The sequence below is a fragment of the Hoplias malabaricus genome, chromosome Y, assembly GCF_029633855.1.
Source record: "Hoplias malabaricus isolate fHopMal1 chromosome Y, fHopMal1.hap1, whole genome shotgun sequence".
Taxonomy (NCBI): Eukaryota; Metazoa; Chordata; class Actinopteri; order Characiformes; family Erythrinidae; genus Hoplias; species Hoplias malabaricus.
The window spans coordinates 50,880,632-51,014,229 of record NC_089820.1 but is presented as its reverse complement, the minus strand read 5'-3'; the positions used below and the strand labels follow the sequence as shown (position 1 = coordinate 51,014,229).

Here is a 133,598-nt window from a genome sequence, read left to right as displayed (position 1 = left end):
GAAAAACAAGTCACCACTGTGGTAACAGCTGAATTAGGAATTATTGTAATGATTGTATACTCAAGGTATGCTTCCTGCCACAAGAAGTATGGGTCAAAAGAGCTTCATAGTAAAATGAATCACAGACAAGCCCTAGAAACTTGGCTGAAGCTTCAAACCTCGCAATGTTGTATTCTCTATGAGCACAGTGAAACATCATATTACAAGTCTAGTGTTCACAGAATGACCTGTCTGATTAAATCAAAAGAACAAAATATAGAGGACGTGCTCCTGAGCGCTTTTGGGCCGTGAAAAGGTCACGATTTAAAGTCACATGATAGATAACCCTCTGGTGTTTCAGTCAACCTGGTCCTGACCGCACTGTTGTCCATGAAGAAGGTACTGGAGTGTTTAGTATGCCAGATGCACGCAGGCGGAATGCTGACGCACAAGTTCATGCTCCAGCTCACATGGCCTCCATAAGCACCGAGTGCCACTGAGCATAGCCTGAATACAGTGTCTCTAATATAATCAACGGCATCCTGATCCATTCATTGGAATTAAACTCAGTTTTTGCAGAACCTTTTTTTTTTTCATTTTATTTTCCAAAAGGTCAGCGAACACTTACAGGGTGTGAGTGCTTGTTAAAAGTTTACACTGTTCCAGAAGTTGACTCAGATGCTATTTAGCTCTGCTCAGTGAAAACATTAATTAGTGTTGATTCTCCATTTTTAAAATGAGCTGTCATTGCCTTTTAAAATCTTGCTATAAGAAGTTTGACTGTATTTTTCCTCCTTTGCTCCAAAGCAGAGGGTTTGGAAATTTAAAAAAAATCCCATAAGTGAAACTCAGTGAACATGTGAAGACATAATTCTAACTGACATTGTTCTCAATGGGAAGGCTACTTGGGCTCACCTGACCGAACTAGTAACACTGATACCTCTGGGTATGGCTGGGGAAAATCTGAGATCTGAGCTGTCACCACTTTTATTTGAAATATTTGAAAGCGTGGTTCTACAGACACTGAACAACTTTATCGTGGATTGTTGATTCGCACCATAGTTCTGCTGGAAGACCTGACCAGGGCCGAGTTTTAGCTTTGTGGCGAAAGGAAGCCAGGTTTGCTTTTTTTAAAAAAATCTGGTAATTAAATAAATGAAAGTATGACGACTTAGTGACTCCAAAATGCTATATTTCTCAAACCTGTATCCTATTATTGCTTTTCTAACCATCATTAACAAATAATGGGGTAAAATTTACGCATTCTTCCAGTTTGCTTCATCACAGCTTTTAACTGCTGTGATGTTTATTGCCACTGCATGAGCTGTTAGGGTTAAAACATTATCGTGTGATAGAATTAGTGTAAGGAAAGAAAGGGCTATGAACATGTGCTGATGGATGGCTGCTATAAAGCTTGTTGCATCTGCCTTTACATTTACATTCTCTAACTTTATTATAGTAGATATAGAATAAAACAGGTTTTACAGCCGTGCACTATTAGTGGCCAGGCTAATATACAGAATGAGGCATCTGGAAGTGTTCTGTGGTTTTATCCATTTCCTATGTGTCTGGACCCAAGGACTGCAATAATCATCACATCACACGTCCACTTACTTTTTTTAATGGGGCAGTTCATGACCTATGATGAGCCTATCGCATTCAGCACAATCATGTGGCTTGTTAAGCAGTCTTAAAAATACCAAGGACCACATTTGGATCCCTAAAGAATTGTTAAATAGATGTTTCTTGATAGAACGTAGATGTGTGTGGTCTAAGAACATTTTAAAGAACCTCTAAATAAAGGTGCATACCTTATACCTTTTCTGGAATGTTACATTCATTATCAACAAATTTCACCTTTAAGAATGAAGCTCACTGACAATTCATTCAGTTTCCCTAGTTGGATTGTAGAGGTCAGACCTTTTTGGATTGGAACCACCGGCCTTCGGAATGTCTGTGCACTGTACATGGGCTTGTATGTTATGGTACGCTTATAAATATAAAAGTGCCAAAAAGGTTTGTGACAATAAAAACTAGGGGTACCACTGTTTATTAATGATTATTTATTGGGGTTTTAAATGCTTTAAAAATCATAAATAATTATTTAGAACACATAGATAGAAGGGCAGGGCGCAGCAGGTAGTGTCACACAGCTCCAGGGACCTGGAGGTAGTGGGTTCGATTCCCGCTCTGGGTGACTGTCTGTGAGGAGCTTGGTGTGTTTTCCCTGTGTCGGCATGGGTATCCTCCAGGCGCTTCGGTTTCCTCCCACGGTCCAAAAACACACACTGGTAGGTGGATTGGTGACTCAAAAGTGTGTGTGTGTTGCCCAGTGAAAGAATGGTGCCCCCGTCCAGGGTGTGTTCCTGCCTCGATTCCAATGATTCCAGGTAAGCTCTGGACCCACCGCAACCCTGAAATGTATAATCGATTACAGATAATGAAAAAAAAAATACATAGAAAGTGAAACAGTGACCTGCTGTTTACCAAATAGTGAACCAACATCCATTTACAATGTTAAATCTTAGATATCTGTATACATGCCTTACTTTGCCTGGTCATAATTTACAGTATTTACTTTATCTGTGTTCATCTGTGTGTAAATTAAGAACATGAAGTATTGGCAAAACATGGCTTCAGTCATTTAGTGCTTGTGAATCTGGATGTGCTTCAGTAGGTGGTGGGCCCTTCTTATGACCTGGTTTAATGAGATGTGTGGTTATGGGGCTAACTACAAAAGGCGCTATTTACAGCAGAGAACGGCCACGTAGGTCTTTTAGATCAATGACCAGGCCGTGGGAGGCAGAGACAATAGACCAATAAAGAGGAGAGGTAGCGTGAGAATGAATAAGGATGAGTCATGTGTTTGAGTTGGATTTACATCAGCAACTCATTATATTGCACTTTTGGGTTAATTAATTGCTTGGGGGAGCTCATAAAAAAAAACACTATTGCTCATAACTACCAAATCATCATTAATCCAGTCAATATTCCTTAGTCTGACCCTGCATCTAAACACCAGTTTTATTACTTTCCACCTTCCCAAATTTGGAACAGCTTATGCTACCTGATCTATGGAGCAGGATGCAGTGTTATTTTGGTCTTTAGCAGGGGGTTTCCTGTGGCAAGTGATGAGCAAATAAGTTGCCTTCAGCGCTCCCTTGTCAAAGCTCCTGGTCTGTTTGGTTATTAGCAGCTTTGACCATCACCCTTTCAACACGCATTTGTCCTGTGAGGCCACACAAGTCCAGGCATGGAAAAAACGTAGACAGGTCTAAAATTAATGTCTTCAAATGAGCTGAGATGAAAAGGGTGTATACCCAACAAATGCCAAGGCCTGCACAGGTTTGTGTGGGCTAATAATTGCACCCACACTTTAGAGGAGCTGTTCATGTGGCAGTGGTGCTGAAAAAGTACCCCACAGTATGTGGTGGAAAGATATTAAAGCACTCATCACCTCAAACACAGACACCTATAGCATATGGCAAAATGCTGGAAAAAGTTAATCATCTCAAATCTGAACTATTTCTTGCATTTAAAACTATACTAGGTTTCTCCAGGACTTAGCAGGCTTGGCACCAGAAGGTCGCTGGCACATGATAAGATATTATTGTGAGTTAAATTTGCAGAAATATATAACCCACTCAAATGCCATTTGACTGCACTAGCTTGTCAAAGCTTGCTAATATTAGTTTTCCAATATCATTTCAGTGTGAAGGTTGAAAAGAATCTAGAGCATATCAGAAGTTAATCTATTTAAGAACTTTGTAATTCACTTATCAGGGTAATAATATCTATCATCCTATAAATAAATATGTTCTTTATATATATATATATATATATATATATATATATATATATATATATACACACACAAACACACACACACACACACATTTATTTATTTATTAATATATTAGTGTGGGGCGGCATGGTGTTACAGCAGGTAGTGTCGCTGTCACACAGCTCCAGGGGTCTGGAGGTTGTGGGTTCGATTCCCGCTCCGGGTGACTGTCTGTGAGTTGGTGTGTTCTCCTCATGTCCGTGTGGGTTTCCTCCGGGTGCTTCAGTTTCCTCTCACAGTCCAAAAACACACGTTGGTAGGTGGATTGGCGACTCAAAAGTGTCCATAGGTGTGAGTGAATGTGTGTCTGTCTGTGTTGCCCTGTGATGGACTGGCGCCCCCTCCAGGGTGTATTCCTGCCTTGCGCCCAATGATTCCAGGTAGGCTCTGGACCCACCGCGACCCTGAACTGGATAAGCGGTTACAGATAATGAATGAATATATTGAGCTCTGTGTGTGTGGCCTTACAGGAAAAAAAAACACTTTTACTACTCTCAAAATGGTCTATATGCATTGTACGTACATGGGCTCTGTAGAAAAATAACATCTTCGGGCATTAAAGCATTTGCCCAGATTTACACTGAAAACCAGACACAAAAAGCAGCTAGATACAAAACAATGTCCTCAACAATTTACTGTTCAGAAAGGAAACCTCTTTAGATTTCACCTTTGAAGTTGGGCCTTAAGTTGTCTTTGATAGATAACTGTCCAGTCTAAAAAACTTTTACATTCATTCATTATCTATAAGTGCTTATCCAGTTCAGGTGGGTCTGGTGGATTCCAGAGCCTACCTGGAATCATTGGGCGCAAGGCAGGAATACACCCTGGAGGGCAACACACACACACACACACACACACTTTTGAATCGCCAATCCACCTACGAACGTGTGTTTTTGGACTGTGGGAGGAAACCCACGCGGACACTGGGAGAACACACCAACTCCTCACAGACAGTCACCCGGAGCGGGAATCGAACCCACAACCTTTAGGTCCCTGGATCTGTGTGACTGCGACACTACCTGTTTCACCACCGTGCCGCCCCAAGGCTTGTACAGTGAAAACTAATAGAATCATCGCGCTCCTCTGTGACTGTCCGCGCCGCCGTGTGCCGGGGCTGAGGCGTAGGTGCGCGAGCCCAGCCCCGCCCTCAGGGAGCTCGCGCCATTAAAAGCGCGGTAGGGCACGCGCCCCGGGAGAAACAGGGAGAAAGCACACGGAGCAGTGTGAGACTCCACACACCTTTATAAAACACACACACCTTAAACCTATACAGAGCTTAAACTGCGGGGGCATGTTCTCCAATAAAACTGACGGACCACGCCGAGGACGCTCTTTCGACTCCATCAACCAATATGAGGAGAAACAGCTCAACAATGAGGTCAGTCACATCATATCCCTGTGGTCCCGTGGTCTCTCGTGGTTTTCTGTGGTCTCGTGTATTTTTGTTATTAACATCACATTGAGTTTACTTTCAGCTTAAGTCATAGACACTTTAAATACCAATAATACCTAGTTTGACATTTACATTTCTGAGACCACATTCATATATAAAGTTCATTAAACCTTAATCTTAAAGTTGTTAAAGAGTTATTCATTGTAATTTGTCTATCCATGAGTCAGCAGAATACCAGTCAATCATCAGACACCAATAAGGCTCAGGTGTAATATTCCAATACAACAGTGTTTTTGTCCTTCTTCCTTTTCTTATTTTATTTATTTGTTATTATTATTATTATTATTATTATTAGCAGGAAGAGGAATAATAGCAGCATTACTATTAGTTGAATAGTTGCTAATAATTTTACCTACAATAACCATACTTTATTAAAAATTTTTACCTAAACCTGCTTTTACTCATATGACACGTATTTTAAATAATATTACAATTAAATAATATTTAAATAATAAAACAATTAAAATGAAACCACAAATAATGACTACTGCTTATTGACCTCTAAAGCTGCTGTCAAACTCATTTCTTTCCTACAAACCTAAGAAATGGTTAACGGATCTAGTAAATGTTTGTAAAGAGTCTGACTCTTCTTGACCTCGCACAAACTGAACAGGAGTGATTGATATGTTATTTTATTATTTTATTTTCTCTGTAATGATGGAATTACATTTTTTCTAGTATGTGTGCTGCTCGGAAAACTGCCAGAGTCTCTTCAGATTAGTACTTAAAGAATCACTGTAAGTGCATTGCACTTTTATTTATATTTGAACAAATCATTTTTTCAACATTATTCAGGAAAACCAAGACAAGATTCTGTCCTCCAAGAGGGAACATGCAGCAGTTATCTTCTCCCTGAAGAACGAAGTTGGTAACCTTGTGAAGGCTTTAAAACTTTTTCAGGTGTGTGATCTTAAAGTCATCCAAAAGAATATTATCCAGATCCAGGAGTTACCAGAGATTTTAAAAAAGGCTAAGTAATGAATGTTTCAGTTTTCTTCCGTATCTGGGAAGGTCTCAGAGCTTAAAGGCTAGGCACCACTTAATGGACCTCCATGAATATTTCACATTATTTTAGTTACTGACATATATAAGTATGAATTAAAATGAAAATAGCAGCTTAATTTGCTTTAAAACTGACAATTTTATTAAATTGACGGAAAAACCCGAGCTCGCTACGGAAATTCTTGAACGCAACCGTGACGTCACTGGTGGACAACAGCTGAACGAAGCCGCGGTAAAACACCGTTATGACTGACTGTTATGACAGTATCTAGCTAAATAACCAACATTATTCATGACAATAGCCTAGCAATAAGCTAAACTCAAATGTAGAGGTACCGTTATTCTTGTAAATGTGATCGAAGTCGAACTCGAATTCATCCGACACTATAAACCTCCGTAATGCAGCTACGTAGCCGAGTATAATCTGAGCCACCGAGTTTAGCAAATCAAGCTAACGTTAACTAACACCAACTAAAACAGGCGAAGTAAGTGTCCTTACCCTGTTTACCTCCATGTTACAGAGGCTCTTCAACACCTTTCGTTGGTTTCCTTACATTCCCATATTGTTGGAAAAGCGCCAGTGCAGTCAAAAACAACACACCTTTTCGTCATTTTGCATTAAATTAAGTGCAACTTCTAGAGTTGTTGTCCACCATCTACGTCAGAGACAAGACGCCTATTAGAGTTTCCGAACACCGTTGGGGGAAGGACCAACGGTCTTTTAAACCTTATTCCTTGAATTAGTAAGAAATAACAGGTTTCCGATGTGGAAAATATTATTAATAAAAGTAATTGTATGGTTTGCCTTTAGTGGACATTAAAGTAACCCTGCAAGATTTAGGCAAAATGACTATGTGCAGGACAGTTGTCAAAACAGGAAGGTGAGGGGTTCATAGCAAGCAATATGCTCTGCATATGCGGACAGTTAATCTTGAGCAATCTTGCAAAGCTTAGGCTATATGAGTAAGTGCAAAAGAAGCAGCAACACAGGAAGTAGAGATACTGGAGTCAAGCTATCCGCACTTTGGAAACTGACTGTCAAGTCATCCGCGCTTCAAAACCGAATGCACGTATAGGCGCGTCATTACGGTTCTTCATTGCGGCGAACACCACATCCGCTTTGTGACAGATAGAGAATCTGAAACACACGTTTGAGCAGCGATGTCTCTGTCACTAAAAAAAAATGCACGCAATGCTAAAATGGGCTAAAATTAACAAGCCATTAGGAATATATTTCGTTAAATCACTTTAAAGAGGCAAAACACGCATTGATTATTTCATATATTTACGTATTTTTTACTTTTCTATAAACACTTAACTGGCTTTGAATAGTAATCCTAATGGACATGTAGAGATACAGATTACTTTTTACTGTCATTAAACAGAGGGACATCTTGGCTATCAACGGTATGACTTTGGCAAAATTTCACTGTATACTTTTCTCATAAAGTCATATTAAATACATACTGATATGGATTTCTCAAAAATTACCCATAATGCCTAAACCATTCCACTGTCATTAAACAGAGGGACGTTATGGCTATCAACTCTATGATTTTGGTAAGATTTCACTGTATACTTTTCTCATAAAATCATACTGAATATTTACCAATATGGATTTCTCAAAAACTACCCATAATGCCTAAACCATTCCACTGTCATTAAAAAGGGGGGGACTTCTTGGCTTTCAACTGTATGATTTTGGTAGAATTTCACTGTATACCTTTCTCATAAAATCATACTGAATAATTTCCAATATGGATTTCTCAAAAAATACCCATAATGCCTAAACCATTCCACTGTCATTAAACAGACGGACCTTATGGCTATCAACTGTATGATTTTGGCAGGATTTCACTGTGTACTTTTGTCATAAACTCATACTGAATATTTACCAATATGGATTTCTCAGAAATTACCCATAATGCCTAAACCATTCCACTGTCATTAAACAGAGGGATTTCATTACAGTGAAATCTTACCAAAATCATACAGTTGATAGCCAAGAGGTCCCTCTGTTTAATGACAGTTAAATGGTTTAGGCATTATGGGTAATTTTTGAGAAATCCATATCGGTAAATATTCAGTATGAGTTTATGAGAAAAGTATACAGTGAAATCTTACCAAAATCATACAGTTGATAGCCAAGAGGTCCTTCTGTTTAATGGCAGTGGAATGGTTTAGGCATTATGGGTAATTTTTGAGAAATCCATATCGGTAGGTATTCAGTATAAATTCATGAGAATATTATACAGTGAGGTCCCTCTGTCTAATGACAGTAAAATGTAATCTGTATCTCTACATGTCCATTAGGATTACTATTCAAAGCCAGTTAAGTGTTTATAGAAAAGTAAAAAATACGTAAATATATGAAATAATCAATGCGTGTTTTGCCTCTTTAAAGTGATTTAACGAAATATATTCCTAATGGCTTGTTAATTTTGGTCCATTTTAGCATTGTGTGCTTTTTTTAGTGACAGAGACATCGCTGCTCAAACGTGTGTTTCAGATTCTCTATCTGTCACAAAGCGGATGTGGTGTTCGCCGCAATGAAAAACCGTAATGACGCGCCTATACGTGCATTCGGATTTGAAGCGCGGATGACTTGACCGTCAGTTTCCAAAGTGCGGATAGCTTGACTCCAGTGTAGAGATGGCGGGGCGCACTGCTAATCAGATGGATCAGCTTAAGCAAAACAGAATATTCAATAACACTTACATATCCAGACAGAAAAACAGTTATACACACATAGCAACCGCCTAGCAAGTCTGATGCGCACAAATTAAGGTCCAATCACAAACAGACACCTTGTTTAAAAGTCAGACAGAACATAGTATAAGAAGAGGAGTCAGAGAGCGAGGTCTTCGGAGACCAGGAGGTAAAAGGCTAAATGTATTGAATGTACTGTTCTCCCCGGAATTCCGTCTAAAAAAACAGTTTTGATTGTTCACTCAAACTCTGTGTTAACCTCTTCTGTTCCAATTATTTGCAACACGCAGGACAGATTCAGTCCACACTGACTATCAATAAACACAAGTTAGGAACTCAAATTCCACTGTATTTATTTGTTTGACACTTTCATAGAGCTGGTGCTTAGCCTTTAAGATAAGTTCTGTTACTAAAAGGTTACTGTTAATGTATAATAGAGGGAGGTGAGAAGTATCTCTTTTAATAAAAACACAAGATTTTTTATGCAAGGAACTTTGGTTTATTTAACAGTAAATAATGATCAAGATAGTTGTCTTTTAAATGGTAAGATTATATGAATTGTAACAAAACGAGGCACAGAATCTAAAAAGAAAAAGTCTGTGGATAGCTCTTATTGTAACAAATGCGAATATTGAATAGTTAAAACTATCAGATACACTACTGAGAGTTGCAATGTGTTATATTTTATTTCCTTTTAATTCTTTTCTTCTTCTCATCCATTAACCACCAGGAAAACCAGGTAAAACTCTTGCATATAGAATCACGGAGATCCAGAAGTAGTAACTCAGAGCTGGAAGTGTTGGTGAACTGTGACAGTGAGCAAGAAACTCTGAATGAAATCATCCAGCTGCTGAAGAAACAAACTAATACCGTCATCATGGACACAGAGATACTCTGCTCTGTGGAAGATGGTACATTTCCTTTATGTAGAGCATGTTATTATGAAGCCTCATCCAGGGTGCATTCCCACTTTTAGGCCCAGTGATTCCGGGTAGACTCCGGACTCACCACGACCCTGAACTGGATAAGACAATGAGTGAATTAATGTTATTATACGATGAAAAAGTAAGAGTGAAATTGCAAATGTAACACTATAATCGAAGAGCTGCAAAGTTTTAGAAGGCATCTAGAAAAAGCTATGTGTACAATGTCATTATTTTTCTATTTCAAAAACTGCTTTTGTGAATAAACAGAACATCTCTGGTTGTTAGTTACTAAGCAGTTCGAGATATTATCCCAAAAATTGACTGATGCAGTGTGTCTTTTTTTTTTTTTTTTCAGACTTACCTGAAGAACCATGGTTCCCCAGGAAGATCTCAGACCTTGATAAGTGTGCTAACCGTGTTCTGATGTATGGCTCAGCTCTGGACGCTGATCATCCAGTGAGTGCTGTTGTCCCTGACCTTTTATAATAAAAATGTATATTTTTGTATTTCTTTTATTATATGTTTACGTATATGTTTTTCTAAATGACTGTTTGCATGTGATTTCTTCTCAGGGATTCAAAGATAATCTGTACAGAAAGAGACGGAAATACTTTGCTGACCTCGCGATGAACTATAAGCAGTATGTTTCACAAAAAAACCTGTGTAATAATCATTTATTCTCTTAAAAAAACATATTTCTTTAATCCCTCTCGCATTGATCTCTGTGTTAGTGGGGATCCGATCCCACGAGTGGAGTTCACAGAGGAGGAGGTTAGGACGTGGGGGGTGGTGTTCAGGGAGCTGAATAAACTCTACCCTACACATGCCTGCAGAGAGTACATGTGTAACCTGCCTCTGCTATCTCAGCACTGCGGATACAGAGAAGACAATATTCCACAGCTTGAAGATGTGTCCCGTTTCCTTAGGGGTAAGATTGACCCCCTACACCAGCGGTAGTTCTACATAATCAAGCATCTGTTCTACAACATTTACACCGGGCTTATTATTCAGTTAATTTAAAGATTAATAAGAAACTATGAGGGTACTGTGGGTGAGATGATTGAATGTCTTCAAATGAGCTGAGGCATTCTGTATACTTGATATGCTTTTTTTTTTACATACACATCCTATATAGGGAATATATTTCATTGTAACATAATGAAGATGATCTATAAAATGTGCAGAACTTTTACATATGGCAAAAATAAAACAAAAACTAAGTTGACCAAGTGTGTGCAAACATGAGATACGGTGGAAAGTGGATATTACATACCGATAGACTGCAATAATATTGGACTTGTGTGTGTGTGTGTGTGTGTGCACGTGCATGCTTGGTTTAGAGCAAACTGGCTTTACAATCCGTCCTGTGGCTGGGTATCTCTCCCCTCGTGATTTTCTGGCTGGACTGGCCTTCAGAGTTTTCCATTGCACTCAATATATCCGCCACAGTTCAGCTCCACTCTACACACCAGAGCCGTGAGTACCTCACACACATTACACAAAGGCACAATGACCCACTATCACCAGGCTTACCATGGCCCTCACTGCTGCCTGTTCAATCAGTTCAAACCTAGAAGACTCTCTCTAGTTCATTCACTGTGTGTGCTTTATGTTCCTTGTAGTGTTCTTCTCATCTAATTGATGTGCACATCCAACAAACGTAATTTATTATCAAGTTGCTCAAGTCTCATTATCATCTAGTGGCCTGTTTTTGTTGTCTGTGTGAATGTGTTTGTTTTCTAGGGACACGTGTCATGAGCTGCTGGGCCATGTGCCACTGCTGGCTGAGCCAAGCTTTGCTCAGTTCTCTCAGGAGTTAGGCTTGGCTTCTCTAGGGGCTTCTGATGATGCGGTGCAGAAACTGGCAACGGTAACTAATTTAATCAAATGGATACAAACACATTATGATGGTGGTTGAAATTGTAATCCTAGGATTTTTAGTCAATCAAAATTGAAAAATATATGCATCAGTACATCTGCCAAAAACAAAAGAATTTACAGACTACAAAACAAAATACCCTTCTCATGATGAATGTGGGAGACATTTGGGACTGCTTTCAGTTAATATTTGGGGTGGGTTTTGAAATACCTTTTTGTTTTTGTGTTTGTGAAAGCAGGAGGATGGCTATTTGAAACTGGGCCAATTAAACAGCTGGATCATTTTATGACTAGCACAATTTGCCTGACATCAGATCATTCAGAGAATTGTGTTTTGCTATATTTGAGGTCTGAATGTAAGTTTGCTTGTGTTTTCTCGTGTGTGTTTACAGTGCTACTTCTTTACAGTGGAGTTTGGTCTTTGTAAACAGGAAGGTAAACTAAGAGCATATGGAGCTGGCCTTCTTTCCTCCATCAGTGAACTTCAGGTAAAACACAGGTGTAATGTAGTAACTTGCACAGGGGTGGGTTTGAACCAGGGACCTTTTGTGTAAGAGACCAATGATAACTGAGTGAGGTACCAACAGAGTTGTTTGAATGGACTCAAGTGTGGAATAAACAGAAAACATGAAAACATAAAAAAATATAATAATAACAAAGGCACCAACCAGGTGTTGGTGAGATCCAGGAGAGAAAAAGAATCTGAAACTGAGTGAAATCAAATTTAAAACAAATGAGAACTGCCCGGCTCCAACCTCCTCGCTTAGAGGCCTGTGTAATCCTACTGCACCACTGGGGGCAGTGAAACCAAGGCTATCAGGGGAAGACTGAACAGTTCAAAAGCTGTTCGCCTCTCAGCTCAGAACACTCACATACCTATCTTGAGTTCAAGTCCCATCTGGGTGGAGTTTCCATGTTCTCCCTGTGTCTGTGTGGGTTTCCTCCCACAGTGCAAAAAAAATGGAGGGTAGGTGAATTGGCTTCTCTAATAACTGTCCTGGTGTGTGAATGAATGTATATGTGCCCAGATATGGATTGGCGCTCTATTCTGGGTGAAACCCTAGTGCCCGAGGCAGTCCTCCAGGGGGAGGCGTCGCTCCTGGTCGAGAGTACACTGTGTGCGTTTGGCTGCCGCTTCTCACCAGTGTGTGTGTGGATTGAGTGCTCTGAGCGTTCTGAGCAGTGTCTGTGTGTGTAGATTGTAAAGTGCCTAGAAAGGCGCTATATAAGTGTAACGATAGAACGTTTCATTACAAATGGACATAAAGTAACTAAAATTACTGTGACCTTATATAATTTGGATGAATGTTATGTATGGATTACATAGATATTGGGTTTGTTTCTGACTCTAAAAGACATATAAACTTGTAGAGATTTAATACAAAGTAGAGCTCATAATTGTAAATGAATTTGCGCCTGAAATTATTCTTCCATTTCAGCATGCACTGTCTGGAAATGCCAAAATTCTGCCATTTGAGCCTGAAACCACCTGCAGGCAGGAGTGTCTCATCACCACTTTTCAGGATGTCTACTTCATGTCTGAGAGCTTTGAGGAGGCCAAGGTTAGGATGAGGTAAATGAATAATGTAATTCTCTCTTATATTGCATTTGACTTCTAAAACTGGATTAAGTGCTGGTTATAGTTTCAGTTTGAGATGTGGAGAAAAGAAAAATTCAAATAGAATGGTACTCCAAAGACGCTATTCCAGTCTTCTCCTCAAGGGGGCTGTCATTACATTGACCATAATATAACTGTTTTGATCATTTCAATTCGGCAGAACTTTTGAGCACTAATTTTGGCTACACTTGGAAGTACAAACCATAAAGGGAAATTAATGATACTCAAAGTACCACGTGCACCATGCTGTGCATTTTAAATACGGTTAGCTGATCAATAAAGCATCTGTATTATAAAGTTCAATCAAAGTCATATGCGATTTATGTGGCTGATGTATAAAGTAAATATTTCATTCCACATGCTTAGCTTCTCTCATCACTTCAAAGAAATCTTTGTGAAAAAATTGTGGACCATAAATCCAACTTCTATCCTTATACAGGGAGTTTGCTAAAACAATCTGGCGTCCATTCACTGTGCGCTACAACCCATACACACAGAGTGTGTGTGTACTGAAGGACATGCCCAGCATCAACAGTGTGGTGGAGGAGCTCCGACATGAGCTGGACATCGTGGGAGATGCTCTGCATCGACTCCACAAACACCTTGGCATCTGACACCAAAACACACACACACACAGGACTGCAGTCTATCATCTTTAGCATAACTGCTAAACACTATTAATGCTTAGCACTTAGCACTCTGCACTTAGCAAATTAAACAATATTTCACTGCTGTTTAAAGACAAATGACAATTTGAAAATAACTGAGAAAGTCTCTCTTTCTATACTGTGGTCTATCAGCATTTCAGCAAAATCTGTCCCCTCCGATGAAGTAAAGCTAAAGCTAACACTGGAGCTAGCCAGAGCAAAGGTAGATGCTGAGAAGGATTTGGTAGTTTGGCCTAATAATTCTGAATAATTTACTGCCACCACCATTCTGACTTCATTCTGACTTTGTTGCTTGAGAGGGCATCAGTCATAATTTTACAAACAGTCAATTACACTTCACACGGCAGCTACTAATCACTCATTACCCAGATAAATAGCATCAATTGCATACAGCTCTCAACACAGTAAAATCAATGCTGATTGAATGTTGGTAATCTGAGCCCAACACACTTCACTGTAACAAATTCTCTCCAAGAAATAGTGCTCATCTGTCTGTGTTATCAATTAATTCAGTCTGACAACTTTTGGTCTTTACAATGTACTCAGTCAATAATAAAACATTGGATTTTATATTAATTTATGTTGTTTTGATGAAAAGTCATGCTTGTGTAATACATCCTAAAATTCTCTGTGACGCAGTACACTTAAAACAACGAGTATAAGAAAGCAACATTTTGGAAAGCAGTCAGTCAGCTTATGTGATCGACAAAAACTGTAATAATAATCACTTGAAAGCCTTTAGTTTTGTATGCATTGCAATACCTGACTCACATCAGTAATCAGCATGTGAATGTGAATACAGAATTCATAACAGATATGCAAATGTTCAGTAAAAAGCTTTTCCTCATAACTCAGTATGTGAAATTATTATCATTTACATCAGCACTGAATACTAAATTCCCTCTCAAATTGTAGTACACTTGTGTGACCAGCAGAGGGTAGTGTGCTACAAAAAACCCCAAAAGCATGCGAGATGGTCTTTATCAGAATATCCAGAGCTTTAATCATGACTCAGCATCAGTTTTAAGAACCACGAATGGTGCGTTTTGAGCTGCATGGTGTTTTGAGTTTGGTGTGAAGGGGCTGGTGGGAATTTTGTTGCACTGAGGCCTACTCATGTTTGTGAGGGAATGCATTTCCTGAGCGTAATGTACATTTAGAGGGAAAAGCATGTCACACAAACAAGCACATGAATCTTTGTATTCACTGTTTATGTGGCTTGTCTGCTTTTATGCATTTCTGTCATTGAATGGATGAGATGAAAGCTGGTGGAGCTGTGAGGGGAGACTCAGTCCTAGTGATTAATATGACAGCTGTGCTTTGGCTCCGCATGAGCGCGCATGTGTGCATTACATGAAAATCATGGGAGCCATAAAAGCCCTTAAAGGAGTCACATAAAGTGTCCACCTCCAGGTCAGGCCTGATGTATGGAGTGATGTCATGTTGGTTGTCCACTAACAGGTGAGTGGTTGAAGGTGACCTTCCAGCTCCAGCACTGATGACAAGCACATATCTTATAAATAGAAGGGGAATCCTGTAAAATCCCTTCAGGCTACTTAATAGTCTGGATGGGTTTTCTATGTATGTTTATGTTTCATGAAGAGTCTATAGAACTTTGAAAAAATTAATGCAAGTTAATGTAAAGGGATTTGATGCGAAGTTATTTGACTACATTTTTCTATCATGAAATTTACTGCGCATGCGCGGCAAACATGTCTTTTCCTTTTTGGTTTTACGACAGTTTGTGTGAATATTGAATGATTTTATAAGTTGCACCCTTGTCAACACATTATATTTGAAGGTTGATATGCTAATGAGTGGTTTCCATATATTTTACCCAGTGGTAAAATACTTACTCATATATAATTTTATAGTAGTAGTAAATACAAAAAAATAATATATTCATAATAGTTGAAATATGCATCAAACTGTGTTATAATTATTAATGTAGTGCACAATAAAGGTCCTGGACGGCTGCAGTGTGAATTCTAACATTGTATTAAAGTAGAGCTGATAGAAATGTGTGAGTATATTATATTCTATATATAATGTATATATATGTATATATGTATATATTATATTCTAAATATAAACAATAATCTAAATATAAATTGTAATATAGTAAATTAATAACCTATCAACATTCAAATATGATGTGTTTATAGTGGTGCAACTTATAAATTCATTCAATGTTCAATGCCGTTTATTGACACTGTGGAAACAGTTCAAAACCCACAACACAACCACCAACAAAGTAGAAGACTGACGTGCAGACTGACAAATTAAATGTTTACAGAGAATGTTATCGACCAATAACGGTAGCGCTACAGTCAGACCGTCCAATCAGAACATTTTAGGCTACTTCACCACGCCCCCTTCTCAAGCGAACCAAACGGATTAGGGGAGGGCGGAACTAGTTTGTGAACGAAACGCTTCTCCAAGTTCTATGTAAGCTCTAGAAAAACAAAATCCCGGACGTTTGTGAAATTCCGCCCGGACATTTTATTAAGTCTAAAAAAGAGGACATGTCCGGGTAAAAGAGGACGTCTGGTCACCCTACATTTATAAGCCTTTATTGTCCAAACCCACCTTAAATATTTAGACTCGACTAGGCTGGTGTTACTTACCTATTTTCCCTTCCAGCATTAATGTACTTCAGCTTTGCGTCTTATTCGCAATTTTTGTAGTCAAACATTTAGTTTTAACTTACATTTACGAGTCTTATTGGCGTTATTTGCTGGCTTCTTGAATTATCTGTTCCACTATAAGAGCTAAAGCTTTTGAAACAATTTGAAGCAACTGTTATTCCAGTTTAACCGTTTAAAACACACAAACAAATTGTATGTGATGTCACTAAACATATGCGAACTTAAGTGAAAGGCATAAATGAAAATAAATATTCGCATTAGCCATTTCCCTGAATTGATAAGAGTGTACTGTCTCAACCACATTAATATTTTAGATTAGACGAGGCCGGTTATTTTCTCTACAACCATAAATCTCATTTTAAGAGGCAGATCCTTGCTGCTTATTCACGGTTTTCATATTCAAGCAATTCAAGAGTCTTATTTGCAATATTCTCCAGCTTCTTATTGAATAATCATTTCCACGTTAAACAGCAATGTAAAGCTAAAGCTAGCGCTAGGTTTTATAAACAAATCCGTCTCCTTAATTTCTTTAACACACACACACACAACATGGAGAAATACACATGAATCTGCATCATTTTCTTTAAAACTAACAATCACGGGTATTTACAAAATCATATTGTTATTCACCTTCTTTGTTTAAAACAAACAAAAAAGTCCTGATACCTTTCAAACGTCGCTATGCCTTTCTGTATATAAAGCACAAAACCTATGGGCTTTACTCCTTTAAATCTATACATAGGCGTCTGTACTTCTGTATTATTATTATTATTATTTTTCAGAAACTATTTGCTGTTACCTGTTAAGAAGAAAATGATCCAGCTCTGGCTCTGTTCTGTACTGTTTCTGCTTCTAAACTGCCTCTCTCTGGTAATGGAGATTTGTAGAAGGGCAATGGGGGTGGGGTCCGCTAAAATATAACATTAACTCTGTTCACTTGGTCATTTAATGGCTGCAAGACACTATGTTTGTACACCTAGCAATGCCATGTTTTTGGACTGTAATGTGATTGGAAATTCCAGTAGAGCTCCACTCAGGACTGGGCACTTCTCAAACTTCTCAATATTCTGCTCCAGCACTGCTCTTGAAGATGCAAGTGCTTCATTCTACACTGTTTCCTTAATCCATGACCCTGGACAGTTTATGACCAAATACAGTAAATATATTATAGATTGCTTCTTTAAACATACGTGTATTATCAGCCAAAAAGTGCTGGGCCAATGACTATTTGATTTGGATAATGTAAACTGTTACACAACAAACATGACACTCAGTAACAACACACACTGTCCAAGTGTCTTTTAATATGTTTTGTTGATACAAACCTACAACACTGTAGATTGATACTGGATTAAAACCATGGATCTTATCAAATATCAAGTCTCAACACCTTGTCATGTAAAACTTACATGCAGCAGGGCTTAAAGATTGTGGGGAACTGCAGTTCTCTCAGGTATGTTTACGTTCAGAAGCACTGTGTCTTTTAAGGAGCAATGGTCTGAGGAGGAACAATTACTGAAACTTAACTTGTAAAGCCCAATTTATACTTCTGCAGTGACCCTACAATGTAGCCTGATGCACACCTCTCCAGAAATGTAACTGCGTATTGCGCCAATGTAGACTGTGATTGGTCCGAATTCGGATGGACATAGTTTACGCAGAACCGAAGAAGTACAGAAACAGGAACTCAACTCCTCTCTACACACAGTGACACAGACAGCAGCACACTCATAGCGAGAGATTTCCTCAGACATGGTGTGGGCTTCAAAATGTATTTAAATATTAGTTACTTTCCTGGCACCTCATCTATACTCTGCTCTGTCTCAAACAATGACCTACTCCTTACAAAGTGCACTTCTACTGCACCACTACAACATAGTGTAGAGCAGCAGCAGTTCTCATTCATTCATTATCTGTAACTGCTTATCCAATTCAGGGTCGCGGTGGGTCCAGAGCCTACCTGGAATCATTGCACGTAAGGTGGGAATACACCCTGAAGGGGGTGCCAGTCCTTCACAGGGCAACACACACACACTCACACCTATGGACACTTTTTGAGTCGCCAATCCACCTACCAACGTGTGTTTTTGGACTGTGGGAGGAAACCGGAGCACCCAGAGGAAACTCATGCGGTCATGGGGAGAACACACCAAACTCCTCACAGACAGTCACCCGGAGCGGGACTCGAACCCACAACCTCCAGGTCCCTGGAGCTGTGTAACTGCGACACTACCCCCTCAATTTTGTGGATGGTAAGTTATAAATCTGCCTTAACCCTCCTGTTATGTTGCGGGTGAAATTGACCCGTTTTAAAGTTTGAAGATCTAGGCAGTAGTAGTTAAAAGTAGTTAAAAGTATTTTTTCAATATGAAACTTCTTCTGCTTGCCTTAATTAGTGTAATCAACATATAATATGAAAATGGTTCCTCTCACATATTTGCAACCACCCCCTGCATGTTTATATTACATAGATACTGACCCAGTAATGAGACACTGACTCATTACTGGGTCAATTTGACCCAGCAGTCAAACTGGAGGTAAAAGGTGTCAGAAATGTCAGAGTATTTATTTGTTTGCAACTGTGAGACATATTTCAGCCCAATCCCACACACGCACATACACACACACACACACACACACACACACGCACATACAGGTACACAGGTGCAGATGTTATGACTTTTGACATGAACTATTCATGTTCCCACATTCAGTGGACACTCAACAGGGGAGGGGCAAAACATAAAAGATTCTCTACAAAATAAAAAAAATTCTTTACAAAATGAGCAGCCGAAGCAAAAGGATGACAGTCCAGGAGGCTCTGGAAGTCATCACTGATCATGACAGTGAAATAGAGGAGGTTGTGTCTGAAGACGAAGACTATCTTGAGCTAAATTCTGCTAAACACGGTGGTGCAGCAGGTAGTGTCTCAGTCACACAGCTCCAGGAACCTGGAGGTTGTGGGTTTGAGTCCCGCTCCGGGTGACTGTCTGTGAGGAGTGTGGTGTGTTCTCCCTGTGTCTGCATGGGTTTCCTCCGGTTGACTGTCTGTGAGGAGTGTGGTGTGTTCTCCCTGTGTCTGCGTGGGTTTCGTCCGGGTGACTGTCTGTGAGGAGTGTGGTGTGTTCTCCCTTTGTCTGCGTGGGTTTCCTCCGGTTGACTGTCTGTGAGGAGTGTGGTGTGTTCTCCCTATGTCTGCGTGGGTTTCCTCCGGGTGACTGTCTGTGAGGAGTGTGGTGTGTTCTCCCTGTGTCTGCGAGGGTTTCGTCCGGGTGACTGTCTGTGAGGAGTGTGGTGTGTTCTCCCTGTGTCTGAGTGGGTTTCCTCCGGTTGACTGTGAGGAGTGTGGTGTGTTCTCCCTGTGTCTGCGTGGGTTTCGTCCGGGTGACTGTCTGTGAGGAGTGTGGTGTGTTCTCCCTTTGTCTGCGTGGGTTTCCTCTCCCATGGTCCAAACACACATTGGTAGGTGGATTGGCGATTCAAGTGTTCGTAGGTGTGAATATGTGTGTCTCGCCCTGTGAAGGAATGGCGCTTCCTCCAGGGTGTGTTCCCACCTTGCGCCCAGTGATTCCGAGTAGGTTCCGGACCCACCGCAACCCTGAATTGAATAAGTGGTTGCAGACAATGAATGAATGATAAATCCTCCGGGGTCTCTGGGTTTCTCCCACAGTCCAAAAACATGGAGTTTAGGTGAATTGGCTTCTCTCATAACTGTCCTGTCTTTCAAAAGTAATAAAGTGGTGAAAAATGATAAAAGTTGTATTTTTTATGTAAAACGATTGAATTATTCTAATTGAACCATTACTTTGAACCATTACCTGTTAGAGGTAAGGAACAACACTGCACTAAATATTGATTGAATAATTAGTAATGGAGTTAGTAATGACATATTCACACTGCTTGTTAGAATTTTTTTGGTTTCAGACATCTTTTTAATAATTAAACATGCACTGGGTCGAATTGACCAGGGAACATCATTGTACCTGAAAAACGAACATAACAGGAGGGTTAAGTTTTTTCACTGTTTGAATTACCACAGAAACTAATTTGTAACTCGAGCTGTTTTAGTTTTTGTAGCACTTTCAGTCTGTATTGTCCTTCATGTTAGCAGTATCCTGAATTTAGAGAGGATTCCACCTAATATAGAACAGCAAAAATAAGTGAATATTATAAGTGATATATTCACTTATAAGATAAGAATTATAAAAGAATATATCACCTATGCAGCAGGAATTGATCGTTATCTTCATCTCTTTTCATCATTGGAGGTCTCTCTTTGCTGTTTCTGTGCTGTGAGCAGAGAAAGGAAACCTAGCATGTCTGACTGAGCCACTTTGTTTTTTTACGCATTTAACAACAATGGGGCTTTGTAAACACATTCAAACTCTTTCCAGTGTGCAGATGGGAGAACTAGCAAATGGTGAGGAAACATCTTCAGTATTGTATAAAAAAGTGTTTTTTCATTGCATTTAAGTGTATCTTCTGTTCATGTTTTGTTTATTTGTTTGTTTGTTTTTCCTTAGGGGAGTGGTACCCTGAAGCTAATTTTAAGAAGACAACACTTATATGCTTCATGGGAGGACTCTAGGTTCTGGACAAAAATGATGGCTAAGAAGATTGTGACTCAGAGGTCATATTCGCCCATGTCTTCTGAGACTGTTGGTGGACTGATCATGATAATTACAACTGACAAATGAGAAAATATGGTAATAATTACACACACACACACACACACACACACACACACACACATATAATCCACTTTATTAAACACTCTCACACAAACACGGAGTGTAGCAAATCCATTGTCATGCAGTTTGACAGTAACTGTTCCATTCATCATTGGTCTATTTCTGATTAGACAAGTAATACTGACCCATTAAAGTGTATGGCCAAACATTTAGAGACACATAATCCTGCATGCCTTAACCTGCCAACACTGCTCTACAGCTTAATGTTGGAGGGATTCTTTGCTCTTCTAGTCCATGATATTGGGCATGATGCCTTTCGTCTCTTTGGTGCAGCAGCTCCATAGTGTCCCACACTGTTTCATGGATTTCTAAATTATTTCATGGATTTCTAGATTATAAAGCTGCCGGTGTCCACAATGTGTACAGTTTAAAGTAGCTGAGTTCTCAGCTACTTTATTATAAGATGGATTTTTACAATTTAAGACATGTAGTGTGTTATTTGGGCTGTGGATTCTCAGCTCAGTAGTGATGCTGACACAGTGGTGTATATGTGGTGTTTGTTCAAGTGAATGAGCCACAGTGGTGTTGCTGGAGTTTTACACAAATCAGTGTCACTGTTAGTTTGAAAGTTGTCCACCATATAACTATTTCCAGCCAAGAGGGACTCTGTGGTCAGAAACTGACCACATTGATTGATGCTGTATAGCTTGTGTAAGCACCAATTTAAGTGTCTTGTTTTTCAAGAAGCATGTTTAATAGGATAAAACAGATCAATAACACTCTTAGGAACAGCAGTGCTGAAAGGGTTCTTTGAAGGAATGCCAGATAAGAACATGCTTTGGTTCTTTACTGAACCTGAGATGTTGAGATGTTTTAAAGAATTGTCAAAATGTCCCTCAGAGACCCAGATTTCACTGAAGAAAATCCAACTGTAAAATTGATATTAATATTATTTAAAAAAATAATAATAAAGCTAAGTAATGTGTTGTGTTCTTATCCTTTTCTTCTAATTTTCCATTCCACCCAAAATGGGAAGTTTGTGAGGTGTACTTTACATTCCACCTTAAATGAATGACAGTTAGATGTCAGGTTTTTATTTCAGGTTTTTTTTATACATGCTTCCACTGTGGGAAGGCTGAAGTTGGCTTCTCATGCAACTTTTTCATTCAACCTTCATTCAACAGTTTTGCACATCAGCTTTTTTGTGTGTTTTAATAAACTGATGTTAGTACCATTTAAGGTGGCTTTTAAGATGTACTAAACTGAGAGCTGCAATATTTTGCACACAGATTAATTAAATAGGATAACAGCTAGTTAAAAAGCATGTTTATTATTATTATTATTATTATTAGAAATATGCACACCAAAACACTCTAATTGTAAATGTCCAACTGTTTAATAAACTATAGGTCAATTGACAGCATTTTCCCACATTTGGCTCTTTACTCCCACTTCCGGAAAGTGACCTGCCTCTCCCAGCAGCAGAAGCACTCCAAACCCCCTGAGAGACTGCAGGTCATGCAGGAGAATCGGCTCAATTTACTGCCCCATCACTTCTGCCCTAATGAGGCACAGCCTGAAAGGCTGAAACCATCAGGCAGATGGATTGTGCACCTGATTATCATCCCATTAGTGAATATACTCAGATAGCAATATGATATGATAAAACTGTCTTAATAGAGGTGGTGTAAATGAATGATTTAATAATACGTCCAAGTGTCCCGCAAAAGACGTCAGTTTGGTGATTAGCTCTGAACAAACTATGATTGTGTAAAAGGACAAAAACCGATGGACAAATCAGTGAAAGAGAAAAAAAGTGAGAGCAAATGTGAGAGAGCAGTTATGGCTAATATCACAGTCTAAGTACTTGAGCTAATTATGAAGGAGATCATGTGACTTTGTGTGTGTCTAATGTATTGCTTAGGCACTGTCCCAATACCGATACTCATTACAGAACTCTCCTTGTTCCTTCCTTCCATTCATTTCCCCTGTCATTCTGTTGAGTAGCAGTTATGGATACTTTTCCTAACCCATTTATTATAGTTGTCTCATTATACATTATTCATTAATATGAGTCAGTTGTCTCTGGTACCTTTGGCTGGATGATGATGAGATGATTCTGAAGTTCATCTTGTTAGTCTAAGTCGAACATACATAGTTTTTAGAGGTGATGAACAATCAAACACACACTCAAAAATGTTCTAGACTCATTTTAGAATCATCAGCATAATTCACTGCAAACAGAAATGAATCCAAATAAGATCATAGTACAATTACATTCTATATATCAAGTGTCACATGATTACATATCCAAATGCCATTACACTTTCTAAGTGACTTCAGCTAATTCATTTGCACATTATTGCAATGCCAATGCTATATAATGCTCTAGAGTAGCCACAAATGAACCTAAGGTCACTGAGCCTAAACCCAACTGTGTAGAGGTGGGCCTTTGTTCTCTAGAGTGATGGAGCACCATTCAGTACCTTTGGAGTGAGTTAGATTTGCATTTGTTCAGAGCTAATCATCCAGCATCAGAGCCTGGCCTCACTTAGGTTCTCAAAGCTGAATGCAATCGAGTCTTCATTGCAATGTTCTTACATATAGCCTCCTAAGAAGAACAGAAGCAGGTTTGCAGGTCAAACACTTTTTTAAAAGTCTGATTTCAGAAGAAACATCAAACTATCTGTATCTGTATCCAGAAGGATGTAACACAAAAAACTGATATTAGTCACATACTGCAGTCTTTGTTTTTTAAATGAGTGCGTTTACTGTTGTGTCAGGTTGCAGCCTGCAGTTTGAGCTCAGAATGATGCACATTGGGCCATTTTTGTCACCTGGTAGCTCAGAATTCTAGTAATTTAGAGATGAAATATTAGGGGAAAGAAATATTAGAGAACCGTTTGTAGGACTATATATAAATCATAGGGAAAGACTACTGTGAATAAAGAAGTGAGTTTAATTGTCCCATTAAAATGACTCATGTGTGCAATTACAGTCTGAGACAATGAAAAACCATTTGTAATGTTCAGAACTAATAACCAAATGAGCATTAACTTTCAGTTCATGCTTAAAATATACTCAAGCACTACAAAGCATTACAATGCTGCTCACGCCTTTAAAAGCACAGGTTCCTGGACACGCAGCAACACTATCTGTAGTGCACCCTTTTGTGAATGTACAACCCTAATTTTATTTATTTATTTTATTTTAATAATAAAATATGAGAATGTGAATATATTTTTTTTATTTCCTTCACCTCGCCAAACAATTTACATCTCTTTTCTGCACATTTCTTCTCATTTCAATCCCTCCTTCATCCCCATTCACCTCTGCTTTTCTTTCACTCCCCTCTCTCCTCCTCACCCCTGTCCCACAGCTCCTCCGTCTCCATTGCCTGTGCACCGACCCACTTAACCGATTGTGAAGGCTTAATTGCCGTGCATTAAAATTTCAGGGCCAGCTCTTCCATCGCAGATATGACAGCAGGGGAAGATGAAGTGACTGTATCCCAGCCACAAGGCCCCGAGTTGGGCTCAGCACTCATGGTCAGTGGCTTTTACTATAACCTTCATCAGTATGAATACAACTTCTCCTGTGGGCCTCAGTGTTATGAGCCGGTAACAGACCATAGTGTGTTCCAATCAAGAAGTTTAGTTCTCTGTCTCTGTCCCTTAATGTTACTGTAGAGCCACAGCTCACATCCATCTGATGAGATCTGGGTAGTTTGTGTTCTCCACCAAGCTTGTGAAGCTGTCCAGTGGTGTTATTTTGGAGTGCTTTGATAAGATGTTGATAAGAGAGACAGATTCAAAATGGAAGACATATATAGACACATAGAGTAGTATCTGATAATATCAAGGTCCAATGCTTATAATTATAGCATTTTAACAGTCCTTTCTTTTGTCTAATTGAGTGAATTAGGTTTGATTTTGCTTTTGATTTCATCTATAATTCAGTTTAGTTCAGACTTTGTTATCTCTTCTTGGTACATTTTCAGCAGCTATTTTCAGCAACAATAAAACAACACCACTGTAAAAATGGATTTGAACCTTTTACTTAGACTGGAATGTAGATAAAGATGCAGTGTGTTTGTCAGGAAGAGAAAAGCCTTGTGATCATATTTTGTGTTAAGATGTATTGGAAATGCAATCTGAATTGGAATAATCATATAAAATGACGTGTATTATGTATGCTTTCTATGCTTTTCCTCGTACAGAATGCTAGTAACAGATGTGGAGAAGGGAACTGGAGAAGGAGTGTGTGTGTTTGTGGAACGTGTGGCTGTGGAGCTGCTATTGCGGATGCTGCGGATTATAAATGCAGTGCTGCAAACTGAGGCACAGGAGGGCCCATGTTCTAGATTTAGGGCTGTGGGTGTTTGTTCCTTTACCTGGACCGAAGCCATCCTGGAGAAACTTGTAAGTATATACTGTGCGTATAAGTGTGTGCGTATACGTGTGCGCGTGTGTGTATGTGTGTGTGTGGGTCTTCGCTCAGTTACCATGGCAACAGAGCAAATCAGGTGAGTTCAGAAGGCAATGCAAAGCTGACATAACTGTAGACCATGCACAGAAGGGTCCTACAACCTTCCTAAAATATGATTAGAAATTATGCCACGCAAGCATACATACATGCACACACACACACACACACACACACATGAAAGCTACAGCACCTAGCTACTGCATCAAAGCAGCTTACCCATCACACAAGACTAAATCTCTCTCTCTCTCTCTCTCTCTCTCTCTCTCTCTCTCTCTCTCTCTCTCTCTCTCTCTCTCTCTCTTTGGAGTTTGTTTTGATTGTAACATATCTGAAAACAATATGAAAAGCTGTATTTAAGCAAGAGGATAACAACCATGGGGTCGAAATTTCAGTGTCCAGGTGGACGTCAGAGGGCACTGGCATTAACAAACTAATAGTTTTTACGGCTTCATTTCAACCCAGTCAACTCTGACCTCTCACTGATCTCTCACAGATGTTTACAAATAATGTGATATTACATTCATTTAATGAATTGAATTTCTAGAAAGGAAAGAGTATATATTGAGGTGGAGTTTCAATAGATTTTCAGAGAGAAGCGTCATAAAACAATGACTGAAAACATATCTTAAACGTAAATCAATCTGACATTTTTTGATAATCTGTTTATTACTATGTTAACTTGTTAGATCTACCCCTGGTCATAATTCATTTTTTAATTTAAAGCAATACATTCATTCATTCTTGTTTATACATAATGCAATAAAATGCACTTTGCCCACCTCAAAATAATATTAATTGTTTCATGGCCATGCTAATTTCAGATATTATGACCCAGTTATATTACTGAACATAACAGTATAAAAACAGAACTATAGCACAGAAACACTAGTCAGGTCGAGTCTGTCAGTGAGTGAGCGAAGTGAGAATGTGGAGTGTTTTTCGCATTGAAACAGCTGGTATAAAATATTTGTGTGTGTGTGTGTGTGTGTGTGTGTGTGTGTGTGAGGAAAAGAGAGAGAGAGAGAGAGAGACAGAGAGAGAGAGAGAGAGACAGAGAGAGAGAGAGAGAGAGAGAGAGAGAATGCTAAAATCATACAGCAAGACATTGGGAGAAATGGACCGCCCTTGAGAGCAGATCACACGCTTGTGTTGCTATGGCAACTGTATTAGGTAACTGGGTTGCCATAGTGTCTGAACAGATCAAAGCTCAGCAACAGAACAAGGAATAAAGAAAACACATACACACACACACACACACACATCTAACAGTGAGGTGAAAAGAGAAGTTGTGATGTATGACAAACTGAACTTATAGTCCAGTATAGATAATAACAGATAAATCCATATTTTTTGTAGATAAAGTTTCTTGAATAAATAAATAAATGGATACATATGTACTCCAATAAACCATAATATTAAAATGACCTCAGTTTTTTACAATCATTTTCTATTTCATCAACTCCTCTGACCACATATAACTTTGTATTCTTGCAATTACAGGTTGCAGTTCATCTATTGCTCTGCATACATTGTCTGCCCACCTTTTACCCTGTACTTCATTGGTCTTGACCCTCATATTACTAAGGGAGGGCAGGCATAATGTGGGTGTGGGAGCATTCTCAACACTGCAGTGACACTGACACGGTAGTGGGGTGTTATTGTGTACTGCCCTGGTTTGAATGGATCAGTACCATCTCTGTGGGGGTCCTGTGTGTCCTGACCATTGAAGAACAGAATGATAAGCGGATAACAAGTATGCAGGCCCAGAATACACAAGAAACAAATAAAAAAAGACACAGTGAAATGGCTAAAATGTTTTATTCTTGTTTCTTTATATTCTATGTGTCTTTATTGTAATTTATTAAATTTAACAAAAAATACTAAAAACGACTGTAATGAAGATCTGATTTGAAAAGTAGTCTTTATTAGCTCTGCTGCAGGTTTCTCCTCTTGCGCCATTCTTCAAGAGATACTTTTAAAGCCTCAGTCAGAAATTGTCAAAATAATGGAAGACCTCCAGCTGAACACTTATTCAACAGACACAGATATTTACACACTGGAATTTTTCCATTTTAGAATTTCTCTGCTAGCTGTGATGGTCTCAGCTTGAGACTTGGTAGCATTTTGTCATTCTAGAAGTCATGATGATTTCCATTGTATGAGGCATCTTTAATTTACCATAGTCATCATATAGTGTTCAGCTTGAGGTATGTCAATATCTTCTCATATATTGTTTTCTGCAAATCATGCTGTTTGCTTCCAGTTACAATAGAATATAGTTATTTTAGTTTAATCCACTCAATGGATTCCAGATACATTAGAAAGAAAAATAATGCAGCAACTTATAGGCACATAACAGACTTTTTTAATCTCCATTTTTACTTTTTTTAATGCACAAGTCTATGTTTGTATGCATATTTAGTAAGCTATAGTGCTCAAGATAAAATACTGGTCTTGAATTAATATGCTCAAGAACTTAGTAGGTCAGCTTGGTGTTTATGTATTGCATGGCAGTACGTATATAGATGTTGTAGAAAGGCAATATTGTAGTGTTTTAGTATAACTGGTGTCAAACATTATATAATCCATAATCGTCATATAAATATATAGACACACTGCAGTATGACTGGTACAGGTCCCAATACCAGTTATACTGTAGTGTGCATAACTCACTAATACAGCAGATTTCTACAGGTTGTTGCAGGTTATTTGAAGGCTTCATAATACATGCATAAGAACTTAGTAACAAATTTTAAAAGAAAAATTTGAGGATTCATGCCATTAATTCTGAGATAACTAGAAATGTATTATGAAATAAATTACAATGCACTGATATAAATAGCATAACAATAAAAGTACAGAGATAATGGGACTTAACGGCAGGTATTGTTATGACCTTTAAAATTACTCTTAAATTTTTTTATATTTTATATTATACTTTATTCTGTTTGTATTAATATACATATATTGCTGTACAAAAAAACCCTGCTCTTGAAGTAGAAATATCCTTCTTCAGTAAAAGAAGTCCCCAGTAGATGATTTGTGTTTATTTCTACTTTGGTAGAAAAGTACAAATGTGTTTTTGTAATGAACTTGTGTATCAAAAGTATATGAAGTGTTTAATTTGAAAATACTGAATCTATTTGTTATTACTTGAATACAATTAAATATTTAAATGAATAACTAATATATTATAGAAAAACTGTGACTATGAATTGGACTACACAGAAGAGAATATGTGATGAGATTATATATTACAAAATTTCTTCAATAAAGAAAGTAATAACTGAAATGTTTAAGCAGTATGTTTAAAGTACACTGCCAAGAAATAACGAAAACAAGAATATTCTTGATAATGGTTTGCAATGAAATACATACAAAGCACTGGGATTTATTACAGTCAATAATTTAGCTATAGAACTAAAAGTTGTTTGGTTTGATGATGCTCCACAATAGCACCAAGGATGAAGTAAATGTCTGCCACATTTTTAAAGGTGATTATGTCAATACAGTTATGTAATTTATTTCAAAATACATCTGTCATATTTTAATTTCTACCATAAGCTGTGATCAATGGCATAAATATCCCAGTATTGCTTTATAAATATGTTATGCATGTGTTATGAATTCTTCTCTATGTACGTAGACTTCAAATAGAATATCCTTAAATAAATCAGGGTATTGTTTAATTACATTCTAAATCCAAATGCAATTCCAGTCTGTTCTGTCATTTCATGAGAGTCACCTCAGTTAATGCGAACTGGTGATTTAAAGCAGTGGCAGTGTAATTTCCTATAAACAATGTTGTTGGAATACATTACAAATTGCATATTTGTCTCAAAAGTGGACTAATAGAAGGGTTGTCCAGGATTCAGTGAGCTTTTCTGTACTTTAAGAAATGTAAATAGACAATCTGCTATCATTAAATGAAAAAAAAATATTTCCAGCTTGCAATCATTTAAACAACCAAGCAAAAAGACAAAAAGATTTCATCCTATGTTCATTGATTTGGTGTCTTTAGATTTGATACAGATTCTGATAATGCTAGAATAATCTTATATGGCATGAAAAACTTGAGTCAAGTCTTTTTCAAGCTGTGTTTTTTTAAATTTCCAACAGTCTTTTCCAGACTCAAAGGAATATAATGGCTGCAAGGTGCAAACTGCAAACAAAGGCAACTCATGTGTGGCAATAACGGAGTGAGCAACTCTTTTAAACACTCATTGGAAAAGGCAGCTTCATGAATGATAGGTGTTGTGAATAACAAATACAAGTGGAGATAGCAGGTAGCCCTGGCACGTAACTGGATGGAAATTCATTCTAAACTTTCAATGCTATACACAAACCAACACAGATAGCTTGTTTGCAGCACACAGATATTCACAGAGATGTCAAGACTCATGCAGTCAGTTTCACACCCCAAACATACTTGCTCACGTCACAAGAAGAATTGTCAACAGTAATATATGGGACAAACACAAGGTTTTCTTCCTAGAAAGGTCTATGTGCGGGAAGGAGGGAACTGCATGATAAACTGCTTCCCTTGTTAGGCCGTTAGGAAACCCATTTACGTTACGATAAACAGACAAAGTTAACAGGTGGGGGGAGGAGCGTCGTGAGCCATGCACAGAGTGGTGGGAACACCACGGTTCATGACACAAACAGAGTCTGTGGGCTCCCTGCTCCGGCTGTGCCTCTGAGCCTCTACAGACAGGGGAAAGAAAAGAGACAACACAACAATTATTACCCACACACACAGCGCACACAGACAGATGAGCGAAGTGGAGAATGGTGCTTGAAACAAGAGAAGAATAGGGAAAGAAGCAGGAGGCAAGATGAAAGGAGACCAGAGGGTCAGGCTGATGTGCTTTATCCAGTGCGGCATGGTAAAACATACACTTTTACCATGTGTCTCTACCATGCTGATGCATTCAGCACACAGTGCTGAATGGATTTTCACCACTTCCCCGGTTACAACTTGTCATTCAAACCATGCCTCCGTTCCCTGAAAATGTTAATGGTTTAGTTCAATTCCATTTCCATGCAATCGGTTCATTTCTGACATGCCGCTTTCACCCAGAAGCACGCTTCTCTTGTTTTCTTCTTTTCACTCCTTTCAGTCACGTTTTCAGTGACGTCTTTTTTGCCCTTTTTGAACCCCAGGCCAAATAGAGTGGTTGTCACATACCAGGAGAGAAACAGAGAAAAACAACCAACCAACAAATAAACAAATTTAAACCCATCACATACTTTGCCATTAAAAAACAAACTCTACCATCAGGTTTCATACAAAATTTATTTCATGCTAGAATTGTCATCATTTTTTGTCTTTTGTATCTATCAATGTTTGTTGCATAACATTGTGCATGCATCTGATCCCCCCCACCCAAGTCCTAAATTGCATACAGTGTTCTTCTCCTGTAAATATACATTTTTCTTCTGCTTTTTATTGATATTTTAGTCAGTTTTGTACCTAAAAGAAAAAATTTAGGAGTAAAGATGTGCAAAACACATCTTTACACCTTCCTCTTAACATGATGCAATTTTTGTCTTTTTTTTTCATCTTTATTTTTCAAAAAATAACACTGTCAAAAGTCTGTACTTAATATGGGAAATAAACAGTTGCTCACTACAGCTCTCCACAGGATCTATTCACCAATGATTATAGCATAAAACAGAAAAAATATCAACTAAATTTGCTCTGGATTCCATTTTTTTTCTTGCTCAGAGAGATCCAGTATCACAAGCATGCCAAACAGAAACAAGATGAAAAATTAGTTTAATTTACCACATAGAAAGCTTGCTAACATACATTTTGTGTTGTTTTCTTTTTATCATTTGTTTTCATCGTCCTCAGCAGTTACATATTTTTCGTTCAGAATTTGAGGTCAATATGACCAGAGCAGGTTCACATGTGGTTCTTAGCACAAATGAAAATTTGGAAGAAAAACGTGAAAAATTTTGCTGCTAAGCACTGTCTTTGAACATCTTGTAATCATGGCTACATGGAACGTATGCAAAAGTGAAGAACTTTTGAAAGAAAATATATCTTTTTTTCATACAGATATTCATAACAGCAGTAAGTTTTTCTTTGTTTTCTTCTTTTTTATATACCATCATGCAACTCATGCTAAAATGTACTGTTTAGAGTCTTCTGCGCTTGTCACCAAGGACAATATCATTAGTGTTGTTAGTGGCTATAATGAACCATTGATTATTGAGCTTATTCCACCTCTTTTCAAGCCGTCAACAGATTGTACGATGCCTTCGGTGCTATAGAACTGTCCACACCTTTAGTCCATTTAAAACGAGTGTCCAGGTCCATGAGACCCCTCAGTGCTTTTAAGGGATCACCAGGCAGAATAAGAAGTGAAATCCTCACTGTGGTTCTTTGTGATGAAAAAATTTCAACGCTTGCTCGACTACCAATATCCTGCTGTCCAACCCTCTCTATCTCTCTCTCTCGCTCGCTCTCTGTCTCTCTCTGTCTGTCTCTCTCTCTCTCTCTACATGTGTCTCTCTCCACTGGAAAGTGACCTCAAAGCTCCCAAGCCATTGTGGAGCCAAGAAAGGTTGGAGAGGGGGAACTCTACAGTCAGTTCCACTCCTTGAGTCGCTGTGGTCCCTCTCAGGTCACACGGAGCACTTCTGACTGCATAAGTTTAACTAGGACAGTCTCCTCTTTACAGGGATCTGCGGTAGAGAATACAGGGGAGGTGGGGTTGCTGTAGGTCATCCTGCCACTGGGCCTTGGTCATTCAACTCAGCTTAGACAATGAGCATGAGGACGTGGAGGAACAACAACGTGAAGCGACTTCACATGGACGTGGGTTTATGGCAGAAAGAACAGCATCGATTCCTTTTACAATCCAGATCACAAAAAAGTACAGTAGAGAACAAGAGTAATGGACAGGGACATACAGAAGAAGGAGAGAAGAGAGAGAGAGAGAGGCAGTTGCTGGGAACAGCAGAGAGAAGAGAGCAGAAGGCTCTGGCATGCGGGAGAAGTTGCTGAGGGGCTTGCTACCAGGTACCTTTGGATGGGACACACTGGATGACCCATTCTGAAGGTAAAAAAGAATAGAGTTTGGGGGCAGGGGGAGGTTCACAGCTGAAGTTAGCCAGAGTAGGTTGGATTGAGCGACAAAAAGTAAAGAAAAGGTGCAGGATGTCTAGGAAAACATCTTGGGCTTTCATCTTGGCTTGTAGGATTGGAGAAGGCTACAGGTTGCCGCTGACTGACTACATTCAAAAGATAATCATGAAGGTTCAGCTAGCTGAGTGTGTGCAGATTTGCATGGATATGCATGTGTGTTTGCTGGTGAACAAGAGAGGGCCACAGTGCAAAAAAATGACTATAAAGATGGAGGATCAAATATAACCTTAGGCATGTATTTAATCTCAGATATAACTGAGTCGAATGATGCGCAGTGGACAATAGCGTACAATAGCCTACACTTTCCCTGAGAACTTCTGAACATTCTTTTGACATTAGCTTTCTCTATAATGGCTCTGCATAAGCCTGAAGGCAAAGACAAGACAAATGGCAGTGACAGAGAGCCATTGAGACAAGGGGAGGAAGCTGGGAAGAGCAGCATTATTCCTTAGGGCAATGACTGGAGAGGAAAACAGAGCAGGCCAACACTGCAGGACAGGATAAGGGGTAGCAAGGAAGGGATTGTGAGACTCTAGGAGTAGGACTAACACAGGGAGAATGCTCCCTACCACTCCATCAATAATTCCTTAGAGGAGAGATGGAATGGGCGAATGGGAGCGCTGCAGGAGAGCAGGGCGGCCACGGGATCCAGCGGACACCGACGCCACTATGGTGCCCATGCTCCAGGACTTTTGGTAACCTTGGTTTGGGTGGAGAGAGACGGGCAAATGGAAGTCTGAGATACTGAGGCTCCAACTTTTTCTTACTTTTCTTGATGCTTTTGTAGCTTTACATCTGGACAAGCTTTTGTCAGCTGTTACGGGTCATTGTAAAGGATGTCAGGTTTTCATGCAGTTATAGAGTGCACATACATGCACAGAGGAAGGACTGGTTTGGGCTGGTATTGAGTAGGGACACAGGATATTCATTGAAGAGAATGGCATCTGTGCAGGTCAGCTTTGGATTACAAAGAGATGCTACAATAAATAGCTGACCATTTTGGTTTTAAGGCCACTCTAAATCTTTAAACTCTCCTCAAACATTACATACCATTGGCTTGACATAATCGAGTGTTTCTGATTGTCTTTGTGACAACTGTCCTGGGGGATCACTCTCTGTAAGCTAGCTGTATCACTCATTTCCCCCAAAACTTTCTTTCAGTTTGATCCAAGTTATGTTTCTAGTTAAACTTTCTAGAACTCTTGGACACAAACCTCTGTGGCAGGTGTTGTAATTCAGACTAGTGATTTTTCCCATCTTTTATAGAGAGTTGTGCCACTAAGGACAGAAAAGCCTGAGATCCAGACCCAAGACAGGTGTCATCAAGGATTAATCTAAATCCATGTGTCCAGTGTCCTTTTATCTGAACTCAACTCTTAGAGAGGCCTTAATTATCTAAGCCATTATGTTAAGATTTTGCTTTTTGCCTACACAATACCAGACCCAAGGGCAAGACAAAACATGCTGGAAGGCCAATAAACTGGCCCAAAGCATGCATCACATAGAGCAGCACAGAAAAGTACATAATTCACTTCACAGTAATATCCATTCACACAAACACACACACACACACACACACACACACACAGTCTCACTCTCTTTCACACTCACATATATAGGCTACATATGTCCACACATTTGCACCGACACACAAAAAAGCTCACAACACCAAAACAATCAAAACAACACACCAACACAGAAATACAGAAATACACAGCATGTGTGTAGGTGCACAGTGTGCTGTGTGTGGATGTTGACTGTTCTTGTGGTGCATCTGAGAGTGGGAAATGTGTAATTAAACAGAGTATGCTCACACAGAGCATGACATCATGTGACACAGAGAGACAGTGCTATTGCTTGGCTATTGAGGGCGCTCTGGATGAACACATTAGTAGGCCTAAGACAGTGACATAATCTGTTTAGAACAATGACAAACAGACATGGCCATCTCTGGTCTGGGTCTAAGGGATATAAGGACATGACTGAAATGTTTATTAGTCACCTATTTGTTCTTGCTTTCTTGTACTCCCTAACACTGTACTATGGTAACTTCCACCCGAAGAGTCCAGGGTGTGTTTTAAATGGCTGTGGGTGAATGGATGTTTAGGCAGGTGCTTATTTTCTTCTGCTGCTTTACAAATGAAATGCTGTAGATGATGTATCTTATAAGCTTCAGGGAATGGAGGTTCACATAGCTGCTAGCACTGTGCTAAAAGGCTAGCGCACTCTGCTCTACAGGTTTAAAGAGAGGCTGGAAATCAGGTGGTTACTCTGGCATGGCCATCCTCCTGGCTGTGTGTCCAGCCTAGCTGCAGCAGCGGGTAGCCTTGCGGGCCAAGCATCGGGCCAGCAGACTCCCCCCCTGACCTCCCTGAGAACGTTCCAGCTATGTGCCAACCAGGCACCCAGAAGATGGGGGTGGGTGGGAAGAGAAATGGAGGGTAGAAAAGACACACGGACAAACGGACGGGCAAGTGGAGGAGATAACGAGTAAAAAACAAACAAACGACAAAGAAAAAACAGAAAAAAAGGGAAGATTAAGGTTGGCCCCCAGGAGGCAGCTGTATGTTTCACTGTGAGCTTGAATATAATGCAACATGGCATTCAGAAAAACTCATTGTATGTTAAAAAAGAGGAGTGGGTTGGAGGAATGTGGCTAGCATTGTGAAAGTGCAAGGTGTTGTCTCTTATCCATTAGAAGCTAATGGAATCAATGAAAATTAAATGTAAGAACTGAAAAAAAAGATTGTCTTTTTTTTAAAGTAAGATTAATGTCAGTGAAATTATGATACGCAAAATAAAAGCCCAAAGCTGTTAGCAGAATGCTGACTAAGTTTTTCAGGAGAAAATCTTGCTGAAACGTATTTGCATTGTGTTGGACTGCAGTAGGCCTTTTATCTCTTCAGCTCACTGTCTCTCTGGGAGCGCTCTGCTTGTATATAATATTGTATATTGAGCAATTTGAAGCCTGTATTTATGTATGTATATGTGTATGTTTCAATGTATGTGTTTATGTATGTATGTATGTATGTGCAGTTGTGGCTAAGGTTAGCCATTACATACCCTTCCTCACTCTGGTGCCCGTGTGTGTGGTTCGGCCAGCCATGTTCAGAAGGAAACACGGGGTGTCCCCCCGCGGTTCACAGGGGCTAAAGATCTGGCCGTCCTCAGGGGAAATGGCCTGGTCTATGTGTGGACAGTCTTCGTTGGCCAGCGCTGCCTTGGCTGCCTCGCCGTTCACTTTGGGATCTTCGAACACACAAGCACATGTGAGACAATGCAGGAGCAGGGCTACGCTCGGCTTGGTAGCATGCCTCATAGCAGGGGTTAGGAGGTGAATGAAGAGGGGACAGTGCCCTCTGAAGGGTTGGAGAATGTGTTGTGTAAAAGATGAATTTGTATGTTTAGTATGCACCTTTTTTTTTGCCAAAATTGGTGAACTGCATTATGATAGCACACTCATTAGAAGCCTGGATTAATTACCCTGAGCCACATAGCGCCAACACTGAAAAATGGATTCACCTTTTATACATGTTGTTTAAATTGGCAGAATTTTCAAAGCAAGTTATTGTACTTTTTTCACTGGGACTAAAAGTTCTGCTGAAATGTCTCATTAACATTTTTCATACTTGTTCCACGACTTGCAAATTGACTCAGTATGGAAATATACTAAAGTGCATTAGCTTTTTTTTTTTTTTTTTGGCATTTGTTTGTTTATTTATTTATTTATTTTTGCAGGCCAATGGTTCCTAAACATGTATTGAAAATATTTAATTAAAGCACCATTCAAACCACAATGAGAGAAATGAGAATTTGCATGGCCATGTTTGATTAGCTTGCAGTGAGCAGTGTTGGATTAGGGCTAAATATAGAGGAGCAGCACAGTGTTGGAGCTTCAGACTGTAGTGGAATATATAGAAACGCTGCATGGCAACCAGCCTGTTCACCTGTGCACTCTTTGGCACCCAGAGGCTTCAGCTCACTCTGGCAAATTTACGCCTCATCGATCACACTGGTAAAGAGGTAAAACACTGCCAAAAAGCTCCTCGGGAGGAAGGCTGTACTGCAAGCAACATCACAGTGGCTTTGCTGAATTTTCCACTGGGCAAAGACAGCACTGATTGACCCCTGTGTTCTTAACCTTATCACTATCTTATATAGAACACCTGTTGTCAGAATCCACACATTTAAAAACACGTGCTGATGTACAGTTACACATTTAAATATGTCCGCCATTCACCCTAAATAGCATTTAGCCCACTCATTATTTTACATGAAAGATCATATTTAAATGAAGCATAAATAAAGCAGTTAAATGTAAGCCTGGCCTCGTTATACTGAATATGTTTGCCATTATCTGAAATCAAGACGCAATGAAATTTTGAAGGTATTGAAAAAAATATCCCAGCAGATTAAGATTAAGTGCAGGATGAATGCACTAAATACTGCTTTTAAGTTTTAAATACCTTTTTAATAGCCATTACCTCTGCAGTTAAAATGATATAAATAAATTTAAACTACGTGATGGTCTTTGAGTTTTGCACAGTACATTAGAATATATTCACAAAAAGAAAAAAAAACCACTCAGTATCTATTTCCCCAGAGCAGTGTGGACTTCCTCTCCCCAAGCTCCTGCTCACATTACCTTCAAACATCTTAGATCCCTCAGCAGCCACATGTCTGTACATGCGCACACACACACACACACACACACTCAGACTTGTGTGCATGTGAGTAGAAGTCCTCAGAGGCTTTGTACATGCACACATACACAAACACGCACAGAGGAAGTGCTGAGAACTGATGCAAACCTTCCGGGATTGAGGGATGAGAAGGATGGAGGCAAGAGGGGGATGAGTCATAATCTTTAGAATAGCTCAATGAATAAAGGTATTCCTCACACTCGTCTATTGTTATTGTTCCTGTCACTTGCTTCCTGCTTTGTGTCACTCTTCCATCATCACTGCCTGTGCAATCCTAATATATACATATTCTCTGATGTGTAGTTTGTTGTGATGACACTGATATGCTGTCTATGTATGGCCATTGTACGTAATCAGCCCCTTCTTGTGCTACTTATATATAATTGCTTAATCAGATATTTACTTACATTGTGAGTCATATAATGGATTAGATTTATTTATATATTTTGCATCTAAAATCAGACATAGCTCTACACTGCATACCAATACATCCCTACCTCAAAGCCAGTCCCCCCCTGATTTCTGCAATGCTAGTAAAAATATTACAAAATGTAAGGTCAGCATGGCACAAGCATTGCTTTCTTGAATTCCCTTGGCTGTTTTTAACCTTAAATAATTGAGCTCTTCAGGGGTGAGCAGAACTTAAAAAAAACCTATGGGTGGAAACGGCATAGGACATTTATTCTGGACCATTTCCACAACACGCCTAACCTTGTGTTTTCTACACGTGAGGAATAATTAGTGTTTATAGGACAGGGGCTAATATTGGTTATTACAGGCAGATATTCTATATGAAGATATAGAATGTGGATAAGCATGTGTTTTTCTTAAACTTATACATAATTATAGGGAGGGTGAATGTATATTCACTGAGGACCTTCACAGTGTATAGTGGAGTGTGTGTGTACTCAAACATTATGCAACTCCTATTCCCCAGGAAGCAAAAGAATTACAGAACACCACGGGGCAGTGGGATGGACATAAGTGCAGCTCCAGGGGGAGCCAGCAGTGACGTACATAATTTCCATTGCAATATGTGTGTATGCACATCTGTGTATGTTTGTGTGTGTGTGTGTGTGTGTGTGCCCTGTGTCTCTAGCTCATAGCCAGGATATTCACTTTCCTCATGCTTTTCAAAGCATCAATAATTCACCCTTACTCTAAACTAACCCCCTCCATCCCTCTCCTTCACAGCCTAAAGGGTTTGTGTTTGTGATTTTGTGTTTATGTGTATGAACATGGGAAACTGTTGTATATCACTTATTGCACATTGTACATGTTTGCACATCAAAGAGTATGAGTGTGCACTGAAGAAAGAGATGCATTCACGTGAATAAAATATATCACATCAACAGTTTTACATACTTTTCGCAGTAAACCAGTTAAAGGGTATGTTCAATATTTTGATGCCGATATCAAAATAAAGGATTCATTGCCCATCATTCATTTCATATACAATTCAGCTTGTATATGAAAACTATGCCACAAAAAACAGCACATTTACATATAGAATGTACACCTCTTCAGCATGTATCAGCTCCTTGGTAATGTTATAAGTGGTGTTTCAGTCTGGATGTCTTTTAAAATGAGGCAGCAAATCAAAACAGGGGGTGTACAAATAGCATTCTTAAAGGCACAGTAAATGGGTGCACACAATGCTTTTCAAACACAAGGTGATTTGCTCAAAAAGAAGAAAGACATGCTAATTAGGTGGTGGGTTAAAGCTTGACAAGTAAATAATCACACGACAGCTATCTGAGGCAATCCAAAAGGCTGAGATTATTGATAGTTTTTAGAATGTGCTATTTTCTCAATTAAACACAGAATCATGGACAAAACGTGATTTTCTTCCACACTAAATGAGTAATAAGAGAGAATGCATCTCCTACATTAATTCCGTGCTGGAAGACATCTTGCAAAATGAGCTAAAGACCATTTTACAGAGATTGGAGAAGCATCCATTGAATGCCCCTAACAAAATGGGGTCAGAAAATGTGGTTGATTATTTTTTGTAGCTGAAATCACACAAGTACCATCCATACAGCTTCAATACAACATTAATGGAGGGTGGGTGTTATAAATATAGTACTATAGTAATAATTATTTTTTTTTTTTACTGTATAACTGTGTACATGCGTGTGTTTATGCTTAAGTTCTGTGTGTGTGCTGCATGTTTTCTTATTTATTGCCAATGGAACAGATGCCATCTGTCCATCGCATTCCTATTTCTCACAGTCTCATGCCCAGAGTCAAGCGGCTCCAACTGATTAGCCAGGTTTCTTTGCCTCACACCATTTACACATGAAATGGACTTCTCGGCAGAGCTAGAAAAAGCCAAAACTGATGGCCAGGGATCATCATTTACAACACAGAATCAACCGGGCTTCAAGGTTAAAGCTATTGTATTCTGTACCACAAAAAAATTGTAAAACACTTCATAACAGTTCATGCATGCATATCCTTATAAATATGTAAATATATACATATGCTATAAAAATATTTAAGTATATGAATCATTAATAATCTCGTCAATACAAATTTCACCTTACATGATTTATATATTTAAATATTTAAATATTTCTAGATATTTTCAGATGTTTTAATACATTTTATCTTCAACAGCATTGTACACATTTATTTTCTATTAAAATGAACTACCAATCAAAATAAAATTTCCTCTAGATTACAATTAAAAGTAATCTAATTTCCTAGATATTAATAGGAAAATGTTATAACATTGTTACTGATAATCTTATAATGAAAAATACTAGATATAGACTAGAAGTAAAATGTTTAAGATTTTTACAGCGTAGTAATGAAAGCTGTGCATCAAGATGTGCTGGATTCACTGAACTGGATGTGGAAGCATGCTAAGGCCTTTGTTTTGCTTTGTTTTGTGTGTGTGTGTGCGTGTGTGTGTGTGTGTGTGTGTGTGTGTGTGTGTGTTATGCAGTACCATGTGAATGGCTCAGGAGTCGTGCGAGTGGAGTGAATGACTGCAGCTCAATGCAGGGCCCTATTCCTATTGCGTGGTTGCTCGGACACGATCACCATGGCAACATGCTCCAGCACAGCATTAAAAGAAATACAGAGGCAGTGGAATGAAATAAACAAGAGATCAAATGAAAGCGGGAGAAGGTGGAGTGAAAGAAAGTTGAAAACTTCCATTCCTTTTTTTCACCTCACATTATGTCAGCAATAAATACTGCAATCTAAACCTTTATAGTGGCTTGACAAGAATGAAATGTCATAATTCATGAAATATAATGATGGATGCTGTCTTTTGTGGCCATAATAAGACATGGTATAATACCTCTTTTTGGTTGTTGTCCAAATGTCACACACACATATTAGGCTCCTTTATAACTTATTACTGGCACCATTTACTGGCACCATCTTTATTCACTGAGGGGTGAGTTCATCAAGTTCAGTACCTGTCACTTAGTCCTTTAATTCACAGTCCAGTGGGTCTTTATAGCCCTCTAACCAAAGCTTGCCAACAAGCATGGTGATCTTTAGCCTATGCGCAGCTGTGTCCTGTTTTGCATCCCATTGGTTGATAGACACACCTGTGATCCATTCAGTTATTCTGAAATACCAACACATTTTCGGTGAATAATTTAGAATACCCACACTAAAAATTAATTATTATACACGCATAATTCATAATGCCAATCCCAGTTAATCAGCAGGACTACGTCTATGGTAGGCACATTTTAAAAAGCATGCTCGGTTAACTACATATTCTGATAGGAGGGTGCTATTTCAAATGTATTTCAAATGGTGTAAAAATAAATAAATAAATACTGTGACAGCGACTAAAATGTCAGTTATACGTTTATGAGTCGGTTTATGAGTATGTGTATACACAGGTGCATTTGTATTTGAGAGAGTTGGCGTTTGTGAGCACAGGTGTATCATTGTGTATGTGTGTGAGTGTGTGTGTGTGTGTAAGTAGTCCAGTTTGTACTCATATTTATGTGCAGTATAATGAGCTGAAGAGCCCAGGCGAGGGAACACCCTCTAGACAGGAGAATGACAGAGGGAGAGCCACTCTCAATTACACACTAATGAAACAATTCTCACTCTGAGTATGACCAGAATCAAGCAACACCACCTCTCTCTCTCTCTCATCTCTGAGTACTGTCAATGAAGGCACTTATCTGCACATACTCTCAAAGTAAGACATTTATTCTTGCAAGAACCAAACAGCGCTTATGTCCTTCCTGCTGACCAGTCACACTTTAACTAAAATGTTACTGATGAATTGTTTGTATACATGTCAGTGCATGTATATGTAATCAGTATCAGGACCACAAGGCTTATATTCAATAAAATTGCAAAGGCATCTCTCGTACAACTTCAATTTCCCAAAGATTTATGGCTCAGTTCCTGTCCTTGCACATAATGGATATTCAGTCCACTGTATGACTAGACTGTGAGGTAATTAGCAAATTGTATTGGATAGCTGCCCCAACACTGATGAACAGGAGGTAAACATAATTATTCAACACTGATAGGGAGACAATGTTGTGCCCCTTTTGACTAAATGGACTATATATATATGGCATCAAACCATTAAAGAACCAAAATATCCATCCTAAATCACACATCAGCTATACATACGTCCATGCTTGAACAAAATGAGTGTGCTATACATTTCTTGGGTATGCAGTTCGTAATTCAGCTTGTGGTGATTGTGTATGTGTATATGTGCATGGAAAAAATGGAAAAATGCTGAATGGTTGTTGGGTTGTTGTTTTTTTTTCTTTTTTTGGAATGCTTCTGCTGGAGTTGCTTAGTTGATTAAGTGATAGATGTTGCATTCAGGCCACTAGAGTGACAGCAGGCGTCAAAGCTGAGAGGACAGTGAAGACAGTCAGTGAGGCGGAAGGGAAGGAACAAGAGGGTTCAGGTCTCATTCTTAGGCTACTTTTTTGTTAGCTTTGTCTCTTTTTTCATTCATTCAGATGGACATGCCTCGGAAGGGTTTCCTACCTGCTCGGTTCATTTCTAAAACCTCGTCCTGGGCAGCCAGTGGGCACGTGTCGCTCTGGGTACTGTGGTGGGGTGAGTTCATGCCTGACTTACAGAAATTGGGGGAGCCCAGCTGGGGGGCACGTGGGATGTGCTTGTTCTTTTTCTTTGGTAGCTTTTGCTTGGCCATGGCCAGTGAATAGTACATCCCAAAGTTATTAACAATGACTGGCACAGGCATAGCGATGGTCAGCACACCAGCTAGGGCGCACAAAGCACCCACCAGCATGCCCGACCATGTCTGCGGGTACATGTCTCCATAGCCCAGTGTCGTCATGGTGACCACAGCCCACCAAAAGCCAATGGGGATGTTCTTGAAGTGCGTGTGCTCACTGGCCCGTGGGTCGTTGGGCTTGGCACCAATCCGTTCTGCGTAGTAAATCATGGTGGCAAAGATGAGGACCCCCAGTGCCAGAAAGATGATGAGCAGCAGGAACTCATTGGTGCTGGCCCTCAGGGTGTGACCCAGCACACGCAGGCCCACAAAGTGACGTGTCAGCTTGAAGATCCTCAGGATCCGCACAAAGCGTACAACCCGCAGGAAGCCCAACACATCCTTAGCCTCTTTAGAGGAGAGACCGCTAAGGCCCACCTCCAGGTAGAAAGGCAAGATGGCCACGAAGTCGATGATGTTGAGCGCGTTCTTGATGAACTTTTTTTTGTCAGGACAGAAGGTGATACGCATCAGGAACTCAAAGGTGAACCACACCACGCACACACCCTCGATGTAGGTCAAATACACCTCCGTCTCCGTCTCCTGGTATATACGTGTGCTGTTATCCTGTGGGTCGAAGTCTGTGCGGTTGATGATGGGGTTGAAGGCCTCGTGTGTCTCCAGGCAGAATGTGGTTATAGACACCAGGATGAAGAACAGAGAGGCAAAAGCCACCCACTGTAGGAGAAGAGGGTAGAAAAATATTAATATACAGGCTTTAAAATCTTTTTCAAAACTGAGGCCGTAGCCATGAACTGAACATTGGGGGGCATTTTATTACAATTATTATTTTTTTATATTGTTTAATTATTGTTATTATTATAAAGGACTAATAATATATAACCATAAACAGAAATCTAGATATTGTTATATGAAGACAAGCCCAGATATTGGAACCAAAGTTTAGTAAAACCTTTTTAATCAGTGAGCAAAAAATACCAGTGCCAATACAACCACAGTTTCAGCTCAGGGTTCCAATCCCCACAGCACAAGTCAGAAAGCACCTCTAAAGATCTGCCTTACACCCCTTAACATGATGAAGCCACTCAGCTTCTTCCTCTGCTATATGTTAGAATTTTCCCATTCCACCTTATATGGTGCAGGCACTCGAAAGTAATGACAGCAAGCTTTAAGGAATTGGAAAATGAACATGAAGATGGGAAATAAAGAAAATGTCTCGCTTATTAAGCAGAAAAGTTAGGAAGACCAAAAGATAGGAAAACCTGGTCAGTTTTTATTCAATTGTCCTGTCCACCTTAAATGTTGTAACCTCATGAACCTGGCATCATTTAAGGTGGAACAGGAAAATGCAAATAAGAACTAGGGAAAATGTATTTAAAATGGGAAGCCTACCCTAGGGTTATTAAATAAATAAAGTCCAAAAGATGGAAGCTGGTCAGCTTCTTATTTCAATATTCCACCTTAAATGGTGGGGATAGATCTTTAGAGGTGTTTCCCAAAATTATGCCTTCGTAAAGGAAGAAGAACCCATGGCTTACATCAACTCAAATAAAGTGATGTTTATGCATCAAGGGCCCTGAATTTAGTGCATTAACTTTCAAAATATACCACTTGCATTCCAGTCCATACAGCCTTGTAGAGCCAATATATGACAACTGCTGTCAATTCTATCAATTTGTTAACACAAAATACAGTGTCTTTATATACATCGTGCTGTTACATCTACAACTACTGAACTCCACCTTCCACACTGAACTTAAAAGAAGTGTTTCAGCCCAGTCAGCTTATGGATTGAGACAGTGTATAGGGCATGAAAATTCTAAAATGACATTTGAAGAAGCAGTCTAGCTCATCAGATTTGATTACGCACTGTTTGGCAAAATATGTGCACATAGCTAAAGAAGACGCAGTTATATAAGTAATTACTGAAATGGAAACAGCATAATCATTAGGTGGAAATGAAGCTAAGATGGTAAGGAACTGTACTTCTAAATGGCATGTCCCTTTCTCACAGAATGTCATTATTTTGAGAGATTTGGTAGAATAATTGTTCTTATTTTGTCTTGAGCTTTTATCACACCTGTCCCTTTGATTCTGTTTTTTGATAGTCTAATGGGCTGCAATTTCAGCCCCCTCTAATAACTCGCAATGTAGGTCAGTACTTTTATTGGGGCGACACTTGATATAACTAGCATCATATAACTAGTCCAGCGGGGCTCAGAGGACACCATATGCAGCCCTAATGGTGTGGGTTTGAGCTACTACACTGCCTCTGTGTGCCCTGAGGTCAGATTTCCAAACACGTAGCAAATGCTACATAAAAGTCCAATCTTGCTATTATTATTTCCAGTGAGGTAATACGTTTTAATATTTGGAATGGTTCTCTGTGTATTTGATAGCATTCGGCCACAAGCAAGCATAAGGAAAGTGTTCTACAACTCCATACATATAGTCCCACCCTTCCACAGAAAATGCATGGGTAATGATGAGCTTAAGCTCATGTGCAGCTTCTCCAGAGCTGTTTCATAAAATGCTTTTCTATGGATATAGTACAAGCCGTACATACACATCTGTGTCCACTGTGGAGGCCACTTTAAAGAAGGTGAATTTATTATTATGAGATATGTCTGCGAACTACATTAAATTGAATTTAACTTAATGGCAACTTGAAAAACACAGAACTCATAGTTGGGAAAAAAATCACAAAGAAACACTTATTTCCAACATAATTTACTTAAATTAAATTTCTTCTCTATGATTCTGCCAATTATGCTTTCAGATTTAATGAGCCACTTTCAGAGGCAGATAACTGTTAAGTATTTTTTATATTTATGTAATATTTTATTGTTTGCTTAGTTAATTTCATGCATTGAATAAGTAGTGTTCATGCTTCCAGAAAAACAAGGTCCTGGGGTCTCACTGAATAGCACTTTCATGCAAGAAAACCCTAACCTTTCCATAGTTCAATTCCTTAAACAACAGAACATCCACATTTCCTTTCTTTGCTCATAAATAAACGTGGCCATATTATTAAAAAACAAGTTCCAACTTGGCCTCCCCTAGTGTGGGGGACCCCCTATGTGGAGCATAAACTGGTTTGGGTGGTTTACAAACAGGGATTAAGCCTAGTGCTGGAGTACACAGCATTTTTAATTGTGATTTTCCATTGAAAGGAGGAAATAGTCCAGGACTAAGCTTAATCCCTGTCAGGGGAACCACGCCTGTAAGACATTTTTAAAAAGACAAATGATCACCTTGATAATTTTTGTGTGGTACCTTTTGATATTAAAATGGACTCGTTTGCCCTAAAAGGTAATAGTCACGTTTCATTTGCCCATGGTGCTCAGTTTAAGGAAGATAATAATTCAGGAAACCCCATCTTTACTTTAGTGTTCAAAATAGTTTTTATGTGTGAATATAGAGCGTATTTTCTTTACCTCCAATGGCTACAGTCTGAACTCCTGAGCTCACCGGAGGATCTTAAATGGGACTAGAAGGATTAGTGTGGCAGTATCTGCAGTTAAAGGTGGGTAATGGATGTTGTGTAACTCCACTTAACACCACTACAATACTGAAGAATCTCAGCTTTGAGAATGTGAGGAGGGAAAGAAGTGGAAAACAGGTATAACCCTGAGGTGTGGTCAAGTACTGTTCAAGGTTGAGTAGATGTTAATGTGGGGAAAGTTTAGTTGAAAAAGTAAAGAGCTTGAAAAAGTAAAGTTTAGAGTGAGAGTTCCCTCATTTCTGCACATGGAGTAAATGTGCACAAACTCCAACAGTGTAGGACACATTGATTTACTGCTAATTCCCTGAGCTCCTGAACTTGTCCAGGAAGGACACAGCACATCAGCAGCATATTAATGCTATTCCTGTGGCAGCAATTAATTGTACGTCAATAATACATTCAATAATTTTTTAAAATGTTCTATAAACACATGATTATTCACATAAATAAATTTTATGTTAAAAGGAATTTCCACCTATTGTTAAAAACTCTTTACCACAGATATAACAATGTCATTCAGGTTGGTATGATGTGAAATGGGTAATTATGGTGATGTAATACCACAATTGAATCAATAAGCTCTTTATATAGAGTAGTTGTTATATACATTTCTTTAAATAATAATTACGGCTGTTTGATGCATTATGACCTAGTGCTATATATTCAGTGTCTGACATCACATCTCTAACAATCTGTGCCATTTTCCATGTGGTCACATTGGTTAAATAAGTAAAAATGGGTACCATATTTCTAATATGGAGGCTGTATTACATGTATGTGAAAATCAACAGTTTGTACATTTGCATGTATGAAGTTGACAAACAAACAAGCCTCCAAATGCATAAACATTTATACCCACTATGTGATGACAGGCAGTGGCTCTAAATACGGATCCCAGAGCCCAAGATGGCCATTGGCAACCATTATTGGAGCGGAATGCTTCAAGCCATTATACAGTGTTCAGTAATGAGCCTGATGAAATAGCAGAATAAAGGTACCATCTGTAGCTTTCAGCTATGGAAAATGCAAGCTATCTCTCTCTCTCTCTCTCTCTCTCATTTATTCTTTTCTGATGAGGCTAAATCTTAGTATAATTAATTCAGAAAAAAAGAGCAACTAGATGACATTAGACTATAGATTGTAGAGATCAAATGGTTGATATCTCAGTAATGTTACTTCCCTTAAAGATTAGATTCAGGGTTCCATTCCATTCTCTCATATCAAAAATAACAAATAAAAAAATAAATAAACAAATAAATAAATACATGCAAGTTTTGTAACACTTACTGATAAATGTGTAGTAACCCCTCAAACACTATCAAAATCTTTCAAGCAACACATTCAATATCTTTGAGTACTGCTTTCATCTTCTGCCAGAGATATAGTGTGTGCATGACCACCTTTGGCATGGTAAAATAGATCAGCATGGGGAAATGGATATTTCTGAATGGTACCATGGTTTCTATCACTAAATAAAACATTCAGAATACTGCATTCACTTTTGGATGCATGGTGATATTTTCTGCGTAAGTAGTACTCAGGCTGACATTCGGGCTGTCTTGTGGTTATCAGACAAAAATGCAGATACTTTGTTTGCGATCAAAATTAAAGAGACAGATTTATGCTCCTTTGTGTCACTTCGATTTCAGTGCACATTCCTTCTTCCCCTGTCCTAGCACTTCTCATCGCAGGGCAATATGTATCATCTCTATGGGAAAGTAGCTCCAAGTGATTGACATAATGAGTTCTCAAGAGCATCAACGTCAGTCTGGTCTGCTGTGTGTGAAATATGATGAAGTCAATTGATTTGGTGCAACACATCAGTCTGGCTTTTGCACTTTCAGATTCATCTCCTCAGTTATTGGGGGTTTTTTATGTTATAGTATTATTAGTGACGCTTAACATAACCAAGGACATGTACCAACAAGTGGGTATGTCTATGTTCATGTCAAGCTGACTTAAAAGGCAGCACACTGTGACTTCTCATAGCTACTCCATCTGAATTACAGCCTCACATACTGTGAATTCTAAAATGATTTTTTGTCATCAAGTGTAGCAAGTTATTATTTATTCCATCAGTGTGTCCTTGCATGTTGTATAGGTGAAAAGAGTGGTCGAGTACAGGCCTTGGGTAAACCTCCCACGTCAATCCCACGCATGGGAGCGCCAAGCCCACACTCACTATCTTAATCACTCTCATATACATGAACCAGCAGGGACTTACTAGTGACCACTACACTTATAAAATTGTGTATCATTTCAGCCATCATAAACATTCATTTATTCATTATCTGTAAGCGCTTATCCAGTTCAGGGGCGCGGTGGGTCCAGAGCCTACCTGGAATCATTGGGCGTCAGGCAGGAAGGACTGTCTTCACGGACACTTTTAAGTGGACAATCCACCTACCAACATGTGTTCTTGGACTGTGGGAGGAAACCAGAGCACCTGGAGTAAACCCACACAGACACAGGGAGATCACACCAACTCCTCACAGACAGTCACACGGAGCAGGAATCGAACCCACAATCTTCAGGTCCCTGGAGCTGTGTGACTGTGACACTACCTGCTGTGCCATCCATCCATTATCTGTAACCGCTTATCCAATTTTAGGGTCGCGGAGGGTCCAGAGCCTACCTGGAATCATCGGGCGCAAGGCGGGAATACACCCTGGAGGGGACGCCAGTCCTTCACAGAGCAACACAGACACACACACATTCACTCACACACTCATCCCTACGGACACTTTCGAGTCGCCAATCCACCTGCAACGTGTGTTTTTGGACTGTGGGAGGAAACCGGAGCACCCGGAGGAAACCCACGCGGACACAGGGAGAACACACCAACTCCTCACAGACAGTCACCCGGAGCGGGAATCGAATCCACAACCTCCAGGCCCCTGGAGCTAGCCACCTAGCAAATTCACTGATGTGTAGCCAGGTGAGGTCACCATCCCCAGTGCCAAGCATGGGCAAGGGGAATACTAAGGCCGATTTGATTATGCCACAGAGCATTAACACTGTTCTAGAGTGATGGAGCACCATTCAATACCTTATGGGAGTTGGAGGGTCTGTGATCCAGAACTAATGTTCTGTTGTTGTAATGTTCCATAGGCTGACTGCCAAATGTCACAGCAACATTACATTGTGTAATATATATTATATACTCATTACACAATGTACTTTCAAAGCAAATCATTCACACCTTTTCAGAGTTAGTGTTAATAAATCAAGCAATAGTATAAACATCTTCTGTGTTGCCTGTCTGTAACCTTGCAGTCCATCACCATCCATCACCAATGTATAGCTAAACCTCAGAGTGAACTCTGACCTCCTGTCACAGGCCTTTCATTAGTAATGGTTACACAGCAGGAGTTATATGCAGCTTTGCTGCTTTCTTCGGAAAATAATTATATTAATATGCAGTTTGCTCCAGAAACACTGCTGTGAGAATATGACTGCATTCATCCAGTGGTGCAGTATTGATGTAAGTTAGTTCTGAATCACAAATGGTACTTCAAATAATCCCAAAGATACAGGAGAGACCTTTATCACAGCTGCATGTGCACATATGCAAATAAATAAATGAGTAAATAAGTAACTATAATAAATATATACTTAATAAATAAATGATGGTTCATGCAGATTTATGCACCAACTATTTACCAATAATCTAACACAGATTGATCCATTGTCACTTCCAGAAACTTTATCCAAGTTTACAGAAAAAATGCCAATGATATCAAAATAATGGCATTCAGAACTTACAAAAACACAGTGAAAAATATGTGTGTGCATTTCAAACTTTTTTAAAAAATGCATTAAGATGATTTTTATGCAAAGTCTGCTTTAATAATTGTTCTCATCTAATAAACACATGGGGCGGCACAGTGGTGCAGCAGGTAGCACATTCGCACAGCTCCAGGGACCTGGAGGTTGTGGGTTCAAGTCTCACTTCAAGTGACTGTCTGTGAGGAGTTTGGTGTGTTCTCCCTGTGTACACGTGGGTTTCCTCCGGGTGCTCCTGTTTCCTCCCATGGTCCACAAACATATGTTGGTAGGTGGATTTCCGACTCAAAATTGTCCATAGGTGTGAGTGTGTGCGTGAGTGAATATGTGAGCGTGTGTCGCCCTGTGAAGGACTAGCACCACCTCCAGGCTCTGTTGCTGCCTTGTGCCCAGTGATTCCAGGTCGGCACCAGACCCACCCTGAACGGGATAAGCAGTTACAGACAATGAATGAATAATAAGCACTTAAATCTGAAGGAAATAAAGCAGTGAATAGCAATGCATTCACTTTGTTCCTTTGGGTATTCCCATTACTTTAGTCACCAACTTTATCCTGACATCAAATTGCATTATAGCCTTTATAAATCCAGTACTGATATCAGCTCGTCAGATAAAGGCTAATGCATATATCGTGTTCACACACACACACACACACACACACACTCTCTCACACACACTCACACATATAAAGCAATAATGCAAGCATTGAAGTTACTGGCATAATATATGTGGCATAGGCAAAGGCTTCCTGTACTAATGATTTGAATGCTTAAAGGGCCCATTGCCTGAATTTCTTCTTTTATATTTTCCCTGAAATTCAATTATGTGACGGAACAATTTGTATCTACAAAAGGGTAACTTTAAATGAGAATAACTACTTTTGTTTTTTTTCCTTTTTTTAATTCTTTTTCTCCTGTAAAAGTCGTTGTGCGGAAGAGACTGTAGGTCATACAGACACTCCACTTGTCAGGGTAGATGTAGTTTGTGTGCATCTCGGAGGATAACAAAAATTACACTGATTGGCCTAATGGTGGCGCTATAGCGAAACGCGTTTTGGTCCATATCATTTTTTTACTGTTATTTTTATTATTCCATTCATTGTGACACAAAGTAAAAGGCAGCTGATGTTTTCAAATAGGGTCAAAAAAATCTAAATTTGTAAACTAAATAGTTTATCCCAAACACGAGTTACATAATGACCCCTGACCTGACTTTTGTTATCATAAAAAACAAATGGTGTTTTCTGCAAGCTTCACTTCCATATATGGGTTAGAAATGTTTTAGAAACTTTAATAGTGTTTACATCACTAATTAAGCTCTGTAACATATTCAGTTTCCCATGACACAGGCCATTTTGGTTATTGGGAGGCACTGGAGCATTGGACTCAAACAATGATTTATGGACTGGATTTAGCAAATAAAAATAAACTGTTGAGCTGTTATTACTGCACTGTGATACGTGGCATTTGTGACAAGGCTTCGATCCCATGTTGCAAAAGAGACAGCCAAAGGGAGAGAGAGAGAGAGAGTGAAAGAGAGAGAGGGAGAGAGAGAGAGAGAGAGAGAGAGAGAGAAGACAGAAAGAGACAGAACCTTGCTAAAGTGTCTCAAAAATAGCACAGCAGCCTCCCCCTTTCTGCCTTACATCACTTCTCTGTGTCTCTACCTCTTTCTCTGGTTCTACCTCGCTTCCTGGAGATGAAAGCCTGTCACGTTCTCTTATGTAACCTAACACTGCCTTGCTGCTACATTTAAGGCTGTGTCTGTGCTGCTGTTGCTGTGTGTTTTAAGTCCATTGAGAGGGCCTTGCTGTAGTTGCTGGTGTTTTGTGTCTGTGAGAGTTGAAAATCATGTGTGTGTGTATGTCTGTGTTTGAGCGTGTGTGTGTTTTGGTGGACCGCCTTCAGGAAGCATCAAAGCTCTGCAACTGAAACTACTGACAGCTCCCAACATCAGTGCTGTTTGATGCCTGTCCTTTAAGGCCTGTACTCTAGAGCCAAGACCCCCATCAGCTGATATCTGTAGGGACCCTCTGCATGCATGAGCCAAAACCCCTGGGGCTACAGGACTGGCCAGAGAGGAGGTCAGAGATCTGGCCATTGGAGACCACTGCTGGCCTTTCATAAATGTCAGGGGTCACGATTCTCTTCAGAGGGTAGGGGGATGAAATTGCTTGGGAGGGGAGGGGGGAGGGGGCAAGGAAAAGCAAATGATTGGATCAGGTCTGGTTGGGAGGGGAGTGGGGGTCATGGAGGGTATTAGTATGCAGAAGCACCTGATTGGTAATAAAATACTACTGAGGAGTCATGCTAAAGGCTAGTAGCGTGGGAGAATATTTACTTTTCATTTACTGAACATTCAAAAGGTTCTTGAATGGCATTTGTTTTGGTTTTAATTGTCTATGGTCTGAAATTGAATTGCAACCATTTTAAATAATTTAATATACATATATATATATATATATATATATATATATATATATATATATATTGGACAAAAACTGTTCACCTCCAAAAATATCTGGAATCAGTACAATTCAAAATGTTCAACTGAAGCAGTCCACCCAATTCTCTTCATTCAGGGTTCCAGAAATGGCTACCACTATTTAAAAATTCAGCTGTGTGACCCATGTTTGTATACAGCTTTAAACAAAAAGCATTACAACTGTAAGCCAATGTTGTTAACTATTTTACAAGTAATGTCTAGACAGTAACGGGTGACTATATCTCACACCATGTGAATCTCACAGTGTGGAAAGCTCTGAAGTCAGCTCTCAATTCCCAAATGCCTGAAATAGGACAACTGACTTTTTGTTAATTGACTCTCAGTCCAACCAACAAACAAGTCTGGCACGTGAAGAATCAACAATTCAGTGTGAAAAATTAAAAATAACAAGAATATTTACACAGATCATCCATTTAAACTGCCCTAAACTAAAGTTAGTATCATGTTTAAGGTAAAAATTTCTTTCAGTTACAGAATGTTCCATGGACTTTCTTAGATGTCACTGGCTGACATTACACCGTCTCAAAATAGAGGGTGCAGGAAGGATTTGGTGTGAACTCCGGAAATCTAATTATATTCAGTGTTGTCATCTCAAATCTGGGTGGTGCATGGGCTTACTAGCACGTGTCTGGAGTTCCTAGCAGCAATTGTCTGGGAAACGTTTATTTGGATGCTACTTTTTTTGACAGTAATTGTATAGTACACTAACTGCCAATCAAATGTCATTGTGCTGTTCAATGAGCATCAGCTTCTCAAATCAAAACTGTTCTCAGATTATACCAAAAATGCTGTAAAAATCAGTGTTGTTGAAGATCAGGACAATGCATTATGTACAGTATACACAGAAACATTTCTAGACATTTCTATTATTAAATTATTTCTACAACTTTAATTTTTAACCATTGCCAACACATGTATTTATCCTCGCAGGCACACCTTGAATTATCTCCACGGGAATAGACAGGCCATTACAATGGGATGCTCTAAGCCTAAGAAGGCTTAATATTATGTCTGGATTAGAAGTTGCACTGCCACATCTAGTAAAGGAGCAGCATCTCTGATGATAAAATAATAACCTATCAGCAGGATCTGACCTCACAGATGTACATGCGGCTGAATGCAATCAATTCCCAGCAATGTTCCAATATCTAGAATAAATACCCTTGATTTGAGAAGAAACATAGGAAGAGGCTATTTGGCCAAACAGAGTATATGCACATCAGTAAGCAGAGAAAGCTATCAAAATATACAAGCTTCTGTGAAACCAGTTTCTGTAAAGCTGCTTGGCAACAACTGTGTTACATGAAATGATGGGAGCACAGTGGCAAAGAAAATTTACAAAGACCAAAATTTGTTATTCACTTACATAAGCATGTGCGCTCTCAACGTGTTCTGGTCATCTACAAGTACAAGACTGCTGTGTTGTCATTGTGCACATGCACCTAAATTATTAATCTTAAAACTTTAAGGCTAAACATTTAAGCTACTAAAAATACTGCATTAGACATGACAAGCAAAAAGAGAGCAGCAACAGCTCGACTGGATGCTCTCAACAGCACTTTAAGTTTACGTGTATTTGAACACATGACACTGAATACGCACACCCAAGCTGCATTAGTTTGCAATAATTCATAAATGTATTCTGTTCTAATCTGGGATCACTCTGTCTGGCCCGTCAGATGAGATGGCACTGTATACTGTAAGGAGTGCCCTAATGCATTTGTGCATTAGGCGTCATTTTTATTTGCTTAATGTAGAATGAGCTCTCAGCCAGATTTATCTTAGCCAAGAAAAAACTCTTCTTTTACTCCCTGATGATTATCAGCACATTACTGAAGAAAGGATAGTGGTCACTTAGGGAGCAGCCTTCAATATACAGATAAAGAACCTCCATAAATACCTTAATTTCTTTGTAAGTGAATCAATTTCACTTGATCTGTTGTGTCCATAATGTAAAATGTGGATTTTAAAGCATCGTTCCTTCATAGTTTCTTTAGGGAACCTGCACGTATGTGTAGCTGTGCTTGAACCGAAATGTCACCAAAGTCTGCTGGAGTCCAGCCTTCCAGATTGTCTAAAAATGTCATATATAGATACAAAAGAGAGTAAAATTTCTATATAGATCACCAGAACTGGACATGTAGGGTAAGGAGTATGGTGCTATGGACTTAAAATCTAAAAAAGTAAAACTCTAGAAGTGGAACAGAAGCTTGCCTGTAGTTGTCTCTGACATTTGCTCAGTAGTGTATCTACTTTGTCATATTTATGAAGCTATTTCAGCTATTTCATTAGCCCACCATTCAGACAGTAATATTTCAGCGTATCTCTGGTCAGTGCTGACACAACAGATTTTCATCTGTGGGCTTATTGCATCACAAAAACATGTTGTGTTCTGGATGTTTTCTTTGATCGTTACAACAAGAAACATGCACGCTATTTATGTTCAATGTGTTCTGGGTGTGTACATCATCCATTCACAGCTAATTCACCAGTGTTAAATCAATACTATTATTGTTAACTAAACACTGAGCTTGTTCACAGTGTTAATTTAACACTAATAGTGTTGATTTAACACTGGAGAGTTTGTAGTGTGGTCATTGCTTATCAAAGCTTTGTTCCAAAGCCTCTCGCTCTATCTCATCTCTCTATAGCTTTTGCTCTGTTGGCTCTCTCACACACAGGACAGGAATGCTCATTAAAGTGCCATAAAGCTCTAATAATGCTCTCCCATCCACTGTGTGTGTGGTCATCAGGCCGCGATAACACATCTGAGAGGATTAAAGATACACAGAGGCACTGGAGGAAGATTGGTGGATTGGCTTGCGGTCAAGCCCGCATTCGTGGAGTCCAGTAAGGTCTTTGTAGCCTGGCAGGAGGAGCTGTGAAATTGTGTGGCTGTAGACTCAGTGGGAGGTTGCACCCACATTGCCCACATTTCTCAGTCGAGGGCACAACACTGTGATTTTGCCACCACTCAATTATCACTGAATTAGTACTTGCTCATGAACTGATTATGTGCTAGCCATGGCCAACACTGTTGCTTGAATGGTGCAGTTGAAATTAGGATTTCCACTAATCTAGGGATTCCCACGTTGATGTGTACGTTTTGACACTGTTTAAAAAACATACATCTCCAAAATGGTAACTGTACAGGAAAAGGAAAAAGCCTTCTTAGTGGAAGTAAATGTGAAACTAATTTTGGAACATCATAAAACAGCTGCTGAGTTTGAATGATGCAGTAAGCTAAATATTAACAAAAATGTAGATACATTGAACAGTGACTATATGTAACCATGTAAATAAGAGTGTGTATATAAATACTCATAAAATGATTAAATGCATAATAATTCAACAAAGAGTTGTCGATTTAGCAAGCTGTATTTCCACAGAGAAAAACACACACAGAAATGCATCAAACACCACATGAATATTGAAAGTTGGACCTTGGGCAGGTCCAGGGCATTGTGGAACACCACATGTCACATGGGCTTGGCAAACACGTTAAAGCCTGGAGTGGTCTGGCATGGACATGCATGGAGCAGTTGCCCTGGCCATGTGTAACACTACTGTACCCACTGAGGACCAGTAGGACATTTACTGCCATGGTCACCTCCTCCACCAACGCAAGTATTGCATCTGCGTCATCACACTCACATGTCTGTGTTTAGGGTGTATGGTAGATTTATATATAAATTCAGGACAGAACCTTCACTGTAACATAGACACCAGTTTATATGGACATCCAAACATGTTTAATTACTGCGGATCAACAGCAGCATTTGTAGATTTCTACAGCATGCTCATTTGTGCTAGGGACAATCAAAACCAAGTTGATGGTTATGTTGAAAAGGTTCAATAATAAATCATTAACAAACATATTTGCTTTTTTAATACTTTTAAAACATTTTTTTTAAATCCCCTTGATAATCAGTTTAAAATTCCATCATGGAGATCCTCTTCCACTTGAAACAGCTTGATATTTGACATCAAGCTGACTCAGTGTAGTAAGGCTTATTTTTGGGGTACAACTAAATAGAGCTAGGATTTCAGGTCTTTCACCTTCATTTCATGCAGCACAACACCTATAGACATATTCAGCCCACGTACTCTAAATGTACACAGCACCTACACAAGCCCAAAATTAGTACACTTACAGGCATGCTCCAGTGGCAGACCTTTCCACAGCAGCAGTGATACTACACAACTCATATTCATATTCCATGAATAAAGAACACTGATGCTTTGCTTCATAAGGACAGAAAAGCTACAGCTCTCTCTGTCGTATTGTTGTGTTGCAATATGTATTTTAAAATTAATTAAATGCAGAGAAGTAAAGGATTATATGCAGTTCCTTTTTGAGATTTTTTAGGACTTGTTTTGATTACCTTGAAAAAGTCCTCCCTGGATCTTCCCTGATGATAAAATAAGGCAATACATTCAGTCATTATCATATGACATAATGTAGACATATAGTCATTAAGCACTTATCCAGTTCAGGGTCGCGGTGGGTCCAGAGCCTTCCTGGAATCATTGGGCGCAAGGCGGGAACACACCCTGGAGGGGGCGCCAGTTCTTCACAGGGCAACACACACACACACACACACTTTTTGAGTCGCCAATCCACCTACCAACGTGTGTTTTTGGACTGTGGGAGGAAACCAGAGCACCTGGAGGAAACCCACGCGGACACGGGGAGAACACACCAACTCCTCACAGACAGTCACCCGGAGTGGGAATCAAACCCACAACCTCCAGGCCCCTGGAGCTGTGTGACTGTGACATTAACTGCTGCGCCACCGTGCCACATAAGGCAATACTTTAAATGTATAAAGGCATTGGTTTTTAAACATGTAAAAATTTACAGAGGGCTAAATTATTGTATGTGGTAATTATTCATCATTTTTCATCGTGGTAAGTTTACCTATTTTCACTGGGTTTTACTGTATGTCTAGAGCATCTATTCATTATTGTATGTGCTGTTCCTTTATGTATTCATGTTAAAAGTTGCCCAAGCTGAAAATAGTTCAGTTCTCCATCTTCTTCCAAGCTACAATTATTCTACCTGTGTACACATTCATTTAGTGCCCTGATCTTTACATGGCCAAATCGTATTCTTATTACTCCATCATTTTTGGCTTGTCCCAGTGACAGGGCAAATATTTATGCACAATATATTGTACATGCATTAGAGCAGAAGCTGATATCTGTTTGAATGTTTGCGTCTGGTTTCATGTTACTTCATTTGGCCACAAAATGAGGAAGCAGCTACCAGGACAACTTGTGCATAGCAACAACTCTTTTGTCTGCAGATCCAGCTGAGGCTATTAAAGCAGTACATTGCATACTCATTACACCATACCGTAGTATTTCTCTAGTGAGATGCTGCTGCTTCCACAAAAACACACACACTGGGTGTAATTTATGCCCTAAGCAGAGCCTCTACTCCATCCCTCTCCAACAGCACTTCCTGCCTCCAGAACTAAAAGCGTACTTTGTTTTAAGTGCTGCATTCATTGTTCTATTCTGGGATCTCCCTTTATCATTAAAATTCTAGAAGAACTTTGTTGTTGTTTTTAGTATAAAAAATCTGAGCAACTTTAATTTCATAATGCACCATTTGCTCCATGCCTTCATAATGCACACCACATTTCAGGTTTTGAATTTTTTATCTAATTACAAATCAGGACTTGACCGATGAGCATTCATGGCTTGCATTACCTCAGATCTATGTGTCTTTGTGGGTTTAACATCTCCATACCATTAAGCCTTAACTGTGGAGGCAATAAGCATCTACACTACAGGGTCAGATTTATGGGGCATGTCCATCCAAATCATTTAAAATCAGCAGATATTAATAGGTCATATATCCCACCTTTGTAGCACCTGCTTTTCTGGGAAAGATATTGACTGGATGCTAGAACATCTGAGGATTTGGTAGCATTTATGACAATATTAATGAGGCTAGGGATTGATGTTAGATGAATAGTTCTGGTTCATAAACACCATTTAAACTCATCCCTAAAATACTGAATGATGCGTGACCTCAACAGAGATGACCATTTCACTGCTCCATAGCCCAGTGTACCATAGCCTCATGCTTGGTAATATATTGACCATAGCGAACTTAAGCTCACATACAGCTGCTCCTGAGTGTCCCACTTATTTACTTATGCATGTGTGCATATACAGATGAAAGCAATTATGTGATGGAAATTAGGTTGACAAACACTGGGGTATTCTATTCAAGAACAACCTATTGAAAAGCCCTTAAAGGGATCATTCCAAAGAGCCAACTCCAAAATTATTTTTGGTACATATGCAACATGTACTATGCAATATGTGGTTTGAGGCAAAAAAAAATCATACCAGCTTAAAGCTTATTATGTCTATATTGAGTGGATTCTTCTATTTAAGTCGAATCCCCACTCATGCTATTCCCCAGATAGCATCCTTTAAACAAACTCCACTGGCCTAAGCCTCTGTGAATGCCCCAGTTTGAGAGTCTGACTCCCATGCTCCTGGCTGGGCTCTGCCTCTGCTATTCACAGCTGCCTTCTCTCTGGAGACACTGCCCTGGTGCTTTTTAAAGGGGTGTCCTGCTCCACTTAGTGCTCCGAGGCAAAACTGGGGGAAATGAAGAGGGGCTGTGACATGATTAGGAACATTTGGAAGAGGTTGGGTTGTGGGGGGCAGGAGGAGGGGGGGTGTACTGGGGGTGTCTGTCTGCTCTTTATCAGCCGAGGAAGGCCAAAAGGAACAAAGTAGTGCAGCATGGTGTGTAGGTTTCTGTAAGGCAAGTCTGCATGCATAATATGGTTTTATGAGTGGGCTGTGAATCAGATCAACACTTTCTATAAATGAATGGCTTGGTGTGTTTGTGTGTGTGTGTGTTTATACCCAGTCAAAACTGCAGTGGTATGTTAAATTAACTCCTACCCAGTTCGTGGCAGCACATGAACTTTGGTAGATGCTACTATGTGTGTTTGTCTGTGAATATCATGCTGTGTATATTGTTGAGACTGCATTTTTTTTCTTTTTTTGCAGAATATTAATGTACAAATAACACGGCTGAAAATTGCTTATTTAAATAAATAACCAAAGGCGCTGGCACAATGAAATATCATGACCAGTAGTCTGCAGATCAACAGGTTTTCTGAAATCAAGGGTAACGTCAATGAATTTTATTCAGTTCAATTCAATGATTCTTGCCAGAGTTCCAGGTCCTAGCCCCAAGTGAGCAACTCCCTCAGATCAAACATCAAAAAGAGAACCCATCTTCCTCTGATCAACCAGAAGCATTGGAGCCTGTCCTTAATTTTAAGTTCTATGCCTCTGGAAAATGTATATATTTGAAGATGTATTGTGTAACTGTGAGAATTTGATTTCATTTAGCCATAGAAATAGTAGTATTAATGAGGTCAAGGAACTGATATCCCATAAATAGCACTTCCACTGGCCCAGAGCCCAATACTTGTTGACTTTATACCCCTCTAGCCAAAACTGAGCATGGCGGCCTTATGTGGCTCCTCTATACATACTAAACACTGAATCAGGAACAGTTGCCCCTTAAAGTAGCTAAATGTACTTATAGTACAAGCATGCACAGAAATGTTTAGACATTATAATTCATGGAAAAAAACTCCCTAGCTTATCAAATCAACTCTCAGTCCCTCAGAGAGAAGATCACTGTCAGAAAAACAGACAGAAGGTTAGCTAGCATGGCAGCTAAGTAATGGGACTCCTCCCTATCTCTCTCCATTAATTAACAGGGCCTGGGCTTTGGTGTGCCGCTGCAGCCTAATTAATGTTAATCGCTCAGAGCTCCCTCCAGAGACCAGCTCTGTTCAGCATTCATACAGCAAGAGAATCCTTGTTATTCCATGCAATCCATGTCTTATGCTGCCACACAAACCTCATTAGCTACTTCTGGTCCAATGGCTTGCCTAAATCCCAAGCTCTTTGTGTGGTCCATTGTATTGTTTCTAGCTACATCCACTGACTATGCTCTATTTATTTGTCAGAAAATACTGTGTTTAAGTGATCTCTTGCAATGAGCTTAGTGCAAGCCTGCTGGTACAAAAGGAGACACTGCAGACAGTTTAATAACTATTCACTGAAATAGGAGGAGAGAGAGGGTTGGGAGGAGAGTGCCAGGGATGGCAACCAAAAAGACCACCAACTGCTTGAAATAAATGCAATTGATGGGACAAACAATACCTTTTTCTTTCAATTTGATTTGTCAGTGATGTCAGATGATGATGATGATGAATTTCTTATTGCTTTAAGTATTGTACCTGTTCCTGAACCAAAGGCTAAACTTTAATAGCCACTGTTGTTATAATATGTATAAATATATATTCAAATTATCCTAATGTACATTGATTTTCAAACAAAGTCTCTGCATGAATATTCTGTCCAAACCCTCAATGAATATCAGTGTTCAGAATGTTTCCCTGTTTTTATCACCCAGTTGGCTATAAACAGCAAACAAGCTGTCTGTGTGTGTTATGCTGTTATCACCTCATAGTTGGAACATTGGGACTCATTTAGGTCTTAAAAGTTTGCCAAAGAAAAATGTTGTATTGGCAAAATTCTTAATTGTGTAAAGTGTATGAAACATTCTCCAGTTTAGAAGTCTTCTGGAGGCAAAGCTGTGTTTTATCCCCTTCCTTTATGACATAAATGTTGCATTTCCAATGTGACTGTAAACTATAAGATCACTATCATAACAGCAAAGTGTTTTTAGTGCTTTCATAGTCTTTCTGTATGTTGTACTGGTTTTGTTCCTGTATTCTGTGTTGTTTATTTGTGAGTTCTCTGCACTCATGGGTGTCCCCCCAAACACAGATCCTCAACCCCCTCCATCATCTCTATGGCAACCAAGAGCAATCTGATGAGCCTGGGCCTTCCAAGCATCCCTCAGACTTGGCTACCATTCACATGTTAACTCCAGCTGAAATTCTACCCCACCCCTCTCTCTCTCTCTCTCTCTCTCTCTCTCTCTCTCTCTCTCTCTCTCTGGGTTTTTATGATTCTACCATCTGTTTATCTAAACCCCATCCAGATACCTGACATGTTTACTTCTTATTCCCACTCCAGCATCAATATTATTCATTAACTCTCTAGAACTTGCACCTATTGCAAAAAACATTTTAAAATTCTTAACATTGTGTTATCAAATAAGCTCTGTGAAGTCATGCCATAAACATTACTTTGGTTACATCAAGGCATTTGTATTGACTGGTTATATTGCAGAGTCATTGGTTCCAGAAGTGAAATGAGTGTCTGGGAAGAAACTGTAAAGTTCTGTTTTTGTCAGAAATAAATCTAATACCTTAAGAATGGCTTAAAAGTAATTTAAAATTCATTGAGTACATATAGGTCTATGACACTACAATTTGCCCTCTCACCTCTCTGCCACTTGACAGGATTGGTTCCCTAGGTTAATGATGTAAGAAGTAATGATGTAACCCTGCTGTCTGAGTTCACCTGTTTGAGACTGTCCTTACAACATTCATTCATTCATTATCTGTAACTGCTTATCCAATTCAGGGTCGCGGTGGGTCCAGAGCCTACCTGGAAACATTGGGCGCAAGGCAGGAATACACCCTGGAGGGGGCGCCAGTCCTTCACAGGGCAACACAGACACACATTCACTCACACACTCACACCTATGGACACTTTTGAGTCGCCAATCCACCTATCCAACGTGTGTTTTTGGACTGTGGGAGGAAACCGGAGCACCCGGAGGAAACCCACGCGGACACAGAACACACCAACTCCTCACAGACAGTCATCCGGAGCGGGAATCGAACTCACAACCTCTGGGCTCCTGGAGTTGTGTGACTGCGACACTACCTGCTGCACCACCATGCTGCCCTCCTTGCAACATTTCAACTTAAATGAAAATTTTGATTTTCAGTGGAGGGAGATTTTAATTTAAGAATCAGATTTTCTGAGGAACAATGAACTGAAAGGTTCTTTAAAAACAATAGTTTAAAAATGTACCTGATTACCCGATTTTGCTATAAACAATCCCTTTTTTAAATATCGCATAATACATTGTATTTCCAATGCTTTAAAGACACCACTTCTATTAACTGATTTCAGATACTTTGAGGTGGATTTACGCAATGCCTTTGGAATAAGTAGGTGGGGAGTTTATGATCAAAAACTAAGCAGCTAATTTGAAGAATCAATCAAAATATTGACACTGGAAGCTGAGATACAGATTTGGGATGTGTTACGTTTTTAAAGATTCTGATGTTTTGTGTTCTATATGACAGTGCTTCTGCTGTGTAAGTAAGAATGCCTCACTTGTTAATTGGTTTGTTTACAGGATGTGCCATCAGGTTGCTTTGGGAACGGTCCACTGTGGAGTGAGTGATTGAGTGCAGAACTGTGAGCTCCACAGTGGGGGTTACTGTGCTGTCTGCATCGGGCTTCTGAGTGAGGGGAACAGCAGGTGACAGGGACAGAGCCTGAAAGAGTCCAGTGAGGAATCAGGTGATAATGTGTGAATTCTCTTTCACTGAAAATAAAGGAGCACACTAAACCTGGGCTGAAATCTACTGCACAACAGCTACAAGAAAAACATCAGGAATAAACAAATGCTAGCATCCCATGATGCTGATGTATGCCAAATAGATGAAGTCCCTTTTTCTGTGCCGTTCAGGATTGGCCCTTACTCTTCACAAGTATTAAGACCACTAAGCAGTACTCATTTGTAAATCTCCCCTGGATGTAGTCTTTCATAAAGCTATATCTTATGTCCAGATATTTGTAGGTACCACTCTATGTTTTCTTCCCAAATCAAAAGTATTAATGGGGATTTCTAATGTCCAGAGCTCAAGCTGACCCCTAGGTGAACATTCACAGTCATGAAAAAGTCAAGCACAGTGTAGCTACCCCGAGGATTGGCTGGAGCTCAGTCTTGGGTGTATGCCAGTTTACTCACCCATGGACAAGCAGGCAGGTGCACTTGCGTATCGACCGGCACGTTAATAACAAACAGCTTTTCCAATCTGACCCAGGGAAAGGGCTCACTAGTGCATTTAATAGTCCAGAGGCCCACACGGGAGCAAGGAGACACGTGACTAAATCAGATAGTGAGACCGGATAAAAACAAGATCCATATTGACAGGAATTAATAAGAAAGTAACAGAAGTCTTCTGGTGTGCTGAAAACTTTCCAAGAATTGCTGGACACTTATAGCTGGGCACTCTGTATTCTAAGGATAAAACTGGCCTGTGATGCAATGCTAAACCACGCAAGCAATCCATCAGTCAAAATCCTTTTTAAAGCTCAAAGAACCTACGCATAATGCAAGGGCTTTTTTGCCAAATGAAGGTTTATCCTAGAAGTTAATGACCAAGCCAAGACCCAGTCAGGGCCCTTTATTTCGAGGGTATCTGTGGGCCAGCTTTGTACTTATCTAGTCTTTAGTAACCTTTGGCATTCTAGATGAGCTTTGGGAGTTCAGTGTGGCTCTCAGTTTCTTGGAGATGTGAGTTACTGTTTATTGTGATTATTAATGATCTTTATCCATTTATATACTATACATTTCCAAAATCATGTAGATTTCTAACGGAGACGTATCAATTTCCCTGTCAAGCAAACTCAAGACAACAAAGGTTCCGAGGACAATTGGAGGCTGCATCGTTTTGCTGATTGCATTTTCTGGTAAATTGATGGCTCTCAAAAAGATGTAGCGGAAGTGAAAATTACTCACACTTCACTGTCACCGAACACTGAGAGCTCAAGCGAAGTTTGTCACGTTTTCTAGCACCTCGCAAGAAAGAGCAGCATTAATCAGTTTCATTTGAGCTCGGAAACGGTTGCCGTGGCAACGTATTCCCAAGACATACAGGGGGAAAAGCAGCATCTTGTCTGCCAAGGACATGAATATATCAGGTGCCTGTGGGAGACCAACACAAACAGCTGCTAGATGAGCCTGCTCCAGCATCTCTCGCCCTTCTCCCCGAGCCTCAGAGACCCCTCAGGTTGCTGTGCACGGGGCTATGTAGACATGGATACCAAGTTTGTTGTTTAGGTAGTAATCCATTCAGTCATATGACTCACGTCTTTCATTAATTCAAAGCATCACGCCGGCCCTTCGTCTCATGTCTGATTCACGGATAATGAGAACTCTTTGAAGCTGAGCTGCGCAGATCTGATTCAAGGACTGCGTCCTGATCGAGCAAACCACACCAGTGAGTACTTCACAATACAGAAATCATAGTAGGCTATTCTTGACTTCTACACAACTTCAAAAGGCAACAAAAATTCAGCAAGCATGCAGTTTCTATATTTGGATTAGCCACCACAGTAAAGGGCGGAGGTTCATTGCTCATAAAGATGGCATTAAAGGACAATGCCTCAATACTTGTGCAGTACGTCTTACAGAAGTTGTTTACCAAGCAACAGCACTGGAAAGATGTGTTCTTCTAGGAAATGTAACCAGGCCTTATCTCCATCTTGCAAATTGCAGCACGTTAATACTCGTTACCAAGTGACTTTATTCAACTCCATCGATCACCTTTAATCAGATTTTGATGCGTTTTCTGTGAAACACTTTCTCTTATCATGCAATCTGCTTCTGATTCATGAGCTAACATCCTGTCACCAGCTATTAACACCATGCATCACTGCATGACCAGATTCTTGTCAGTTTCCCATTCTTCTAAATACAGCAGTGCTTCTATTAGCTTGTCTAAAGGAACAGTCTACGGTCTGCTCTTATATAAGCTGTGTTTTAAAGGGTTTTCACCAAACCTTTGTCAGGTCAGATATATTTAACAATTCATGAAAGGCCAGGCACGGTGCTCGCCTGATTTTTATAGATGCATTAAGTGTTTATAGTGCAGTCATTTACTCAACAAACACCCAGACTTTGACAGCTTCTTAAAGCCACTGCTTCAAAGTGAAGCTAATATGGTGCAAGTTACAGTGCACAAATCTGAAGCTTTTCTAACACAAACATGTCCTGCTGGGTCTAACTGGCTTTGTTACACAGTTTTTTCTCTGGTTTAGACCTCGTCTTTCATTTAATGATAATTACAGTACAAGCTTTAGAAAACTAATCTGTTTCCATTCAATTGACTGCTTAGGTCAAGACTCAATAAAAAAAATCTCTAATTGTTGTTGCCCCAAACGTAGCAGGTGATTTACAGTGTAAAGATCAATCCTTGGCACTGCCCTTGTCCAGCCATAAATAAGCAAGTTTAAAGCATGGAAGAGCAGGAAACTACTTGGCCAATGGATTTCGGCCAATGCCTCTGTCTTTCATTGAGATGACAGTGTAAGTAGCGTAATTACTTCTTTTATGTCAAATAACCATAGGCTGCACTTAGATGACTCAAATATATATTATATAAAATAGCAAGGAACATCAGAACACTTTTAAAGTTGTCACCACTGTTAACATCAGCATTAAAAATCTAACAGAACAGCCTTGTTTTCCTTCTGACCATTCATACAGACCTTTTAAAAGTGCAAAAGACAACACGATGCCCATTGATATGTTGGTGATGCATCAGCTCCATGTGTGTCACTGCTGAGAGCAAGATGGGCAGATAAATAAAGGAAAGACTTGATGCAGTCATGAGGCATTCTCTTTAATCTAACTCCCAGAGAGATTAATTTGTGTACGAGCACGCAAGCATGGGGAGTCAGCTCACGGCAGGTTGCACAGCAGTGCTCTGTAGGCAAGGAAGCTGTGGATCAATGCAACATGACGCCCAGCCAGATTGCACGCTCCCCCCGGGGTGAGTGTCTGTAATCTTTGGAAGGCTGATGGATAGCTTACAACAACATTTCAGCCAGGCATGCTAAAATGTGCTAAAACATAACAGCATGGCATGAGAAGACCAGTTGCGCATGTATAATGACAGGGTCCTTGGTGATAAACCACTGTTTCATAACACCACTGCAGCAACCAGAAGGGATGCTCTGGGCTTGGTTTAAGAATGGCTAGAGGTTTCAAGAGTTTAAAACATAACAGATATTAGATTTAAGATTAGTCCTTTGCACAAGGAATGAGGAAGCAAAGCGTTAAACAGATATGGGGACTCCTAACAGCCATGCAAGACCTAGGAGACCACTAACGCTGTCAACAGAGAGACGAAATAAGCTTTCAACTTAGAGAGACAGAACATCAAGCTCCACTATTCCGAGTTTTGAGATCTGAACGGAAAACTACATAGTCCATCCTCACTATCCCCTACTGTGAAAAGATAACACAGTGCTATGGGTCATAACATATATATCTGTAACCCATCTGTTTTTCTAATTGCTTCCTAAACCAATTATTCATCCACACTTTGGGGGAGACGTTTACCCAGTGTAAACATGGCATACTTTTATGGATATGTTGCATTACTGTGGCCTACACTGTTAATGAAGCAAACTTAAACCCAGTTTGAAATCTGCTGTCACTCACCCTTGCATATTTAGAAGAATAAGGGTCCTCAAAAAGAGCCCAGACGCGTCGTTGCCAGCGCTGCCACAGACCCCCGGATTTTCCGTCAGGGGCGTCCCCCAGAGCTAGCCTCTTGGTCATTTCCAGTTCTTCGTCTCCGTCTCCGGGGTCACCCAGGCCGTCCGTTTCGTTGTCATCGTTGCCCATCTCTGCGGGCCCCCCGCCGAAACTGTCCAGGGCCTCCTCGGCCTCGCGATGCTGCCGGTAGGTCATCCAGCAACACGGCTCCACGTCCGTCTCGTCGATGCCCCAGAAGGCGAGCTCCTCCTCGTAGAGGGGGCCGCACACGTCCGCGGGGCAGTGCAGCTTCCCCGTGCGGTAGTAGTTGAGGATGTGCGCGAAGACGCCCGGGTGCCTATCGAAGAAGAACTCGTCGATCTGGGCGTCGTAGTCGAAGTGGCTGTGCGCATCGGGCTCAGCGAGCCAGGCGAGGCGCGTCCCCGGCAGAGTGCGCAGGGTGCTGCGGTAAGTCTGGTGCCGGATGCCGCCCACGTTAATCACAACGCGGTCTTTCTCGTCTCCTTGGACCATCGCGTCGCTCAGGCATGTCTCGGCCAACGTCCGCGGGTTTCCAGCGCTAACCTCGCCACACTGGAGCACGAGCACCCCGCCGCCGTGTCCACCAGGAGTGGAGCTGGAACCACAGCCAGGCACACACACACACACATACACACACACACAGGGCGCATTATAGGCGCGATCTACAAATATCTACAGCCTGGATTACTCACAGTTAATGCGAAGATTGATGGGAGGCTTCCAAAACAAATGGAGGAACTCAAACTAGAACCTAAATAAATGGGGCTTTGGTCACAGAGCCTCATTTAAAGACTGCAATAAAAATAAATCAAAGGGTCCCTGACTGTGATATGGATTACATTTAAATATATACTGGCAGTTTATAAATACATTATAAATCAAGCTTCAATATATGATTGAGATTAAATCCATAAACCAACAGGTTCCATATAAATAGGATTTTGTCTACAACACCCTTCATCACCCACTGGAAGACTGCAAAACCAATAGGTTCCCAATCAATCGACCAATAAACTGGAATATCACCTGCAGTACCTGAATGAATGGACCCAGAACGACCTACGGCTTCCAAATAAACCCAGAATGACTAAGTTACATTCATTAATTGAAGGAAACCTACAGGTTCCACATCAAGAAATTAGGACGCTGCCTACAATACCTTAAAGTAGGACCCCAAAAACACACGGAGATGCCAAGAGATTCCAGAATAACTCTAGCCTCCCACGAACGCACGAAGCGAGACGCTGAAAAGCAGACGCTCCAAAATCATGGTGCTCCTCACTCACGAATCCCTCAGATGTGTTGTTCCTGTGGAGCAGAGGATGGAGGGATAGAGGGATGGAGAGGCTTAGCTTAAAAGATAAAGGTGGTTCCTCCTCTCCCCACACCTTGTCTGTGTCTCACCTCCTGTCCCAGACACATGCGGCAATCATGGGGATGTGAGGGGGGATGATCACATACGTGCACTTTCCTATAGCCAAATGTAGCAGGTGATTATTTGAGGATCTGGCAAACGCAGGCAACAGTTACCCCGACAGCGCGTGCTCTGTTCCAGCGATCGTGGCTGGTCCTTATTCTAAACAGGGGAGTAATCGTGTCCTTTCCATCTTCTCTTTTGTCCAGAAAGATCCCTCAGAAAACATTAAAGCCTCCAAAAAGGTGTGTTCTCTTTCCAATCCTCTCCGCTTCCCTCGCCTCTGTCTCTCTCTGTCTGCCTCTGTCTCTTGTCTCTGTCTCTCCAGTTGAAGCGGAGTGAGGGTAGTCTCTGCGTAATGCGCACGCGCATGCGCAATGCCTTAATGGATTCGAATTTTTTGGAGGATTTCAGTACCATCGACAGCTCCACGCGAGCACGCACTTCGTCACGACATGTACGCGCATGCTCAAACTTTACGCTATGGTTCACCTGCTCATCTAACGTTTCTTCTGAATGCCGGGGCGCTCTAGTTTATCTCCCTTCTCTACTCTTCTGTGTGGCTACATATTAGTGGAAACGCTGTGGTTATGGCAGCCACAAGAGCATTAATGAGTTCAGGTACTGAGGTTTTAGTTGTGAATCACAAACACCACCACAACTCATCTTAAAGGCACATAATGGTCCTTCGCCACTCCAGAAAATAAGCTCCACTTATCACATAAGTGCATTTTGTAGTTATACAATTACAGACTGTAACCCACGTTTTGCTCTGCATGCTTTATTCCCCAACTTTGGGTCAAGAACTCTGGAGAAAAGATTATATTTGACTCATAAATCATTCCCAGTAGTGTATAGTAATGTCGATGTGGTGTGTTAGTGTGTGTTGTGCTGGTATGACTGGATCAGACACAGCAGAGCTGCTGGATTTTTTGAAAACCCTCAGCGTCACTCCTGGAATGAGAATAACACCAAATATATCCTCCCTAGTGTCGTGTGGGCAGCATCCTGTGTCCACTGATTAAGGACTAGAGGAGGAGCAACATTATGATCAGTTACTATCTCTGACTTTAGATTTACAAGGTGGATAATCAAGGTGTTTATTATAGTGGACTGTGAGTGAACACTGTGTTTAAAGCCTCCAGAAGCTTATGGTGGTCTTCTGACCCAGTAGAATCTGGTGAAAGTGGGTGACAACGTATGCAGAGCAACAGATAGACTACAGTCTGCAATTGTAGAACTACAAAGTGCTCCTGTATGTTCAGCAGAGCTGAGAGACTGGACAGAGTATGTAGAAACAAAGAGGTCATCCTTATGTTTTGGCTGATCTGTGTATTCCAGATGCATATCTGTAGTGTTTTAACGCATTTTTTTCCGCTGTAAATTGTTTCTTGTTGATATTTTCGTCCTTATTGTAACTGCTAACGAGGCTGTTGAGGGGGCACAATGAGGGGGGTGTTGATTATCTGTTTGACATTGAGAAGGTTTATGTTCTCATCAGCCTCAGTGAGGTTTTATGGTCGGAAACTCATTAACGCCTGCGGATCTGGCCACTGAACTCACCCATAGCAATTACTTAGGTAATGAGTGGCAGATCTATGTCAATGTCCAGTGAGACCCCACCACCCAACGTGTTGATTGTACGTGTGATGTAAGAAAAGCGTTCAGCGGAGACTGCAAGATAAGGTTTCATGTTAATTCCATTCATTGTGTTTATATTAATTACAAGAGTGTACTGAGAGCCCAGAAGACTGATACCATTGTTAGCTGCATTCTTTGAAAAAACAAAGGCAAGGGTAGCCATTGTTTAATGGTGAAGTTCTGGAAGGTTGCCGGCTCAATCCCCACTCCAAGTTCTCTTGACCAAGGCACTGAACCCACAGCTCCTCCCCGGGTGTGTGTTCACAGCCCCTAGTGCATGAGTGTGTGTGTGTGTGCGTGTGTATGTTTACTGCCAGATTGGTTAAAGTTGAAAGACATATTTGGTAGTATGTTGTACAATGACAAATAATTGCACATTATTATTATTATTATTATTGTTATTTTCATGCATTAATTAATTAATTCATTGTCTGTAACCCTTATCCAATTCAGGGTTGCTGTGGGTCCAGAGCCTACCTGGAATCATTGGGCGCAAGGCGGGAATAGACCCTGGAGGGGGCGCCAGTCCTTCACAGGGCAACACAGACACACACACACACATTCATGGACACTTTTGAGTCGCCAATCCACCTACCAACGTGTGTTTTTGGACTGTGGAGGAAACCGGAGCACCCGGAGAAAACCCACGCGGATACAGGGAGAACACACCAACTCCTCACAGACAATCACCCGGAGCAGGAATCGAACCCACAACCTCCAGGTCCCTGGAGCTGTGTGACTGCGACACTACCTGCTGCACCACCGTGCTGCCCCATTATTATTATTATTATTATTATTATTATTATTATTATTATTATTATTATTATTATTATTATTATTATTAGTAGTAGTAGTAGTAGTAGTAGTAGTAGTAGTAGTAGTAGTAGTAGTAGTAGTAGTAGTAGTAGTAGTATTTATTTTATCCAACATTTCTCCCAAAATAAAAAGTATGAACAGTAACAGTCTCTCTTTTGAGAATACTATAAATACTGCAACATTTCTATGATGTGTTAGTGGTATCAGCCACATGTGCATTAATGAGATGCGGCACTGATTTTGGAAGATCTCAATAACAAAAGTGACTATAACTCTTCTCAAAGGTAGGCTACTGGATCCATCTCTCCAGAGAGTGTAGTTCCACTGCTCTACAGCCCAGTGCAGAGGAGAATTTACAAGTCTCTGTCTGACACCTGGCCCTGGTGGTCTTAGGCTCTTGTGCCACAGCTCCAACATATGACTTTATAGCTCTGATTATGAACCTTTCACTGGAGGTTCTTCATTGTAATTAAGATATTTTAGGAACCTTTAAAATGTCAAGAAGCTTTAAGGCAAACACTGTCCACCTAGAATCCTTAATAAACAAAAAGTTCCTGGAGGCAACATTAAAGGTTCTGCTGATTCGACGGTCTGAGGAATCCTTAGAGATCTTCCAGGTGTTACTCATAGTCGGGCGACAGCACCATCTTGTGGATACGCATCTTGGTGCAATATCTTGGTGACTGAACGACAAAGACCATAAAGCGAGATTGTTTTACTGTGGTTTGTTTTAGATAATTGTTAATATATTATTATTGACACTGAATTAATGGCCGACATTAACTTCTTAGACTGATTCCCTCCGACAGAACAGAGATATTGTCTAAAGGTAGAGATGTATTTAGAAATGCTAAAGGGAAATCCCTCTAAGATTTAAATAGGTATGTCAATATTTACAGTGAAGCAGCCTGTGGTTAAACCACATCCGTACACACACGACCAGTGATAACCGACGGAAACATTACCACAGGCTGAGGGCGCAGAGTTCAAAAAGCCAAACGAAGAACAGGATTCAACTGCCAATCAAAACGTAAACCAGTTTACGTTAATTTAAGTGTATATTTTTTGGTGTTTGATCTTTAGCCTCATACACTTTCTTTTCAATTAATGTCAATTAATTTTAATTAGCACCGTAATAAAATAAGCACATGGACATAATACGTGTGTGTGTGTGTGTGTGTGTGTGTGTGTGTGTGTGTGTAAAGGTAATAGCCCACTGTAGTTCCACAGTGGATAAGATTAACAGACATGTTATTCATTAAGTAATGTTTTCAATATGACCGTTGCCAGAAGGAATGCTTACTGTATCTTTAAGTACAGTTTAATCGCTATGATCGAAGCCCACGAGGGCCGACACTATGGCTACACTGGATACTGCTTCACCACTTGGGGGCGCTATAAAACACCAGAATTTAAATAAGATTTTCCAATATGTGGCAATGGCCACAAGAGGGAGCCATGCGATACTTAATGGATAAGAACTACACTGCACTATATTATGTCTGAATGTTTACATTCATCATACTGTTAGGTTCCTGCAAGCATATGGTATCAATTAAACCCACAGTTTCTTTCTTTTTTATATATAACATAAACTATTAGCTTATATATATATATTTGTAATAAAATTTGAAAATGTAACTAACAGACAAAAGAACAATAGAACGATTAATAGATATCCAGTGTAAAGCTACATAGTTTTGAACTATTTGTTTGTATTTTGCAGATATAAACAGATTTAGAATTAAAAATTGACGACACTACCTGTTGCGCCACCGTGCCATCCACTTACATTTTACGCTTACATGTATTAATACGATGGTGAAGTATAGTACAATCAAAGGGTTCATTCATTCATTATCTGTAAACGCTTATCCAGTTCAGGGTCGCAGTGGGTCCAGAGCCTACCTGGAATCATTGGGTGCAAGGCAATGATAACCTACAGGAAAAACACTGGAGGGGGCGCCAGTCCTTCACAGGGCAACACACATTTACTCACACCTACGGACACTTTTGAGTCACCAATCCACCTACCAACGTGTGTTTTTGGACTGTGGGAGGAAACCGGAGCACCCGGAGGAAACCTATGTGTACACTGGGAGAATACACCAACTCATCACAGACAGTCACCCGGAGCAGAATTCGAACCCCCAACCTCCAGGCCCATGGAGCTGTGTGACTGCGACACCTACCTGTTGGAAATTCTCACATAGTTTTCAACAACGTCGTGAACCAAACCCCATCTTTGCTTGCAGAGAGTGAGCATTTGATGGAAGCCTGTTGCCAATCCACCTGCTTAATGTAGAATGTTTTAAAATTCAAATGCATCTTGAATTTTCTATAAACATTTTGATCCTATTTTGCATATGACTCTTTATTGTTAATTCATTCTTTCAGTCATTCTTTCAGTTGTTCAATGAAAACATTAAAAATTGTTGTGTGTTTGTGTGTGTGTGTGTGTGTGTGTGTGTGTGTGTGTGTGTTTGCTTGTTCTGTCAAAAGAAATAGCTAAGCATTTTGTATATTTAATATTTTACAAAATGTCCAAAGTTTTCTGGAAGTGGGGTTTGAGACATTTTTAGAAGATGGCATGTGGGAACAAGTTTTGCACATGGTTTTATCTGAAATGTAACATTTTTTATTTCAAAATTTGCCTGATATTGGAAAAATATTTATATTTCCATATATAAAAATGGAAAGTGGCCAAATATAGGACTTCTTAAGCAGATGCACCAAGGAGTGGAAAGCATGGGTGGGTTCTTAAGGATTGTAAGTGGAGGGGTTATGATGAGTCTATGGGCCCTAAAATGTATTCAAACTTTAGATGAGGCTCAAAATTCCTGGCAGCACCCCTGTTCTTAAGTAATGTACAGATGTGTGTTCTTAAAAAAATAAGGAAAAGGGAATTTTTTTGGTAATGTCATTACACTGTACAAATATGCTTGTTATTTTGGAGATTTTAAATATGTGGTAAATGCCCAAGTGCCCCACTGACCTCAGTGAACATGTCTATATGTGAAATAGGCTACAGTCTAAAGAGTAGCACAAAGAAAAATAAAAAAAAGAGTAGCAAAGTAGAAAACAAAAAGAAGAGTAGTAATCACTCCCTAATTTGCAGCTATTTTCCATTACTCAATTTATTAAGAAGCTGTTCTGTCTCCATAGAGACAACCACAATATACCATAACCAATAAATCATCCCTGGACAAGATTCCACTATGTGCAGGCATTCTTTCTCTACACAGAATAGACTACCCAAACCTTTGGTACCAGACAACTCAGATTGATGTTTAGCAGTAGGCCATGTTTTGGTACACTGCTGGGCAGTAGGCAGTGCTTTTCTTCATTGTGGTGCCGGTTTTGGAGAGTAGACAATGAATTTGTAGTGGGGTGCTGGTGTTGAGCATCGGGTTGTGTCATAGAGTGTGGTATAACTGTTGGCCAAATAGACGGTTTTTACACAATGCATTGCTGGTGTTGTGTGGCAGACAGGCTTTATGTTCATTGTGGTGCTGGTCTTGGGATTTATAGCAAATCGGTTTAATGTAGAACTGGTGTAGACAGTGACATGTGCAGTGCGTTGCTAGTGTTGCGTTGTAGGGATTGCTTTTGCATAATGTGGTGGTGCTGGGCTTTAGAAAGTGTGTTTGTTTAGCACTGCTGGTGTTGGCAGTAATGTTAGTGCACTGCTGGTGTTGGACAGTAGACAGTGTTTTTGTACAGTGTGGTACTGATGGACGGTATACAGAGTGTTGTACAGTGCGGTACTGAAGGTGTATAATATAAAGAGATTTTACAGTGTGTTAGACAGTATGCAGTATTTGTTCAGTGTAGTGCCGGTGTTGTGCAATCGACGATGATTTTTACAGTGTGTTTCCAGACAGTTTGTGTACAGTGCGGTTTTGGTGTGGGGTAGTATATAGTGGTGCGCTGTTGGGGCGGGGAGAAATTGGGTGTTGCCCGTTTGACGTCGTCGTTCACACAAAAGCCCATCAGAGGCAAACATCCCCGTTTATTTCCGCAGGAGTCTCCACGGTGAACCATCTCATTCTCGCGATTAACGGAGCCGCAGAGCTAAAGAAAAAATACCAACAGCATCATGGGTGTGGAGGGCTGCACGAAATGTATCAAATACATGCTTTTCTTCTTCAATTTCATTTTCTGGGTGAGTGGCCATTCATTTTCGTCCTGTGCCCGCGTGCCTCGTTTGGCTCGGCCATTGAAGCTGCAGTTAGACCGCCATTGGTCTTGTTTATCCGAGGATGTATGCCTTGTGAGCGAGGTAGTGGAGATTTATGGAGTGTTTAACGTTATTGTAAATTGTTGGATTGTACGAGCCTTGATGAGTTTGTATCCTAGGTCTACATTTGGGTTTTTTAGAAAAGAGGTCAGTCTGGGGTTGAAACAATCGAGTCGTAAATGTCTGAGTAGTTCAGGTCCTGAGGTAAAAATAACGGACTCGGACAGTTAAGGTGTAACACCTTCCGTGGATGCTAAAGCTTCTAACGGTTGTACCCGACAAAAACAGCGTCAGGACACTGAAATGTAGATGAAATACTTTAAATTACCAGTTTATATTAGAAGTATTATCAATTTAATTATTGTTCAGTTAAATTATTGTGGTTGTGAATAATTTATAATGTGTCGTGAACAAATAAATGAATAATTTGAATAATACACAGAATTAAACCTTGAATAGAAAGGCTGCAGTGACCTGTTGCTTCACAAATTGAGAGTTAAAGGCTACAGTCGAAGGTTTGGACGCCCCTGCTGTAGTGAGAATTGCTGTGTATTCTTAAAAAACATTTATAAAGTAAAACTATTACACGTGTCCTGAATTTAACCTACAGGAAAATGATCAAACGTGGCTTATGTATTGATATAAATGATGGGACGTTTTATATTTTATTTTATTTTTGTAATATTGGCAGATTTATTTGCTAAACTTCAAGACCATATGTCATTTAAGCAGCCATGTTAAAATTTCAGCGTATCACTTTGGCTTACTTTGTATTCACCATCAGTCAGTTCGTATGATTGAGTTCCAACAGAATGAAGCACTAAATCTGGCCTAAGTTGATAAAATGTCCCTCATGTCCCGCCCGCCTACCCCCTCCCCCTCCCCTCGCTCCCTCCCCTCGCCCCCCCCCCTCACGTTCCCAAGATCCCTTCTATTCCTTACACGAGTGAAAGAGTTGGGGAACATTTAAACCTACCACAGTTTGAGTAACCACATCTGCATCTGAATACAGCAATATAAGCAGTGTGGTCACTGGTGAGTAAGTTTTGAGGTTTCCCGGGCAGGGGATTTGGCTTATATGTTTGAAATGAAAGTCTGACCTTATACCCTAAGCCTATATGTCCTTTAGGCCTAGATTGGTTTTTGTACAAACTTAGACCAGTGCATTTGTTACTGCTTATGATCAGTTTCAGTCCCTGCTTTAAAACATTAATTTGATTGATGCCTCTGCAGAATTATTCCATCTACAGAATGCATGAGTCACCAGTAGGCGTGTGGAAACTGACTGCATATAAAAAAAAACCACAAAGTGAGGCGTTTTTTCCACTCAACATTTAAGCTTTGCATGTTTCTCAACTTCTTGGTCTTGAAAATTCTCCGTTTAAGTATATGTATTCTTGAAAGCATGTCTGGAATGAGAAGACATTTGGAGCAATTCGGTTGTGGAAAGCAGTCTTCGTACATGCAGTAAACCTCATTTCACATTACAGTGTGTAATTGCATCCATCTCGTGTTTTCATGTATACATGATTTTGTCCTGAGGGACACTCAAATATAGATCAAATCCCCCTCAGCTCATGTACTGGTCACTTCATATGCCCAACAGGTAGCCACAGATAATGTGGACACTGGCCAGGGGATAAAGCAGCTCGTTCAGAGACTAACCACATCCTTAATTATTTATTTAAAAGGCCCCCAGTCAGACTTTATTAAAGAAATATCAGTACAGCACAAAAAAGGTGTGACGACCTACTCTGAAAATCTGTACTATATTGAGGACAAGGATGGACTTGCTGTGGTGAGTGAGCCTGAAATTGTGCAAGTACATCTGAGTAGGCAAGCAAAGATATGTCTGACTGGAATCATGGTCACAGTGCTTTGGGCCCCAGTGTTGACGTGCCAGGAATTCTACAACCCCGTATCACTTAGTCACAGGTTAGAAATAACCACCAAGTCTGTAACACGCAACAGGAGTAGTCCAGGAGCTTTGATTTATAAGACCACCTTGCAGGGCCTATAGGCACAGCTTCTCAGAATTAAAAACTAGGTTATTTTAGAATCAAAGGAGAGTAGATATGGGTGATATAAACTCAAATATCAATAATGATATTTTAAAATCTACTGGATATGTATATATTATATAGAAATGTGTATCATTAACATAAAATACCATGGTAATAAAACCCTCCCATTAAACATTAAACAAGTCTTATATTGATATCAGTGCATTGTCATATTGCCTGTCTCTAATGTGACATCTCAAATGCTAAGTTTATTAGTCAAAATTATAAAAGTAATCAGTGGTTGTCCACATGGTACCATAGGGTTTGATTAACAGCTTCCAAGGGAACATTTTACTGTGCCAATTGTAGTAATAAGTTATTGGTACCGATTTTCATTCTGTATGACAGGATGCACTGTGACCTGCATGTAAGGATGTCTTGCTTTGTATTGTGTGTAAGTAAAATGCATCAAAATGCTTATATTTTTTCAACTAGGCTTCATTATTTTTTATGACCTTCCTACATACCTTACCATGGCCAGATAAGAGGACTTTCAAAATTAACAAGCATTTAAAGGGTGCCTTTGCTTATTATTTGTACTATTCTTAGCATTGTGGGAAACAAAATGTGTCCTAGGTAAACAGAAATATGCAAATGTCAGTATGTTGGACTTTTTTATTTTTTTATTTTTACTTCTCTCACTCTTCCTTTTTTTTTTCTCCCTTAAACCTTGATTGACACTCTCACTAGTAGCCAGACATTATGCCAAATATTCCTGTTTCTCACTCTTGTAGACATTAATTATAATGGTGCCCCCTGGCAACAACCTCTTCTCTGAATGCATCCAGCACTGGTCTACACAGGCCAGCAGCCCTATCAACTTCCACCCACGAAGGGAAGCAAATACGACAGTCTTTTTAACACTGAGTATTAGCATATGCTGATGATAGAGTAGGTTTAGAGAAGAGTTGTTTTTCACATTAGTGTGAAATTTTGTCTAATCAGTGAAGGAAAGTGAATCTACTCAATGTTTTACTATAAAGAGTTATTATACCTTATTCTTAACTAAGCTGCATACATTTTAAAGTGTATGGGAGTAGTGTAATATGCATGAAAAGTTTTGTTCCATATTCATTTGGAACATATATTTTTGTCAATTGTTTATGACCTGTTCACACAAAATAAGGGGTAAATTAGGAGATTTTGACATGACAGTAATGATATGCCTGATAAGCCATTAAAATAGTGGCAAAATAACCATCATTAATTTCCAAACTCTAAGCCAAAGAGTTCTTGGTTTTGACATTTAGCTTTAGCAGGTTGCAAGCTAGGAAAGTACCATCATCTATCCATCATCTATGTAAATTATTAAAACAATGAGTTCGTACTTAAGACTTTCTTTATCACTCAAGGGGAATTTGTAGGAAGCAAATCAACCAAGGGCACCACACCAAAGCAGTCCATTGTGTACATCCTGTCCTTTTCCGACCACTTAGGGTAATTAGAGATTGAGCTCAATTATTTTTTATATTGAGATTCATATTACTTTCTTTTTTTTCAGAAGATACTTTAAATAATTTACAAGCACCTTGCTGTTTACCACTAATAAGACATAGTCTGGATAATACCACTTGACGATTCATTGATTCTATGCCATTGTATTGGGTATTAGATAGATTTATAGTTTTCTGTAAAAGCACCTTCCAGGACTGCTTTGATTATGGAGACCTACTGGTTTATTGCACCATTTTCAAGGCTATGAATATTTTAAATGTATTTTATTTTATGTTTTGTGTAGGCGGAGGGTGGGTTCTGGGTATTTACCCTACCCAGGAAGACAAACTTCAAAGTATTTGGAATACTGCATATGAGGCTCATTCTCAGACTTCTAGACAAAATATAAACAAAGGCAATCCGAGGAAAAAATATAGAAACACTGCTTTGAGTAAGGCAGCTGAAAGACAACATTTGATACATAGATGTTTACAGAACCAGTTTATTTTTGAACGTCCAGGGTTATCATACCGTTTTAGACTGAAAGTGCAACAAAAAGAGTCATAAAAGCTTGAGATTCTTGATGCTGGATATGTTTAGTAGCTTCACTGCAGTTCTTTACAGTATATGTAGGAAGTAGGTTTTTGACCTGCTAAGTTTGTGCTAACAACAAGTAGACTCAGCTATTCTTAATTCTATTTGAGTCATTACATTACCCAAGTAAAACTTTGTCTTCCTAAGTATTAGTTTACTGTACTCTACCAACCTCTGCTTATTTCTTTATTTAGACATTCAATGTCCTGTTTACAGTTATAGTCCTTCAGTTATGAGCTGTATTATTTTTCATGAACGTGTTTGTGAGGAGGATGTGGTGGGGTGTTTTGGCCAGAGATAATGTACAGTAGACATTTGAGATGCTAAATCCAATAATCAGAACAAGAGACAGCTGGAGGGGAATGACGGAGTGTTTCAGCATTGGCTGCCTGACTAAGCTGCAACAGCTCTTGGGAACTCTTAATATAGCTAGAGTTCCTCTTTTTTTTTTAAACATACACTGTATGACCAATCATTTGTGGGCACAAACCCATTCAACATTTGAAATGAAAGATTCATCAGTATTTTGTCCATGTCTACTCTTCTTGGGAGACCACTTAAACTCTCAAATATACTTTTTGGAGCTCAAACACTCAAGAATGCAGTTCCACTGCTTCACTGTCCAATGTGAGGGGACTTTATAACCCATTAGGGCTTGCTTTGCATTGGTCCTGGTGACCTTAGGGTCATGTGCATCTGCTCCACATTGTCCTATATTCTTTCAGACTTTAGTATGGAAATTGTATAGCATGTAACACTACTATTTTTTTCCACAGTTTGAGACTGAGGCTTCTAGAACACTTAAAATGCAACTATGGAAAACCCACCTAATGTGTCAAATTTTGGGAAACACCTATGATTTAACTTTGCAAATGAGTCAGACTCTTAGTGGCAATAATGAGTGAGTTGGTGAGGATGCATTATGCGAAAGCTGCTGGGTGATGCTTTGTGATTCCAGCCTCACCCTTTGGCAGCACTTGTGTTTACCCGGTCACTAAGCTACAGCCTGCCTGAGCTGTGGAATGGGCCTGTGCGGTCTAAAGAGAGAGAGGAGGAGTTGGGCAAGAGAGTCTCTATATCAGTCCCACAGGCACTCAGACACCCCCAGACCCTTAGAGGAGTGGTTGAACTTTATACGTCTCTAGGGGCCATGATCTAGCATGGCAGAAGTTCAGATTACAGCCATGAATTGGGTTTTCTCTCTCTCTCTTTGATTCTTTAGGGTTTTGTTTTTCTCCCTGAGAAACTCCCCAACCACTTTCATGACTCTGAACCCTTTTTTGTTGATATTTTTTCCCCTCTTTCTCCTCTCCCTTGATTCAGAATTTGGTCTTTTTCTGCAGCTGTTCTTGACATCATGCAAATGAAAGTGCACACAGCATTCCCTACATTGTTGGGGTCATAAACTCTTATGACAGTGATCACAAGAATGTTAACTTGTTCTTCAATGTTACAAGATTTTATTAAATAATTTCAGACGATTCACACCATATAAAAGATAATTAAAAAAGGACAATTATTACAAAGGGCTTTGAAATGACCACAAAGTGTCTAGTGTCTAGTTGTGAAAATGTTATAAACATGAACCAAAGGCTGCCATGTGCTTTGGTTCAAAGCTTTAACCATATTTGTCATATTAATAGTAATTTTGTAATCCCACATGGGATGACTTGGGGAATTTGGGAACAAGAAATTGAGATGTTAAGTGCCATTAAATAATAAATTATGATGATTTTTAATGTTAGCTGTCAATGTCAATGAATAGCTATTTGTTCAGGCAGATCTGATCACTGCCTTGGGATTTATTCTATATGTATCTATTTCTCTATCTATATCTATGTATAGATTTTTAGTTATTATACATTAATCTAAAGCTCTGTTCCTAATAAAAACACCACATGTTGGAAACCCTACTGTATAAGTACTGACATTGTTTAAGAATAGTTTATTTTTCGTTAAAATTGTTTACATGCAGACCTCCTGTTATTTCCCTGGTTGAGATGTACTTGTTTTTCTCGACCATAGCATTTGTTATATTTAGTGCAAAGTGTATTGAAATGGAAAAGAAGGAAATACCTTGCTTTCCCACACATCAGTTTGTGGCTTGATTCTCAGTTTGAGACATATTCCAAATGGAAATTTAGAAGCTTCTTATTTGACAGTTGCGATTGGACAAATGTTGGATTCTGTTTATTTGAACCATAGAGCATTTCATCATTAGATATTATTTTTTATCAGATTTAAGTTCTTCTACATAGTCGTATTGGTAATGATATTTTAATTTTTCACTTTCTTGTAGCTCTTTGTTTCCTCAGCCAGTGAGTGTTCAGATCAGCACAGAATTCCTGCTGTAAACCTCTGCTCCACTCCGTATTCCCAGAACTCTTCTAAGAGTGGTTTATGTTTGAATGTTCCATCTCTCTCACTCCTGCTGGGCTTGCGGCTGTCTCTGATTCTCCTTATTTGTGTCCTACATTCCTCCACAGCATCTGTCCACTCCTGACGAGGTCCAGCTGCTCCAGCAGCACTTAGCCACGTCTGATTGGACAGTGATTTATCTGTAAACAGAGGCCCCTTCGCTTCTTAGACCAGCCCCTGCCCATACAATACCACTCATTGTAGTAAAAATTTTGAATTGTCAGTCCAAGAACCTCTGACCTCCGAACCCCATCTTAACATTTTGTCTTTGTCTGTGGAGTCAGCCGGGAACGTCCTGCCATTTTGAATTGCCATTTTGTGTTTGTGTGGTTCTCTGAGCAGAATTAGACTAGACGTCACCATATTATATTTATTTATTTATATTCCCCCTCTTCACTATTTCACTGTATTAAGTACAGTTGAAAACACATTTTGGACATTTCTGATTAAACATTTTAAGATTTCTTTTTTTTTTTTTTTACAAGTACTCCGGACCAAAATGACATAAATTCTCAGAGTACCACTTGGTGTATGTATTACTGTGACAACAAACCTGTGCAAAAGACCAATCAGAGAGAGAGAGGAGCGGCAATGAATTGCCAAAGTTTTCAGTTGCTGTTTTTGTTGTTTGATTGCTTTAAAATGGTGTATTAAGCCGAATGTGTGTTATATTGTGATAATAATGAAGGGGTGAGAGGAAGATGTCATTCCCTACAACATTCCAAGATGGAGAGATTAAACTGCACCTTTGCAGGGGCTACTCCCATTATTCGGACCTAATTCATACAGTGACAGGACATCTGAGCCCTTTAAGAGACTACTGAGAGTGACTGTTGTCAGACTCTGAAAATTGGTGTTCTGCTTTGCTTAAATAAATATTCCCTCCTTTGGAATTATGTTACATTGCTTTATTTAGCCTCAGTAACATTTCTCAAAATGGCGGCACTGGAAAGATTGGAGGGAGAGAGTCGTAATGAAGGAATTTACAGATATTAAATGGAAACAATATTACCATTTGACACAGCAGATATTAACGATTTTATGTGTGTTAATGAAAACTTGCCACCTATGCAGAACACACCATTAGAGCCCCCAATCCAGTAATAATGCAGGCTGCTCTTGTCTTGTGCAGAATTTACATAACCGTTCAGATAGGGGAGTATAATAAGACACATGCTATATACATGGCTATTATAGTTTTATTTACTGGAATATCTAAAAGAATTATTCAATCAGAAAGAAATTATTATTGGAATGGCCTCAATCTGGCTGCTCTACTCCGACTGATGTGCATTCATGGACGTATTCTATTCTGATTGAGCTATAAGTCAGATTATTTACTGATTATGGGGCTGTATATAAAAGTGGCTAGTGAAAGGATTATTTTGAGGGTCATAATTGCTTAGGTGTCACTTTTATTCCCATGCTTGACCTATGCAGTTTTAGTGAGTGGAATTATCCAGGAAATGCACACTCTAGCCCTGAAAATGGCCTGCTGAATATGTGCCTGTCATTTCCCCAGTATGGATATTTTTGTTCATTCTGTTTGAAGGGCCCCCCAAGCCTTTGTTGAAGTGTGTAAGCAAGATCCAGAAGGAGCTGCAGATAAGAACAGGAGGATCAGTGGGTCGATTGCATTTGCTGACACACAGACACTTGGACACCACTTCCTCTTAAGTAACGGAAAAAATAAGTCAGATTTGCGTAGTAAAGTTTATGTAAGGACTTTTTAAAGGCTACTGTTTCCGTTTTAGTATGCAAACACAGATAAACCTTGAACTCTGACCACCTCCACAGAAGAAATGACTCTTAATCTGTCTTTCTGCTTCTGTCTTCTCAGCTGGCTGGATGTGTAATCCTGGGTGTGTCTCTTTGGCTCCGTCATGACCAGAAAACCAGCAGTCTCTTGGACCTGAAGTATGATGGCACAGAGGCACCCAGTACCTTCTACATCAGTAAGCATTTGAATATTATTCTCACCAGATAACATAGGAAACATTTTATCTACATTTGATTTAAAAGAAATTCATAGACCACATTAATGTATATACAAGTTAACACAAACATTTTAAGCTGATTGTTCACTCCACAGTCCTCAGAATCTGTACATGTAAACAAAATTTAACTGTTCACCCCAAAAATAAAAACCTTGAAAATAGAAGGAGAATTTCAGTCCATACTGCCTGAATCAGGCAAGCATTCAGAACAAAGAATATTTAAGTATATGGCTGTTAAAATCTCCCAGAAGCAAAGGAATATGGTCAGTACAAATAGCCTGATGGAACCAAATGTGGACATTGAGGAAAACAACCTGTTAAAAATAATAATAATAAAAAAATAATAATAATAAACACCAATTTTCATGACATTCATTCACTGCTGGAGTCTGACTAAACTATCCTTGTTTTTTCCATCAGCTAAATTTGTTATTGATACTGGCCCTGGACATCGACATAATATCAACAATTTATAGTCACATCGTTTATTAATATTCAGTGAACTCTCATTGCAGTTATATTCAAACTTTGACTTGACCCCCAGTTTTTTTCTTTGATTTTGTGTTAGCTCCACCTTTCCAAGCCAGGTTAAACTGGTCAGACCTCCATTAAACTGCTGTCCATATTTGAATCTTGTTAAGCCCTCATCTGACATTATGTGAACATTCGTTTGCAAACACCATTCAAAGCAGTGCCAAACATGTACTTTGTTGAAGCACCGCAAAGAAGATTATTTGGAAGTGACTTTATATATATATATATATATATATATAAAATGTCCAGTTATAGTAAGACTTTGTCCACTCTCTGCCAAGGAAATTTTGGCAAGCTAATGTACTATTGCTTAATGTGACATATCCTGTTCCTTAGATCAAGTGCAAGTGACCAAATTCACATCCTGAGAATGAAAAGTATTGCTTTATTTTCCGGCTAGGCATCTCATGAACATGTCTGAATATGCACTGTCACAATGCTTATAGATGTTCCTTGATTGTGTTCCTTTATGTTCCTTTAGGATTTGGTCTGAAATGGCTATGTTAAATATTAGAGGACAAGTGGTCTGGTACCATTCTTGTTCCTGGTTGGAAGTATTTGTTTATTCAGGAGCACTGTAGATCTGCTTAAAAGCAGGAAGAAACAACTGGCCAAAACAGCATGGAGACAACAAAGCCATATCTGCCTAATTCCCATAAGAGGAGAGAAAACAGTTGATTGCCAAAGTTTGCAATCCACTTCTATTCTGACATGACCTTTTGAACTATGCTTTGTCAGAGGATAAGTACAGTTAAGTATGTTACCATTAGAGGATTTTTTCAAATTCACTGAGGCACAAAAGTATGCCATCACAATAGATATTTATATAGTAGTTAGACAGACAGAAGATATTTATATTTCCTGTTTATATAAAACATGAGTGCAGTGAAGTTTTAATTAAACCTGCACTAACCCCAAATAAACAGGCTGAATTATGCCCTTTAAATCATAATATATACACAGTATGCTCAGTGTGATATAATGTATAATGGGGGGGACAGAGTTGACAGTTAAAAAGCAAAAAGCAAAAAAGCAGTTAGTCAATCTTCAACGGTCTGTGAAACATAGATGATATCTACTTGAGAGAAACAGAAGTGTCTGATAGGCATCCTGACTTCTAAGTGTCTGAATTAGCACACACCTTTTCAAATATATTCACTGTGAAATTTGAAGACAATGCTATCCCATGACCACAACATCTAGTGTTTTATTTAAATAAAAACTATGCCAAATCTGCATCAATGGATCAGTTTCCAGTACAGACCTCAGTGAGTGATTCACTCAGTAGAGTTTATATTTACACTTAAGCAGTGCTAAAAAGAGTGGCTAGGACTTACACATGCACTGAAATTATCTGCACGGAAAGTGTGTGAACATTTTCTGTCATGTTACAACATTCCATTTACATCAGTGTGTTTTAAGCCACACCTCAGATGTGGGGAAATTCTATTCTGTTGTGTCCCACAACACCCACCCCCTACTCACTCCTCCTTTCTTACTGAGTCTTGTCTGGAGTATTCCAGGATGATTACATTTCCTGCCCTGCGGAAAAGAGCCTCACGCTCATCTAAACGTGAAACCGCCTCTAGTAAATTTTTGCCTTTTGGCTAAAGGAGCTAGTGCTAGTGGCAGGAGCAGAGGAAGTGATTGAAAGCGTTAATCACACGGGGTCTATATTTTCTTCTATTTTTCCATTTCTCCTTTTTACTCTTGATTGAAAAGGACTGCTTCAAAGCTGAAGCTATTCTAGTTACAGTGTCCTGAATCATCTACATTGTGTAAGTTTGGAGGAGGGATTTTTTTAGCCATGTCTGTTTTGCTGAAAGGGTGAGTTGAGCAAGGACATTTCCAAGTCTTTGGAAAATGTTAAATTCCCATTGAGTCAGCCTTGATATATTTTAAAAGTTCAGGGCCTGTCAGGGATGTTGCTAAATGTGCTGCAGTGAGTCTGTGTTTCCTTGCTGTCTAAAACAAATACAGAGCAACATAATAGAAGGCAATACATGTATTAACATCCCTCTGATGGACTGGCATCCTGTCTAGGGTGTTTTCCTGTGTCATGCCCAATGAATGGGAATGAATTGTACAGTGTGCATTTTGTTTGGTATGGGTAATACAGCCACTTTTTTTTTTAATGTGACATTATGAAACATGTATATAAATGAGGGTAATATGCACCATTCACTAGTCAATTCAGTCAGAATGTATGAAAAAGTGATCAAACCAGACTGTTGTTGTGATCTCTTAAAAAAGCAACAAATGTAAGAATGTCCAACTGTTTATCCTATGGCTGATATTAGTAATGTTTCTACTAATCACCTTTTCTACCAACCATTCAAAGAGAAATCAACTGGTGAAATCACAGCCTAGCAATAACCCCAATATCTACATAGTAGTGTAGCAGGGCCTTGACCTCTTGAACTCTAGGGTCTGGGAGAGTCATAGGGACACAGTGGCCATTGTGGAACCCTGCGGGTGGCCATGCTGACGTCTGGGAACAGCTGAAGTTCTCGCAGGAGTTCCACAAACAGCAAAGCCTGCTGAGACATTGACTAATGCAGCAAATACAAGGCTAAAGCCATAGACTAAACTGCATTGCAACTAAGTAACATGCTTGTCCTTGGATGGGTTAAAACAAAAATAGATTCTGAGTTTGTTACGTAGTTTTTTATGTTTGTAACATGAAAAAAAACATGAATGGGAAATTCTTCAAGTTATTGGCATACTCCAATCTCACTCTTTTTGTCACATTTTTTATTATATTGTAAAATGAAATGGCATTTTAAAAAGTAGAACTTTTTGGATATGAGAGGTTTATAGACTTGACATATTTCGCTAACACTTTATATGCTTTGGATCATTGTAGCCTGGAAGAAGAGAATGTTTAGATGACTGTGGGCTACTCTGCGAAAATATCTGCAGTTTATTGTTTTAACTCTTATCTAAGAAATAATGATTTTTCATAATGCTATTACAGTTGAACCGCGACCCTGAACTGGATAAGCGGTTACAGATAATGAACAAATGAATGAATGAATATTACAGTAGATTTTGACCCAGTTTCTACACTTTAGATGTGTCTATCTAACAGCGTTCACATATATACAGGAAAATTGCAGATATCTGTAGTTTTCATATAGTATAATCATATTAAATATAGCTTGGGATACATTTGCATTTGCTAAATTTTCTTGCTTTCTTGACAGTATGATACTGCCACACACTTATATAGTATCAAAAATTCTTCCCTGCAGAAACTTATTTCCATCCCTGAAAGAAGGAATTATGCAGGTTGTTTACGCAAAAACCTCAACAAACCCAGTGGGAGCTTCTTGTTTTATTTTGGTTTTTATTCTTTTTTTTTTTTTTCAGTTTATAATATAATTGTTACTTAAATACACGAAAACACTTTGAATCTAGTAATTGACCATAGAATATAGATTTTACAAAAAAAAAAATATTCAAAGCATTGGATTGAAAGCATTTAGGGATTCTTAAGTGTTTCCAGCCACTTCCTGCAATGGGCAGATGCTGAAAGTGTACAATGAGATTCATTTTTGTGGGAGTGGACTACAGAGATCTAAGAGGCTATAGACTTTAATACAGACATTACAGCCATTCCCAGCTTAGTGCAGAGAAATGGGCTAGCACCCAATGGGTGAACACACCCATCTCTGCTCATTATTGTCTGTAACGTGAGATAATCTCTGTGTAAGTTTGGCCTATCAAATAAAGAGAACTGAATGAGTTCCAGGGCAGAAGCTGAGCCAAAACTGATTTGCTGGGTAGCCAAACTAGACATTGCCTGTCTGAATTAATAATTATGAAAAAAAGGCATTTTGTCAGTAAACTGATTACACAAAAAAGTGCTTGAAACAACAATAGCACACACCTTTTCAAATATATTTACTGTGAAATATGAAGACAATGCTATCCCATGACCACAACATCTAGTGTCGTATTTAAATAAAAACTATGCCAAATCTGCATTAATGGATCAGTTTCCAGTACAGACCTCAGTGAGTGATTCACTCAGTAGAATTTATACTTTCACTTAAGCAGTGCTGAAAAGAGTAGCTAGGACTTACACATACACTGTAATGATCTGCACGGAAAGCTTTAAATTGCTTACTTAAACCTGCTCCTTTATTCTAGAAAACACTCTTTCACAATTTGCATGGATTGAATATAACAGCAGAATAAAAACCTGGCTACTGTAAGTTAAATTACTTACTGAACCACAGACTCATTAAACAGCATCATGGTGTTTTGTCATGAATCGAGTGTATCATATACTAATGTAGTTAGTGTGAATACAGTGTTGAAGTGGTTCTCTTAAAAGCATCAACACTGTCCAAACATTTTCACTGGTACAACAGTCCAAACTCATTTGGGTGGGTGTTATCAAGAGTGCTGATATAAGCCAGACGAGGTAACAGATGGCCATGGCTGGTAAAGTCCAGCCTACTTCTGGTGTAATGGAAGTATGGGGGGTGTGGGCTGTGGTGGCAGGAGCAGCTGTGGTGGAGTCGTTTGATGTTGAAACAGGTGCTAGGCCTGGACAGTAGGTTTTCCTTAACTGCTTCAACAGAACACGTCCTGAGACAGTTAACCCCTTAAAGTTCTCCGTTATTGATCGTAAAGGGATTTCTCCTCATTTTCAAAAATGTCTGTATGGCTGTAAATATAGTATTTCAAAGAGGTTTTATTTGAAATAATGAATTGCAGAGATATTATAGCCAGAGATATAGCCTGTTTCTTTGAAATGTATTTGAAGTGTGTGTGTGTGTGTGTGTGTGTGTATCAGTGGCAATGAACACACATGCGCACTAGTGCACTAGGGGCAGCAGGCACTCCTAAATCAGTGGGCAGCCATCCCAGCTACCTGTGGGGTTAGGTGCCTTGCTCAATTAATTGAGGGAGGGGGACAGTGCTGTTCAATAAGTCCAGCAGTTTTTCAGTCCCAAGCCCGCTTCTCTAACAATTAAGTCATTGCTTCTCTTCAATTTATTATTAATTATTCAGTAGTAATTTAATTATTTATCGTGATTGTTAAAATAAATTATTTAATTTAACTTAATTATTCAGTAATCCCTAAGCCAGCAATAAATAAGTAATATAAATATGAGCATGAGGAATTGATTAGTTCTCATATCTCATATCTCTTATAAGTAATTAAAAAAGACTAGTTTCTTGGCTGTTTTTTTTTGTTTGTTTGTTTGTTTGTTTGTTTTTTAAAGTTTGCCTTTATTTCCACCACACCAAGCATCACAGAATCACAAAAAAGGAGCTTAATGAGAACACAAATAAAACTGGGCTCTCAGCCTGGGTGGGCTTTCAGGTAGGTGGGCTCTGGCTTCTGGAGTTTCAGGCTTCTGAGCAGGACTTTATTTTGTGGAACTTTGGTTTTCCATTTAAATTCCCTCTGGCATCGTTTTAGTTTTAGATAGGACTTGGCAGTTGTTTTTGCAGTTTAACTTTTGTCAAAAAGAACCGTACAAAAGTCAGAAACCACACTTTATTTATATATTATTTTTTATTTATTCAATTCACAATGGCCAAGTTCAAGCTGCTCAAATTAATTCAATGAAAAACAAACAAACAAACACCAATGTATTGTCTGTAATATCAAATGTGTATTTATTGTTCCACTGTGTAGTTTTTTTGAAGTCTGCTGCTACTTTAAATCGTCCATTTTTTCAGTCTTAAGTGGAACCAGTTACAGCTGTGCTATCCAGCAAAATCTTTTTCCAAATAAGTCACTGACATTATTTTTCCAAGAGGTACTAACATTCACCCCAGCAACTACATAGAAACATCTCACAAAAGTGCCTTGCACATTTCTAAAATGGCTAAAAATTTATTTTCAATGAGAATGCATATAAAGTAATTCACTTAAAGGGAAAGTCAAAGGCAAATGAATGATATACTACTCGCTGTGGCAATACAAAGCATTATATGCGTGCTGTACCTCTATTGAATCCAAACCTAACGGAGAGAGAAGTACAGCATTTGTATATTAGGTGATATAGAATGACAGAATATCTAGAGGTAGGGAGTGCTCACACACACACGCAAATGTGTTATGACTACGATCCTTACTGTGAAATTGTATCCTGATTTTAAGATGAACCATTTTCACAACTGTACCATCAACAAACATTTTTTTAATGGGGAAAACACACCTCAGCCCCATGATGTGTGGTTAGCCTCAGCTGGAGAATGCAGTAAGGCAGAGTGCTAGAGGAATTGAGGTGGGTTGGGGAGACTCAATTATCTCTAATGGGAGGAGAGTAATATATCCATAAAAACCAAATTACTTGAGTGGTTCTCCTTTGTTAATGCCTCAGCCCAGCAGAGGCAAAAGAACCTTTTTCAAAGAGGCAGAATACATTTTTCATGCTAATGGGGTTCTTGAGCATTAGGCAAGACTTGTCCTGCATTCGTTGGGTTTACTGTGGACAGAATCGATTTTAAGTGCAGTTAGTTATTACTTCACCTCCATTTATAAATAAATGTGTCTTTTTCTTTTGTAACACTTCTAGCACCTTGTAAAATGCATTTACAATTTATTATTTAAACATTTTACATAAAATATTTTTGTGTTTATCTCAGTATTGCAGTATTGCATTTTGTTTGTATTTTTTTCAGAGAATTGTTTATTACAAATTAGTGTCCTTTTTTATAAATATTTTCAAATAACTAATAAATCAATTTAAAAACAAAATCCACAGGGAAATAATGTCTAAATATTATAATTTGCAGCCCTAGTATCAATATGAGAGTGCACAAATAAAACATATAATATTTTATTAATGTCAGATTAATGACCAATATACTAAATTAAACAAAGAGCTCTGAGTGGGATTTCACTCGAGTCATTCTCAGTGCTGCAGTGACTCTGTTGTGGTGGTGGTGTGTTAATGTGTGTTATGCTGTTATGAGTGGATCGCACACAGCAATGCTGCTGCTGTGTCCAGTCACTGTTAGACACCCCTGCCTGCCTGGTCCACCTTGAAGATGTAAAGTCAAAGACAGTAGCTCATCTGTTGCTGTATACTTTGTGTTAGTCATCCTCTAGTTCCTTCATTAGTCATCTCTGGATGTTGCCCACATTTTTTTTTGATTGGGGGGCTATTCTCAATCCAGCAATAACAGTTAGGGGTTAAATAACTCCAGTAACCCTGCTGTGTCTGATCCACATGTATCAGCTCAACACACGGCCACCACATAAATCACTGAGACGCTGAGAATGATCCACCATGAAAACCATACCTGCTCTGTGGTTGTCCTCTGGGGGTCCTGACCATTAAAGAACAGGGTGAATGGGGGCAAATAAAGTATGCAGAACAACAGATGGAATACATAAGTGTAGACCTACAAAGTGCTCCTGTGTGGTTGCTGGATCTGGTAGAATGGACAGTAAGTGTAAAAACAAGGTGGTCGTAATGTTATGTTGGACTGGTGTATGGTAGAATATATTTTAAATTGTGTGGTGTTCTCACAGCTGCATATATTTTAAGACAGGAAAGGCTCCAAAGGAAGTTGATTGCATGGTGTTTAGGTCATTTCCTGGGTAAGTGTTGTAGGTTGTAGTTTTACAAACCTGAATCCCCTTAACATTACAAGAGAGAGGCCGACTCACTCATTGTGTATCACTGGAAACCTATTATTTTCCTATTTTAGTAATAAAGAAATTCAGTTGATGTAGTGTTACCTGTTGTTTCTTTTTATGCAGAGTCTGTCTGTCTGTACTTGTGTATGTAAGGGGTAGTGAAGCAAGATTACACTTTTTTTTAGCAAGATTAAACAAGGTGAAGCAAAATATGGAGTCGTGTTGCACATACCAGTATCAATAAAAACAGTTTCTATATTGGATGAGCTCACAAACTGTTACCATGGGAAAAATACAGACATCCACAAATTTGATCTCCTTATATGTGTCAGCTCTTATGAATGTGCACAACATTCAGCCATTTTAAACCACTTTTCTAACAGTGATGTTAGGAAACGTTTGGAAAAGTTTAAGTTTTACTTTAAGTAACAATGAATAAATGTTGTTTATTTTTCAGCATTGGAGAAAAAGTGGGGAAAATACATTTAACACAAAATCAAGTATCAACAACTTGATGTACAGGGGTTGGACAATGAAACTTAAACACCTGGTTTTAGACCACAGTCATTTATTAGTATGGTGTAGGGCCTCCTTTTGCGGCCAATTCGTCTTGGGAATGACATATACAAGTCCTGCACAGTGGTCAGAGGGATTTTAAGCCATTTTTCTTGCAGGATAATGGCCAGGTCACTACGTGATGCTGGTGGAGGAAAACGTGTCCTGACTCGCTCCTCCAAAACACCCCAAAGTGGCTCAATAATATTTAGATCTGGTGACTGTGCAGGCCATGGGAGATGTTCAACTTCACTTTCATGTTCATCAAACCAATCTTTCACCAGTCTTGCTGTGTGTATTGGTGCATTGTCGTCCTGATACACAGCACCGCCTTCAGGACACAATGTTTGAACCATTGGCTGCACATGGTCTTACTGGTGCAATGTGCAGTTAATGAAGATTGGCCACCAGGCTGCTCCAATTTAGCCACGAAACCTCCCACACTACAATGACAGGTGTTTCAGTTTCATTGTCTAACCCCTGTATATATTTTTAAGCTTTAATGCGTCCACCCTATTCCTCCCACAAATTTTTACATATACATTATGTATTAGAACTTGCTTGCATTTGAAGTTTTTCATTATCTAAGTGACATCATGGTGATTTGGGGCTGTGGATGTACATTCAATTTTTCTTAGAACAATTAATTTGCAAAATTACACTTTTTATATTTTAGTTTTCTCTATAAGACTTTCTTGACAGTTACACTACCTTTCGTTCAGACAAACATCTGGTTTCTAAAGTGTCTTTAAACTTTCAGTTTACTTCATATTGGACAGTGGGGTTTTTTTTTTTAGATCTGAAACAAGATTAGAGCTTGGTTGTCTTCAGTCTCTTGTATGTGAAAGCTTAGTTATGTTTATTTGATGGTGGAAGTTTTGCTTCTTGCATGGTTCTAGGGTGTCCCCATTTTCTTTTATGCTGATTAGCAGATATACATCATCACCTAAATATTTGTGATAAATGAATAACTTCTACTTATTGACCTGTTTGACTGTGAATTAGCAAGGGCAAAATGGTGGAAGGAGGAAGGAAGTTAGCTTCCACATCACAACCCTACTACTGATAGTTTACATAACCGTGTGGCTTTGCTGTACTTATGAAAATCTTATGCTGCATGTAACTGCCTTTGCAAGTGACAGATACAGAGATGTGAAAGGTTCAGATGGAGATGTCAGCTTGCAGTGAGTACTTTGTATTATGTATTTGAACACTATCATTTTAAAAGGCCATTACTGCAGACCAACAGAGCAGGACATGATCTTTAGAAGGTGTTTCCCTTTTAAAAGCCCAGAAGAGATTTCAAAGCTAGTGAAAGGGGAAAGAGTGTTTCGGGATGACTGCCAGACCTACTGAGAGACCACACCTGTATGACAGCAGCTGAATAGGATCGATTCTTCTTTTTAGCCACAATGGATGTCTATAACAAGCATTATTGATTGGGTTTGATTGATTCTGATTCATGTTTGTGGCTTAGCACTTGTCTGATTCTGTCAGGGTGCAGAATTTAAGACCTACCTGTAGTTTTGGATAATAATGTTATAGTTTATTTATTTATTTAATTATTGTAATATCATTAAACTGTAGACAGTTGTTGGGGCGGCTGACCATGTATTCCACCCTTAATTTTCAGTTTATTGTTCCAAGAACATTTGAAATGTTTATAAAAAAAGAAAAAGAGATAGAAGATTGAGATACAAGTTGATTTCCACACCCCCCCTAGAGCTCCTCTGGCATTCCCCAGCCCACTCAGCAGGTCCAGTGTCACCTGTTTACTGCTGGCTCATCAGCACCAGCCTGTGACCCACTTGGAATAGCGCACAGACTTCCAATTTATCATCATCTGGGCGTGAACTGATCTTTGAGTCAAAGGTCAAGGCTGTTTAGCACAGAGACTGAAGCACACACAAACCGTCTTTTTTCACAGTATTTGCCTTTGTATACTTTTTTTCCCCCCTCTTTCTCGTTTTTTGTTTTTGTCATTCTCATTGTCCCTCTTTCTTTTTTGGCATTTTTTTCTCTTTTTACTCTCTCTCTCTTTAAATATGTTCTCATTGCCTTTCACTTCAGTCTTTCACGTCACTTTCTTCTGTCCCTCTTTTACACTTCGTCGTACTGTCAATTTATTTCTCTCGTTTTTTTTGACATATTATTTGTCATGCAGTGTCTCTAAACCACTTTTTCTCTCACTCTCTTAAACTCCCTCTATTTCTGTTTATGCTCATTCACTTTTCTTGGCTCACTCATTTCTTTCTCATTTTCTCAGCCCTGTTTCCATCACACACTCACTACTCACCCAGTTCTCTTTAAATTCTTTCAGAGGCTCAAGGAAACTGCTTCATTTTGTGTACCTTTTTATTTAGTCAAGTTCTGGTTAACAGCTGCAGGCAGTGAAAAGTGTGTACTTTTGTGCATGTATTTGTCAGAGGGATATAATCTAAATTTGCTAATATCATATAACATTGGTGATGATCCTTATGAGCTTAGCCTGAGAGTGTGCTGCAGAATTGAGAGGACAAAGGAAAGAACAGCAAAGTAAACAGGAAATGTGTGTCATTAAGGCTAAATTATACCAGGGAGAACAAGGCCCATGCCAAGAGTCAGGATATGGCTTGAATGGTTGAGCCCCTTGATGAGTATAAGGGGCTTTTCCTCTGTGAAGGGAACCCTCCTCAACCCTCCCCCAGTTGTTTTTAGTGGTCCCTCATTGGTAAGGCTTGTGCCTGTTTCTTTGCATTCTATTCACAATGTTCTAAATATATCTAATTGTTTGTAGTGGTAGCTACACTCTTGTGAAGTAGAAGAGAGTCACAAAGAAAAGAGCTTTTTCTGTTAAAAAGACGAGAAGAAAACATTCCTCCAACCCCTTCCTCAACTGGTTGAAAAATGTGTTCTTCTCTCTCGCGCTTTCTCTCCAGCCCATCTGTTTGTGTTTAACGTCTGCAGTTTTCAGTCTCTCTCTCTCTCGCTCGCTCTCTCGCTCTGCTTTCTCTTTCACACATTTTTCCCCAACTGTTTTCAGCACCTCTTTCTCCTATTTTTGTTTGGCTCCTTTTTTCTCATCTGTCTTGCACACACACATTCTACACTCTTCCCTTTTTCAGTTCCCCTTTCTCCTGTGTTTTCTTCTCATGCTCCCTAATGTCTCTTTTTGGTCTTATACACATCTCTTGCTTTCTCACGCGTCCTTTGCACTCTTTTTTCCTTATGTTTTTTCTGCCATTCCTTCTCTTTGTTTGTTTGTTTATTTATTTTTTTGCCTTTTTATGCTGTGCTTCTGAGCTAATGGTTCTTGGGGGGCGGGGGGGTTATTTAATTAGTCTCCATTTTTTTTCATACACTGTTTTTTCTCTGGCCTTCCCGCTATGTGCCACGCCCTTCTCTCCTCTTCTATGCTCTCCTCTCTCTCTCTCTCTCTGGCCTATATCCAGCTTCTGCTTGGTAAATTAAACGAGAATAGCAGCTGCATTTGGTCTGACAATTTTTTTTTTTTTTTTTACCTTAACACTCTAAGCCCTCCTTTTTTCCCCTTCCTCCAACTCACTCACACACAAACTCTCACAGTAGACACTGCCAGTGCTGGGGGCTGGGTGTCTTTCACATACCCTCAAATGTTTCACATTATGCACTCACCCCCAGTGCCTCAGTTCTTTAGTTAAATGCTTTTTTTTAAAATGCTTTTTTGGCGAACGCCTCTCATTCTTCTTCTTTTTGAACATTTAGCCCCTTTTTTAGATTCTGAACACTTCTTTGTTGTTATAAGTGAGTACAAGTTTTGTAACTTTGATAAACTAAACTTAACTGTAAAAATAAAAAAGACTGTCCAAACCTTCAAGCTGTATATATTGTTGATACAGTTTCTTTTCTCTGGTCCCCAATGAAAATAAATTAACTTGCATTAAAAAGAATATTAAATTACTCAGTAAAATGACGGGTTTGGAGATACAAACCCGACTGTATTTATTTAAAGGCTCATAGTTAATCAGAGAATAGGAAGTGGGGCAGTATCTGAATGGGAGTCAGTGCTGAGCTTCTTGCTTTGAGAGCAGTCCAGTGTGGACATAAGAGAGAGAGAGTCTCTGATGAATGTGGGGCAGCGACTGAGAGAAAATGGACAAAAGAGAGCAAGGAGATGCTGAGAGAGAGGGAGAACAAGAGCAGCCAAAGATAATCTGATGAAGAAAGAGAGGGACTGAGAGACTGAAAGCATTCAGCTTGTATTTTCTTGCTGATCAGTAAGCCACTCACGGCTGTATTTACACATATTTAGTCTTGCAGGAAGCTGACAGCCATTCTCTGGGCCTAATAGACACTTCAATTAAGCTCCCTCAACCTCTCTCTGCACCAGACCCTCCCATCAATTTCTGAGGATGCTCTTGTGTAAGCCTGAGAGCCAGCCAACATCATCCAGACGTTTTTGAGACCTTTTCAAACCCAGGGCTTCCAGAGATCCAGAATCTAATTAACCTCTGGAGATGATTTATGTTATCAGAGACACGATGCAGACATTTGTCTGTGAAGGATTAGACACCAAAGAAGATAAAGAAAATAAGGAACAAAGGCAGAAAAAAGAGAGAGAAAATGCCCCAGACATGACTCAGTGAGGAAAAGTGACATCAATACAGGGATGTGTCTCTACATGCCTTATGTATTGCTCCCCATTGCTCTCTGGTGTAATCGGATGCTGAGAAGATTAGTTTTGAGTGTGTGGATAAGTGAGAAGAACATGATGTGGAGAGAAAAGGCTGTTGTCAGTCTGGACACTTTGGTTTTGTAGCCCTTCAGCTAGACCTCCAACAGAGTATGCTAGTCATAGAGCACATTTTTACTAGGTAACCATGTAAAGCATCACTAGACTGGAACAAGTTTGATTAATCCAGCATGGAATTACTCTACTCTCAAATATTTTTAAAATTGAAATTTAACTTAAAAGCATAAGACAAAATTATTGTAAGAATATTCAAGTTACCTCTAGTTTTGACTTGTTTTGTCTTGTCCTTCTTCCAGTAAAGAAAGCATTTGGCTCTTTTTAGATGTATTTTTTTCTTGTCAATCTGAGTTAATCATGTCTCTATCTCTCCATCTTTGTCTTCCTGCCTCCCTCTCCTCCCAATTATATTTATTCCTCTCTCACCGAGCGAGGCCTCTCTGTCCTGGCACAGTTGCCATAGTTACAGCAGTGGGCCAGTCAGAGCTTCTGCTCGATGTAAACAGCTGAGGAGGTTTTGGGAGGGAAGCTTTAATTTATTTATTTTTTTCCCCCCCTTTGGTACCTTCTTTTTTTCCACAGCTACCAGCACATGTGCTGCCTTATGTTTCTTGTTACATAAAGATGACTAGTGCCATGTTTAATTCAGGGTTTTTTTTTTCTTCTTTTGTATTATTTTTGGTGCATGACAGAATGGAAAGTAAAAGTGAAGTGAGGCTATGGTAAGCTTAATGTGCTTACCAAACCAAGTGTTTCCCATCATGTTTCTTAGGGAATTACCCCAGTGGAAATAATATTGCTCAAACACTGACACCGTGTGGTTAAAGTGAGTACTCAATACTGAGTGCTTTATTATATGTGTATTATATGTGTGTGCTTGTTTTCATTGCCAGATAGGTTGCTATGCAATGATTACAAGCTTAATTCACAAGTGATTTTGGACCACCGTTGTCAGACTATTCTTCAAAAAATAAAATAAAATAAGCAACTAATGTTTCAAATGAAAATATAATGTTTTAATGTGACAAATATTTTTGTTGTTTGAATCTGTGTCACATTATGAATTACTCTACTGTCTTACGTCCTTAGGTGTCTACATCCTGATTGCTGTTGGTGCTGTGATGATGTTTGTTGGCTTCCTCGGTTGCTATGGAGCAATCCAGGAGTCTCAGTGCCTGCTCGGAACAGTGAGTCACTCCCACATCATCCAATCATAGTGCAGGAAATTTGCCTAGTCATCTCACCGTCTGACTCCCATGGTTTTATGAAAGCCTCTTTTTTTTAAGTTTTGATGAACCAGCTCTTCACTGAGCATGCAGGATGTGATGGTTTATGAGTGTATGTTATAAAGTGATTTTCACAACAGTGGCATTAGTAAGACAATGAATAAAACCTTTCCTTTCTTTCATTTAGTTCTTCGCTTGCTTGGTCATCTTGTTTGCCTGTGAGGTTGCTGCCGGGATCTGGGGATTTATCCACAAAGACAAGGTGAGAATTAAACCACCGTACACACTCGCACATGTAAATACCATGAGCTGCATTGTATTACAAGCCATGGTTCAAGCATTCTTAATATTTTCATGTACACATGTACACCCATATATCGGGTGATAGTAAGGAGGTTCAGTATTACCAGTATCATCTATTCACTGCTTCCACTGTATTTCCTCATGATTGACAAGTCTCTGTGGCCAGTCAGCACTCTGCAATGTTTTCACGTCACGTTTAGTCCCTCGCTTGGAATCGCACGGAAGCAAGTACTAAAAAAGTACAGTTTTCTTGGTGCCAGGTGCCAGATTTGCCTTCAAAAATTCAAAAAACCAGAGCTGAGTCGTGTAGGTGTCATGCTGTTGCAAAGTGCCATGGTTAAACTTGCACATCACTCTGGATAAGTGTGTCCACTAAAGACAGATATATATATATATATATATATACATATGTATATGTGTATATGTATGTATGTATGTGTATATATATATATATATATATATATTTATGTATGTATTCTTTGTTTCAGATTTCTAAAGAGCTGATAAACTTCTATGACAACGTATATGATAGAGGATTAATAGAGACTGCTACTGACAAGAAACAAGCTGCTGCAACTGTGCTCAAGGCCTTTCATGAATCTGTGAGTATTTTCTTTATAATTGTGTTTTTTGTTTTAAGAGAGCATTGTAAACAACAACAACCATAATAATAATAATAATACAATAGTAGTAATAATAATATTCCATTTGTTCATTGTCTTTTAACAGCTTAGTTCAGGGTCATGCATAATTATAGCAGTAATACAATAATAAAATTACTAACACAAATAATAGTAGAGGTATTTAATGAAAGGTTAAATGAAAATATAATATCAATTACTTCTAAGCTGTAATTATATTCGGGCGGCACGATGGCGCAGCAGGTAGTGTCGCAGTCACACAGCTCCAGGCCTGGAGGTTGTGGGTTCGATTCCCGCTCCGGGTGACTGTCTGTGAGGAGTGTGGTGTGTTCTTCCCGTGTCCGTGTGGGTTTCCTCTGGGTGCTCCGGTTTCCTCCCACAGTCCAAAAACACACGTTGGTAGGTGGATTGGCGACTCAAAAGTGTCTGTGAATGTGAGTGTCTGTGTTGCCCTGTGAAGGACTGGCGCCCACTCCAGGGTGTATTCCTGCCTTGTGCCCAATGATTCCAGGTAGGCTCTGGACTCACTGCGACCCTGAACTGGATAAGCGCTTACAGATAATGAATGAATGTAATTATATATTTTCTATAATAAATACTAGGCATTATATATACGTTAAGAATTTAACACAACTCGTAGAGTTTATTGGTTTTAAACAATGTTTATAAACAATATCTGTAAACATTATGTTTCTCTGACTTTCAGCTGCAGTGCTGTGGCAAGGGTTTCACCACCTCAGTTCTCACTAGCTGGACAACTGATCTATGCCCTGAAAAACAAGGACTTAAATTGCAAGATGTAAGTCATACTGTGCATGTAATCTCATCAGTGTTACCTACTGAGATTTTAAGCTCTGCTACTAAGCTGGCAAAATAATTTTTCTTTTTTTTTCAGTATTGTTAAAAATGGGTTTGTTTTGAAGTAACTGTAATAATTTGTCCAATTGTTGACTGAACCTTTACTGGGATTTTGTTTTCTTCACAGAACTGTCATGATAAAATCTCAGCTCTATTCACTGAGAAGATCTACTTGATTGGCATCGCTGCCTTGGTTGTTGCTGTCATCATGGTGAGTGAATGGCTTGGGTTTGAGATGTTTCACATATACATGACAAATAAATCTGATAGAAAATTGTCTGAATTGATGATATTCATTATCATGGAAAACATTTCCCCACTAATTAAGAATAAAATATATACAGGGGTTGGACAAACTGAAACACCTGTCATTTTAGTGTGGGATGTTTCATGGCTAAATTGGAGCAGCCTGGTGGCCAATCTTTATTAATTGCACATTGCACCAGTAAGAGCAGAGTGTGAAGGTTCAATTAGCAGAGGGTAAGAGCACAGTTTTGCTCAAAATATTGCAATGCACACAACATTATGGGTGACATACCAGCGTTCAAAAGTGGACAAATTGTTGGTGCACGTCTTGCTGGCGCATCTGTGACCAAGACAGCAAGTCTTTGTGATGTATCAAAAGCCACGGTGTCCAGGGTAATGTCAGCATACCACAGAGAAGGACGAAACACATCCAACAGGATTAACTGTGGACGCAAGAGGAAGCTGTCTGAAAGGGATGTTCGGGTGCTAACCTGAAAACCATGGCTGCCCAAATCACGGCAGAATTAAATGTGCCGTCTGTCGGGAGCTCCACAGGGTCAATATACATGGCTGGGCTGCTATGGCCATACTTTTGGTCACTCATGCCAATGCCAAAGGTCAGTTTCAGTGGTACAAGGAGTGCATGTATTGTTCTCTGATGAGTCCACCTTTACTGTTTTCCCCACATCCGGGAGAGTTACGGTGTGGAGAAGCCCCAAAGAAGCGTACCACCCAGACTGTTGCATGCCCAGAGTGAAGCATGGGGGTGGATCAGTGATGGTTTGGGCTGCCATATCACGACATTCCCTTGGCCCAATACTTGAGCCACTTTGGGGTGTTTTGGAGGAGCGAGTCAGGAAACACTTTCCTCCACCAGCATCACGTAGTGACCTGGCCACTATCCTGCAAGAAGAATGGCTTAAAATCCCTCTGACCACTGTGCAGGACATGTGTATGTCATTCCCAAGATGAATTGATGCTGTATTGGCCGCAAAAGGAGGCCCTACACCATACTAATAAATTATTGTGGTCTAAAACCAGGTGTTTCAGTTTCATTGTCCAACCCCTGTAGTTCTACAATATGAAATTTCAAAGTGTACCAATCTGCATCTACACGTATGTAAACTAAGCAGCAAAAACAGCACATTTTTCTCATTCATGCTGAACATCAGTAAACCTGTTCCTTTTTGTCTTTTAAATGAACTTAAAATATATTTTGCTTTTTGAAAAAACAGACTTTTTTCTTTTCTGCACATACTAATACCTTTTTTGTCTTTTGTTTTTTTTTTTTTAAAGATCTTTGAGATGATCTTCAGCATGGTGCTGTGCTGTGGCATCCGGAACAGCCCTGTGTATTGAGAGTGTGTTAGGCATTGGGGGCTATAGGGGTGTGGCGTCAGGAGACACCAGCCAATGAAGTGAAGAGAAGATATACTCCTGATTTAATTTTGTATTTACCATAATTTTCCTAATGTAGTCAGTTGTCTTACAGATGAGATATGATTTTATTTCCCTACTGTGATATATTACTATCATACTACAGATCCAGTCATGAATGGTCCTATCTGCAGTTGTGTAGGTGGTGTAAGCTCGTTGGTGGTAACCTTAACCATGTACGCAGTGGCAGACAGTGACAGTCAGAAATTGGATGCTCTATCTCTCATACGCACACACACACACACACACACACACACACACACACACACACACACACAGATATAAGATTATATATTCATTAGATATGTAAATCCTATCCAGATCTTCGTAGTCTTCCTTTATTAACAGTTTTCATTTGTATATGTAAAAAAGGACTGTATATAATTGCATCCCTATAAGACCTTCCAGCATGGATATTGTACTGACCAGAATGACCTTTACTTCAACATATATGCTTGTGTTTTTTGACGTCAATCACTAAGAACCAGTGATAGGGAGAGGAAAAAAAGAGAGAAGGTCAGAAAATCAAACGTTCTGGAAAAGAATCTGCCATGCTTGTATCTTGGTGTTAGCCTCAGTACTTATCACAACGTAGCCTTGGCTTCCTCTGGGCCATTCGTCATGGGCCAGCCAGTCTTTCTGTCTCATTGCCATTGCAAGCCAGCCCCTGTTCTGAGATCCACACTAGTAAATGGAGTTTTAGATGAAAGGAAGCCTTGAAATGTTCCCTTAAGGCTCTCTTCCCTGCATGCTCTTCACAGAGGGTGGTTGGAAACCTGCAGCATCGCTCGCTTTACTACACCCTGCCTCCTAAATGCATGCCTTCCATCATTCTCTTGACTAACCTAAGCCATAATGAGGTATTATACACACCTCCCAGTCTTTTTGACCGAATGTTCTAACCCATTAAAAACTTGAGGCTGCATATTTAGTATGTCCTCCTGATTCCTAGTGGAATTTCCTGCTCATATATTGTACTTCTTCTCTAGCCATTCTCTGGAATGTTGTGCTTTAGAAAAGTAAAAAAAAAAAAAGATGAAACACGATGACTGATATTATTTTTTGTAATACTCTACTGTAAGACAACGTTTATAAGGCTACATGACATCTACATAAGCTTTCATGAGAACTGACCTAGAAATATATGTCGTCATAGTCCAACAAAGAGGTGGATGGTTTGGAATAAATCTTAATAAAAGCAGGTTTGTGGCAGTTGTCATAAAAGGCTTGTATAGGTGTCATGATTTTTTCTTCCCCCCCCTCCCCCTGGTGAGAATACTGTAAGTCATTGGTGTGTGAGTGTGTGTATGATGTGTTGACTCGAGTCCATGTTAAATCGCCTATTTCAGGATCCTCTACGGTTCTCGCAACCTCACTGCCACTACAGTGACAGATACTGTAATTCCTCAGCTGTCCACTAGGTGTCACCCAAATTGTATTTATTGGTCCTGTTTATCAATGGTGTAATAGAATAGAAATGTAATAGAAAATACCTTCAAGGCTTACGTTAAGTAAAGGTGATTTTAAAACAACACATATACATGCACACACCACACTTTTTTTTTTTTGTTTGTTTTGTTTTTCTAAATGCAGTCTGCCAAATCTGTCTTGTTAACACATAATGCCTATGCTGATATGCTGAAAAGTGTAATATGTACAGCTATATATTATTGTACTAATGATTATGTAAAGGCAATGTATGCCTTTTAATTGTGATAACTTTTTTTCTGGTACTATGTCGAAAATATGACACAGAGAAGTAGAGATTTAAGTTAAAGCATGCCAGTCCCTGTAGGAGTTATTAATGTTATGAACTGAAATCATGGATTCATACTTGTGATCTTTTGTATTGAAGAACCCTACCGTTCCAGTCAGCAGAATCACTCTGGCAGCTCTCACTCAAATCTCTGCCTTGATTCACCAGTTCTAGGTTTTGGTTTGGTTATCTTGTCCAAATTATTAGTGATTAAATGTATTTTACAAATAATACCTCTTTCATATTTTGTGTGCTTTCTGAAATTTCTACCACATGCCTAAGAACCACGGTGGAGCAGCCGGTAGTGTCGCAGTAACACAGATTCCCGTTTCTTGGATATTAAGCCTGAAACTGGACTACATTTTCAATGAAGTCTTTGTATTCTGGGTCTAGTCTTAATTCCTGTCCAGGTAATCCCATCATATATTGAAGAGGAAGAATATTAGTATATTATAGTTGTTAAATAAATTATCTGAAAGGGAAAAAAGTGGCTTAACTTGCATTGTACACTTTACACGCCATGATCCCCATCACTACCTTGGTACAGAAATATCGAAAATTTCTCTACAATGCACATTTTCACATGAAAAATCTCCAGAAGTCTCCAGAACTCATTATATGGTGCACTACTGAAGTGAAACTTGCCTAAAGCTTTAAACTGTATGACTAAAAGGAATTAAGAAACAATATATAATCTCCATATTCAAAGGGCACCTATAAACTTATAAAGCCAGGGGTGCCCAACTCCAGTCCTGGAGGGCCCATATCCAGCAAAGTTTGGTGATTGCTCTGCTAAAACACATCCCTTAAACCTGGCAATTAACAGATGAGTTGACTCAGGTGCGTGTGAGCAGAGGTATAACCAAAATTTGCTGGATACCGGCCCTCCACGACTGGAGTTGGGCACCCCTGTATAAAGGTATCGCTCCACAGGTTGGTTTAGGTTAATGTATGAATGTTCAAATAGAATCTTGAGCATTAAATACATTTCCCAAAGACACTGACAGGAGCTCATCTATTGCAGTTGATTTTGATCGTCCTCTAGTCCTTCATCTGTATGCGCAGGATGCTGCTGGCTGAATATTTTTGGTGGGTGGGCCATTCTCTGTCCAGAAGCACTGCTGTGTCTGATTCACACTTACGAGTACAGCATAAAGTAACAGATGACTAGTATACCTGAGTCACTGGAGAGCTGAGAAACATCCACTATTGTATCAATAGCTGAGCTTTAAAAAATAGGGTGAAATGGGGGCTAAAAAAGTGTGCAGAGCATAGAGCAGTAGAACTCCAAAGTGTCACTTTATGGTAAGTTTTCTTGATGAGCTGTTTGTGTGTATCTTCCAAAATATATACTCAGTTCAGCCGTTCACATTTAGGTTTATTTTATTTACATTTGCTCTGATAATTCAGCAAATTATTGCCCCCATCTTCCTTCCTTAGGCTAAATGAATCCACAACAGAATCATACAAAGACAACCGTTCCTATGCTGATAGAAACTGAATGCACAAGCACCACTGATTCTTTATTTACACCTGCAATGTCACATTGCCTTCTATATCCTCCAAAGATTTCTTTAATAAGGGGATTTAGGCTGTGACTATCTCCTTCTTATGCTTCTGTAGGCAGCATTTTCTGATACGCTACATTTAGCTTAACAGAGTCTCACATACTGTTTTATTAGCAACTGTACAAATAAAAGTAGACTCTGCCAGCACATTTCGACAAGGTAGCACAACTCATCAGAACACCTGGAGCCTACCTGGAATCACTGGGCACAAGGCAGGAACAAACCCTGGAGGGGGCGACACACCCGCTCACATTCATTCACACCTGCGGACACAATTGAGTAGCCAATCCACCTCTCAGCATGTGTTTTTGGACTGCGTAAGGCAGGGGTGTCAAGTCCGGCCCCTGGGCCAAAAGCAGCAGCAGCAGGTAGTGTCACAGATCCATAGACCTGGAGGTTGGGGTTCGATTCCCGCTCTGGGTGTGTTCTCCCTGTGACTGCGTGGGTTTCCTCCGGGTGCTCCGCTTTCCTCCCACAGTCCAAAAACACACTGTGGTAGGTGGACTGGCGACTCAAAAGTGTCCGTAGGTGTGTGTGTGTGTGGCCCTGTGAAGGAATGGCGCCCCCTCCAGGGTGTGTTCCCGCCTTGCGCCCAATAATTCCAGGTAGGCTCTGGACCCACCGCGACCCTGAGCTGGATAAGCGCTTACAGATAATGAATGAATGAATGAATGAATGAATCACTTTTAAGACTACTTCATTAGTGGCCTGCTGGCATTTTTCAATTTTTCCTTTCACCTGACGGTGGCAGTAGTGCACAAATGTATAGCCTATTGCAACACGGTTAATGAACTAAGCTAATCTTAAACGCCATTCATTTCTCTGGGCCTGAGAATTAATTCACAGAATTACTTTTGGTGATGGCTGCAAAAACCCTGAAAGTTGACAGTGAGAACCGGCAAATTCAAGAGAGAATATTCAAGTTAGAATATTTTTTTTCACTGAGAGTCACAGCAAATGTGTGTGTGTCTCATATGCCAAGAGAATATTACAGTAATCAATTTAATATCAAGAGACATTATGGAACCAAGCATGGGCTTTACAGTAAATATACAGGCAACGAGCGAGCAGCATAACGCCCTGGTCTCACAGCAGCAACATTTCGTCAGGGAGCGGGGTGAGCAGGAGAATAAACTGTTTTGTACATTTGTAAGACTACACAATTTCACTTCAAATTCCTCTGGATCAATTTACTTACATTCTGAACTCTAGAGAAATACGACAAATATATAATGAACGGTCAACAGCCCCGTAGCACTGCAGTGTCATGACCCTTACGTGAAACTCCTGCTCTTTCAGCATTTGGATAATGTCCTTTCTCTCATCCCCAAGGGTGGTGTCTTTCTTTAGAATCTGACTCTTTTTTTCTGACGTATTCTTCTCCTCCACCCTCCTCCCCCCATCCACATCATTCTTTATGTTCTGGAATTAATAATAGTGAGATTATGAAAGGGAAATGAGGTAAGGCTGTTGTTCCTGGGTGGAGTGCCTGAGTTTATAAGTTTCGGCTCATTCCCAGCCCCTTTAGAAACAGTCGACTGAGGACAGAGAAAGAGAAGGCAAAAACTGGAGAAAGGAGCGCGGAAAAAGGAGAAGAAAGTGTCATTCTCGGACTCAAAAAAGGCAGCGAGGAGAAGTAAAGCTGACAAGTGTGCTGTGATGGTGGGTGGCTTACACACTACTCCTGGTTTTAAAATGGTCTTCAGAAAGTGTAAAGTGACTGTATAGTCTGCGGTAGGTGTGTATCTTTGTCTAAATTCACGTAGTTATAATATCTTTTTCTGAATAACCGTTTGTAAACAGCTGTCCTGACTAAGGTTGAGTCTATGGAGGGTGGAGGCCACACCCACTCCCCAGACCAGACCACGCCCATACCGTTCTTTCTTACTCCGCGCGGTTGGCGATAACTACAGCAGCTTGCTGAACCCTAACAGATCAATTGTACGGCTCTACTTTTTCTCCATGTAGCCTGATCTAATTTCCTCAGCGCCTACTCACCACTCGTCTTTCCTGCCCCAAAAAATACTTTTAAGGTTTTTTTTTATTACTGTTTGGGAGACTTTTATTTTACTTGCAGCTGAAGGAACATTAGGACCGACTCTACCAGAGCAAGCTCCATCACTTTACACAATGAGCGCCAATGAGGGTCTCTTTTTCTCCGCTTTACAGCCCCCCACGTCGGTAACCACGTATGCGGTGCCCTCCGACCAGCAGCTGGGCACGGATCAGCTGACCAAAGCCCGGCGCGTCCAGCAGCAGGTCCAGCAGAGACTGGCTGAGAAGGCTGCGTCTTTACCGCGGCTCACGGGAACCCACTCCACCTGCTCAGGTAAAAAAAGGCCTACTACCTCGGGCGAGGGATAGGGTCTTGTGACGTGTTTTGTTGAGTTTCTAAGTGAAAGCATTCAAAACAAGAGCATGCTTGGATATAATATTTTAATAAAATTCAGCATGGAATTTGTATTTATTTGCTGAATTTTATGGACAAATCAGAAATAAAAATATCACAGCTGTAATGTGATTATATAAACTTTTTATATATTTTAAATGTTTATTAAGCAATTAAATAATACCTATCCATTATATGTATCTACTCCTATAGATTCACACAAGCTACAATTAACTGTAACGAGGCTAATTTGTGATGAAAATGTGTGACTTTCAAAACATGTAATATGAACAAGGGTTCCCAAACCTTTGCACACAACTCTCACCGGACCACATTACATATATAGTATGTCTCCCAGTGATCTGTATTTATTGCCGTTTATTGCAGTGATGAAGCTGTGTGTCTGACGCTTAACATGTGTCCAAACGTTTAATGTGATTTTACACCCTTTAAAGACTACCAATGTGGCACAGTGATATATCAGGTAGTGTCACTGCCACACGGCTCCAGAGCTCATTTCTGAGTTTGGTGTGTTCTCCTTGGGACCGTGAGTGTTTCCTCTACACTAAGTGCTTTGGTTTCCTCCTTCTAGTCTAATAACACACATTGGTATGTTGGTTTAGCCGTGTTGTTTGCTGGTGTTGGTGTGTGATTGACTGGGTGGGTGTCTTATGCCCTACTAATTTACATACGGTATCCAAATATCACTAGAATTAGTTAAAATTACAAACTACTACAGTTCAATTAAATCCTATGAGACCTTCAGAAGGTCTTTCATTTATGAAACACAAAATGAAAGATGGGAATTTTGGAAAATAGTGTAGTTTCTTTCTTACTTTAGCTTATAGCATTAGTCTCAGCACAGACCTGCTGTTGTTTAATTGATAATTATAAAAATAGCTGTATTTACTTATCTGCCATTTATCAGACATTCCTATCCAGAACCTATAAGGTTTGATCGTCCAAAAGATTTATGTATCAATTCAGTGTTATGATTCCTTCTTATCTTTTATTGGTATAGCATGGTGTTTCTGCCCAGGCTGAGAATTGAACCCTGGTTTGCCGTGCAGAAAGTAGTGCTGTTACTTACTACGCTACCCAAACTGATTGATTTTTAATACAGTACAGACTCTCTAATCACATCCTTCTGGAACTTATATCAAACATGAGCCTGAGACAGTTCAAACTGAGTGAGTTTTTACTTTCCCTAAATCTGTAAAACAGCTGTATACTTTAAAACATGACGTAACACGGATTTACAGGGTTTTTTTAATATAAAGAGAAAAGAGGGGTGTGAACTGTAACTGAAACTGTTGATGAATGTGCTAAAGCTCCAACAGGACATTGTGTGCTGAGTCTCTATTTCTCATCGAGTTTGTAATTACATTGCAGTCAAAACACATCCATGCACCTGGGCAGTTTTCAAAGCTCCAGCTTGTGGTAGAGTAATATCAGACGTATTAGATGCTGCTTTGTAAACAGGACACTTTTCCGGTGTCTGTAGGCTATATTATTGCCATTGTGGCATAGTTGGATGTGTGAATATTTGGAGAAAGGTTTCAGACAAACAAAAGAGAATGTGGAAAAGCAAGCGAGAGTCGTTTTAGGGCACAGAGATCTACATGATATGTAATCCTGAATGCCAAGAAGTGCTGTACAGTGTTGGAGAAAAAGCAGGTTTAAGGCAGAATGTGACTTGATTCTACTGCAAGGTAGTGGCCTTGTTTTTACATCTTCATAACAATAAAGTAATTGTTTTCTGAACTAATATAAATCAGCCTGCTTTTACACTGTTTGTTCAAGGCTTTGCTCTCCATAAAGCATGAAACAAAATAGGACAGAACACCTGCGGAACACTCCAAATAACCATGGTCAATGCCAAGCATGTCCTAGAGCTTATAAACCCCCCCAGTACAGGGATCAAGTTGGAGTGGTGTGATCAGCCAACATCAGTACATGACCTCACCAAACCTCTCGTGGAATCAAATTCGCCCAGAAATGTTCCAAAATCAGTTGTAAAGTCTCTTTTATAGAGGGTAAGAAACTCTAAAATTTAAAACCCTTCATTTCAGAAGAAAGGTTCTGTGAGCAGATGGACACACGCATTTGGCCGTATTGTGAATTCAGCTCAGGACAATTCAGGTGGCAATTTTGTAATCTGAAACACAAAGGATGTGTTTGGCTAGCATCCTCTTTTCTTAAACTAAGCAATGACTGCAAGAAACAGTAATCACTGTTAAAAAAAAACATGTTTATATGTTCTAGAGGTAATTAGAGGATTGTTATTGCTAAGCTTTTAAATGCATAGTAACGTTTTTTTGTAAACAGTAGAGTCAGATCTTCTGGGGCTGACTTTTAAATGAGGAATCTTAAGGTTGTGGGTGCTGAACATCCTGTGGGAAAATGCCATCTTTTATGGCTTTGCAGTTGTATTGTGGCAATAATATATAGGTCATTAAGCTTCAAAGGGCTTTGCTCAAAAACACCCTTGAAATGACTATTGTATTTATTTGGCTGTGTTATTTATCTGTAAGTTATGCAAATGAACTCAACTAAAAGCTATTTTCTGACCCTTCTCTCAGGCTGTGAAGCACTGTGTATAAAAAATCCACTTGCATAAAGAAGGGAAATGTCAAGAATATCAGAATCATATCAGTTATTTAAAAAATTCCTAGTGTTTTCATCCTTCCCCTGTGAAAAGACAACTCCTTGCTACGCATCTGAAACAATGTGAAACTATTAAGGAATCAAACTGAAGAATTTAGTATTTTCTGAATAGTTTGTTTGATTCAACCACACTTGCTACATGGGTCACTTATTCACAGTGATATGTCACACAGTATTATGCAACTGTGTTTATATTTGAGTGTGTGTGTAGCCTATATAACAGGTATTATTTACCTATTTTCTGGTGATACTTTACCTTTTGTTACATACACACACACACACACATATACACAATGTGCACCTTCTTCTGCAGATATGGAAGACATATCTACTGATTAGTTATTTACATCTGTGTAAGTTGATACGTTTATCAGTGTGGTGTGTAGCTTTTGCAGGGTCTAATAGCCAGAGGAATGATAGGCATTTGAACTTTGTCCCCTCTTTTGTGACCTTTATCTCATCACACCAAGGCCACAGAAGCAGAGAGCAATACTTAAGTCCCTAAGATTCAAGACAGTGATGCAGGTCTGGGCAGTGGCTTCTCAGGAAAAAAACTAAAGCTGGAAAGAGTCTTCTCCATATCTCTGCTGCAATCTAGAACTGATCCCACTGCAGTGAGTGTGTTGTGTCCAACTTAGATAGGATTAAACCTAATGAACCAGTGATGCTCGCTATTAACGCAATAATACACGCGAGGGAGTGCTATAACGTGAGATATTGGCGGCCTAGTGTCAAAGATCAGTACACCAGTGCCAATAGTTATAGTACGAACCTCAAGTGTATTATTGCAAATATAACAGTTCGTTACCGCCGTTTATTATTAGGTTTTAAAATAAAGAAGACCGTGATTTTTTTATATCAACCTTCCGCGAGGTAAAATAGTTTCATTTCGTCGCACATTAGTTTTTGCTCTTTTCGACGAACTCTGCATCTTTAACTTGTGCGATGTTGGACACGTCCAGGATTTGTGAACTTTGTTTCTCTTCAGCAGCTGGTCCGTGTTCACACCAGATTTGTTGGGAAACAAGGCTGCATTATTCAGAGCTGCTCTCTGTTCAAATCAGGATAGAAGCAGAGATTAACTATTGTTTACAGTGAATTCAGATCGGAGTGATATTTGTCATACACTAAACGATGCCGAGTTCTCTCTGTTGAGTTAAAAGTAAGTACTTTGGAGTATCGCTGAAGAGCCGTGCTGGTGAACGAAAGTGTAGAAAATGATGCGCCTCGAGTTGAACACAACCACATAGGCGTAGCCAATTACTTTTTATTCCCAATTTTCTTTTGTTTACACAGCAGAATGCAGATAACGGTCCACTGCGTCATAACCCTCTACTCTGTTCAAAATAATGTGCGCGAAAGGAAAATGAAGATCGCCTTTGAGTGAAAATGTCTTTGCACATAGCGTTGCTAGGTTACATGCATTTTGCGGATTGATACCTGAAGAGCTTCGGTTAGAGTACAATTATTAATGTATATTGGCACTGCTGGAACGTCTGTCAGCCAATCACATTGCAGGGTCGGAACTAATTGTGGTATCGTTGCTAGGTTACATGTATTTTGCGGATTGATGCCTGAAGAGCTTCGGTTAGAGTACAATTATTAGTGTATATTGGCACTCCTGGAACGTCTCTCAGCCAATCACATTGCAGGGTCGGAACTAATTGTGGTATAATAGGAAAACATTTGGGTGCAATTTTTATTTGGGTTTCAGATTCAATGCTAGGGTGGATTATATCCCTCTAGCCAATGCCTGTTATTGGGCATTGTAACTTTAAGCACATTTTCAGCTGCTCCATTCAGTAATGTTTGGACCTTTTCTAGTAGATAATTCACAGTGTGTGTGTGCGCACCGCTGAGCATCAGCTTTAGTAATGGGAGCACTACTGGAGAAGCTGAAATCACTGATAATAGTGCAGATGTTTCCAGATAGGTTTACTGAATGATAAAAGGGTGATATCTTGCTCTTTGGCTAGCACACAAATACTGAGCATGCCCAGTTGTTCTCGATTTCTGAACAAGATGGCTTAAGTGAGTTTTGGAACAAGAAGGAAGTGACTTAAGTTGAGTTTGTAAGAGGGGTCATGTAGAGGCAAAGATGTCAGGAACTTCAGTCACAAGACAATGAAGTAACATCTGCTTTTCCATCTATGACAAAGACATTATTAAATATTCAATGACTAATGCCCTAGGAAAACAGGAGCTTCTGTTTACTGTGGTGGATATTTTGCTGCCATTATTTATGTTAACATGTCCTTTTAGCGGGAAGGGTCTCTGCAGATCAGTACAGTACTTTGTTCTGTGATGGTCATGGCTACACAGCACATTCACCAGTGTTAAATCAACACTATTAGTGTTAAACTAACACTGTTAGTGTAATAATTTAACACTCTCAGTGTTAACAGTAATAGTATTGATTTAACACTGGAGAATTTGCTGTGTATTCTTAAAGGGAGTGTTCTCTTCCAGAATGACACTGACCCCATGCACATGCAAAAGAGGGATCACTGTATGGTTTGATGAATATGAAAATAATGTAAATCATATGTTATTTCCCTCAAAGTGACCAGATTTCAAACCAGTCCAACACTTATGGGAGATTTTGGATTGCAATGTTAGACAGCACTGACCACAAACACCACTTGAAGGAATCCTTTTGAAAGAATGGCAATCCATCCTTTTAGTACAGTTTCAGAGTATTTTAGAGTCTATGCCAAGACATATAAAATCACCTCTAGCAGCTTTAATCCTTTATTAGGATACTCCTTTATCCTTTGAATCACAGGAAACCTGAAAATTATTGTTAATCTTTATTATTATTAGTAAAATATACTTTAGTATTAGTGAGATTTTTCCCCACAAAAAGCCTGTCAGGGTTAGTACTTTTAAGTCAGTGGCTCCTCTATTGGTGAGATTCCTGCCACATCACCCTAAGTGTGTTATCAGTGAAGCATGCTGTACTTCTATTTTAGACTGAGGCTTGAGCGTTAAAGTGTGGCGCGAGACAGTGTGAGCTGTCTGAATAAGCATGCTGTGATACAGAAAGACCTAGTATGAGGGTTCACTCACTTGCATTCATCGGACAACTGCTACTTTGAGATGGTAGTGAAAGAAATGCTCCCTGGTTTGTTATTTGGCTGTCTGTACGATTTATGTTTCTGTTTCTGACTTCACCAGTGGAACTGCCAGAGAATTTCTCAAGGCTGCCTCGTTGTGTGTTGCTCTTAATTACTCTCTGGCTCATTTGGATAAGTTTCTTTTGCAACAACAATAAGGAATTCCCAGTTCACATTTAACAACACTCTGTGCCTGATGTTATTGATTTGGGGCTGAGAACATTCAGTCCAACCACTCAGGCATGTGGCCGTCTCTAACTCTAGCAGATGCAGTGAGAACCAGACTTATTTACAAACTGTTGTACTACTGCTGAATGGTACATAATTTTTAGGAATTACTTGTAAATGACCTGAGACTCAACTCTTTGGAACAGTATTTGAAAAACATGAATATTGTCAGCACCAGGCTGAGGGCTAAGCCCGTGCTTCAGGCTATTAATTTGAACAATTGGTCAAAAACTAGTTCAAAAAACAGCTGTAGGATTTTGCTTGCACTCTATCTATCGATCTATCTTTACACTTATGTAGCGCCTTTCTAGACACCCAAGGACGCTTTACAATCCACACTGCTCAGAACGCTCAATCCACACACACTGGCAAGAAGCGGCAGCCAAACGCACACAACGTACTCTCGACCAGGAATGACCGTCCACTGCATATGGATTGGACAGAGTGCCAATCCATATCTGGGCACATACACATTCACTCACACAAACAGACATTCATTCATATTCACACTCATTCACCAGGGCGTTTTATTAGAGAAGCTAATTCACCTACCCTCCATGTTTTTGGACTGTGGGAGGAAACCGGAGACCCCGGAGGAAACCCACGCAGACACAGGGAGAACATGGAAACTCCACCCAGATCCCAGCGTTGAGAGGCGAATCTGCTAGACACTAAGCCGCTGTTCCGCCCAATTTTGCTTGCACTCTTATGAAGTATTAGTATTTTTGCACCAAGGTAACAGCAAATGATATGACCATTATTTTGCCTGTTCTAACATTTAACACCAAAATCTGAAATATGTAAAAGATACTCAGAGGGCTTGCCTATATTTGTTAACGGTTAAGTAATAATATGAATTCAATACTTTAGTACTGATGAGTCTATTAAACATAAACACATTAAATATTACAGGAACGGAAATAATTCCCAGAATTCAGTTGCCCATCTGTTTTTTGCAATGAGTGTTTTAATATAACGTTTTTTGTCTTCCTTGTACTGTTTAAGAAAAATGTTCTGTTTGTACTGATGTTGGTGTTATTCTATTCTGACATTGTTTTTCACTCTTGTACGTCCATTAAAAAGTTCTCACAGGACTAAAGCAGTTGTTCTTTGACACTGCTCCAGAGAAACCATTTTTAGCATCTCTATTTTAAAAAGTGCATAGTAATTGTGATTGAACTGTTGCAGCATAGTTGTTGTATTGGCTTATCGATAGCAGAGTTTTTGAAATAATCCAGATGTGCCTAAGAATGTGCAAGACTGCTGCACACCCTAGCACTGTTTTTTTTTTTTTTTTTTTTTTTTTTTAGATTAGTGACTCTGGAAGGCTTCCGCTTTAGTGGTTTGGAAATCAGAAGGAGACGAGCAGCTTGCAAGTTTCAGATCAGTGTGCCCTGGTCACGCAAAGGCATTTTAAAGAAGACCAGATGATTCAATTTCACCCAAGAATCCCCCCACCTAACTCTGAACAGACCCATCTCTTATGCTTTAGCCTCATCTCAGGGATTTAGCTTTTAATAAAATGTAGGATCCACCAGCAGACCTTACCTTCCTAATAAGTCTTGAAGACGAAATGATGCTCCAAGCTTCAGTGCATTTTAGAGATGTCATAAGAGGAATATTTTGAATAAAGCTAAAAATAGTCACTTTGAAAAGGCCCAGTCGCTTTTATGCTCACTGAAACCTTGAAGAATTAATCATTGAGGAGTTATGTCGATTGTACTCCGTCAGTGCAGTAATAGCAGTGTCACATCGAATTATTACAATCCACCCACATTTTCATTATTAATTCTCTATCAGGAAATGCAGCAGTAATGCCTCAGGTTTTTAAAAACAACAAAAATAACACACACAAAACTGAGAAAAATGCTAATCTAATGCTAATGCTAATGCTAATCACAAACAATTTGAATATGGAAGTTCATATACTTTACAGGAAGATCCACTTAAAGAATATGAGTTTAAGGATTGACTGCTTAATCCACTCATTGAGATGTAAACACTATTAAGAGTATTTAATTTTCAAATGGTGTACTGAATAAAACAATGTAGTTACCTAGATTTTTAAAATTGTGTATATGGACCCAGGAATAATAATGCTGAAATAGATTAAATGGTATTCAAATATATTAAACACTTCAGGAATATAGTTACCTTTCATGATATTGTGAATAATTCTGATAAGATTTTTTTAGAACTGGTTGTTTCTTATCAAACCGATATGAATAAATGTTTCAAATGAATTCATGTGGTTACATTGATCTGGTGAATTTTGTGGAAATCCAATTTTACAAAAATGTCAAGTGAAATATGCAGGAAAGTCCCTGGACTTTGAAAAACATGCACTCTCTCTTTCTCTCTGAGTCAGTGTGTGTGTGTGTGTCTCTCTCTCTGTCTGGCTTTTATAGTTTAACTTCCTCTGCAGAATAGTGTGACCTGTCTTTCAGAGAGCCTGCCCCTTTTTAATGATTCAAAGGAGTCATTCAGTTCTGCGTGAGAAAAGTTTTACTGTCTGAAGTCTGTGGGGGAGAATCTGAGATAAGGCTCTGTTTCAGACTCTTGGCAAGTTGTAAGAGTATTATTTATGTTCAAAAAGAGAACCACAGATAAAGCCATGGTAAAGTTCTCATACTTTTTTTAGACTCAGGACAACATCACCACCAGGCTACAGTCAAACTGGTGACTGGTACCATTCTTTCTCCGTGGAGGGAGGTGTCGTTGAGGAAAAGAAGGTCAACAGTAGATGAACACCTTCATACTCTAAGTGTACAGAATGATGTGTGCCATTATTGAGATCTGTGGGCTCTTCTCTCTTTCCTTCTGATCTCAGAACTACAGACATAAAAAGACATGAAATCTCTACCTGGACTATTCTTAAGGCCTGCCCGTCTTTCTTCTATGTATCTAATACTAGGTACAGCCAACATCAGCCAATCTGTAGAGCAATTAGTCCTGTAACTCCTTCATTTCTTGCTAGTCTGCATTTATATTTTGATGTACTTATGCATAGTTGACTTCATTCCTTTGGTCCATTTGGTAGCCCTTTATTCCTGCTATGCTTTTTGATCTCTTAGTCAGCTTGAACCTCTCTTGTTTTTGCAGTCAGGGACCTGGATCACGTCCATGCCTTTTGTTTGCTGCCTCTCTAATCCTTCAGCTGAATGCCAGCGTCTTCCAGTATGCACAATGGTTTGTGGCTGGAATCTTTTGCTGCAGTCAACCACTGAAATTGTTGTCTCAAATATAGGAGATTTCAGTAAGATGAGAAATGACAGAGAAGTCACATAGGAAGACAAAATAAAATGTGTGAGAAAGAAAGAAGTAGGTAACGGGTGTTAGGGAAAAAAAAACCTTCTCCCATAAACCCCCATAAATAACTCGAGTAGTCACACAGTAGTCGAGATGATGTCACTGATGTCACCAGTATGGCACAATGCAATTAGTAACTAAATGGGTGTCCTGGAATGGCCTTTTTGTGTTCTCTGGGCTGAATATGATATGATACAGATATGTTCAAGCTTTTATTCTAAAGCCTTCCAAGAATATTAGAGGCTGAACCTGCAGCAAAGTGAAACAAGGGTCCTATTAATACCCTTTGTTTCAGAAGAAAATCTTTGGCTTATTCAGTACATTTACGGGAATTGGGAATTTTTTTATGTTATGTAACACTTACTGGCAGCAATATACCTCCTGACATTTTTAGTATTAAAAAAGGTTTTAAGAGACATTTGCACTTATTCACACAGTGCTCCTGAGTACACACAACCACATTCAAACCAACTCGGCTGAGGAGTCATTGAATTATGCCAAAAATATCCCCCTGATTTTAACACAGCTATTGTCTTGACAGCCTTCTGCTTCAAGCTTAAAAACCCTTCACCCACTCCCTTTGTGGGGGTCTTGGGGTCTGAAGCATGACGTCTGCATTCTTGTTCAGTGTGGACATCTGATTAACTATTCACTGCACCGAGGCTTTCAGGTCCACAGGAGTTGGTGCAAAACCTGATCTGTTTGTTCGACTCTAGGGACTTAATGGAGTAGGCAAACTAGCTCAGGTGTCCATCTGGGTCGTATGTCATTCAGACTCAGCACTGTGCTTTTGTGAAAGAAAAAATATAAACACATAAGTGCAAGTAAAGAAAATGCTCCTCTGATGGTTTCCCATTATGTTCTTGTTGTAGAATATGATGCCTCTTCCACACTGAGACACCATAGTCAGGGCACCGGATTCAGCTCCAAGTCGGCCATGTACAATGGCAGCAGAGTAATAGTAAGTGTCACATTGCACCATTGCTTAATGCTCCTTCACTTTTCATGTATAACTTTGGAATTTATAATTTTTGGAATTATTACAGATAAAAGTACACATGCATCTTGAAGGGCTGTGAGTTACAGTAATTTTTCCATGGTTTGATTGCTGTTTTCCCCTAAGCCAGGGTTCTCCAGGTACTCCTGACTGCCGCATGTGACTGTCACTAAACTGTCCATATTTCCAGCCACACACATCAAAACCTTTTTTTGCAATTATATATTTACATTTAATTTTGTTCACCCACTAGAGGGTTTGTTAAATAATTTCTATTATATATAATGTGTCAGTAGGCTTTTACCAGAGGAACAATCTAATAACCTGATGTGGCACAAATTCTGCAAACTACACCCTAATCTATCATTATACCTCAGACTGATAGTTAGTTAAATCTGACTCTGAAAATCTCCATTTTATCTTTATTTGTTCACTGAATCATTGGCTTAGCCTGTGTCTGGCAGTCAACCCCCTCATTCTCTGTAGCATCCTGACCACAGGCTTCAGCCAAAAGCCTTCATTTAGGCGTGGCCATTTGTTAGCTGTATGGCAAGGTCCACAATCTCTTCACAGTGACACATTCAATGGCTGCACCTTTGCCTCACTCTGTTGTAGTATTTGACGCTCTCTTGCCAGAGCTGAGTTTAGAAGGTGAAGTCCAGTTCCAGTGGGCTGGAGTTGAGCTTAGGGTGCATCTGGAACATTCCCAACTCATGACCTCATGAGTCAAACGTCCAAGAGGAGGCCTCACTAACTCCTGCTGTGATAGCAAAAAAGCAGGGAGATATGCCAGGGAAGACTTAGCGCAAGCCACAGCAGTGACAATAGAGATAAATGTGTTTACTTTGTTAATGACTTGTTCCTTCAATAAAGTAATGATTTAAAAAAAAAACAAAAAAAAACACCTGCTCCCTATATATATTCTCCTTGTGTGTTTTATGTCAACACAGATTTTGAAGTTATCCTCTGCACTTTCCTTTTTTCAGCTAAATGAAAATCAAAGAATATATTAAATATTTTACAATGATTATGTTGTATTATGATCAGTTCAGTGTTTTGACAGATGTATATTATTGTAACAGTCTAGATTTGAAGCCACAGGACACAAAAACTACATTTTTATCAGAACTATAGTGACACAAACAGTATTGGTACAGATCCGGATTCCATCGTTCTCAGAGTACAGTGAGGCCAAATTAAAAAATGTAATTCAGATTTGAAATAAATCCCTACCAGAACCCCTAAACCAATATGATCACCTTATCAAAGAAGAAAGTAGGTTGACTTGTCATTGTGGCATCTTTCAGATTTAATACTGGAGGTCAGACGACTGAGATATAAGTCATTATCAAACTTTTTGCTTGAATGGTTTGTCTGGAAAGGATAAACGTGATTTTTTTTTTTTAAAGTTTGCCTCATCATCCTTTTGTGTTCTCCTTTACCAGAACCCATGGTTGTCTCAGTACAGTGGTGGAGGATACAGCTCCCGCTCGGCTGTGGAGGTGGGCACTCAGCGCAGTAGAATCAGCCATGGCGTACCCATGCCTGCTGTTGTAAGCCGCCCTTATGCCTTCTACGATGACACATATGTTGGTGGACACTACACAGGTCAGACTCATGCTGCTGAGTCTAGAGCGGTCAGCCGGGGGGAGAAGGAAGCATTACTGGGCCTTCAAACTCTGCCCCGACAGCCGCCTTCTGTCGCCCATTGGACGACTCAAGATGGAATGGCTTCCACTGAGCATCACACCTACTATGGCTACAGCACTTTACCCAGCACCTCTAATATAACTCGCACTCTTAGCGGGACCCTGGCACGTGAAGGGGTTAGTAGGGGTTGGAAGGAGGCGGAGCTTGCTCATCAGTATTCTTTCAAAGGCCCTGCTCACCGCACCATTACCCGCATGAACAACCGGCAGCTGCAGAACCAGAGGCTGAACAACAGCACCATGCAGTGGCAGCAGGTGGCTACCAGTGGCAGCAGTGGACTGGCCGGAGGTCACTACCAGAGTACAATGAGGCGAGCAGGATCTGTGCACAGTCTGAAGAGTGTGGGTAGAGGAGTGGACGTCTGCGATGCTGGGGCAGATGGATCGGGAAGCGATGTTCATGGAGGGTGAGGGAATGACTTTGCACTCGTAGTTGCTGTAGTGACGTGGGTAACATTGCAGCCGTCTATGTGGAAAACTAGAGTTATGTTCCCTGTCCAGGTAGCAACACTACTTTATACCAATAAGAGTCCTTGTGCATTGTTCCTAACACCATCATATCACTATACCATAATAAGATTGTGGTATATACCATAATAAGATTGTCATCTTGAGGGGGCGGCATTTTATAGGCACTAATTGTGGCACTGGTAAACAGCTGATAGTCTGGCTTTATTTTGGCACAACATATTTATCTGCAGCTCTATTCCTCTTCTTCCTCCAGAATCCAGAGTCTGGACATGCCAACTGCAGTCAGCTATCTCAGCTCCTCAGATGTTGCGATGCAGATGCTCGGTGCAGCCTATGTCCAGCATCAGTGTTACCATAGCAGTGATGCCAAAGACTTGGTAAACAAATTTTCTTGTACACTTTCAGAGCTCTCTGACATCACTGAATATTAACCAGCAAAGAAACATGTCCATGTCCAAAAATATACAACGATGAAGTTGTTAGGCCTTTGAGATAGATTTCTAAAGACATATTCCACTGTTCCCTGGTGTCCCCCTTAATGAAATATCTGTGACATGCTTTGCTCAAAATGCCAGTAGGATCAAACAACACAGCACTTTCCTTACCCTGTATAAACAGCCATTTGTCCGCTTCCTTTTACTCCATTTAATTTTGTGTTTGCAATCTCACATTAAGACGAACCCAGTGCTATGTAAAGCTGGCTCTTAGTGGCACTGTATATCCATGAGTTAGTGAGTGAGTTAGCGAGCTATGCGCCGCAGCACAGCCGTGGGATTTTAATACAGGCATCGGATGCAGCTTTCTGGACGACAAAATTCTGCCCCATCCCCACAAACCACTGGATTTATCCCATGTTTTCAGCCCACAAATAACTGACTAGGTTGTTTTATTTCAGTTTGTAGGTTGCTAGGACCTCCAAGGTTCTCAATTAGAAATATCTCATCTTTTAAAATATTTTCAGTGAATTTTTGAGTTAATGAAAGAACATTTCCAGTGAGCTCTTTTCATTTTGTCAGCAGACTCACTGAAGTTAGGAACATGGAATGTTTTCCCAGTGTCCATCATCATAATCCACAGGTCCTGGGGAGAAAAGCGTTCTGCCTGAGAGCACATGCTGGCAAAAACAGGGCAAAACCTTTAATTTAGCCTCTGTAGTGTGCACTCAAGTTTGGCAAAAAGTTATTGTGAAACATTATATTACACTGAAAAAACCAGTACAATTTTCTTAGCTTATTGTGGATATTGACTTTATATAAAGAACACTGACTGCTTGTTTCTTTCCAAAAGAGTATGAACGCCCTGTTTAATTGGCCCTAAAGGAGGGCAGTATTTTGTTTTGTGTGATAAATATTGTCATATTATGTGTTGAGTTAAAGCATCCATGTTTCATCTGTGCTTGTCCATAGGTGCGCAATTTAAAAGGTATCCCTGCTCTGGTGCAACTTTTCAGCAGCGAGAACCAGGAGGTACAGCGCTATGCTACAGGCGCCACTCGCAACTTGATCTACGAGAATATGGAAAACAAAACAGCGCTTATTGAAGCTGGTGGCATCAATAAACTTGTCAGTGCTTTAAAAGAACTAGATGATGAACTCCGCAAAAACATCACAGGTACAACATGGGGTACTGAGGCTCGGAATTTCTCTGTATAGCTGCTGTGTTTCTTTTGCACACATTAAAGGCTTTTACTTGTGCGCCCCTTTAAGTGTGTTATCATTTTAAAGATATAGATACAGGTAGAAATAAAGATACAGAGATTTTGTGTCTGAGAGCAGAGGCTTTTGAAGACTCCCAGTCTTATAACACTTATAACCTTTGAAACTACGCTTAGGTGTAGAGTTGGGTCAAGTCCACGAGTTAGAGCAAAGTGTCATTTTTTTTTTATTAAAGCTTAAACTGTTGTCTTAGTCGAGTTCCTAAAAAGTGAAAGATTCTCTTGCGAAAGGAAGAGTAACTGAAGCTTAAGTACAGCGAGTGTTTTAGTCTTGTTGACGTGAGCAGAGTTGGCAGCTAGCACAGGTTAACCTGAGGCAAACAGAGCTGTGAGTGTATCCAGAGAGAGAGAGAGAGAGAGAAGAGAGAGTGGTCAGACTGCTTTCTGGACTAGATCCAGCTCTGATATCCTGTCAGACAGTGGCCATTCCCCCCTTCCATTGGCCTCCTTTGTGCTTTTGTACCCAACCCCCATACGGCACACAATAAACAGTCCTTGAGATTCTTTGGTTCTCTCTTCTGGGTTGTTTTGTCTCTTAGTGATATTTTATGACTCATTTTCTAATGTAATCAGTGTGAAAATCCACTCATTTACCACAGAGATCACACCATTTAGAGCTGGACTTTATAATAAAAGTTAAATGATGTGAATTTTTTAGAAAATTATGTTTGTATTACGGTATGAATATACAGAATTGTATGTTTGTTTTTTGTTTTTTTATTTCCTATTGTATTTTCATGTGTATTTCTATCTTGTGCTCAGGTATTCTGTGGAACTTGTCATCTAAGGACAGTCTGAAGGAGCGCTTGGCAAGGGAGAGTTTAGTGGAGCTGACTGAGAGAGTGTTGGTGCCTCTTTCTGGAGGAGGAGATTCTGGGGTCATTCAGCAGAGCCCTTCAGAGGCAGATATATTCTACAACACTACAGGCTGTCTTAGGTACTGTCTCTCTCTCTCTCTCTCTCACATACACATTCTCTCACACACACAAGGAAATTTGTGTCTTAGTGCTCTTTTAAAAGATGCTCATGCATATAGTCATAAAAACAAGGATATAAACATGCCCCAATTGTCAAAATTGCATAGATCAGTCCGTGTGTATTATCATATTTAAATTGTGATGCACATTTTACTTGGAAAGCACAGCCATTCCTTATTCTTTGCATACCCAAACTATTTACTGTATACAGAGTGAGGGAACACGATCTTATCCCTCACATTAACTCTTTGTTTTTCTTACCTCCCTCCTGTGTAGAAACCTGAGCTCAGTGAATGGTAGGACCAGACAGCAGATGAGGGAGACTCGTGGACTTGTTGATTCTCTGGTGGGTTATATTCAGAACTCCCTACAGGAGGGCAAAGCTGAAGACAAGGTCAGAGACTAAACACACACTCAAAATTACTACCAAAACAAAACTACAAAACACTATCCATTCTCTCATTTCTACTGTGACAGTGAGTGTAGAAAAATAGACATGGTCATGATGTTATGACTTATTGGTATATATGCAATTGTGCATTAGAATGCCTGTGCTCATACTAACACAGACACTCTAATGCAAACACACAATCCTAAACAAAAGACAAGAACTCAACCTGAAACATTCTCTCAGTAGAATATGTAATATTAAAGACTTTATTTTTTAAAAGCCATTATAGAATGTATAATTGCTCTCTCTCTTTCTCTCTCTCTCTCTCTCTCTTTCTCTCTCTCTCTCACACCCACACACACTTTGATGTAGGGTGTGGAGAACTGCGTATGTGTTTTGAGAAACCTTTCCTACCAGCTGTACACTGAGATCCCACCATCAGTTCAGCTGCGTTTAGAGGGTCCCACACGAGCTCAGGACACCCGCCCCAGTGATGCCATCAGCTGCTTTACTCCACAGGGCAAGAAAGCAAAAGAAGTGAGTCTCTTCACAATCAAAATTGGTGTTTTCAATTACATTTACAATTAATGATTGTAATTCCCATTGTTTAGCCACATCACTATATAAATAAACATTTTGCCAAAGTGCAGTTCTTTTCTTTGTTGACATATCAAAACCGATCAACTCCAGTAGCATTTTTAATGCCACCACATGATGCAACACAGTAACTCTTACATTGTGTGGTGGCACTATAACGCGTTGCGGTCCCCCACTCCTCAACTACTCCTCCCTCTCACACTTCAGCTCCACGGAGACACCAGAACACCAAGGACCGCCTTTAAAAACACTACAAAAACGACACTAAAGTGTGCCGTCTGTCTGCATGGGTGCGTGCTGATGCTTTGGGCGTCTTAGACCGAATAATGTGCTTGGACCCCGTGAATTGCTGGCTATATTCGACTGATTGTTTTTACTTTGCAGCAGAGGAATCAGGAGCTGTTTACATTTACTGAGGTGGCAAGAGTGCCGAAGGGGACAGAGTGGTTGTGGCATCCTCAGATCGTGAGACTATACAACCAGTTACTGCAGACCTGTGATACAAACACAGCCACTCGTGAGGCTGCTGCTGGGGCTTTACAGAACATTACAGCAGGGGAGAGCCGGGTGAGAATCTCTATACTACACAAATTAACTAATCTCCGGATTCCCAGATACTAATTAAAGCTATATCAGTGGTATGCAAATGTTTAGGAAAGGGTGACATGTTCTCTTAACGCTCCAATTAAAGTAAATAAACATATATTATAGTGAAAATAATTCTGCACCGTTTAATGAACAATTACTGCAGATGTTCAGAAAGTAAAACCATAAAAGTAGCAAATGTTAATGGTACACTTTATATTTCATTGTTTCTATATTTCAGTAAGTGACTTTTTGTTTATTTAAAGTTAATGGAATGAGAGCAATGAGAGTAATCTAGAGGAAGCTCTGATTTCAGATCTAAAGTTGCATATTATTTTAGGAAAGACGTATACTGTACATGTCCTCAGTGGATAAGCAGCAGTTTATTTTCTTGTTTACAGTTTCATTTCAAACATGCCTTTTTAGCACAAGCATAGGCCTAAATTATGGTAAATCCAGCCCTGGAAGTGGTGAAAAGGGAATGTTCCACACTTGGCCACAGTGAATGCTTTTAAAGACATTTCACAGATCCCTCTTCCTCTACACTTCACTCTCACTATTATCACTGACTGTCCTTCTCACTTATAGCCACTATGAAAATATTTCTTTTATCATTGCCCTCTCGTTGAATCTGTTTCTCCCATGAACTTCCATCCTCCTTATTCTATCTTCATAGGACAACTCTCATTCTCTCCCCATCTTCTTTTTCTGTCCCACCTTCCTCTACTCCCCGTGTCTATTTCCTTCACTCTCTCCAACTCCCTTTTGCTTTCTTTCCCTGTCTTTCTCCTTAACCGTCTCTTTTTATCCCTCTCTGAATTTATTAATACCCATATAAATATATTCATTTTCGCTTTCTCTCCCTCTATCCGTTCCCCAGTGGGCATCAGTATTGAGTCGTGTTGCTCTAGAGCAGGAGCGGATTTTGCCTGTAGTTCTGGATCATTTGCGGACCCCAACAGATGCCGAGCTGCGGTCACTCACTGGTCTGCTGAGGAACTTGTCTCGCCACACCAAGAACAAGGCAGATATGGGTCAGTATTCTACACAGTATTCAACTGTGTTCTCAGTAGCCTACTCATGTCAGAACATAAAAGTCTGAAGGAAGACATTGTGAAACGTGAAATGGACGATGTATATTGCGTAGATCCATTTCTATGGTCCTGAGTGACTGATACAAACTGTTAGACGTGCTAACTGCATGAAAGCAAAAACACAATAAAATTATTAAAAAAAAAAATAAAACATACAACATAAAATAGACATCCCCTTAATGCTTTAATCCAGTTTCTCTTAATCCATGTAACCACAGTTGGTATGCCGGATTTAGTGCAGTTTTGTTTTCATCTAGTTCCTTTGCTTAGTAATGCTTTCTTGTAAGAACCCAGCATTCTTTCAGACTCCTGGTGCTGGATGGTATCCTCACAGTGAAAGAATGGACCGAAAGATTGCTTTTTTTTAGATCACCAGTTGTTAGGAATGTAAAGGAAGTTTTGACTGGAAATGAACTACACAAATGACTGAACTTTCTTGCAGTGCTGGAAATTGCTAAGTGAAACTATAAATTATTTTAAGAATTTAGCTATGTTCTCTCTGCTTTATTAATGAGTAAATCAAAATAGGATACGTTCAGAATGACATTTTTTTACAGTGGTGAAAGGGTTTCTTGCTATCAGCCTCTGTATCTGCTTCTCACAAACAACAGTGTCCATGAATAAACAGATAATGTCTGAGAACCCAAAAGCATGCTGGCTGTTAGCATTTTTGCAGTGAACAGTCCAGTTAAGCATCTGTTTAACATTCTGGACAGCAGTTTTTGAAGGTTTTGATAAGCAGTTTGTTTGGTTTCTCAGTGTTCTGTAAAGTGCTTATTACAAAACCTCTTAACAGTCAGCCAAAGTCAGTATTTTTTCTCTCAAAACCATATGCTGGATATTTTTATTGTATAAACCAATGGCTTTTTAATCTTACTGAATTAAGTCATTGTTGGAACCCTTTCATTTAGTTCTTTCTTACTGTTGTCCCTCCCTGCCTGCTTCTTCTTTAAAAAAGTTGTGACACACAATGTTGTGCTGTCTGTTCTTTTGATACTGCAATGAATCATTTCTTCTATCTGTTATATCCTCTTTTCATTGTTTTTTTTTTTTTATCTTTAGCCAACTCTCTCGTCTTATTCTTGCATCATTTCTCCATCTGGGACTCTCCGAAAGTCTCCACCCAAACTCTTGCTTTCTTTCATGTGTTAAGTTTACTTCCTCATTCAGTTTTTTCCTCTATCATTCTTTCAACTGACCTCTTGGTAATTTATATCTTCTTTTCATCTTGTTATCCTTCTCGCCCTGTAGCTACCAAAGTGGTGAATATCCTAGTGACCAAGTTGCCTAGCGACGGGCTTCAGAAAGAACCATCCAGCGATGTGGTGGTCAACATCTGTGGTGTTCTCAACAACCTGGTCATTGCAAGCTCACTGGCTGCAAGAGATATCACTTTCTTTGATGGGCTGCCCAAGCTGGTCGGAATCAAGACGTCACATGACAACAGGTGGATGAATGGATAGAAAAAGAGCCACGCTAAATCACCTAGCTGTATTTATACATAAAACCATGGCAGTTGCATTGCACAAGAAATTAAACTAACAATCTTAAGTTAAATGAAAAATGTTTACACACTTGTGGAAATACTAAATTAATGTTAAAATAATGTGATTTTTTTTATATTGTTTAAAAACACTTTAATATAAAAATACAAATAGTATAAGCATGTATGTATTTTTAATAAAAAGCCTCTAAAAGGCTTGTGCTTTTACTCAATAAAAACTTTGTCTGGACCAAGAAGCAATATTATGAAAACAGGATTTCATAGAATCTGGTCTTTATGTGATTAAAAAAGCCTTTTTTTCCTTAAGACTATAGGTCTGCACTGTAATGTTACATGATTGATTCATTATTTATCTAAACTGTCCTCTGTATTGTCATGTGCCAGTGCATCTCATGTTTCTGATTCCTCTTGTACATCAGTCCAGGAAAGCTGAAGGCTGCTAAGGCAGCATCTACAGTACTGGGCAACATGTTTCATTACAGCAAGCTCCACAAAGATTACAAACAGGTGAGAATAAACACAACTAATAACGGAAATAAGTGGAAATAAATTATTATATGTTAGTGTTTTCTAAAATAGGAATAAATATTTTGTACTGTATACTATACATTAAGACACCACAGATTTTCAGAAACAGTTGCACGTGATTTTCATGTCACCTTGCTCAATTTAAGCTTAGGCTAAATGTGTTTGAACCACCTTACAGTACTGGGAATTACATACTATGGATGGATGAAGCATGTTTCAGTACCTGTGGGACCACCATCTGGTCAATGCCTGCTTTCTCTAGTGCTCTTGTGGCTGAATGCCATCAGATTTTCACCAACATCTAACATAAAGCCTTGAATGAATAGAAGAACACCTTATTTCAGAATCAAATTAGAATCACTTTCAACCTCGACTCAAACTAGAATCTCATCTTTTTTCAGTGAAGGTGTCCACTTTTGTCACATAGTATGGTCCAGTACATACCGTTTTTTTATTGGAGGGTTTCTGAATGCCTGGAGTTAATCTTTGAAAGCTAACCAAACCCCTTACTCCAGTGGAGCTCATACATATGAGATACTTTATCAGAAACATCTGCATCTTCATGTGTGAATTTATGGAATTAATTAAACACAACTGAACGTTTTGAACGCCAAATCATCTTTGAAATTTATCATGAAACTAAAAGCCCATAGAGCAGTCATTGGCTGATGTATTGATGAATGTTGTCAAAGCTCCATCTCTGCTGCTCAGATAGTTTGCATTCAGCTCTTCCTTTCAGAGAAACTTATCATCCCATTTTTTTTTCTGTTGCACTGTTTACTTGCCTGGAATATATTTGCCTGGAACCTGTTACTGATTAACATATAGCAACTTTCCCTTTTCAAACGCTCTGTACAAACCAATGAACTGAGTTTACACAAACATTTATAAAACACAGCTCTATGAATTCATCTCTCATTGAAGTGACCCATTGACATTTTTTGTGCTTAATGCAGAACCTCTGGTCAGATTTTATGCTTAAACTGCATGTTTTTCTAAGTGAAAATACATGTATTAATCCTCTACTGAGAACCCACTTAGATTTTAAAGGACAATTTCTGTTAATTTTATTTAACACTAATGAGTTCAATCTGATTTTAAAAAGATTTAAAGGCTAAGCACCACTTAATGGACCTCCATGAATATTTCACATTATTTTAGTTACTGACATATATGAATGAATTAAAATGAAAATAGCAGCTTAATTTGCTTTAAAACTGACAATTTTATTAAATTGACGGAAAAACCCGAGCTCGCTACGGAAAATCTTGAACGCGACCGTGACGTCACTGGTGGACAACAGCTGAACAACGCCGCGGTAAAACACCGTTATGACTGACTGTTATGACAGTATCTAGCTAAATAACCAACATTATTCATGACAATAGCCTAGCAATAAGCTAAACTCAAATGTAGAGGTACCGTTATTCTTGTAAATGTGATCGAAGTCGAACTCGAATTCATCCGACACTATAAACCTCCGTAATGCAGCTACGTAGCCGAGTATAATCTGAGCACCGAGTTTAGCGAGTCAAGCTAACGTTAACTAACACCAACTAAAACAGGCGAAGTGAGTGTCCTTACCCTGTTTACCTCCATGTTACAGAGGCTCTTGAACACCTTTCGTTGGTGTCCTTACATGCCCATATTGTTGGAAAATATTGTTGGACCAACGGTCTTTTAAACCTTATTCTTTGAATTAGTAAGAAATAACATGTTTTCTGACTATCAATAAACACAAGTTAGGAACTCAAATTCCACTGTATTTATTTGTTTGACACTTTCATAGAGCTGGTGCTTAGCCTTTAAAGAAAAAAAAAAAACTATTGTTTTGGTATAATTTCTTGAAGGCCTATTTTTAATTGTCATGCATTTTGTATATATTTTCAAACATCAGCTTCTTGCCCATTGACTGACTGATGAAAGCAGGCTTTTACTTTAATTAGAACTGCTCATGGCCACACTATCTTTTTTTTTTTATTTTTTAAACACAGCTTTTATCACACCCACAACAGCACATTATACACTACTGTTTACTCAGTCTAACACTATAATCCTTCATACACACTACTTGCTCTTTATAAACGGTTTCTTGGTTGTTAATTGTTTCTGATGTCGACCAGAAATGAATGGTTCAAATTTCTGAGACCTGGTTCTTCTCAAGGAAGTTTCCTTCAGTTTTGAGGAATCTTTTATTGGCCATTGTTGTCTTGGTGATGCACACTTTCACCTAGTACCTGGAATTTTGTGTGAAAATGGCAGTTGTAAAATTGCTCTATGAGTAAAACTGAATTAAATTATACATATTTAAAAAGGTGTATTTGGGTTCATTAAAACATTGATTTAAAATTTGTTAACATTTAAATGTTACCCAAAAGGTTAAATTTACAGGTGCTGGGAAAAAAACATAAGTATCTTAAAACATTGTAGTTTTTGGCAGAACATTGAAGTATAAACTATTTCCCCTTTGCACTGACCTGATTTTTAAAGGGTGTGTCCTGACTGATAATGTCCTCGGTCAGATAGGGGCCTTGTGTGGAATGTCACACTGGAACGTGGGGTGTGTTGTCATTATTACACACAATCGCAGCTAAAATAACTGTCAGAACTGAGAGAATCTTCATGGTTCATTAGCAGCCAACACCTTCAGTTGTCTTCAGTCTGTTCATGAGCTTAAAAAAAAAAGACGCATGCTGTGAGATACTTGCTGATAAAAAGAGTCACATGCCATTCCTGGTCTGTGAATTCACTTGTGGAAATGAATGTCTAACACACCAGTAAGTGGTAGCATTAACCCATTGTGTGCTAAACTTTTAACCCTCTTCTTCCTGTTTGTTTCTGTTTTGCAGAAAGGGTTTACGAGGAGAGATTTCACTGACACAGCTATTTGAGATATCTGATGTTTAGAAGAACGAAGAGGCTCAGAAGCTTAACCTGAACAAACCCAGTCATCCATTTGTGGTCAGAGAAATAAGGGACATCCCAAGGAATTGGTCGAAGTGAAGACCGAGGGACAGACTGAGGGGAGCCGGCTTGAGTGCTTTTAGTTTCTGCCACTTTTTCTAAATTTGATTGCTGTGGATTTCTGGGAGGACTTCAATTTTTTTTTATTATTATGGGAGTGCAACTGGATGGATTTTTTGGATCAGCGCCATCTCATATAAAGAGTGATGAGCCTAGGCTGAAGTAAAAAGACCGTTTTCTCTGTTAACCATCATAAATGCTTTGACTGACTCAAATCAACAGCATCTATCCATCACTGCACTGAAGCATGGCACCTTGCCACAGAAAGTGAAATGAATAGGCCTGCAGGAGGTTGTGTGTAAGTGCGTATGTGTGGAAGGACGTACATGCAGGAGACACATAGATAAAATAGAGGTCATCTCATTTTGTGGCTATTTTAAATATTTTCTACAAATGAAAGGAACACGAAGTCATTTCACTACCACAAAGTTGCAAACACTATTTATAGAAGTGATTATCTATTTTACATTTTTTCTATGAAGTTTATCTCACATGAAACAAAGAAACAAACTGCTTTATAGTCCCTGAATACGGTCCATAAAATAGCTTCCCACACGGGTGCCTATTTTTAAAATGGGTAAAGTACATAAGTTGAAGAGTAATATTTGTTTAAAACGACTGATAGTCCCTTTAAAATGCAAAGGCTTCTGTGTTGTCTCCCCACTATTTTGTATTGAAGCTGATTACCAAGGACATTGATAATTACTTTGAAAAATGGTGTTTTTTACAATTTAATTCTAATGAAAAAAAAAACAATTTAAAACTCTCAAAGTATACAATCTGAAGATGTACTTTAACATGTATTTTTTAGATTTGTTTCTTACACTCTGGAAGAGGTATACATCCCTATGCTGGGTTTGAGTCTCAGTTGTGCCTTCTATGCCTTTATATAGTAGTATGTGTTTGGGAGAAGACTGGATAGTTTACTCACACGTCTCCCGCATTTGTGGAGTGACGTACCGCCGTATATTCACCTGATCACATGGTCAACATTTTCTTCCAGTTGTACTGAGGTGCTTAGCAATGCTGTGTGACCAGCATTTAAAAAAAGGCACTTCACCCTCTAAGTACATTTAAACTGTTTACAGCTAAACAGAAGATTAACAAAGAAACAGCAACCAATCAAAACTCAAAAGAGTGCAGTGACTCAGAGAGTTAAAACACAGCGTAATCCGCGAAGGAAACAAAAGAGAAGAACACAAGATGTCTTTTGTAGTTGTGGTCTCCATTAAAGTATTACGTCCTCTGTGTCCCTTAATGTTTCATTCTCATCTTTTGTTTTCGGCTCATGCTTAATGTTCCCTGTGTTCTACATTCCTGATGTTGCTATTCTCCCTTAATTCCTTAGTGCTGTTGTGTCTTGACTCTCTGGGCCACCATACAAAGCATTAATCTGTTATGGAAAGCTCATGTACTTTAATGCTTGATTACTGAGCATTGCTTTTCATGTAACACCCTGCTGGCTTTTGTGGTTGTTACACATTAATCTAAGACGTTTGAGTCTAAGACATTTACTTTTCTCCTGATTTCAATAACATTGACTACTCTAGCAATTATATCTGTAGCAGGAAAGACTGACCAATATGACACATTTTCTAACAGGTTCCTTGTCTTTAAATTACACAAAGATGGTACTTAGGCAGTATATTGCATTCAGTTAAATAAATTTTTTAAAACCCAAATACTGACTTCACTGACTATGGCTATCATTTTGTTTTAAAATGGTATCAAATAAAAACGTCATTCAAGAACACCATTTAATTACTTCAGTTCGGTCAAAAGGTCATAGGCACAAGTTCGTTCATTCATTCATTATCTGTAACCCTTATCCAGTTCAGGGTTGCAGTGGGTCCAGAGCCTAGCTGGAATCATTGGGCGCAAGGCAGGAATACACCCTGGAGGGGGCGCCAGTCCTTCACCGGGCAACACACACACATTCCCACCTACGGAGAATTTTGAGTCGCCAATCCACCTATCAATGTGTGTTTTTGGACTGTGGGAGGAAACCGGAGCACCCAGAGGAAACCCACGCGGACACAGGGAGAACACACCACACTCCTCACTGGCAGTCACCCGGAGCGGGAATCAAACCCACAACCTCCAGGTCCCTGGAGCTGTGTGACTGCAACATTCCCTGCTGCGCCACCGTGCCTAGGCACTAGTTATTACGTATAAATTATGTTAATCGGATCATTCATTTGCATGTGGAAAGGAAAGTGGAGTGACTTCATCTTTTCCGTTTTCATATTTGAGAGACTGGACAAAATGAAGCTTCACTTTGACTGAAAATTAAATGCTTGAAGGGTGGTGTCTGATTATTGCACAGCAACATTTTATGTAATTGGTTATGGCTAAATTTAATTTTACATAATTTTACACTGGAAACTGTTATGAAGCAACTCTAAAAAGCTCTGCTGATGCTCTCTTTCGGAGCATTAGCCTCTAAGATGAGTGCATTGTACCTTATGGTGTTTCTGAAATGCTGTGGGGGTCGTTGGAAAAGTTGACGAGAGACACATTTATCCACTCAGACAGGTCACTGACCACTAGGACTCCCTTCTGCTCTCTCTGCGTGTGATGTGTGTACTTGTGCTATTTCAGACGGCTGGAAGATTTGGGTGTTTTGATTAAACCACAAGAAACCTCAGGAGAGCAGCAGATTTAAAAAAGAATGAGTGAAAAACAGCTCCGTACAAAGCGGTCAGAGTTAAAAAAATGCTGACCTCAGGGTTCGGCCTGACCTTTTCCCTTGTGCTTATTGTTCTATCCATCGGCAGGAGATTGAGAAAGAACGGGAGAGGGAGAGAGAGGAAGCACCTCTACATACCGTTGATTTAAAAATAAAACAGTGGGACACTTTGACGTGTTTGAGTGATAAAACTGAGAAGGAAGGATCAGCCATTTTCTGTGAGATCTTGTCCTAGCTTCTGAACATGAACTTCTCC

General features: G+C 39.5%; 4 protein-coding genes across 8 annotated transcripts; 3 read left to right on the top strand and 1 right to left on the bottom strand.

Moving 5' to 3' along the window:
• The first annotated feature begins 5,009 nt into the window (after positions 1–5,009).
• Positions 5,010–14,625, top strand: LOC136677813 (tryptophan 5-hydroxylase 1-like). The gene is made up of 11 exons (XM_066655464.1): positions 5,010–5,201; positions 6,066–6,176; positions 9,718–9,898; positions 10,269–10,369; positions 10,486–10,553; positions 10,645–10,841; positions 11,254–11,389; positions 11,657–11,783; positions 12,184–12,279; positions 13,231–13,364; positions 13,849–14,625. Exons 1-11 carry the CDS (start codon positions 5,115–5,117, stop codon positions 14,021–14,023), a joined length of 1,413 nt encoding a protein of 470 aa, XP_066511561.1. The 5' UTR covers positions 5,010–5,114; the 3' UTR covers positions 14,024–14,625.
• Positions 14,626–29,573: 14,948 nt separating this feature from the next.
• Positions 29,574–68,997, bottom strand: LOC136678652 (potassium voltage-gated channel subfamily C member 1-like). Of its 4 annotated transcripts, XM_066656731.1 has the most exons (6): positions 68,820–68,997; positions 68,449–68,597; positions 67,212–67,884; positions 42,762–43,692; positions 36,124–36,309; positions 30,657–35,446 (listed from the first exon to the last, which is right to left on the bottom strand). In XM_066656731.1, exons 3-6 carry the CDS (start codon positions 67,779–67,781, stop codon positions 35,319–35,321), a joined length of 1,815 nt encoding a protein of 604 aa, XP_066512828.1. In that variant the 5' UTR covers positions 67,782–67,884; positions 68,449–68,597; positions 68,820–68,997; the 3' UTR covers positions 30,657–35,318. The 4 variants fall into 4 exon arrangements, with proteins under 4 accessions (XP_066512830.1, XP_066512828.1, XP_066512827.1 ...); XM_066656733.1 differs by lacking the exon at positions 30,657–35,446 and adding an exon at positions 29,574–30,608 and having other exon boundaries at positions 68,449–68,997; XM_066656730.1 differs by having other exon boundaries at positions 68,449–68,997.
• Positions 68,998–75,056: 6,059 nt separating this feature from the next.
• LOC136679590 (CD81 antigen-like) lies at positions 75,057–104,162 on the top strand. The gene is made up of 8 exons (XM_066658213.1): positions 75,057–75,325; positions 83,750–83,864; positions 98,408–98,505; positions 98,732–98,806; positions 99,336–99,449; positions 100,195–100,287; positions 100,474–100,557; positions 101,889–104,162. Exons 1-8 carry the CDS (start codon positions 75,260–75,262, stop codon positions 101,949–101,951), a joined length of 708 nt encoding a protein of 235 aa, XP_066514310.1. The 5' UTR covers positions 75,057–75,259; the 3' UTR covers positions 101,952–104,162.
• Positions 104,163–106,882: 2,720 nt separating this feature from the next.
• On the top strand, positions 106,883–132,326 carry LOC136679626 (plakophilin-3-like). Of its 2 annotated transcripts, XM_066658264.1 has the most exons (14): positions 106,883–107,015; positions 107,523–107,682; positions 117,935–118,023; positions 119,505–120,175; positions 120,493–120,616; positions 121,646–121,850; positions 122,716–122,890; positions 123,207–123,324; positions 123,694–123,858; positions 124,303–124,485; positions 125,384–125,537; positions 126,849–127,044; positions 127,521–127,608; positions 130,479–132,326. In XM_066658264.1, the coding sequence occupies exons 1-14, from the start codon at positions 107,013–107,015 to the stop codon at positions 130,518–130,520; spliced, it is 2,373 nt and encodes a 790-aa protein (XP_066514361.1). In that variant the 5' UTR covers positions 106,883–107,012; the 3' UTR covers positions 130,521–132,326. The 2 variants fall into 2 exon arrangements, with proteins under 2 accessions (XP_066514361.1, XP_066514360.1); XM_066658263.1 differs by lacking the exon at positions 106,883–107,015 and having other exon boundaries at positions 107,285–107,682.
• The last annotated feature ends 1,272 nt before the right edge of the window (positions 132,327–133,598 follow it).

Coding starts and splice junctions, on each gene's coding strand:
- LOC136677813 (XM_066655464.1), top strand. CDS start 5,115: ATGTTCTCCAATAAAACTGACGGACCACGCCGAGGACGCTCTTTCGAC. Junction 9,899..10,268: donor ACTCTGCTCTGTGGAAGATG/GTACATTTCCTT, acceptor TTTTTTTTTCAG/ACTTACCTGAAGAACCATGG. Junction 10,370..10,485: donor CTCTGGACGCTGATCATCCA/GTGAGTGCTGTT, acceptor ATTTCTTCTCAG/GGATTCAAAGATAATCTGTA.
- LOC136678652 (XM_066656730.1), bottom strand. CDS start 67,781: ATGGTCCAAGGAGACGAGAAAGACCGCGTTGTGATTAACGTGGGCGGC. Junction 36,310..42,761: donor TTTAGAAATGAACCGAGCAG/GTAGGAAACCCT, acceptor GTGTGTTCGAAG/ATCCCAAAGTGAACGGCGAG. Junction 35,447..36,123: donor GGGCACCAGAGTGAGGAAGG/GTATGTAATGGC, acceptor GTTGGCACATAG/CTGGAACGTTCTCAGGGAGG.
- LOC136679590 (XM_066658213.1), top strand. CDS start 75,260: ATGGGTGTGGAGGGCTGCACGAAATGTATCAAATACATGCTTTTCTTC. Junction 83,865..98,407: donor ACCCAGTACCTTCTACATCA/GTAAGCATTTGA, acceptor TTACGTCCTTAG/GTGTCTACATCCTGATTGCT. Junction 100,558..101,888: donor TGGTTGTTGCTGTCATCATG/GTGAGTGAATGG, acceptor TTTTTTTTAAAG/ATCTTTGAGATGATCTTCAG.
- LOC136679626 (XM_066658263.1), top strand. CDS start 107,484: ATGAGCGCCAATGAGGGTCTCTTTTTCTCCGCTTTACAGCCCCCCACG. Junction 120,617..121,645: donor GCAGTGATGCCAAAGACTTG/GTAAACAAATTT, acceptor GCTTGTCCATAG/GTGCGCAATTTAAAAGGTAT. Junction 122,891..123,206: donor AACACTACAGGCTGTCTTAG/GTACTGTCTCTC, acceptor CCTCCTGTGTAG/AAACCTGAGCTCAGTGAATG.